This window comes from Typopeltis vanoorti, chromosome 22, assembly GCF_054136105.1.
Source record: "Typopeltis vanoorti isolate ZY-2024b chromosome 22, IOZ_Tvanoo_1.0, whole genome shotgun sequence".
Classification (NCBI taxonomy): domain Eukaryota; kingdom Metazoa; phylum Arthropoda; class Arachnida; order Uropygi; family Thelyphonidae; genus Typopeltis; species Typopeltis vanoorti.
Window position 1 is genome coordinate 10,623,622 of NC_143570.1, and position 132,142 is coordinate 10,755,763.

Below are 132,142 nucleotides of genomic sequence, written 5' to 3' on the forward strand. Positions count from 1 at the left end.
TATCCTTTTTCCAGGATGATATCAGAAAAATACTGTCCAAATTAGACACAAAACAGTCGACTAGCCCTGGTGTCATTCCCACAATTGTCCTGAAAATTTGCACACCAGAATTGACTCCTCTCCTATGTCACCTATATATACTCTCTTACTCAAATGGAATCTATTCCACAAACTGGACATTGGCCTATTTTCAACCCATTCCCAAGAAGGGTGACAAGTCACTGCCATCCAACTACCTCCCTATCTCGCTTACCTCAGTCCTGTCTAAAGTAATGGAAAAAAATCATTAATTCCCAACTCCTACAATACCTTGAAGCTATCCACTAATAAACTACAGCCAGTATGGATTCTGTCGCTGCCGATCAACAGGAGACTTGCCCATCTCTGGACAAATGCCAGAAGTTTGACGAATCTCCAGTGGTTGCAATCGATATCTGCAAGGCCTTTGGCTGTGTCTGGCACAAAGGCTTATTACCGTCATTTGGTCTAACCCAGGACTTCTGTAATTAGATTGCCAGCTTTCTTTATGCACGCACACTGTGTGTGATGGTGGATGGCTCCCTATCCTCTCACCATTTCAATTAATGCTTGGGTTCCATAAGTTTCTATCGTATCACCAACCCTCTTCCTATATATCAACAACCTACTTCAATTGACCTCCAACTCAATACACAGTTTTGCAGACGACAACACATTGCACTTCTCGCTTTCATTTGATAAACCTCAAACCTACAGAACATCAACCACCACGACCACCCTCAATTCCGATCTCCAAGCCACAGTACAATGGGGTTCGAATAACTCCATCAATTTCAGTGCTAGTAAAACCCAGTTCTGGCCTATTTCCCATAAAAAAGAACCATTTTTTCTCAGTATCCTTTTTAACGATACCCAAATTTCCAGACAGTTTCAGATCTCTCTTATTGGATTTATCTTCACATCAAACCTGTCCTGGCATAAACTCATCACAACCATGACATCCTCAGCTTCAAAAAACTAGAATTTCTTTTTCACTTCAGTTACTTTTACTGGTACTTCAGGGGGTGAAGTAACAGACGTTTCTTCACACCCCCCCCCTGAACAGCTGTTAACGTTACACAAATCACAATTTCGCACAGCTATTGAATACTGTTCCCACATATGGGGTGAGGCTCCTGAAATCTTCCTAAAAATGCTTGACTCAATACAGAGAAGAGCAATCAGACTTATTAATGACCCGTCTCTTACCAATTCACTCTCCGATTTCTCAGAGACGTTTCGTTTCTGCAATATGTTTCTGCAACATGGAAATAATTGTAATTCTGCAATATTTCCATGGGGACTGCTCATCTGAAATAACATCAATAATTCTCCCGCTCAGTACTAAGCTCATTGGAACACGTGCAGCTGCTGCACAACATCCCTTCACAGTACACCTAGAAACAAACAGAACAAGTTTCTTTTCCTCCTTCTTCATCCCTGTAACTGCTGCACCGTAGAACAGTCTTTGCCTCCTGTGTTTCCCAAGGAATACAATTTAGTCATTCAAATGAAATGTAAACAAGTTTCTCCTCTCCTACTCCACTATCCATGCACGGTACTAATGTACTGTAGGTTGATCAACCAACCTCTTGTGTATGGGCACAACATAAAAAAACAAAACAAAAAAAATGTAAGTCAAGGTTTCTGTGGGAAAGCGGTTCTGGAAATAGTTTTCAGTACTGAGACCACATGATTATTAAACAATAAAAAATAAAAGACTACAAAAAGCCGACAAATTTCGTTCGTCGTAAGACTTACATCATGGGTAATGTATGAAAGTTTAACACGACAACCAAAGATTAGTTGATAATTATTAGTCCATTAGATGTTTTTTTTTGACTTCACAAAGGTTCATTAATTGACAACCCGAATGCAAAATGATACATTCGTTACTGTATGCTTGTTGGAAGATTGCTTGTTGTTACCACGTTCTTTTTCTCACGTGTGTTATATACGAGATCCGAGGAAGTTAAAGTTTTGATGAAGGTAGACCATGCTTGATATAAAATCTCTCAGATTTGATGTAATCTGAGGGTTTAGGTGATGTAAACCCTCAGATTACGGATCAATCTACCTCCTATCCTAATTCCTGTTCTGAGCTCATCCAATGCTTCATGCATGATGTCCTGGGCATAGATACTAAACAAGTCAGGAGAAAGTAAACATCCTTGCCTAACTCCTTTTCCGACTTGAAGCTAGTAAGTCAGTCCATCATCTGTATTAACTGTGGCTTCTTGCTCCCTATACAAGTTGGCTATCAACCTGATAGCGTGTTCAGGAAAACATATTGTTTTCACAACTTCTCACACTTTCATGCTCAACACAGTCAAAAGCTTTAGAGTAGTTTAAGAAATACATTACCAGAGGGAGTATGAATTCTTTATATTTTTCTATGATCTGTCTAAGGCAAAGGATCTAATCTATGCCTCAACTATGGCCTCAATTCTATTTAGCATGACCTTCAATAAAATTTTGCTTGCATGAGATATTAAACTAATGGTTCTATAGTTCTTGCACATCTTCATATAACCTTCCTTATGTAGTGGTATGAAAACCGTCTTCTACCAGTGTATAAGCCATGATCCTGTCTCCCATATCCTTGTAATCAATCTATGAAAACACTCTTATCCCTCGATCCCCTGTGGGCTTAATTAACTCTGCTGGGATTTCATCTGCACCTGGGGCCTAATTTCTGTTTAGCTGCTTAAATGCTCTGTCAACCTCATGCCTAAGTGGAGGAGGGTTCAAATCAAAATTTTCCTGATGAGAGGGCACCACATTTTCTTTATCCACTCTGCTGCACAGTTCCTCACAGAATTCTTTCCATCTGTTTTCGATTTCCAACTGGTCTGATAGAAATGCCCCATTCCTATCATATGACATTCAATTTAGGCTTAAACTTGTGCTTTATGTCACGAACTAAATAAAACATTCTTTTATAATTATGCCTTCTCATATAGAACTCTATTTCTTCACATTTATTAGTATAGAACTTTTCCTTGTCCTGCTTGATGGCTCTTTTGACTTCTCTATATAATCTCTCGTATTCTTCAGTCCCTGTGTCTCTGTTTTTCAAACTGCCTTCTTTTGATTAGTTCCCATGTTGAATCTGATATCCATGGATCTCTTGGTCTTCTTATTGGGCCGAGATATTTCTTTGCTGTATCCTGTATTATCACCTTGACTCCTTCCCAAACATTTCTGGTGAGTTTTCCTCATTGGACACCAAAATTATCCAACCGAATTGATGTTCCTTCTGTGGATCCACTAGGAATTCCTCTAACATCCAATCTAGTGGGATGTGCCTGACCTGCAAGTTTTCGGAGACTTAGTCTTATTTTGGCACTTACTTGCTGATGGTCTGTACCACAGTCTGCTCCAGGACAAGTATGCACATCAGAGATACGTGTCTATAACTGCTGGAGAGCCAAGATGTTATCAATCTGTTGCCTTGACCTAACACTGTTAGATGTCCAATTATAGCTCCGTCGTGGATGACTCTAGAAACAGGTATTGGTAATAATTAATCTGTTAGTATGGGCAAATTTCAACAGTCTTTCACCACTGATGTTACGTTTACCCAGACCAAACATGCCACACTCCGGCCTGACTCTCATATTCTTTCCCACTTTTGTATTTAAGTCCCCTAAGATGTAAAGTATGTCTCTCCTTCGTAGGCAGTCCAAAACAGTTTGTAAGTTTTCTCAGAATTCCTCACTCTCTTCGTCGTTCCTATCCGTGTGTGTGTGGGGGGGGGGTGCATAAACTACCATAATGGATACAATGGTAGGCTTATGGTTAAGTCTAATAGGAAGTATCCTATAATTAATGGGGTTATAATCAAGAAGGCTTCTTGCCTGAGCTGTCTTCAGTATCGTAGCTTCCCGATGATGTTTTGAGTCACCACCTGAGTAAATATCTAGCTTACCATCCTGTCTTTTCAAGTGACCTTCTCCATTCAATCTGGTCTATGTAATTCCCAGGATGCCAATTTTATACCAATCAATCTCTTTACAGAGAATCAATCTCAAAAGTACCCATCTGTAGACCCCGGATATTCCATCTGCCTATGAAAATTCCCTTCTAAGATTAACCCTATACCTTCTGTGTTGCTCATTCTCAGAATCACTGACTTTTGATGGAGACTGTAATATACTTCTCGAACAAGACTCTCCGATTAAGCCCTGAACGAGGCTCTGATTATTCTGTGCGACAGCCGATGCAGCATGAGATGCGTTTTAAGTGAACTCACCATAAGTACCGTTTTGAAAGGGACAGTCGTTTTTTTTTAATATTTCCCGCCCGTCCCGTCGTTTTAATAGAAATACCAATTTTGTCTCGTTTTTAATAAAAACTATAAGCATACTTTAATATTGGTCAATCATAAATTATTATTCATAACCTATAATCGTTTGTGGATCAGTGGACCCTGAAAAAATCTATAATTATGAGGCAATTGGATTCATGGAATAATGAAATTTTTCCTGTATCTGATAGAGGGGTACAGATTTTTTCTGAAAAACGCGTAGACTTTCAAGACTTTTGTAATATTGTAAAGTTTATTCTTTGTCTTCCAGGAAGTACAGCACCTCTTGAGAGAAGATTTTCTGTTATGAATAGTATGTGGTCAAAGGAGAAATCTAAGGATTTCTAAGGTCAAAGGAACAAAGGTTGAGACAATGAGCGCTATTTTAGTTGTAGGACAAAATTGTGTGATGGAGTGTGGGAAGTTTTATGATAAGGTGTTGAAAAACTGAAATTTCCTGCTTAAGATCACTTCATCGGAGAAATATTAATGGTAATATCATGGTGAAATGCATTCCCCCTCTACGTCTACCTAAGATTTTGTATGGGTTCTATCATCAAAGAATAATGGTAAGCTCAATATGTTTATGTAATAAAACTTTTTTTTACCGTCTTGCATTTTCATGCATACAGAATATTATATAACCCCGTCCCGCTTTTACCATCCCAATGTCCCATTTTTGTCCTAAGGAAATATAGCCAGCCTAGTTATAAGCTAGTTATAAGCCTAGTTGCACAACCATATTAGCATTTTGGAGTGAAGTCACTGCAAGAAGAAAGTGTTAGGGTTGTAGAGCCCCTTTCCACATAAGATGAATTAGAAAAATAGGAAAGATTCACCCCTAGTCCTCGAATACTCTAATAGCACTGGGGAGAAGGAGCAAGAAGAAAAGAAAGAAGGAAAGAAAAAGGGGATAATATAACAGAGGTATATTACGTGAAGTAAGGCATGGCCAGCATCAGGTACCTCGGGTTTGCCGTGCCCGTACTCACTAAAGTGAGCCCTTGAGAAATAAAGCATTCTTGAGTTTCCCAAATGAAGAGGGCATCTCGGCTAATTCTGCATTAAAATCCATCACAGACATCTATAGATATAGGTTGGGATTTTGCTGACCACTGGCATTCTCTTCAAACCATATATTTACGGTCATTTCTTTGTCATATGGAACGTTATCATTGGAAGGTTTTACCATAAAAATCGATAATTGCCACAATGTGAGGACGAGCAAATATCCAAAACATCAATGTAGAACTTTACAGTAATGTCTCCTTATACTATGTCCAATTGATCTTCATATATTCATATTTTCATACGAATGCATATTTTTGTATGAATAATTTATATAAAATCTTTTGGAATAAGTTATTTAAAAACTTGTACAGGTAAAAATAGCTACGAATCTCTTAACTCTTAAATATAATTAAGAATCTCTATCGTTAAGAATATTCGAATTATCAAGATGTATTTAAATTGTATTATTTGCCTATAAACATGCTTTTGTGATTCCAGGCAAATAAATAATCAGTTTGGAAATTTACTTAGCTACACGGAATTAAGTTTTGTTACTTAGAATGTTAAGCAAAAGAAAAAAGAATATATTCAGTAGCATGATAATATCACTAATACACTAATACAATAATACTCACTTGGAAAATCTTATATGTTCAGCCATGTGGATTTCACCTGATCTTTCCATCTGGCCTAGGTGACAGATGCCATAAGAAGAGTAAATCTGAAAGACACCTGGTTTTTCATGGGATGATGCTGGGGTTTTGGTGGATGTAGGAATCTGGATATTTTTTAAGGAAGAAAAGCCACTTTTATGTTGTACTTCTGGAGCAAAGTTACCAATTTTTACGTGACATTTTGATGTATGGCACGTGATTGCATTCTTAAAAACTTGCTTTGATATCGGGGTTGCAGTGACTGTGTTAAGGATTTATGCATGTGCACTTGATAAGAGACTGGAAAGATTGCTGAATTAAAATTAGACAATTTCTGTCGAAATAGACATTGTCATGATCATGCCTTCACTTTGCGAAAAAGAGTTAAGAAATGATACGAATTTAATAAACATCTCTAATTTAGTTTTGAAGCATTGAATAGGCGATAGCATAAGATGACAAGGAGTACTCTTTTTATGACACTAAAGTGAAATCGGATACATGAAACTTTATGAAATCGAGTTCCATACAGTAAACCTTCGATTTTACGGACCTCGATTTAACGGACTTCGGATTTAACAGAAAAAAAATCCGGTCCATATATCCCATGTGAAAATTAACACCCTGTTAATTTCAAAATGCTTTTAACCAAGATTTGCTTAAAATTAAATGAACACGTTATTTTTTTCATTAATTTCCTGTTATTTTTGTAATAACAGGAAATTATTAATTAATCTTGGAAAAACACTGTACTAATTTTGCCGACATAAATGAGTCACCGCTCATAAAACATTTCAGCGAATGATTAGTATCTGATCACACCAATTGCGCTGTAATTGGTTCTTTTGTCCCGTTGCGTGACTTTCTGCGGCAGTTTTAACGAGTGCGGGCCGATGCATTTGGAAAATTTACATTATTATATAACGCACTTCCGGATTTAATGGTTTAACGGACACCCCCTCGCCAGAATATCGAGGTTTTAGTGTATATGCATAGACGCTCTTTAAATTCGAAATAAGAAATTATATGTAAATATAAATAAAATAAATAAAGGAATATGGTTTGATTTAAAATCAGAAGAGAGACAAGGTTACACTCCATCATCTCACTTATTTGTATTCTATATAAATCTTATTACAAACGAAAGTGGCATTAATCCTAATATTAGAATAGGAAATATCAAAATTTGCTATATGACATTGAACTATTAAGGAAATCTTCTGCAATTTTGCAGGATTCTCTGATGATATATGCCAAACGGTTGTAAAAACTGGACAAGAAAATCAACAACACACAGTCTGAAATTATGAAAAGTACTCGAAGCAAAGAAAACTTCAGTTGCATTCTCAATGGAGAACGCACAGGACAATTAATATATTAAAGCTATTTAAGTACAGGCTTCAGTGAAAACAACAATTAAATTAGGAAATAGACAACAGAAGAAGAAAACTGGTATCTTAGAGAGCCAACAGAATAAATTTACATGGAACAAGAGAGAATTAACAAAAATACTAGCAAATTGAATAAACGACATTGCTTTAAACACTTCTAACTTATACGAGAAATAAGTCACAAATAAAGCACTCCATCAAAGATTAATGACTAAAAATATGACAGATCTGAAAAATAAAAAAATTTAGAACAAACTTGCCATTGTTAACAAACAAAAGTACACTAGCAGGGCTAATCTAATGTGATCACTTAGAATAGTAGAGGAGTGTCCAGCAAAACAAGTGTTTGATACTAACATAGCACAAGGAAGATATAGATGAAAAAAAAAAGAGATAAGTTGATTGATTTGGTAGAAGTGCCTCCGACGGCCGAATATTAGATATGGCATTACTGGAGTCCTTGAGAAGTAACATACTAAAATCCAGGAAATGTATTGATGAGAGATTAGAAATAATGTAAACATAATCATGTGGTACTGCATTATAAACTTTACACCTGTTCAGTGTACATACACAGAAATTGATGATGACAATAAATGAAAAATAAAAATTTCTGAATGTTTTGTTGCCATAATTTTCATCAAAAAAATCCAAATAAATTTTGATAAGGGATCACTTTCTATTCAGATGAGAGACTATTGGCTTCGGGAAGTTCCAGGGCCAAGAATCAAATTGCAGGTCAATAAATTAATGCAGATATTGGCTTCCTGATGTGGTAAGAAGATATACAGATCGTTTATTGACTGACTTCATCGAAACCGAACCAGCTGATATTAGAATTATATCACTCATATTATTTCCTTTGGTCTTATGAAATTTTGTAAACCACAGAATTGTATGACGAATTAAGGTCGGTCATTCTTGATGCAAGTTCCTAATGAGAAAGAATCCAACAATAAGAAAGCATATTATTATTATTATTATTATTATTATTGTTGTTGTTGTTGTTGTTGTTGTTGTTGTTGTGTGAGAGCCTCCATATTGTTCAAAGACTCATCGCGAGAAACTTCACAATATATCATGTGTCTCCTTTAACCCATGAACTGAGAAAGCACTCACAACTGATTCAGGCAACCATCCCACTCCTTCACAACTCTCCAAGTAATAAATCTAGTCTTCCTATCCTTCGCTACCACACCTCAATTCAACTTCCAGTGATTATCCCTTGTTCTGTCCCCTCCAGCCAAATGCTGACACGTTTCCCCCCCTGCATGAATCCTATAAAACCCTTTAAACAACTTAACTTTTCTAACATGACCTCTGTATTTCTGCTATCAACGAACTTCTCCAATCTCTACATGCCCTTAATCTGTCTTCATAGTGAACATTCCACAGGCCAATTACCATCTTGGTCACTTCTGTCTGAATCTTCTCCACATTTTACTCATCACTAAGAAACCCAGGAGACAAGTTTCGAGCACAGTAGTATAGATGTGGATGTATCAAAATCTTACAGAGAGGAACAACAACTTATGTCTACTTGTTAATCTGTTCTTCAATAGCCAATTAAACTTATGGGATACCTTGAAACCTTAGCAATATGCAACCTAAACTTTAACTCTCTGTCTACCACCATCCCTAAATCTCTAGCTTCATCCATTTCTTGGAGTACAATTCCATCAATGTGATATACGGCGTGTGATCTATTCATCCCAAAAGGCATAACTTTGCATTTCTCGATATTAAACTGACACCCATTAACTTTTGTCTATACTCACAGTCTATTTAAATCGTCCTGCAAGCTGACTTTGTCGCCTTGATTAATTATTACTTTACCCAATTTCTCATAATCAGGGAACAACTGAATATTTCCTTTCAAGCTATTTCATATATCATTTATGAACAAATTAAACAGCAACGTTTTCGGCACTGAACCATGCAGCAGACTACAAGTCACCTCGTCGATTCTGCCCCTCCATATCCCTGTTTTGGGGATCTGTACACAAACCTTGCTCTTTGTATTTAATTATTAAACAGAAAGAAGCTTCTTCCTTATTAATATTTAAGTTTCTTCCTAAGCTTGTCATAATCGCCTACCTTGGACTTCCACATATACCTGTTTTTTATGATATTCCTCATGTTGTACAATCTCCCAAATCAAGACCTCATTTTCACATTCACCAATAGGACGCAATGTGATTATCTCGGTTATAGATAGCTCTACTGGTCTTATGACAAGCTCCAATATTCTCACACTCCTAGTTCCCTCCATCATAGCTGCCTCTAGCAATTATCTCTCAGTAGAGGTATAAATTCTATTTCCTTGTTGCTATGTGATGTTTTTCTCTTTCAGTCTATATCTCCATAATTGAAGTCCCCCATAATAATAATCACTCGACCTGTGCTCATTGTACTAATACTGTGATGCATATCTTCTAAATCATCCGTAGATCTCCCTGGTCATTAACAACCAGCTGAATAGTTTGTCTTACTGGACTTAATCGGACACCCGATTAAGGCCAGTAAGACAAATTGCTTCAAATGAGCTATGAGCTATCAATCTCCTGCTTATCTCCTATTCTTTTTGACTGCAGTTTTCCTGGTATCTTCAGCAGTACTACGCCTTCCCCCATCCAAACCTCTCTAACTTCCCTGAAAATACTAAACACTTAACGTCCTTTCCCTGTGTCTACATCATTTGCTGTAAGCCAAGGCTTACTAATTCCTATAATTTTTGGCGTGGTGTTACTGAACAATGCTCAAACCTCCTCCCTCTTGTTCCTGATACTTCTGTAATTAGTATATAGACACTGTATCATCCTTTTAAGCTCACCACCCAATTTTAATTCCTGATTTTATTTATGTATTCAGTATTTTTACTTGAGAGACTAGATTCCACACTTCGTCATTTTTACATTCACCCGCCTCATGTATGCCTTGATACAAACTCAAATTGTTCCATCCTAACAGCCTGGCTGGCCGATTGATTAGCGCATCTGTTCTCCAGCCAAAAGGCTTGTGCGTTCGAATCCTGCCGTGGGCATGGATGTTTTTGATTATCTATCAAAATCCTGTGGGGTTGGTGGACGGTAGATGGCTTTGGTGCAGATGATGATGGAAGTTGCGTTTCATTGTAGTTAGCGGATTGAGTGATGGAGATAGAGTTGTAGAGTAACTGCCATCCCTCGATGAGTATTTGGATTCCCTGGAGGTATCACGTAATAATAATGATAATAATAATAATATAAAAAATCACCTCACGCCTTTTTATTCCCGTTTATAGGGAGTAGGCCAGGCATTTTTAAGCCCTGTTCACTAATTAAGTGGCATGAACTGAAGAGAAACGCCTCAACAAGTGCCGCCATCTCGTTGTCCCTAACTCACACACTAGTATTTAATGTCTGAAATAAAGTGGGTTCTACGGCCAATTTTCTTGAGTTTCCGGGACGAAAAACCCGTTAGCCTGCGCCAGAGATCGACTAACTCGGGAACCAGTCGAAAAAAAGTTTAGAAAAATTTCCTATAGTCGCCGACTAGACTCGAAATCAAGTCTTCCGTCGTGCAGCCAAGCTCCGTGGCGTGCAAACGCCACATCCACTGAGCTACACAGGCTCAATAATAATAATATTAATAATAATAATAATAATTGCTAACATCATTTTCTTGAATTGCGATTCAATATGTTCGGTGAATAAAACCATCTAAAACTCATTAATTATAGGCTGCCACAGAATAACAGGATGTGCTACTGTTTGAAATAAAGCGGTTTCTACATTTTTTTCAGTTTATGGAACGAAAAACCCGCGTTTCTGGAGAGAAAAAAACCGCTTGCCCTGCCAGAGAAAAACCGGACAAAGAAATGTTTAGAGCGAGTTCTTTCATTCAGCGACTAGACTTGAACTATTAGTCTATCGTCGGGCTACCTTGCTCAGGGGATGCGAACGAACTTCCACCGAGCTACACACGCGTTGAGGTTATTTTAGCCTTGTCTAAATTTAGATCCTGTGGGCAATTCAATCTCCACTAGTAGCCAATCGAAGACAGCTAACAAGTGATACCATCTTGTAGTCCATAACTCTGACACAATAATTTTTTTTAATGGCACAGGAAGTGAGGCTTCTACGGTCAATTATCTTGAGTTGGTGGGAGGATTATAAATCAATCCGCGTCTCCTTGTCAGAGATTGAGTAAATTTATACTCAATCTCTGACATAACCGTTTCCTTTATTCGGCGTCTAGAATCGATCACACCACACTCTTTCTTCAGGTGCTCTATAGCTGAGTACGAATTCCACCTCCACTGAGTTACACTGGCACTAGATTATTATTATTATTATTATTATTATTATTATTATTATTATTATTATAACGGTTTCTCCACGGATTCAGAAGACTTATCGCAGGAGACAACATTCACACAAAAGCTATTATACTTCGTCTTAAATTCATTCAGAAGCGGATCACTCACAACCACTTCTGGCTATGCATTCCACACTTTCCAAACAAAAATTCTAGTTCTAACACTCATGTTAACCGCACTTACACAATTTCCAGGAATAACTCCTCGTTCTCTCCATTCCTGTAATATACAGAAAAAATCAGTCATTTTATTAACTTATATGCTTCTATCATATCTTCTCCTCGCTTATGCCTATCACATGGTTTTTGGGAACCACAGACCTTCAATCTTTCTTCATATGAAAGAATCCATACATTTGCAACAATCTTTGTCACTCGGCTGTAGATCATCTCCACCATTTCTTCATCACCAAGGATCAAGGACACCAGATCTATGCGCAATAATCCAGATGTGGTCTTATTAATGCCTTATAAAGTGGAACAATAACTTTTCTATCCATACATGAGAGTATGTTTCTTCAAAACAGCAAATAAAATTAGAGCGATGTAATTTTATTTGCTGTTTTGTCAACTTTTGCAGTATGCCCTTTCAACTTATATTTTCTGTCCACAATAACTCCCAAGTCCCTTGCCTCGTCAACTTCTGTCAGTTTAGTTCCATTAATATAATACAAAGAATGTGATTTTGTTTGGTTTAATGAAATTGCATCATCAGCAAACAACTGGATATTTTCTGAAAAATTAATTCCAATATCCTTAATGTATAAATTAAACAAAGAGGAATAATTTGCGAGCCCTGAGGTACTTCGTTTATCACTTGCCTTCTCCTGGACTTCATAACCAATCTTTGATATCCGTTCTTTGGCCACACTCTAATCCAAATCATCCGCTTTCGATAAATTTCCATTTACTCCAATTTATGCAAATGAGTTCCGTGTGGAATCATATGAAATGGCTTTGCGAAGTCTAGAAGTATCAGCAAGTAAGGTTTCCTTTATCGAATTCCGCTTACTTTATCATAGAAAGTAAGTAATTTATTAAGGAAATATCTATCCTTCACAGAACCATGATTCACCTTATAAAGTGTCATATTTCTTTCCATCCATTCCGGAATTCTGATTTTTATCAATGTCTCCAAAAAATTAAACAAAACTCGAGATTGGCCTTATAATTTGCTGTTTCTGTCTTCGTGCCTCCCTTATTCAGTGGAATTATTTTCCTGTCTGTCAACTCTATTGGAACTTTACCAGAACTAAGGCCCATATGCCATCTAACCATATTTCCATATGGTTAGGCATATTGGCCGGTATGCCATCTAACCAAATGACAGTGTTAGCATGAAGGTTCTGTCCTATACTAAGCAACTCTAATTCTTTTATCTCTAGAATCTCATGAGCGTTACTGCATTGGTACATTCAGTAAATTAATTGCATCGGCATATTCATTACCGTAATTTGAGAATTTCTCATAATTGCATAGTCTAAAAATGCTACCAAAACTTGCACATCGAAGAAATGTCTAAGGCTCAAATTAAAATGCACTAAATACCAAAAACTAAAAAAAATCGACCGTCGAACCCACACTCTTTTCGGACATTAAAAATATGTTAGGATTAGGTATCACAAGATGGCTGCACTTGAGAGTTGTCTCTTCACTGCGTGCTGCTAAATTAATGATAGGCTGAGCTAGCTATCTCTCATTGGCTTCCAGTGGGTGTTGAACTGCTCACTCAGTCTCCAAAAGTCAGAGAGCGCTAAAACGGCCTCTGCTACTTCCTATAAGGAAATAAAATGCGTTTTCTTATTTTTTTCTGATTTTTATCTACCAATAATTGTCTGGTTAACCCTGTTATGTGACGATTTGGAATATTCCAAGTATGTTAATAACATAAAAACCAGTGTACAGATAATAGGAATCTATATCATCATAGCAGTTAAATAAAGGTGGTATGGCAACACGCATGAAGAAAGTGACTTCGCAAATCTATGTTGCTCCTCACACGTTATCATATTTTTATCTACCCATTGAGATCTTGAATCTTCTTTTTGACTAATTTTTCTAGTACTTTTACGACCACGCCTGAGATTCCGATTGGTCTATGATTTGCTACTGCAGTCTAAAACCTCCCTTATGCAAAGAAAGTATTTTGCCACCCTCCTCTCCCTTGGATCTCTTCCATAGCTGAGACTTAAATTAAAGTTCTTAGTCAGAGACATTGCCAGTTCCTTTGCACATCCTCGAAAAACCGGAGTTGATATCCCATCTAATCCTACTGCTGTATTATAATTGGTATTCTGCCATATCTCACGAACATCCAATTCATCCACCTCTGTTCCCACATTAGTGTCTGTCACATAGGTTAAAGCAGTAACCTCACTATGATGATACATGCTTGCAAAGTTGTCATTCAGTAATATTTTATCTGCTTCTCTAAGCACTTGACCATCGTCATTCATTAAGGTAAATCTTCCATAGTCATTCTTCCTCTTACTTGCAATATAAGGAAAGAGCGCTTTGAGATTTTCTTTGGACCACCAGATTTTTATCATAATCTGATTTTGCCTTCCATCTTTCTTTTCTAAGCCTTGTATTGGTCATTAGTTTGCTGACTACCATTCTTTTTATATACCCTCACAGAATTTTCTTCTTCTTCAGCTCGTCCTTAATGATATTACTCACCCATCTAACTCCTACCTGATTAACCCTCCTTATCTTAGATATATAATTTAATATTGCTTCCTCTAGGTGACACTTAACTATATTCTAACCACTACTAATATCCTTCCCCCTAAAAGAAACCCCGGGGACCAGACTTGAGCACAGTCGTGTACATGTGAATGTATGAAGGTCTTATAAATATGAATAACCTGAGCCTTGTACTGTTCCTGAGTTTGCTGGTCATCTTTCTCTTGATATATCCGCCACAGCATTTTCTTCTTCTGCAGCTAGTGCTTAATTATATTACTCGCCCATCTAACTCCAACTCGATAAATCTATGCTCACGTTTGACAACGTGATATGCTAATCTGGAAATTGATGATTCATTCGTTGCATTACAGATGTATTAACAATCTATTTTCGTCCCATCACAAAGTCTGATGTCATGTAAACTGTATATAAAGTAAGGTACAGCGCTGGCTGAAAAAAATGTCAGTATTCGTAAAGCACATCTCTGAGAACCCTAAAAAAGCACATAATTCACTCAATTTTTTCTTCAAACCGAATGGGGAAATCATTTGGTATTTAGGCATTTATTACAGGGATAATGTCCCTATCATCATCAATAAGATTGATGTTTCTTAAATTAAAAAACGCGGATACGATTCTTTTTTTCGTCTGTGTAACTTGTGTAATTTATATTATTTGTTCTTTTATCATCTTTTTGTTATTTGTCATATCATGTTCCCCTTTACAACAACAATTTCAATCCTGGCGGGTTTTGATACTGTTTTAGAGAGTTTGGAAGGGAAGGTATTGAATTTTCATTTCTAGCAATGGCAATACAGACTTGAACACAAATTATTGCTGTGAAAAGCGCCATTTCTTCAAGAGTATTGGTAATCGGTTGTTTCCATGGAGTGGTTATTACAAAAAAAGAGAGAAAAAGTAAATCCTAAAGTTTCAGGAAATAACTGAAAGTTATTGCAAAGTGCTGTTGATTTTTTTTTTTTTTTTAGTGTTCTGTGTTACACTTGCGGAGCAAACGAACCATGTTTTGATTTCGCATTTGAGGTTAGTTCTACTCGTATATTGAAATATCTGTAAAAAGTTAAAATTTTATATAAACAGTGTTTTTGCTATTTCTTTATTTCCGAACGTAACTTTGTCTTAACTAGAATTGATATCTTTTGAATACAGTTGATATGCCAAATTAGGTTATATGAGATAGCTTGTTTCTATTTGAAGATATCATATATCAAATGCCATTAAAAAAATCGAGCTTGATTATTTAGGGAATTAGCCGATTTGTATTCATAGTAAATAACTCCCCTCCTTTAATGTTGGTACTGTGTTAATTTCAAAAACATCGGAAATTTAAATGTTGACGTTTCAGAGCACCATCCTCAAATCATATTCTTTGCTTGCCATATACAGTATGTTTATATTTTAACTGATATAATTTCAGTTAAAGTTATCCGTGTATCGTATGTTAGGAATAAATTATATACTTACGTTTTTTATTTATTTTTTTTAAACCAGTTATTCCTAAAATAGTGAGTTGTGTTGTTCACCGGAGTTTTAAAAAAAAATGTGCATAACCCAATTGTAGGAATATTTTATAATCACACGAATAATCGGTTTCGTGGAACGAAAAAGGATGGTTTTCAAGATCAGTAAATGTGAGAAATAAAACGAGATCAAAAGATAGTTGATTTTTTTTCATTAATTCATTTTTCATTACATCTCGGATACCAGATATCAGTATTTAAAAATCAAATTTTTCTGCTCGTCATTTTGAACTATTGAATTAAAGAGTTTTGTGTGCAATACTATGTGGTTATTATTAACTGGGTAGCTCCATGGAGTCCAAGACTCATCATGAGAGGCCTATACTAACCATTATTCACAATATATGTATCTTCTCATTCCCTCAGGGCATCAAAAGACTTGCTGCAGGTCTAATCATTATTCATGCAGTACATATCATACCGCTCATTGAACTTCTTAAACATGAATTTGTCAATTACAAAACATTGGTAGCCTCATGCAACTCATTCACCATTCTTACTCAACAAATCTAAACCTTACACATCTAACTTACACTTTTACTCAACTTCCATGATCACCTCTTGTTCTTTCTCCTTCTGCTATGCTTTGAAAAATTTTCTGTGCATCTATTCCATAAAGTAATTTAGCATCTTATATGTTTATCATATCCCTTCTTTTCCATCTTATATGTTTATCATATCCCTTCTTTTCCATTTACCAACCAGTTTTTATAATCCATATGTTTAGTCTTTCTTCTTATGAAGCATTCCACAGACATAAAACCATCTGGACACCTACCACTTAACCCTCTCAACCACATCCACATTTTTTAGCAACCCAGATGGCCAAATTTGAGCATGCAGTTCACATGTGAACATATCAAAGCATCATAAAGAAAGATAATGAGTTAATTGACTTTACTAATAAGGGTGTTTTTAAGCATCCAAAGTGATCCTTTGTCTACTTCTGCTAATTTCTGCAATATTTTAAATTACAATTATCAAATGTGTATGGTCTGACTATTACTGTATTCAACATTTACTCTTATAATCTGTTTGCTAGCCCCAACTATTAACTGCATATTTGCACGGATCATATGTACTGCAGGAGTGAATATCCACGTTCTGCTTATAAATTATATAGCTGAGCTATATTTTAGAAACTTTTCTCTTTTGAGTGTTCTGAAGGTTTTGAGTATTCTGAAGAACACACTATAAACCTTTATATCATGTTGGAGGCTTAATGGATTTTTTACAACACTCACAAAGAATTAAAATAGAATTTAATACTTCCTATATTTTGTCCTAGTCACTAGGACATCTACAGGGATTACAAAAACAATTAATGTAACATATACACAAATAGCAAACAATACTAAGCCCAACCACGTGGGTGACACTAAAGTCCTATCTAGGTAGAGCGCCCTCTAAGGGCAGTAGTAGGTGGCCTGGAATGTAAGGTGGGAACTCTGGTGATGAGTGTTTCCCAAATCTTCGGAAGCTTAATGCAATCATATTTATTGAGATTTGGTTGGTTTTTGAGAGCTGCTGCTGCTTCTAAGAAAAGTCTCTCTTTCTTGAATTTGCTGTGGTGGAGCATGGTGGTTTTCTTCCATGATATCCTGTGGGTGGTGTCTAAAACATGGTCAGCCAAGCCTGAATGGCCATAGTTGTGTTTGAAGATGTAAGACTTGTGTTCCTCTAGACGGATGGATGCTGATCTGCCTGTCTGTCCAAAGTACGCCAGCTTACAGGAACAGGGTACTTTGTAAACTCCAGGCAGAGAGAGAGGAGGGAGCTGATCTTTCGTAGAACGGATAAGGGTAGCAAGTTTGCGGTGGGGCTTATATGCTGTGTGTAGGTTGTACTGTTTTAGTATCTTGGCTATTTTTTCGGATGTGCCACGGATGTAGGGTATGGTGATGGCATTTTTAAAATCTTGTTGACGGGGAATGGGGGGAGGAGTTGATTATTTTTTGATACTATGATCGCTGTAGCCATTGGAGAGGAAAGTGCTGCATATGTGGTTAAGCTCAGTAGTGAGGGCGGTTCCACTGGAACAAAGATTGTGGGCTCTCTTGGTAAGAGTTTTAATAATGCCATATTGTTGAGAGGGGTGGTGGTGGAAGAGTTTGTGAATGTATCTGCCTGTGTGTGTGGGTTTTCTGTATACGGTGAAGGTAAGTGTATCATTAGGCAGGCGTGTGACTAAGGTGTCTAGGAAGGGTAAACAATTGTTCTTTTCCTTTTTCATAGTGAACTGGATTCTTGGATGTAGACTATGGAGATGACTGAGGAAGGAGTCTAACGTGTCTGGGCCATGAGGCCAAATAGAGAACACATCATCTACATATCTTAGCCAGATAGAAGGTTTGAGTGGGGCTGAGTCTATGGCTCGTTTTTCGAAATCTTCCATATAGAAATTGGCAGGGGAGGTGAGAGGGGGGAACAAAAATTTGAATTTTTGTTGGAACAAGATTTTTTTGTTCCAACTTGGAACAACAAAATCTACAAGCTGATAGAGGGAACTGCCATGGGTTCCCCCCTCTCACACCCCTTGCCAACACTGTAATAACAAAAATCTGTATAAAATTAAATGATGGAGAAATTGCAACCAACACTCAAAAAATCTAAACCTTACACTTTTACTTGGACAGGACTGGTTACAGATCTAAAAGTGAACGGCTGTGTCTATTTACAAATGTCAGGAGTATCAGAAATAAGGGAGATGAAATTATTTCACTGACTGAGTTTATTTTCTCAGAAATTGTTGGAATATGAAATGGTTGAATGATGATAATACCGTGATGAGAATAGAAACAGAAGGGTGTAGTGTTTTTCACGAGGATAGAAAGGATGAGAAGAGGTGGGGGGAGTGCTACTAATGATGGAAGAGGAATTATGTCTGCATAAAGTAGACATGAAAGAGGTGAAATAGCGACAGTGGTTTTTGAGGTGGTGTCCTAGATAGGAGATGATACATGAATGGGCATGTGAGGTGGACGTTGATGCTGCTGTAGGCCATGGAGTGTGGAAAGTGGTGATGAGGAAATTCAGGATTCTAGGACCAACTTAGGTTGCCTTTCTTCAGTCTCATTTGCCCGGCATTAGTGCCTGTGTGCACATATCATTGTTTTTTTGTGATCCCTGATGATAGCAGTATAATAATGATGATATAGGAAAGTATTTCCTATATTCAAAATATAAGAAAGTATAATTAATATTTTAGTATCATTATTTCCTGAAAAATAATAGTTACAATAAAGAAATGTATAAGCAACTTGTCAATTAGTGAACAAGGGAAGGGGATTTTAATTATGGCAGTATATATTGGAATGAAGAGATAGCATTTGGGAATCAGGAAAATAAATTTCTTGAGAGACAGCTATATTAGGTAGTATGTAAAGGATGGTATGCAAGGATCAAGAGTTCTAGATGTGATCATTTCATCAGAATATGTGATTATGAGTGGGATTTCACACTTCTCTCCAGTTACTGGGAGTGATCATGTAGTGATCACCTGGGTTGTGGCTAGCCATATGAATACTTCTGTGTGAATTACAAGGCTGCTGGTTCTGAGAAGCTTAGGAGACAGCTTGGAGCTATAACATGGAATGTGGAGTTGAGTGGAAAAGAAATAAATGCTGCTTGGGAACTGAACAAGAGATACTTATCATCAGTGTGGGAATGTATTCTGATGGTCAGAAGGCTGAATAAAGTGAATGAGGGAATTAAGCATGAAATTTGGAAGGAGGCACTTTGGAGGCAGTATAAGATGAACCTAGTGGTAATAATCAGTTGCACAAAGAATATAAAGAGCAGGCCAGGACAGTGACTCACCTGGTAAGGACAGCAAAAGTGCAGTACAAGCAGAGATTAGCAAATGAGGCTAAGAAAAACCCTAGGGAGTCTTTATATATATATATGGGAGGGGGGCAAGCAGAAAGAAGAATGATTATAGCAAGATGATGTTAATAGATGAAAGTGGTAAGTAATTTCTGTATATTCAGTGAGCAGTTCATCAGTTGAGAAATAAGAGCAGACTTAATAGTGTGTGAGCAAGGTATATAAGGAGTTAAGCTAAATGTCAGTCTTGCAACTGCAAAAGTTGCAAAGGAGTGGAAAGAAGATAAAATTATTTCACTTCACAAAGCTGGTGTTTAGGCTAAGGCTACAAATTATAGGCCCACATCTCTGGTTGTAGTTAATGTATTGGAGATCTAGGTGAGAGCTAAAATGAAAAAGCGGATTAATAACATAAAAATAGTATTATCTATTCTTGTCAGCATGGGTTTGTTAAAGGGAGGTGTTTTAACAAGTTGCTGAATGTATTGGGCATGGGCGATGCACATACAGTGGTATACTTCAGTTTTCCAAAAGCTTTTGATAGATTGCCACACAAGAAGTTGGTAACTAAATTGCAGCAGATGGAATTGGATGGTAGATTAGCGAGTAACTGTCAGATAGTTATCAGCAAGTTGTGTATAGGGAATCAGTATCCTGAAAGAGGGAAGTCACTGGTGGTGTGCTGCAGAGATCTGTTTTGGGGTCATTATTGTTTAGCTTGTATATTAATGATATTGGAATTGGCCTAACTGGAGATATGTAACTGTTTGTAAATTATGCACAACTGGCATGGAATGCAGATATTGTAGCCTTACAAGATGACTTGAATAGATTGTATGAGTGGGCAATAAGGGGAACACTCAGTTCAGTGTTGCAAAGTATAGCATTCTGAAATTTGGTAGGCAGAAATGAGATGCAAAGTATGCACTTTTGGGGGGTGGGATATTGATGGAAATTGAGGAGACAAGATCTGGAGGTGATGATGGACAAAGCCTATCTGTGAAAAGTTAAGCATAATTCTCAAAAAAAAAAAAAAAAGGTGTCAGTAAATGATATAAGGATTCTTTCATGAAACAAGTCCCTTTGACTATGTTATTGTAGATAGTGATGTTTTCTCCCTGGTGCAGGACACTAGAGTGTACAGAGGATTTGAAATTGGAGGTGATCATCACCATTTGGTCTTGAGCAAGATAAAATTGAATTTCATATTGAAAAGAAGAATATGTATGAAAGTTTTAAAGCAAATAAAAATTGAGTAGCTCTCAGAATTGAACTGTAGACTAAAATACACAAACATAATTGAAGAAAAAATGAAAGAGTTTGAAAACAGGAACCAAAACTGTGGAGATTCAGTGGCAACCCCTGAAGAAAACATTGATTGATTCAGCCACAGAGGCATGTGGTGAGGTTGTCTGCAAGGCTAAAAAAATCAGAACACCATGGTGGACACAGGAAGTTAAAGAGACCGTGAAAGAAAAGAAGAAAGCATATCAAAAGTTCCTGGCAAATAATTCAGCTTGTGCTCTTAGAGAATACAGAGACAAATGTAAGAAAAGCTAAACACTGTATAAAACTAGCTAAACAAGAGTCATGGAAAGACTTTGGTAAAACATAGAAATTAAATATCAAGGAGGTGGCAGATATTCTGGAGGTTGTTGAAGACTCTCAGAAATGGAGGAAAGCGTGCTGTAAAAGAATTAGAAATGATAAAGGTGACATGAAAACTGGAAAAAAAATATCCTTGATGTATGGAGTAATTACTTCAAAAAATTGCTATAGGAATCAATCACTGACTAGGCATGCAATCAGGAATACGTATCCATACTTGAAGTAGAAAAAGCCACCAAATGCCTGAAATGTGGGAAGGCAGCTGGATTAGATGATATTCGACCAGAAATGCTCAAGTATGCAGGTATAAAAGTCTTACAGTGGCTGTACTGCATAGTTTAGAAGGCCTGGACAGAGGGACGAATTCTGGATGATTGGAGTAGAGCTGTTATAGTACCCATATATAAAAAGGGAAATAAAACTGAATGTGAGAATTACAGAGGTATTTCCCTACTGAGTGTTCCTGGTAAGATATATACAAGTATACTTGAGAAACAGTTGAGAAGGATTGTGGAAGAGAAGCTTGGTGAAGAAGTAGCTGGATTCAGGCCAAATAGAGGCTGTCAAGATAAGATTTCCACTTTATGACAGCTAGTTGAGAAATCATGGGAATATAACAAAGATCTGTATTTAAGTTTTGTATACCTGCAAAAGGAATATGACAAGGTGCCAAAGAAAATCTATCCAAAACGCTACAGTTATATGGTGTCAGTGGGGCATTATAACAAGCAATACTTAGTCTTTATTTGAGTTGTAAGTCATCAGTTAGAATTGAAGGAAGTACAGGAAGTGGTTTAATGCTAAATATCGTGTCAGACAAGGATGTACATTATCCCCTCTGTTATTCATTATCTATATGAATCACATTATGAAGGAAAGTGATATTAAACCTGATATCAAAATTGGAGATGTTAATCTCAGCTCTTTGCTTTATATGGATGATGTTATACTTCTAAATAAATCTGTTACAAGTCAGTCTGCAAGATTCTCTGACTAAAGTGAATAACTGTTGTAATAGATATGGTATGAAGGTCAGCATTAAAAAGACAAAGACAATGAAAATGGGCAGAAATATTGAAAATATCAACTGCATTGTGAATGGAGAACCTATAGAACAAGTAAAACATTTCTGCTACTTAGGTGCGATTTTTAGTGAAGATGGTAAATTAAATATAGAAATAGACAACAGAATCAACAAAGCTGGTATGGTAAGAAGTCAACTGAATAAATTTATATGGAATAAGAGAAAAATTAGTCTAAACACTAAATTAGCTGTTTAGGTTAGATCTTATGTATACAAGACAGTGTTCAAACCAGTTTTAAGTTATGGATCTGAGAGCTGGGTTAGAAGTAAAACACTTGACCAAAAACTAGAGACTGCAGATATGAGACTTGAGAAAAATTAGGGGCATGAACAGATGGCATCAATGGCAATATCATAAAAATTAAAACAAGGATATTAGGAAAGAACAGCTTGGCATTGTTAGTATCCAGGAATGTGTTAGCAGAGCTAATCTCAGGTGGTATGGTCACTTAAACAGAATGAAGAGGAAAGATTAGGAAAACAAGTGTTCCCTGCCAGGATGACAGGAAAAAGACCCAGAGGATGAACAAGATATAGGTCGATTAATACAGTAAAAAGTGCCTTAGAACAGTGCTTCCCAAACTTCTGGATGTCAGGGCCCCCTTAGCAAAAATTAAAATATTTCACGGCCCCCCTCGAAAAAAAATCGTAATAGAGAGATATATTATTATAATATTTATTGTATTTATATTCAATACAAAACATACACAGCGAATATTGAAAAAATCAAGTGCAAATATTACGTTTTTTGCCTCTTACCGTTTGGTTCTGAAGACGATGCGGGCTGTTCTGGTAAAATATGAAATACTGTCTTTTTTTTTTTTTTTTTTTTTTTTTTTTTTTTTTTTTTTTTGAGTCTGTTTCTGTTGCTTCTGATTACTCGCGGGAATTTTTTTTATTTTTTATCAGCCACTTATCCATCTCAGGGTTAAATTTTTTAACGTAGAATAGATCAAATAATAGCACCACTTACCGATACTGGCACACCACAGGCTGATAACATGAAATTAGCGAATATTACCTGAATAAGGGAATCTCCCGGACCAGGAACATTTTTCTCTTTTGTGACTTTTCTCCCTTTAAGGTAATTAAGCCTAACGCGAAACAGACAGCAAAGGCAGGTTATTAAAACGTGCATATGATTGGTGTGGTATTAACAAAAGATCGCGCAACTGAAAGATAAAAGCATAGCTGACAATTGAGTTGAAATGCTAACTCTCTCTCTTCAACCGAATTCCAAATGTGAAACTGCCATAACATTCATTATATATATATATATATATATATATTAATTAGTTTTAACACTTTTACGAATTTTAACACGTTCGGTTGAATCTTATTGCTGCCTTGGGAAACCGAACTCACATACATCTAATTAATAACAATAGTTTTTAGTTAGATGCTGTGTTTTGCCCATTAAACATATGGTTTTGTTTCAGTCTATACAGCATAGTTTTTGTATGACGGGACATGTGATTCATTAATTAGTGTGTTTTTATCCCAGTGATCTCTAATTGCACTATTTGTTGAGAAATATATTACACAGATTCCTCATACCTTATTTACTGGCATAATAAAAGTATTTGAGTGGCTATTAGGGAGGGCGTGTTGTTTACCACTGCAAGCGAGTTACTATCTCCCCACATGAACTTGTTTAAGCTTTTTTTCATGTGTGAAGTATATGCGAAACTTTTATTGGTAACAGAAAACTGATAATATAAAACGAGTTTTGATATGTATATAAAGTCAATATCAACAGTCCCTGATTACGGACACGTGATGAAAGGAACAGGAGGGTTTGGAGCTTCCCTGGAGAGCATTCGAAATAAATACAATTAACCACTGCTTTGAAATGAAACATATGAATAAACAATATTTACTAATATTCATTTAGCGCCGAAATACGCAAGAAGCAAAGTTTGTGAACCAACAACACCAATGTGAGAATTTTTCCATTAAAATATAAAAAAATAACAAAAAAGAAATAATAAAAGTTAAATATGTTTCTTTTAAAATAAAAAAATCTACTTGGTCTTAAAACATTTTAAATTTGTTTTCATTATTTCACGGCCCCCCTCAACTAAACCTACGGCTCCCAAGGGGGCCGCGGCCCACAGTTTAGGAAGCGCTGCTTTAGAAGATAGTAATATAAGACCTGACAGTGTTGGAGTTTTGACAGTTAACAGATTGATTTGGAGGAAAATTATAGATAAGAAAGTTAGTAATGATGTAAATTTTTTATGTTGTGCTATGATATCCTGTACACCCTTGGAGGGTACATATCAGGAATTTGATGATGAATGTGGAATGGAAAGAAGCAATAGTGTATAGTAACAAGGTGAGTGAATTTGTTGAGTTACTGCAGGATAAGTATCTAAAGCAGCATATGATAGAGCAACATGAGGTTCATCGGTGTTAGATTTGGTGATATCCTAACAGGATGTGGTTGTGAATGAGATATCAGTGCTGCCACCTCTTGGTGAAAGTGATCATGAAGTATTGGTTTGGAAGGTAATCAAAGAGGAAAATGTTATCAAGAAGGTGTATGTGGAACTATAAGGTGGATGATTATGAGAAGCTCTGTAGTAAACTAGCATCAATACATTGTGTTGATGAATTCTGTAGAAAAGATGTAGATAGTGCATGGAAATATAAGACAGTATCTAACACAAGCAATGGATAATTGCATATCAACAGTTAAGTGAATAAATAGAGTAGGAGTGAGATGGATGAACAGTGCAATTAAGCAAGTGATGTTACAGAAGTTATAGAGGAAGTACAAAACAGTTTGTAGTCAACAGATGCTTGAAGAATATAAACTGCAGGCTAGAAAAGTAACAAGCATGGTCAAAAAAGATAAAGTAGAATATGAGAGGAGATTGGTCAGTCAGGTCAAAGCTAATTCAAGGGAATTTTTCTGTTGTGGCCAGCAAGAGGACATATAATTATGGCAGGTTGACACTGGTGGATAGTTATGGTATCAGAGTAGCCATAGCAAATGATATAGTGGAATTATATCATAGTGGTGTGAATGATGCTGTGCAACATGTAGAAAGTAGTTGTCGATTGGATTTTAACGGTATAGATGCAAACACAGATTGATAAGAAAATAACTATTTATTGACTTAATTGCTAATATTTTGCTGGTATTCTATCCAGCATATTCAGAGCACACAAACAGAGTTTGTTACAGTAACGAGACAACCACAATCCTGTGTAACAGTGGGACTAGTATGAGAAATTGTAGCGTGCAACACAAAGACTAAAGTCCTAATTAGGTGCCATCTAAGTTGGGGGGGGGGGCAAGAGAGAAAGCAGGTATTAATTTAGTCGATTTGGTAACAAGAGAGAAAACAGATATTAATTTGGTAGATTTATGCAGCCATACAAGTATGGCTGCATAAATTTGTTCAAAGATGAATGATCAAAGTGACTGTGGAGTGTTGGTTATGAAGAGCATTTGAGGCAATATGGATTACAGAGGTGGTGGATAGGAGGAAAAGAGGAGATATGATAGAGACCTTCAAGTTGGTTAAGGAATTTTATCAGATTAATACAGATGGAATTATAAAAAGAGTAGATGTTAAGATGGGAAGAACAAGAGGCCATTCCTGGAAATTGTATAAAGATGTGGTAAAGATGGGTGTGAGGAGTAAATTTTTTACATGGAGAGTTGTTTGTGAAGGAAATGCATTGGCAGAGTGCATTGTGAACAAGTAGTATAAGTAACTTCAAAGCTCGTTATGATAGACTTGTTGGTTGAGTGAGCCTCCTACAATGAGTCTGTTGACTCCATGAAGGTTACCAAAATAATATTTGGAAATCATCTGTTAGATTTCCACATATCAGACTAACTTTTAAGCCAACTATCTGCACATGTTACTGAACAATAGCTAACTCTTGCCAGCTCCCACATTCCACGTGGCTTCATTTCAAATTATATTGTAATGGTACATGTAATGGTTTTTATGTATTTCAGTAATGTTGTAATTCATATTAGCTTTTTATTGTATTTTTTGTTCATCCTAACCCAGCAGAAGCCATAAGTGTCTGTGGCAAAAATAGTCTGTTTTCATTTTCATATTTTTACAACCAAATAAACCTAATGTATTTCCTTTATAAAGAAACATGTACTGTCACTTAACATTTCCAGACTTTTTAATTGCATCTAGCATCAAGGCCTATCTGTCACCCTCTGTAATTGGATAGCCAGCTTTCTCTTTGGGCCTTCACTGTACATCATGGTGAATGACTTCCTCTCTTCAAGTTTCTCCACCAGTGCATGAGTGCCAGAGGACTCTGTTCTATCACTTGCCCTCTTTCTCTTACACATAAATGATCTACTTTCACTCACCACTGATCTCATCACAGCTTTGCCGATGATGAGATCAGTGATGATTGAAATCAGTACCATCCTTCAATGAGGCAACGACAGTCTGGTCACCTTCAATGCCACCAAAATAGTCTTGCTTTTTCTTGCACAAAAGGGATCTCATTTTATCTACTCTTATCTCAGTAATTCACAAATCACTATACAGAAACATATCTCTCAGCTTGGACTGACATTTACTTCCAGCCTCTCCTGCCATAAATAAATCACATGAGTATCTTCCTCAGCATCTAAAAAACTAGGCATTCTCTTCTACTCATGATGCTATTTTTCACTCACTCTGCAGCAAACTATACACATCCCAAATCTGTCAATCCTTAGAATACTGCTCACATGTTTCATATGGTACACCTAAAACCTCCCAGAAAATTCTCGATGCCGTCTAGAGGAGAGTAATTCAACTCCTAGGTGATCCCTCATTTATAGACTAACTTCAGCTGCTATTTCACAGATGCAGTGTCTCAGCTTTGTTCTGCAGTGTCTCAGCTTTGTTATTTCGATAGTTATTACTCCACTGAAGCAATCAGCATTCTTCCATTTTCTATTGGGCCTGTTAATACAAGATAAACAACTGCCTTTATCCATTTTCAGTGCACTGCAAACACACCATAATTCTCCTATTCCTCTTTTATTTCATATACCTCTTGTCTGGAACAACCTTTCTCTTGAAGTATTGTCAAACTTCTTTTCCAATCTCCCACCTCCCTGCATATGACACTGATGTGTTTATGGGTTCTTCCACTTATGTACAGGATCCGTATGAATATATATTAGCAGGATCCCATACTACATAGAACCCTTGCTCAGAACCAGTACAGAGACAATTTTCAGATAACTAGGTAGGATATTTCTCAGCATGTTGCTTATCTTAGTAATTTTTCATTGCACTGTTGAACAAGCCAGTCATTTATCCCTATTTAGCAACAGTCACTTCATTTAGTCTTATTACCTGAAAGACCATGTGGAAATCATTATCCCTAATATTTTATGTTCGCTAATTAAAAATGATTGCAATATAGATGCATCTTATTGTGTAGTTGTGAAAATCGCATTAAATTTGTCTGCCTGGTTGAAATGCTCACTCTCCAACCAAAGGTGTAGATTCAAATTCTGCTATGAACACGTATTTTGGGATTGTATTTAGGTGGGGGATGAATATCATTGCATGGTGTGGGAATTCTGCTCCACTTATTGGAGGACTGAAGTGACATAATCACTTTCCACATTTGGTCTCTAAAGCTAATTTTTCAGACTGCGTAAAAAAAATAAATACAAATACAAAAAAAACATATGTATGAAATTAATAAAAATAAAAAAATCAGCCAACTCACAGTACTAACATAACATACTGTAGGCTTAAACCTTTCCTGAGTTAGGAGTTGCATAAATAATGCTTGATAGACTCATTGCCAAATGAACACTACTGTGTATTTGTTATTGTGTATGGGATTTTGGACAAATGAGAAGAATACATCAGAAATAATGCATATTGGGATTTTTTTCATCGTATTTTGTTTTTGTTGATATAAATTTTTTTCTTAATTGTTTATGAAAAGAATTATAAGAAAATTAATTTTCAATTTATTTTGATATAGTTAAAAGGCGATATATCTGAAGGATATATAAAATGGCTTCCCAGTCAACTTTTAATAAAATAGTACTGAAAAATACTACAAAAATGAGCCTGAATGAGCGGTAAGTGGTCAAGTTTTTTCTTATTCTTGCATTATATATTTACACTTGTGACCAAATAAATATACCATAAAAAAAATCAGGCAAATTGAGAAAACATGATTAAAGCAAGTTATGTATTTATATATAAACTGTATCTCTAATATGGCATCAATTTATTGAACTTCAACAGACATCAGAATTTCGTACTGACTTCATGGCTGCATTTGCTTTGATACTCTGATTAAATGACCAACCATGGTGTTTAAAATCTCATTAAAGCAAAATATAATCAGCATTCATCCTCACATGGTGAGTCATACATTTGTTAACATTTCTATGTTGGATCTGATATCATTTCTGTTCTTGCCATCACTGAATTTAATTTATTTATCTAAGTTACTTGTTTTAGCAACATATGAAAAGTTAATAAATTGTAATGATGAAAAACAAATCAGCAGTGAGCATAGTCCATTTAAGTCTGCCAAGAAAGCAAGAGCAAATGATTATTTATTTTTTTTATTTTTTTGTTTATTTAAAGGAGTAGGAAATGTATTACAGCAATCCCTCGATTAGTGCGTCTAATGTGTTCTTTAAAACAGGTGCATGATTCGAAAACGCATTGAATTGAATATAATAATCTATGGGGAAAAGTATAATTTGTTCCTCAAATTTCTTTTTTGAACCTTCATTTTTTAATAAAAGAATTAAGGTATGTCTCAGAGCCTAGTTAAAGGAAAACCATGAAGCTAAAAGACAATAAAACATATCTACTCTATACTATAAAATGATAAGCTGAAATTGGAAATGGATGTGGCGTCGGCTTGAAGCGGATGTAGGCTGTAACATTTTTGTCAAGTTATTTGAAACGTTTAGAAACTCAGAGGCTACCCGGAGTGTCGAGTCATTGGAATTCAAGGAGAACCAGCCTACCAGTCCGGAATGGGGGAGGCCCCCCTTTTGAAGACTCTACGCTCAGGGGCTACCCTGAGTGTCGAGTCATCAGAATTCAAGGAGAACCAGCCTACCAGTCCGGAACACTGGGTGATTGGGCACCATAGGCGTTAGGGGGATGGAGCCCCCTAGTTCAGAATATGAATTTTATTATTGTACTTCTTAACAAAGAATTGAGCTAATTTAGTTTGGCAGGCATTTTGTTTCTTATTTTCATACAACCGACAGTATGGCCCTATTGCCTCTTACTCTTCTGCAAATTTTACTGCTTCTCTCTTCATCAGGGTCAGCCTCTAAGCATTGCTGCTTAAAAACTTCGATTGTAAGAAAAATATTTTCAAATTGTTTCTGCGAAATCTCTTTTGGCTGATTATCAGTGGTTAAATTTTCTTCATATTCTTTGGGATCTTCCCGCTGTGCATCTAAATTTAGCAGGTCGGAATCCCTCAATTCTTCAGAATGACATTTAATTAATTCTTGGACATTATCATTGAAGGGGCAAAAGAAATGTAGGACATATAAATTGGTCGCCAACACATGAAATCATGTGCTTTATATTATTATTATTATTACAGGTAACTCCAGTTTATATTATAACTCCAGGTTTAAATTTTATATTATATATAAAATTTTCCAACTGTTATACAAGCAGAATAGTTACCACTTTAAAAACTACGATGATCATAAAAGAAAAGTTAATTTTCCGACGTGTAATAATAAACAACTCATCCTAGAAGAAGGATTGATTACCCTATTATTAGAATGGATTCTCCTTTTTGTGACATGCGCATAAGTGTCAGAGGGTCTTGAATCTGTGAGCGTACTATAGCAGATGACATAAATTTTGGCGGTAAAAATTTGGAACATAGTGCACATGAAAGTAGTGTAGTATGCCATTAAAAATAATTTTCTAAAATGTTTTAAATCGGTAACTAAATTATTTCATTCTGGTGAGTGATTTTTTAAAATAGTCATCATCATCATCATCAAATTCCTGTAATGTACCCTCAAGGGGTGTACAGGATATGACAGTACTACATGAAAAAATTATATCATTACTAACTTCCTATCTACAATTTTCCTCCAAATCAGTCTGTTACTTGTCAAGACTCCAACATTATCAGATCTTATATTTCTATCGTCTAAGGCACTTTGTACCGTATCAATCCACCTATATCTTGGTCTTCCTCTGGGTCGTTTTCCTGCCAACCTGGCAGAGAACACTTGTTTTGCTAATTTTTCCTCTCCCATTCTATTTAAGTGACCATACCATCTGAGATTAGCTCTGCTAACACATTCCTGGATGCTGACAATGTCAAGTTCTTTCCTAATATCCTCATTTTTAATATGATATTGCCATTGATGCCATCTGTTCATGCCTCTAATCTTTCTCAGGACTCTCATATCTGCGGTCTCTAGTCTTTGGTCAAGTGTTTTACTTCTGACCCAGCTCTCAGATCCATATGTTAAAATTGGTTTGAACACAGTCTTGTATACAGCTAATTTAGTGTTCCGACTAATTTCTTTCTTATTCCATATGAATTTATTCAATTGACTTCCCACGATACCAGCTTTGCTGATTCTGTTGTCTATTTCTATATTTAGTTTACCATCTTCAGTAAAAATTGTGCCTAAGTAGCTGAAATGTTTTACTTGTTCCACAGGTTCTCCATTCACAACACAGTTGACATTTTCAATGATTCTGCCTATTTTCATTGTCTTTGTCTTTTTATTGCTGACCTTCATACCATATCTATTACAACAGCTATTCAATTTAGTCAGAGAATCTTGCAGACTTGTAGCGGATTTATTTAGAAGTATAACATCATCCGCAGAAAGCAAAGAGCTGACATTAACATCTCCAATTTTGATATCAGGTTTAATACCACATTCCTTCATAATGTGATCCATATAGATAATGAATAACAGAGGGGATAATGTACATCCTTGTCTCACACCAGATTTGACATTAAACCATCTTCCTGTACTTCCTTCAATTCTAACTGCTGACTCACAACTCAAATAAAGACTAAGTATTGCTTAATATAATGCCCCATTGACACCATATAACTGCAGCGTATTGAATAGCTTCTCTCTTGGCACCTTGTCATATGCTTTTTCCAAATCAACAAAACTTAAATACAGATCTTTGTTATATTCCCATGCTTTCTTGACTATTTGTCGTAAAGTGAAGATCTGATCCTGACAGCCTCTATTTGGCCTGAATCCAGCTTGTTCTTCACCAAGCTTTTCTTCCACAATTCTTCTCAACCGTTTCTCAAGTATACTTGCATAGATCTTGCCAGGAACACTCAGTAGGGAAATACCTCTGTAATTCTCACATTCAGTTTTATTTCCCTTTTTATATATGGGTACTATGAGAGCTCTACTCCAATCATCGGGAATTCGTCCCTCTGTCCAGGCTTTCTGAACTATGCAGTGCAGCCACTGTAAGACTCTTATACCACCATACTTCAGCATTTCTGGTCGAATATCATCTACTCCTGCTGCCTTTCCACATTTCAAGCCTTTGATGGCTTTTTCTACTTCAAGTATGGATATGTATTCCTGACTGCATGCCTGGTCAGTGTTTTTTTATCACTGTGCTGTCATCACTGCTTGTTTCATTTAGCAGTTTTTCAAAGTAATTACTCCATACTTCAAGGATATCTTTTTCTCCTGTTTTCATTTCACCTTTATCATCTCTAATTCCTTTTACAGCATTCTTTCCTCCATTCCTAAGCTTCTTCAACAACCTCCAGAATATTTTGCCACCTTCTTGATATTTATTTTCTATATTCTTGCCAAAGTCCTCCCATGACTTTTGTTTAGCTAGTTTTACACACTGTTTAGCTTTCTTACATTTGTCTCTGTATTCTGTAAGAGTAAAAGCTGACTTATTTGCCAGGAACTTTTGATATGCTTTCTTCTTTTCCTTCACTGCCTCTTTAACTTCCTGTGTCCACCAGGGAGTTCTGATTTTTTTATCTTTGCACACAACCTCACCACATGCCTCTCTGGCAGAATCAATCAATGTTTCCTTCAGAGTTTGCCACTGAATCTCCAAGGTTTGATTCCTGTTCTCAAACTCTTTCATTTTCTTTTCAATAATATTTCTGTATTTTAGTCTACAGTTTACATCTGAGAGCTGCTCAACTTTTATTCGCTTTAAAACTTTCTTACATGTTATTCTTTTCAATATGAAATTCAATTTTATCCTGCTCAAGACTAAATAGTGATCACTTCCAATTTCAAATCCTCTGTACACTGTGGTGTCCTGCACCAGGGAGAAAACATCACTATCAACAATAACATAGTCAATGAGACTTTTCTTATTCCTAGCCTCTTCTCTCCATGTGAATTTGTGCACATTTTTATGTTGGAACATGGTGTTAGTAATAACCAGTCCATGTCCTGAGCAGAAATCCAACAGATATTTGCCATTATTATTAGCTTTGCTCTTTTCTCCAAATTTTCCCAAAATATTTTTGTATGTCTCACAATCATTTCCTACTCTACTATTTAGATCCCCAACAAGGATCAACTTTTCCTTTTTCATTGTGTCAGTTGCTTTTTCTAAAGCCTCAAAAAATTCCACCACTTCTACCTTAGTAGAACCTTCTGTGGGACCATAGGCACAAATAAGTCTCATTGTCCAGTTCCCCATTCTCATATTTGCCCACATTACTCTACTTGAGACTGACTGCCATTCAAGAAGATTAGCCTCGTATTTTGTGTTGAATACTATGGCTACTCCTTCTTTTCCTTGATTGTTATTGCCTGAATATAACATTTTGTATTTATTGCTCAGAAAGATCTCACCAGTTTTGGTCTTTTTTGTTTCAGTCACCCCTATTATGTCAATCTGGTACTTATCTAATTCCTCAGCTAGCTCCATTTCTTTGCCATTCAGGCTTCTTACGTTGATAGTACCGATCTTTAACTCTGGTGATGTTGAGTTGGGGTTTGTTTTCAGATTTGTTCCAGTAGCTGACTTTTCGCTGTTCGCCCTGGTTCCCTGGCGAAAACAACGGGGGCCTTGTTTAACCGGGCATCGCCCCAGCCGGCATGAAATTTTGTCATGTTGTACCATCATTTTTTATTTTGGTTTAACCAATAAGAATGCAATTTGGTCGGCTAAATCCCAAATTGCCAGCCCATCCTCGTTCGTTCAGTATCAAAGTAGATACCCAACAGGGTGCACCACGAGAAGGTGAGGATTGGACATTAGGTCAGAAGCCCTGGTCGGTTCTCCGCATTCCTTTAAAGGTTATGTGGAGGTCTCCTCTCAGTTATACAGCTTTGACCCTTAAGCTCCCCATTTTAAAATAGTTAGCCATAAAAATGTATAGATAGAAAATTTTTAAAATCTGTAACATTTATTTTTAAGATGTATATAGGCGCACTAATCGAATTTGGGTATCAAAAAAAAGTGACGTACTAATCGGGGGGTGCATTAATCGATGGATTACTGTATATTGGTTGTAAACTTTAAAAAATTGTGCTTAGGAATTGACATTACTAAGGGTCATTTCATGTTGCTCTCTTTTTATACTTATATTAAAGATACCAAGCAATTTTATAAACTTGGTTTTAATCCTTTTTCCCGAGTAAGCAAACAAGCAGGTAAGTCAAGTTTGCACCTGAAGTATTTTCAGGTCTGAGGCAACTCATAGTAAAGGTGGAGTAAGTTCTGATCACTTTCCTTAGTATCTCCCATAATGCAAAGCACATCTCCTTGCAGACATGTATGATGTTATGCATTAAGGGAAGGGCCACTTACTCCACCTTTACCACGAGTTGCCTCAGACCTGAAAATACATACCTTCTTGTTTGCTTACTTGGGAAAAAGGATTAAAACCAAGTTTATAAAATTGTTTGGTATCTTTAACGTATAGTATACCCACGGTAAAAAACTTTCTACATCTTTCTCTCATCCCAAGATTGTTATTTAATAAGGTCAAAGCAACTTCTGGCAACTTGTATAGGTAAAATTTATTAGTTCTGCATTACTTCAGCCTTGGCATCTCAGGGTCTGGTTCCGCTGATGAGACCTCAATAAAGGTCGAAACCGGTCTGGGTAGTGGCCCTTTCCTTAATGCATAGCATTGTACATGTCTGCAAGGAGATGTGCTTTGCATTATCGGATATACTAAGGAAAGTGATCAGAACTTACTCCACCTTTACTATGAGTTGCCTCAGACCTGAAAATACTTCAGGTGCAAACTTGACTTACCTGCTTGTTTGCTTACTTGGGAAAAAGGATTAAAACCAAGTTTATAAAATTGCTTGGTATCTTTAACGTATAGTATACCCAAGGTAAATTTTCTACGTATATATATAAAGTCCCTTCAGAATTTCTCATTTTTGCAAGAAAGATTTGTTCATGCAAATAAATTATATCTACTGTTAGTTTAACAACACTGTATTTATGCCAGATGGATAAACTGAGTTTATTATATGTTCAGAAAATTTAGCATCTCCATGGAGTCTGAACACTCATTTTGGGAGACCAGCTGTTAAACTGCATTGTCTTGCTAAATGTATTTTGTCTGTTGCATGCATTCTTTCTGGTCTATATTCTTCTCTCTTGGAATGAAAAATCCATGTTTTTCTTGAAGGTAGGGTTCCACTACATTCAGCTGTGAAAGGTTTCTTTCATCATAGACATGAGCTCAGTTGAAATAATATAAAAATACTATATTTCTTGTTCTTAGAACACTGAAACACTGAGAACTACTAACAAAACTATTAATTTATTAGCTGATTTTTTTTCTTCTAATTAGCGGTTTTAAAGTTTGATCTCTTAAAGAATTTGCACTGTCGTTATATTTGAAATGGAGATACAAATGGTTTTCTTCTTTTTAGATTAGAAAAATCTGCTAATTTTTGAAATGATAGTACTTGTTTTTTTAGTCATTCTCCTATCTTGCTATCCTTTATTCTTGTTACTGATAAGATTCTGGTTATATTGGGATAATGGTAAACAGTGGGCTAAAGTTCTGAGGGCACATTGCAAAGGCTGCACATCGTATTATGTCTATGATAAAAAGTGTAGGGATAAGGAAATGGTGCCCCTGTTTAAGGTATTAGTTTCTACATCACAATGAAAACCAGTGGTCACCTGGTTTTCATTGTGATGTAGAAACACACAAGGTGAGGGATATAGCTCAGTGGTAGAGCGTTTGCTTTGCATGTGAAAGGCCCCAGATTCAATCCCCAACTTCACCATGTATTGTATCTGCTCTCCAGCCAAAAGGCTGCGGGCATGGATGTTTGTGATTGTGAAAATACTGGTGGTAGTAGTGGACATTTGATGGCGTCGGTGTTGATGATGATGATAGTTGGTTTGCTGTAGTTGGTGGAGATGGAGAGTTGTAGAGTAGGTGCTCTCTCTCGATGAGTCTTTGATCTCCTTGGAGTGTCACGTAATAATAACACTAGAAAGAGTTCAAAGATGAATGATCAAAGTGACTGTGGAGTGTTGGTTATGAAGAGCATTTGAGGGAATGTGGATTACAGAGGTTGGTGGATAGGAGGAAAAGAAGAGATATGATAGACCTTCAAGTTAAGAGATTTTATCAGAATACAGATGGAATTATAAAAAGAGTGAATGTTAAGATGGGAAGAACAGGAGGACATCCCTGGAAGTTGTATAAGGATTTGCTGAAGAAGGGTGCGAGGAGTAGATTTTTACATGGAGAGTTCTTGGTGAGTTGAATACATTCCCGGAGTGCATTGTGAAATCATGTAATGTAAATCACTTCAAAGATCATTATGATAGACATGTTGCTGGTTGACTGGGCCTCCCACAATGAGTCTGACTCCGTGGAGATTGGTGAAATAATGTTTACCACAAGGATACAGTGCATGAAATGGGTCATATTAAGGGGCATTGTCTGAAGTACACACATATAACATATGTGTGTACTTCAGACAGGTGCGAGACCCTTTGACATTTCTGCGCATGTGTCAAAAGAAGGAGAATCCATTCCAATGTTAGGGTAATCAATGCGTTTCGTGGGATTATACAGTATTATTATACATTAGAAAATTAACGTGTCTTTTATGAAAATTCTAGTTCTTAAAACGGTAGCTATTTTGCTTGTACAACAGTCGGAAAATTTAAGTATAAAGCACATGATTTCACGTGTTGACCAATTTGTACATCCTTTATTTCTTTTTCCCCTCCAGCACGAATTGACTATTCTTGGTCAGCTCTACAAAGTGTGGGCGTACAGTATATATACAGAGACAAACTATATTACATTTCAAATGATTCGATCAACCTTATTCTACAGGCCTGACCTCTAATGGGGAAAAAATTACATCAACGCAGTATCATTTATAACATTATTACAGAACAAATTCATATTAATACTTTTAATACATTTTAATACAGAGTATAGGTAGCCTAATCAATAATTTAACAAGTGTTTGTTATATGAAGGCTAAGATTCTAGATTACTATAGGCTATATGAAAGCTAAGATTCTAGATTATTACTTATTTTTTTCCTTTCAAGTGTTTCTTTAAATTTGGGAACAGGAAATAGTCATATGGGGACAGGTCTGGCAAATAGGCCACACCTGGCCCCATATCTAAGGCAGACATTGAAAGTCCAAGTTGTGTATTGTCTGTCAAGTTTCATAAGCAGTGCCAGCAGGTGTATTGGCCTGCAAAAGCAGCACATTTCTGCCCAGTTTTCCCATGGCATTTTTCCTTCAGAACTGTTGAATAAACTGCTGCTGTAACATTTTCACCTTATTTTACAGCATCTGCACAGTTAGCCTAGTGGCTTTGCACTTCGCAACTATATGCCTGGGGAAGGAATGTCCTAGATTCGATTCCTGTTGATGACATGAGGAGCTTAAGGATCTTCCTCAGCCATAACCAAGTTAGCTGGTCTGGGGCATGGACAGCTGGTTTTTCCCTGCCAGTTTATCTGGGGTTTTTCATCCTACAAGCAGGCAAACCAGCCCCGTGAACACACACAGATTACAGTCAGGAATACTGACCCAGCCATAGGACTGATTTGTCAGCTATGCCGGTCCTGAGCCCAGATAAAAATTTAAGGGGATTAAGATGGTGTTGTACCTTCCCATAAAAGGGACTCACGGCCGTTGTATCATCATATGAAACTAACTAACCTTTTTTTTTTAGGTACTTGGTAAGGATTACACCATCCATATCCCAAAAAACAGTGGCAAGAACCTTCCCTGCTTGACTTTTGGGTTCAGAATTTCTTTGGCAGTGGCGAAGCTTTGTCTCCACTCCATTGACTGTTGTTTGGTCTCTGGCTCATGGCGATGAAGCCATGTTTCATCAGCAGTCACAAGCCAAAAATTTGCACCTGATTTCTCAGAATGACTCACAATCCCTTGAAATGACAGCACACTCTCTCTCTCTCTCTCTCTCTCTCGGTCGACATTCAAACATTAGGGGACCACTTTGCTGAGAGCTTCTGCTTGTACAGGTATTAGTGGATGGTGACCCCAACTCATCCCTGGATATCCCCAGAGTCTTTGCAATGTTTTTGGATGATATTCATCTATCATCAAGGATCATGGCATGCACTGCATTGATATTTTCAGGTGTTGTCACTGTGGAAGGTCTTCCTGACCTGTGGCACAGTTTCCTAGTCTCAAAGTTTGGTACTCAGTTGTGGACTTTTCTTGCAGGACAAAAAACTTGATGATGACCCACACCTCTGTATCTTTGAATTTCTTCAAAACCTCTGACATGTCTTCTTATATATCTTAAAGAACAAATTATTACAATTTGATGAAACATGGAGGTTAAAAGGTTTTAAGATATGTTTTCTCTTGTGTTTATATCAGTTGCTTTAATATAATTTTTCTTGTGTATATCTAGGTGTTTATCAGAACATTTCAGCCCCACCCCTTCACATTCTGTCCATATAACCTTCCATTATAAATATAATTAGGACTGTAGTATCTTAGTCTTAATATAACAAACACATATGTTAAATTATTGATTAGGCCATATTGCTGTATTAAAATATATTATGATAAAAGTATTAATATGAATTTGTTCTCTGACGTTGTTATAAATATGGTATTTCTTTCATATAGTTATTTATTATTATTTTTTTTCCACTTGATCCAACATTGTCACTTGGGCATACTATTCAAAATGTAATATAGCTTGTCTTTGTATATATGTGCATGCTCACTCCAGATTGATGACCTTAATATGATGGTAGAAACATCAGGAAATTAATTATTCTTAATACGGTTGTGATTTCCATAATTTACTGAAATGAATGCTGATCATTGTGTTAACACACAAGCAATGCAGTCACTATGATAAGCTAAAGATATGCATGCTTTTTTTTTTTTTTTTTTAATGGCTGGCATTTTTAAAATGATGCAGAGACAGCTATGTTATTCCTAACTGTATCAAGCTAAATATGAATTTTGACCTTGGCAAAAGCACTAAGAATTTATAACTGTATGGAGAAAGCAATGCTCAAAAATAAAAACAGATTCAAATTACTAATAAGAACCTAGCATTTGCTCAAAATCAGGTTCTAAATTTAAAATCTGAAAATTTCAGATATTTAAATCCAGATATTTGGAATGTCCTTGAGAGAATGACTGAAAACTCAGCTTAAACATACTCTAGAAACAAACAAAGCAAATCTTATAGCCAAATTTCTTACAGTGAACAGTGGCAACATTTAAACAGCCAATGGACAAAATTTAAATTTCTCATTATTAAATGACTTTGAAAACAGCCAACAACAAGCCAGTGATAACAGAAGCATTCACGACTAATGAGAGGATAATAGTACCCAACCAGAAATAAGTGATAACAGGAGCAACCAGCTTCAATGAACAGTCATGTGATTAACCTTTCAAGCCATGTCCTGAGCAGTGATGAACTCTTGCTGCTTGGTCAAGGTCTAAACTTTGCTGGGACACCCAGGAAAGTTAAATAAATTGGATTTTATACACCATATTGAAAGAAGCATAAGATTTCTTCCAACTACCATAATTGATAAAATATGACTAGAAATCGTTAACATTTTAAAACAATAATTAGCAAATCTCACCAAAACTGAATCTTTACAAGCAAGTCATGACCTTATAATTACTAGTCAGTAAAGATAGTGCCATATGAATTATAACATAACTAATCGGATTTAAAAGAAAACAGAATTACTTAAATCAGTCACTTCCTGGCCCAGAGATACAATTTAATTTATTAGTCACTTTTGATGTCTCTTCCCTTTTCACAAATGTTCCAATCAGTGACACAATTCTTCCTTTACAGGATAAATTCCCACCTGATATCATAGCACTCTTTTCTCATATATTGCATTCTGGCTAATTTGCATGGCAAAATACTTTTTACCTGCAAAAAAAAAAAGAAGGCACTGTTTGTAGTAAATAGCATGATTTTTTTTTTCAAGCCTATTTGCTTTGATTTCCATATTTTCCCTAACATGTTAAAAATTATCTGTGCTCTCTGTATCCTAGATCTTCCTTTGCTCCTCCCTGTTCATTTATTATTGATCCTAGATAATTAAAGTTCTCCACTGTGTCTAAAATTTGACCATCTAGTACTGTCTTCTTTTTGTTTATTATTTTTCTTTACTTTTGTTTTTATTTTATTTATTCTTAATTCCACAAAGGCTTCTTTGAGTTTTATTATTTTTTTGTTTTCATACGTTGTGTATGAGACAGTAAACATCTGCAAAATCCAGATCATGTAGCTGTTCCATTAAATTCCACTGAATTCCTTTCTGTTTTTTATGGCTGGCACACTCTCTCCCCAACAATAAGAAATGTTGGGGAGAGAGTGCAGCCCTTTCTAACTCCCGTTTTAATTTCAATTTTTAATTTTCTGAAAGTTCTCCATTGTGTATGGTTTTTGTTTTTGTATATATATATACTAGGGAGGCTCTGTCCCCCTGGTGCCTACAGAACCCAACCCCCCGAGTTCAGGGCTAGTAAGCTGGATACAAAAAAAACATGACATGAAAACGTTTCAAATTCGGCTTATCTTTTTTTATGTATAGAGTATATACATAAAAATATATATATATATATATATATATATATATTTTTTTTTTTTTTTCATCTCTTCTTTTCTTGCCTGTCATTGTTTTCATAATATTATATAATGTTTTAATATCACCTCTATTAGCTGCAATTTTTGTCTCATTTAGTAGTTTTCTTTCTTCAATTTTTGTTTATGTTGTATGTTCTGTTTTTTCTATTACTTTATGTTCATTATACTAGGGAGGCCCTGTGTCCCTGGTGCCTACGGAACCCAACCCCTCGAGTTCAGGGCTAGTAAGCCGGAGACAAAAAAAAAAAAATGACATGAAAACGTTTCAAATTCGGCTTATCTTTTTTTATGTATAGAGTAGATATATATATATATATATTTTTTTTTTTTTTTTTTTCATCTCTTTTCTTGCCTGTCATTGTTTTCATAATATTATATGATGTTCTAATATCACCTCTATTAGCTGCAATTTTTGTCTCATTTAGTAGTTTTCTTTCTTCAATTTTTGTTTATGTTGTATGTTCTGTTTTTCCTATTACTTTATGTTCATTATTCTTATTTTAATTTCTCCTATTTCTAAAAAAAAAAAAATGGTCTGTATAAGCATTTTCTCTCATGGATCTCACATTCAAAAGAGATCCTCTCCGTTTCTTTGTATCATTATGTGGTCAATTTAGTTATATGTTTTTCTATCTGATGCTCACCATGATACTTTATATTTTTATGATTAAAGATGAATCCTCCTATTACTAATTCATTCCATGCAGAAATCCCGTAACATCTCCCAATTTTCATTTATATTTCCTATACCTTCTTTTTCCATTATCATTTCTCTGCCTGTACGATCATTTCCTATTTTAGCATTTAGATCCCCTCATTACTATAATTATATCCCTAGAATTTGTGTCATTATTGTTTTCTGTAATATATAAAATTCATATTTTTTTTATCTGCAATTATTCGTTGGTGCATGTATATTTATAATTGTCACTTTATAGAATCTTGAGTTAAATCTTGCTTTTACATTTTTCTGTAGTTGGTTCCCATTCTCATCGCAGCTCTTGCTTTACTGGCATCATTATTACTACTCCTTTTGCATGTGCACTATCCTCATCTTCATTTCCAACATACATTATTGTTTCTCATTAACTTAAATGGATCAATTCCATCTTGTCTCACATATTCTCAATATTTCATTTTGTGTAGTCTTTCATTTCTTTGTCTTTATTGGCTGCTTTTGATCTTACATACATAGTCTTCACATTCCAACATCCAAATTTTTTTTTTGGCTGAAAATAATGTGTGCATATGTCTCTTTTGGTTTTTGTGTCATCTTTGAATTTTCTGTTGTATTCTTCAATTCCCTAGTTTCTCCATAAGCTTTTACTAGAGGATATCATTCTCAACAGTTTGTCTTTATTTTGTATTAAGATTTGATCACATTTTTCTGTGGTCCTGGTTTCCATAGCAAAGCACTTTTTTTATGAGGATGGGTTGCTAGCCCTTCACCTATTTACCTGGTTTTGAGATCAGCATGATAAACCAGCCGAAAGAAACTTGCAGTTAACAGTTGAAAAATGAAACTTGATAAATTGTATTGTTGTTTAATCCTTTATCCAGATGTAAGCAAGCAAAGTTTTCACATGAAGTATTTTCAAGATCAGGCTACTTGTATATATAGGCTAATGACTTTAGTATCCTAAAAGCACACACCCTTTCAGACATGTATATTGGTATACACATCAGAAATGTAGCACTTTATCCAAGTGCTTGGATAAAGGATTAAACAAGAATATAATTTTTTGTCGAGTTTTAATGCGATTAATAGATATACAGACTTCGCGGTTAGGATTAACTATCCCATCTTGGTGTTCTTTGTTTCTGAGACACCAAGTTACTTGTCCACGATCGAGCCTAACACAGTGAGTAATATGAGATTAATACAATTTATTTTGAGTAGACTTTAGTATCCTAAAAGCACACACCCTTTCAGACATGTATATTGGTATACACATCAGAAATGTAGCACTTTATCCAAGTGCTTGGATAAAGGATTAAACAAGAATATAATTTTTTGTCGAGTTTTAATGCGATTAATAGATATACAGACTTCGCGGTTAGGATTAACTATCCCATCTTGGTGTTCTTTGTTTCTGAGACACCAAGTTACTTGTCCACGATCGAGCCTAACACAGTGAGTAATATGAGATTAATACAATATAATTCATTTGGGGTACTTAATATATTATCCTCAATGTATGTTGATGGAAGTTTTTTCACTTGGCTATGCTACCAATTATATTTGGTTTAATCCTTTATCCAAGTCCAAGCAAACAAAGTTTGCACCAGAAGTATTTTCAGGGCTGGAGCAACTCGCGGCAAAGGTGGTATAAGTTCTCATCACTTGCCTTAGAATCCTGTAATGCAAAGCACATCTCCTTGCGGACGTGTATAATGCTATGCATTAAGGGAAGGGTCTCTACCCAGACTGGTTTCGACCTTTATTGAGGTCTCATTAGTGGGAGCCAGGTGACACCTGGCTCCCACTAATGAGATGTAGTGTTGTGTGACACCTTTTGGCAATTGGCATATGGAAATGTGACTTCTCCATTACTTCCACCTTAGTATCACGACCTCTGGGTCTGGCTCCCACTGATGAGACCTCAATAAAGGTCGAAACTGGTCTAAGTAGTGACCCTTCCCTTAATGCATAGTATTATACATGTCTCCACAAGGAGATGTGCTTTGCATTATGAGATACTAAGGCATGTGATAAGAACTTATACCACCTTTGCCACGAGTTGCCCCAGTCCTGAGAATACTTAAGGTGCAAACTTTGTTTGCTTACACTTGGATAAAGGATTAAACCAAATATATAATCCTCAATGTATGATTTATTGCCATTTCCTCTGTTCTTGGCATCATTTTTGAATCAATGTCCTTGATCTTTACTACTGCCCTTTAAAATACATTTGGTTATATTCTGCCATAGTTGCTTAATGCATAGCCTTGTTCCATTGCAAAATCTTTCTACAGTAGTTAAGAAGTTTAAATTTTTTAATAAAGAGAGATTTATAATAATAAAAAAAATAATTAAAAACAATCATTACAAGTTCAGCATCATATATTGTATAAGCCAACATTTGTATGTCAAAGTATCAGGATTAAATCCAATTCCACCACTACGGCTGTCAGGATTGGCAGATCATGTCCTGGATACCTGGCACAGGATCTGTTAGAAAAAAGCCATATTACTTCATCAAAGCAAATTCAAGTTCTAGAGGCTTTCCTCAAATCAGCTGCAGCTCTCACTAACTATCCCATCCTAAACAGATATGGTTGTATCAGACTCCCTTCATATGGGAAACCCTCATCTGCAGAAGTCAGCCCAACGACCCAGAACACCTAACTGAAGACAATAGGTAGCGTATTGTAGGACTTCAGGTCTTTCTGCATCTCTCTCCAGTTTTTCTTCTTTATTGGCGTTTAATGCTATTTAATTCTATTGGCATTTAATTCTATATGGGCGTTTAATTTTTAATTTTTGCCGGCAAAGGTTGGTCGATTGGTAGAGCCTCTGCTACTAATGGCTCAGTTAAGTAAGTTTGAGCGCGGTTAGTAGTTGGAAGGGGACCAATCGTTCGATGCTGTTGGCACACTCTCCCTCGATAAGTCTTTGGACTCCATGGAGGTGTCAAATAATAATAATAATTACTGAAGTGTCTAATACAAGTCTATTAATTAAATAATTTTATTTATTAACAAATATTGTCAATATCCTTAAACAACATATGATGCTGGAGAATCAAAGTATAAACCTAAACATGAGGATTGCAAGTACATATTAACACTGTGGGGGTGGGGGGAATGAAAACAGAACAAAGAAAATGGAAAATCATACATTGATGATTGAATGTAGTGCAAAACATTAGTAGGAACCATACATAAAACATTATAAGAGTATGAAATTATAAAAATGAAAATCTGGAATTAATGTTAAAATTTCAAAATGTTATGTTAGTTTAAATTAAAGTCACTTGCCTGAAATACCCATAATAATCTAAATAAGTGCAGTCTGTACCATTAAAATAAAAAAAACATGCGAACTTAATAAAAATATAAATACAAAAAAAAATAAAAAATATGATCGATACGAAGCGTATAAGGATGCATATTTGATCCATAATGGCCAGTAAGGTGGTTAATTAAATTAAGGGGGAGGAATAAAGTAATAAAAAAAAGTTGGTGTCATCATCAGCTTACCGATTTGACAGAGACCCAGTGATGTACACATGGCATAAATTGATGATTATAAAATTAAAGATGCCAAGAAATTATATTCTTGGTTTAATCCTTTATCTAAGTGTAAGCAAACAAAGTTTGCCCATGAAGTATCTTCACAACTGACTATTTGTATATAGAGGTTAATGACGTCACATCAGTTGTCTTAGTATCCCATAATGCAAAGCACATATCCTTTCAGGTATGTATAATGCTGGATACTGGTTTGGATAGTGGCCCTTCCCATAATGCTTAGCTTTATACATGCCCAAAAGGATGTATTCTTTGCATTATAGAATACTAAGGCAATTGATGTGAAGTCATTAGCCTCTGTATACAAGTAACCCAGTCATGAATATACTTCACTTGCAAATTTTGTTTGCTTATGCTTGGATAAAGGATTAAACCAAGAATATAATTTCTTGGCATCTTTCGTTTATATTATAACCAGTGAAAAAAGTTTCAATAAATTGATAGTGTTCTCTTAGCACTTTATAGTTCTAACAGAACAAAGAACACAACATTAAAGAAATATTGCACACATGCTTAAAAGTTATGAAATTTGTTAGAAGTACTCTTTATCTGTAAGGTAAAAAAATTGTAAACTTCTGATTTATAATTTTTTTAATTTTTGACCTAAATATTTTAATTAAATTGTGAAAACCTAAAATCTGAGTCTGCACATATTGATAGTAGTTTATCATGAATATTTCAAGTAAGTGACATAAATTTAAGCTTATATAACATTTCAAAATTTAAACATTACTTCTAGATTTTTATAATTTGATTCTCTTCTAGTTTTTCTTATTTTGTCTGTTATTGCTTGCATTTTTACTTTTTCATGTGTTAATTTTGGGTACTTAATATATTATCCTTAATGTTGATTTACTGCCATTTACTTTCTTCTGTTTTCGATGATTTTTCATTACACTTGGTCGTTGACTTACGACCGACTTCCGTTCGGCTGACAGGTCATAAGTCGATCTGGTCGTGTGTCGGCCATATATTTATTAACAGTATTCTTTAACCTTTCTAATCTTTTTTTTTCATAATTTATAATTTATTTTTATAATCTTTTAAATTTATAATTATGTATATTGTACATAATGTGAAAAATAATACTGTACTGTAAATACAAAAATACAATCTAAAATTAATGTAAAAAGGAATACAAATGAAATTTACAAAATCAATTTTTAATCTTTGCTTGTGCTGGGCTGTGGATCATCAGGATCATGTTCTTGGGTTGAGGTGGGAGATGTTCTCGGGTTGAGGTGTGGGAGATGTTCTCTTGATGAGGAACATGCTGACCTTTGTTTGAACAATTTGTTTCTTTTTTTCTTCATATATCTCATGATAACAACGCACAGCATCTTGAATAATACGTTCAACCTTTGTGAAACATTCGACATTAGGGTCCATTGCTTCAAAACTGGCGAGAGCTTTATTAAGTTGCGAAAAAGAATCTGATAAACTCTTTGCAGTGAATTTCTTTTCTGGCTCCTCTTCTTACGCTTTCTGCTTCGAATTCAATCAACTCTTCATCTGAAAGTTCTTTTATTTCACAATCTAGCAATTCTTCTACATCTTCAATTTCACATTCTAATTTAAGATTTTTTGCAAGTTTAACTATTTTTTCTGTAATCACTTCCAGTTCCTCTCCTTTTTCAAATCCTTCAAATGTATTCGTATAACATTTTAGACACTTTTTTCAAATTCCCGACATACAATTCTTTGTTACACATTCCCATGTGGTCAAAATATTCTTGATACACTGAAGAATGTTGTACTGCTTCCAAAAGTCTCGCAAAGATAAATCAGTATCAGAATCTATCGCTTTGATGGCTTGTGCGAATGTCGTTCTGAGGTAGTGAGCCTTGAATGCTGAAATAGCACCCTGATCCATGGGTTGAATGAGAGCAGTTGTGTTAGGTGGCATAAAAACCATTCTAACATCATATTGAAGGTCGTACAGATGAGGAGGGTGGCCAGGGGCATTGTCCATAATCAGTAAAATTTTGAAGGGGATATATCTCTCTCTCTCTGCACAATATTCATGAGCCTGGGAAATAAAGCAGTTCATGAACCAGTCTTTGAACAGTGCTTGAGTCATCCAAGCTTTAGGGTTTGAACGGTAGTAAACGGGCAGTGTGCTTGTTGATGTGCTTAAATGCACGAGGGTTTTCTGAATGATAAATGAGAAAAGGCTTCAACTTAAAACCCACGGCATTCCCACCAAGCAACAAAGTCGACTGATCCTTAAAAACTTTGAATCCTGACATCCTTTTTGCTGCTTGGTGTATGTACGTATGATTAGGCATGCATTTCCATTGCAAGCCAGTTTCATCTACGTTCCGGTAGATAACCTTCTTCTTTGATTAAAGAGTCAAAACTATCAACAAATTTTTGGGCTTCATCTGCACTTCCTGCTTCTCCTGTGACACGTACATTATGCAAAGCAAATCTTTTTTTAAAACGCTTAAACCACCCAGTACTAGCCTGAAAATCTTCTGCGTAATCGTCTCTGGCACGTGATTTTAAACTCTGAAACAGACTTCTAGCCTTCGCTTGCACTGTGCAAAGGCTCATGGGCGAATTTTTCTGTATTAAATCTTCTATCCACATAAACAACAATTTCTCCATTTTATGTTCTGTACCTACGAAGTCTACAATTTTAACCAAACGTTGTTTGGTTAAAATTGTAGACTTCGTAGGTGCAGAACCTTTCACAGCTTTCCGAATTTTTTTTTTGTCCTTAAGTATCGTCGATACTGTGGAATGTGATAACTTCAAGTCATGTGCTATTGTGTTCGCTTTCTTTCTGCCTCCATACTTCTGAATAACTTTCATTTTACACTCTAAATCAATAGTTTTCCTTGACTTCTTAGCTGGCGTATCTGTAGATGAAGGCATTTTCCTTTTACTAGACATTTTATGGGTAGTATTTCAGTACAATTTTAATTAATACACCACATGCAACAGTTGCTTGAAAGCGACTGAGTGTATGTGAGAGATAGTTATCGTACACGGGTTATCGTACAATAACTATTGTATCCCATAGTTATCGTACGTGCAGCTGCCTGATTTATTATTATTATTATTATTTTTTATTTTTTTTTTTTTGTGGTTGTAAGTGTGGATGGGCGTAAGTCAACGACCAGGTGTATACATTTTCCATTGTTTAACTTTTTTTTTTTTTTTGCTTATTTCTTGCAAATTTACTTTGTTGTATTTCCTATTATTTCCTTTGTGTCTTAATTCTAATATCTAGAAATTCAGTTTACTAGAGTGAAGACTAATCTTCCTTTGTATTAGTGAGTTTAAAATAGGTTTGGTTTTGTAAGGTTTAGGCTGGATTAGGAATTAGGAATCATGTAAGATTGCTAGTCAGCTGTTACTCAACATTTATGGCTTCTTTGGGCATATACCTGATCTAAATTTATCTGTAAATGCAAGAAATGGTCCTAAATGAGGTTTGCTATTTGTGTAATGTATGCAATTGCATTGTCTTGTTTAAAATTTGGAGTTAACAGATTCATCCTCAAATTCTTGCTTCATACCCTGAAGGAGGGATGGTGTATAGGATACTGTGATAATATTACATTACTAAGTTTACGTTATTACTAGCTTATCAACAGTTTTCCTTCAAATTAATCTGTTTGTTTGCAGGACTCTGTTTACTTACTACATCAATTCATGTAGATCTTTGTTGTCCTCTGGGTTCTTTTTTTGTGTGACCATACAATTAGATTCGCTCTGCTCACATATTCTTGAATACTAACGTCAAGATCCTTTCCATTGTCTTCATCTTTAACATGACTTTCTCATTTATACCATCTGTTTGCTCTTCTGATTTTTCTCAGAGTTTTGATATATGTATGGACTCTAGTCTTTGATCATCTGTTTTATTCCTAACTGAACTCTTACATCTAAAATTAAAATTTATTGTAAATATCATCTTGTATACCGTTTTAATTTCTCTGACTTATGCCGTATACATTTATTCAACTAGTATATTTCCTCACAATGGCAGTTTTATTTATTCTGTTATCTATTTCCAAATTTAATTTGTCATTATATTGCTATATATAGCTTTGTGTAATGTGCCACTTACACCATATAATTGCAGCATTATAAACACTTATCTCTTGGTATCTGATTATGCCTTTTTTTTTTTTCCTGCAAAATTGAATTCACAAAATTTAAATACAGATCTTTTTATGTTCCCATGCCTTCCCCAACTGTTTATCATAAAGTGAAAATCTGATGCCAAGAACTCCTGTTTGGACTGAAACCAGTTCGTTCTTCTCCCAAGTTTCTCTTCTGTTATTTTTCATAGTCTGTTTTCAGTATGCTTGCATATATTTTACTTGGAATAGTTAATAGTGAAAGTTCTCTGCAGACATTTCTCACATTCAGCTTTGCTTGTTATAGTTAGGTATTATGAGAGTTATTACAGTCATCTTGAATTGGACATTCTAACCATGCTTAATACAGTATAGCTACTGAATCCTACTGTAAAAGGATAGTACTCGTTCCACCACTTATTTTTATGCATAGCTTAATGTCTTGCCGGCGAAGGTTGGTCGATTGGTAGAGCCTCTGCTACTAATGGCTCAGTTAAGTATGTTTGAGCGCGGTTAGTAGTTGGAAGGGGGCCAATCGTTCGATGCTGCGGCACACTCTCCCTCGATGAGTCTTTGGACTCCCTGGAGGTGTCAAAATAATAATAATAATAATAATAATAATGTCTTACTTTTTTTTTTTTCTGTATTCCTTGAGGTATCTTTTGCCTTACTTTCTGGGAGGAACTTTGATATGATTTATTTTCTAGGCCTCTAACTTTTTGATTCACCATCCATCTATCCAGTTCTTGTCAATCCAAAATGAGTTGAGTCCCCTAATCAGGGAACTCAACTCATTAATGCAGCTGGCTTGCCATTCCTCTACTGCAACCTTCTAAGGGTATTTGATGTCTTTAGAGAGGTATTGATGGGGATATTTGTCTGTTTGCAAGATAAAAAGTTCTGGGGGAAAAAACAAACTTGCCATTTCCTGTTATCTCAACTAATACATCTTCAGTAGAAAAGTCCGATAGAGGTTCTTCATGTTCTAAACAAGATTTGTACCCATCTTTTCCAATTAGATGGCTTCATCTATAAGACAAAGGAATCTCTATTCCTGATAGGAACAGAAATAGAAGTGTATGATGTATTTCGTGAAGATAGAAAGGTACTATTGATGATAGAAAAAAAAAGATGTCCATACAAGGTCAAAATGCAAGGGGGGAAATATTGGCAGTGGTTTTGAGGCAGTATGTAGTTGAATGTTGTTATAGATCTGGTGATGTGGAGAGTAGTTACCGTGAAATGTATAAGAAAATTAGCCAAGCAAATAGGAAAGGTGATCGTTATGGATGATTTTAATTATGGCAATATAGATTGGGATGAAAAGATAGCTACTGGAAGTAAAGAAAATGAGTTTCTCGAGTTTTTGAGGGACAACTACCACAGGCAGTATGTAACAGGGCATGCGAGGACTAAGGATCTTGGATTTGATCATTTCGTCAGAGAATGTTATTGTAAATGAGGTGTCAAATCTCCCTCCATTTGGTGAGAGTGACCATGAAGAGATTACCTGGGTGGTTGTCAGCCATGTGAGGAAAGGATATATGTGGAACTACAAGGCTGGTAATTATGTAAAACTCAGATGACAGCTTACAGCTGTAGCATGGAATGAAGAGTTGGGTGGAAAAGAGATCAATACTACTTGGGTGATATTCAAGAACTATCTAGTAGAAGCAATGTCTAAATGTATTCCAAGTGCCAGAAGGTTAATTAAGAAAGGTGTTGAAATAGATAAATGAAGAGATGAAATACAGAGGAAAAAGTCATTATGCAGGTAACATAAGATGAGTGGTGGTAATCAATTCCATGAGGATTACAAAGAACAGACAAGAAGGGTGACTCAGTTTGTAAGGTTAGCAAAAGTGCAGTATGAGCAGCAGTTCGCTAATGAAGCCAAAAAAAAAAAAAGATTATGGAAGGATGACATTGATTTGAGGAAATGGTATAAGGATAGCTGCTGCAGAGGTTATAGTTGAGATATTTAATGAGCAGTTCATAAAGGTCTTTCATCCTTGTGACTATGACATTCTGGAAAGTTTGAGATCAATGGATGATGAGGAGGAGAGACTGACTGAATGTGTAAGAGGTATATGGGGAATTGAGCAAACTTGATGTTAATAAGGCCGTGGGACTTGGTGATACATCACCATATATTTTGAAGGAATATGCCAGTCAGTTGGCATATTTGTTCAATATGAGTTACATTGGGGGAAGACGCATATTAAGAGACTTATATTAAAACTCATTAAGTCCCAAATGAGGGAAGGAAGACAAGATTCTGGTGCTTCATAAAAGAGGTGAATCTGTGTGTCATATGTTGTGTTAAAGTATTGGAGAGGCTGATGAGAATTGGGATCCAGAATTTGGTTGACTGCACTGATATTATCTTTGATGAACAGTATAGATTTGCTAAAGGAAGGGCATGTTTTAGAAGGGGAAAAAAAATCAGGTAATGCCTTTTATTCCCGTATAAGGAGTAGGCAAGGCCTTTTTAGCCCTATCTAACATTTTGAGACTGAGTGGACAGTTCAGTCTCCACTGGTACCCAATCAGAGACAGATGGCCCAAGCCTATCATTAATTAAGTGGCACTCAGTGAAGAGAGACGGCTCAACAAGTGCTGCCATCTCATGGTCCCTAACACAATATATTTAATGTCTGAAAATAGTGTGGGTTCTACAGTCAATTTTCTTGAGTTTATGGGACAAACCTGCTTGCCCATGCCATGAGATCGACTAACTCGGGAACCAGTCGAAAAAAGGCTTAGAAAAATTTCCTCTAGTCGTCGACTAGATTTGAAACTCTTCCTTCGTGCGGCAAGCGCTGTGGTGTGCAAACACCACATCCACTGAGCTACACAGGTCCCAGTCATGTTTTAGTAATCTACTTATTACAATAAGGTGACATCTTCATTGGACAAGAGAGATGGATACACAGTAGTATACTTAGATTTTGCAAAGGCTTTTTATAGATTACTGCATGATAAGTTGATAGTCAAACTAGGGCAGATGAGATTAGACTAGTTCATTGGATTGAAGATTGACTATCTGATAAGTATCCGCAAGTTGTGTATGAGGGAGCAATGTACTGGAGGAGGAAAGTCACTAGTGGTGTGCCTCAGGGGTCTGTTTTATGGCCATTGCTGTTTAACCTGTATGTTAATAATATTGGGGATATTCAGTTGTTTGCAGATGCAGATTTGGGACAAGCTATGAGGAGTAGAGCAGATGTTCTGGCCTTATAAGAAGACTTGAATATATTGAGTGAATGGCATGGGAGTGGGGGATGCCAGTTCAATATTGTGGAATTTAAGGTTTTAAAATTTGGAAAACAAAGATAGGAGGTAGAATTTGCTAAGAGCTTTTTTTTACCCCGACCTGCCGTTGGCTCTCGACACCACTGCCTAGGGGATTGGTTTCTGATAACATGATAGATTCTAAGTGAGTAATCATCATGAATGACTTATCTGAACACCGATTGGAACAGTGAAATCTTATAACAATGATGCTTAATTCATGTTGTGGCAAAACAACTTCAAACGGCATGTGACAGAAGGAACTTGAGGTCAAAGAGTGTTAGAGGAGAAAGGTGACTGTTCTGCCTATGGTTGATGACAGTGATCATGCTATGCTGACCTGGGTAGTATGTAGATATTCTATTCAGAAAAAGTTATCTGCTGAATTGCAAGACAGGAATTATGACCAACTGAGGAGAATATCTACATACTACCCAGGTCAGCATAGCATGATCACTATTGGTCATGGTCATAATTCCTGTTCTTGCAACTCAGCATGGGAATGGGAAACATTAAAAGAACACTTAAATGATACATTAACAGAATGTGTTCTTTGAACTAAGTGCACATAATAAGCAGGAGATTCTTAAGATAAAGATGAGATGAAAATTATAATGCACAGAGAATTCTGAGTATTGTATGGAAAGCTAAGTTTGAATGATTAGCAACTAACTCTGCAATTCCAAGAAAGAATGACTGTGAAAGAATAAACTACTGAATTCAAACTGCATGAGTGGTAGATGTAGGTAACTGATGAATGCCTGTTTTGCTTAAAACTATTAGCAGTGTATATGTGCTCAAAGCTACCTCTTCACTGGATGAAGAAACTCAGGTTTACAAGGAGGTACTAGAACCATTGCATAAACTGAATAAGGAAATGGTAGTAGGGACTGATGGGATATCAATATGGATCTTAAGAGTGTTGAGCCAGACCTAGTTATACATTCTAAACCACATGAAAGAATACTTTACTGCTGGATTTTGCAAAGGTGCTTGACAGGATACCTCATGGAGCTCATTTCCAAGAGGTACACAAACTGGAACAAACTGGGATGGATATGAAACTGGTGATACTAGATACAAGGGTGGCTGATGGACACACCAAAAAGGTAGTATACGGAGGAGCAGAATCCAACAGAAAGCAGATGATTCATGGTGCGCTGCAGGGTTCTGTGCTAGGGCCACTATTGTTTAATTACACTGGACAACACACAATTGGCCTCTAAAATGAAAATAGCAATTCTTTACTAATTTCAATGTGCTAAACATGAATATGACAATAAAATCTGTTGATTGGCTCTTGTTTAGGAGAGACTCAGGCCACCTACATAGGTATCATTTGGCAATGCTGTATTTCAATCTCCTAATTTCATCATATTGCATCATTGCCAGTCTGATTGGCCGAGTGGATAACATATCCGCTCTCCAGCTAAAAGGCTGTGGGTTCGAATCCTACCATGGGCATGGATGTTTGTGATTGTCTGTGGAAATATCAGTGGTGGTCGATGGTAGATGGTGTAGTTACATTAAGTTGGTGATTGAATGGTGGAGATGGAGTTGTAGAGCAGGTGTCCTCCCTCGATGAGTCCTTGGACTCCCTGGAGGCGTCAAATAATAATAATAATATAGCATCAGCCAGTCATGCACAACTCCCCCCAGGAGCTATTGCATCATTGGCTGATGCAGTGCAGTTGAGTCGTGACTGCTGTCATCGGTATAAAGAGTGAAGTCGTCTAGGATGAGCAAGTGTTTGTGCAACTTCCTGGACTACACTCCCATTTAATTCTGCATCATAAGTAATACACAAGTGATCCCTGCAGTGTAAATCCCGCAGTAGTGATGCCTCATACTTGTGTTAATAGTGCAAATAACTTTTGTTACATTTGCAGGGAAGTGATGTTTGCAAGCCAGAAAAAGGCCATCACTCTTTTAGTGAAAAAGACACATCAGCTTTATTTCAAATGTATGATCAGGGACCAATACAGGGCTCGGGCCTCACACATATGCTGCAGTACGTGTGGTAGAAATCTTCTGAAGTAGCTGAAAGGCAGTAAAGTGTCAATGCTGTTCCTATGGTTTGGAGAGAGCCAAGCAATTATGCAAATGACTGCTACTTCCACATGGTACCACCTGTTTTGGGAGGCCTCACAAGGAAAAAGAAGTGGACAATAACATACCCGAATATATCTTATGCTCTCTGACCAGTTCTGAGCAGCAAAGGACTTCCTATTCCCAAATCTCCGAAAGAATATTTTCCATTGATTCAGAGGGTGGGGGAGAATCAATGTCAGGTTTTCCTGAGCCTTTGGTATCTAATAATGATGATCCATATGTCAGCCACGGTGCATCATCTGTACCACGCATTTTCATACAAGAACTGAATGATCTTATTCGTGATCTGGAGTCCTAGGCCAAAACAGAGTTACTGGGATCAAGACCAAGACTTTCTTGAGAAGATTTCATTCTACAATGGAATCTTCTCGAGGAAAATTTCTGAGTGACTTAGTTTCACACTCGTCATGAGCAATTTGCATCTTACTTCTGAAAGGAAGATGACCTTGTGTTCTGTTACGAGGTATATCCTGACAAATCCCCTTTGAATCAAATGTGACTCACATGAATGCCAACTATTCATAAAGTCGTCGATATTGGTCTCGATGCAGTGTTGATTTATAATGGAAACCAGCTTCCATCCATTCCATTTGGACATGCTGTCTACATGAAAGAAACTTACAGCAACCTAAAACAGCTGTTGGACTGTCTTCAATACAGCAAGTAAGACTGACATCTCTGTGATGACTTGAAGGTGGTGTCTGTGTTGATGGGTCTGCAACTGCATCTGGGATATACTAAGTACTGCTGTTCTTTGTGTGAATAGGACTGCCAAGCAAGGACTGCACTATGTGAAGAGAGACTGGCATGTGAGGAAATCTCTGAAGTTAGAGAGAAGAATGTGCAACACCTAGCACTGGCAGAAATGCACAAAATTTTGCTAGTGCCCCTACATATCAAATTTGGTCTGGTAAAATAAACTGTAAAAGCCATGGACAGGACTTGCTGACCATGCATTGGACACCCACCACAGAATATGTGGAAGAATGCCACTTTATTACACTGCAGCAAGTCCAAGTACAAAAGATTGTTCTTTGAATCAGCCTCATCTCTGAAAAACTTCCCAAATTTTAACAAATTTGGATGCATGAGACTGCCCAAAATTTGGGAAGTTTGCATTCTAAGATCATCAGCCCAATGGACTCTAGGGCTAACTTCAGTTGCTTTTCTTCAGCCTGATTTGCTTGGTGTGAGTGCCTGCATGCATATTATTTGTTTTGTGATTCCTGAAGATGGCAATGTAACGTTGCTGAAATATAGGTAGTTATTAATTAAAGTTTTTATAATTAATAATTTAGTTTACATTGTCATTTCCTAAAAAAAAATAGAAGTATGTCTGACCAACATATAAGCTTATCTACAAGAATTGAATTAGACAAGCAGAGTGGATTTTCTAACTTTCGAAAGGATAGAGCATGGAATGCTTTCACATTAGTTGGAGGATAGAGGAATGGATTATAAACTTTTAGCTTAGCTTGGATAAGAGAAGGACTGGCTGACATATAAAAAGTGGGGTATGGTGTGGGGGTGAATCTGCAGATTTAAGGTGAGACTAGTAGCGTACCTCAGGGATCAGACCTTTGTTCATTATTATTCAGTTTGACAGGAGAAATACTGTTGTTTGCGGATGAAGCAAAGGGTAATCAGGAATGTGACTGACAAACATCATTTGTAGAATGGTTTCAGTATGCTGGAATTGTGGGCATCTGAAAATGGTTGGCTCAGTGTTAGTAAATGTGAAGTTATGCACTTGGGTGTGATGAGATATCCAGCGATGTATTATATTGGTGGGATTATGCCAGATCAAACTGATGAGGCTAGGCTAAACTGATCCAACTTAGATCAAAGATGCTGAAGGAAGAGTATTATGGAGGGATATGGACATAAGAAACTGATGGAGAATATACTTTGAGGGACTTCTGAATGAGGAAAATGCGAGGATAACAGAAAAAATTGGCATCTTCTGAGGGGATGTGCAGAACATTAGTAGAGTGGAAGTGAAGGAAACCATGAAGAGGATGAAGAATGGAAAATCGGTGGGCCCAGACAGGATTCCAGTGGAGGCATGGAAGGCACTGGGGGAAGAGGAAATTGACTTGCTGTGGGACCTGTTCATGAAAGTTTACCAACAGGAAAATATACCCGAGGAATGGAGAGAAAGTACTCTTGTTCCCATCTACAAGAGTAAAGAGAAGCACAAGACTGTAAGAATTACAGGGGAATAAAGTTGACGTCCCACACAATGAAAATCCCAGAAAGGGATCTTTGATGGAAGATTGAGGAAGGAGGTGGAGATTGCAAAGGAACAATTTGGCTTCATGTCTGGTAAATCAATGACAGATGCCATCTTTGGGTTACGGCAGATGATGGAAAAGTTTTTTTGAGAGAAACAACAGTTGCTACATCTGGTGTTTATTGATCTGGAGAAAGCATACGATAGAATGCCAAGACAACAAGTCTGGAGGTGTTTGAGGGAGAAGATGGTACTGGAGAAATATGTCAGGTTGGTGCAGGATATGTACAGAAATGTGAAGACAAGAGTTTGGACCTGTCTGGGACAGACAGAAAGTTTTCAAGTAATAGTTGGCTTACATTAAGTCCATTTCTGTTTAATATTGTGATGGAGGGAGTGAGAGAAGATGCACCTTGGACAATGTTATATGCAGATGACATCTTGCTGTGTGTAGATTCAAGAAAAGAAGTGGCAGCTAAACTGGAAAGATGGAGAAAAGTACTGGAAGAGAGAGGTATGAGACTGAGCAGAAGTAAGACAGAGTATGTGTGTTGCAAAGTGGACGGCAGCCAGGAGACAGATCTGGAGCTGGAAGGAAATGTCATCAGGAAGGTGAGGGAGCTTTAGATACTTAGGTTCAACAGTAGAAGAAGATGGAGAGACAGAGAAGGAAGTGGGAGGCAGGATACAAGCGGGTTGGAGGAACTGGAGAGAGATGACTGGAGTGCTATGCGATAAGAGGGTGCCGATCGATCTGAAAGGCAAAATCTATAGGACAGTAGTGAGGCCAGCTATGACGTATGCTATGGAAACTGTGGCCCTGAGGAAAAATAACATCATCAGGATGGAGGTAGCAGAGATGAGAATGCTTAGGTGGATGTGCGGTGTGACCAGAAAGGATCGTCTGAGAAATGACTATGTGAGGTGAAACAGAACAGTGAAAGTTACGAACATATGATGAGGAGGGAGGACGAATGTGTGGGAAGAAAGGTCATGCAGATGGAGGTGCAAGGAGAGAGGAAGAGTGGGCGGCCAAAGAAGAGATGGAGGGAGCTGGTATAAGAGGACTTGAGGATGAAGAACTTGGATGTGGAGGAGACTCATCATTAACAACAACCCCACTTAAGTGGGACAAGCTGCAGCAGAAGAAGAAGAAACCGGGCTAAGGTTTCTTCTTCTTCTGCTAACAAACCCTAGCCTGATCGTCTTCTTCTAGAAGAAGAAGATCAGGCTAGGGTTTGTTGAATTTTGATTTTTTTTTAATGTTTTTTTTTTATTAGATAGGAAGTTGAAGTTTACAGGCCATATAACAAAGATTGCAAATGCAACCCAGAGGATAATTGCAGTGTTGAAATGAATGCTAACTTGAAAAGTTAAATTAGTCATTTTACCTCTTTACAAGGCCTTGATATAACCTCACCTGAACTATCATGTGCAAATCTGGTTTTCAAGGTGATGCAGATATAGTTTAGAGTGCATTAGGAGACTCCTCTGCTGGGTTCAAAGAAGATTAAAGGCTGATATGACACAGACCTACAAATTTTTTTTTTTTACATAACATTTTTTTTTTAACATAAGTTACTGACTTAAAAAAAAAAATCATTGATCAGTGAAGTAATGGGACTAAAAGGAGATCCTATGATGGAGCATGTAGCAACACTAGATCTGTGGCAGTAGTGGATCTTTTATATACAATCATACAACAACATCGGATATGTTGTTGTATGATTGTATTCAGTAATCAAGATATTTTGAATGTTCGATGGGAAGTGTATTGCTTTTATTGGGGTAATGTTTAATGAATAAAAAATTAGTAACAAATCTGTTTTATTTATTATATTTTAGTGCTCTCTAAAATAATGAAGGTCATCAGTTTTATCATCTGGAGACCCACCAGTTAATGATTATGGTTAATTAATGATTGTCGGCACAGATTCCATCACTCAAGATCCACAGCAGACTTCTTTGCCAGCACTACCCATATCTAGACATGTTCTGTTGAAAGGTTTGAAGAAGTAATGACATTTCAAGTGCTTTTGATATGTTGGATAGTCAATTGTCTTTCTTGTTTTTTCACTTTAAGTAATGGGTGGATGTGTTATCTCTTCAGATTTCCCTATCAATTAGATGTGCCTCTGGACTTCATTATGTCATCTGCTCTTCCTCATAAATTATCTTCTCTCACTAACTTCAGGCTCTGTCCATAGGTTGATGTTTATAATTGCTGCTTATTTGACAAAGTTTGCAGTGCCCAAACATCTCAAGCTTCAAGTTCTACAGCTGGTGTCCTGAACATTTATCTCCATACTGTTTTTCATTGGGGTGATGAAAACCTGGTTACTTTCAGTGCTATGAAAACTTTATCTCATCGTATCTTTGATAATACCCAGTTCAAGTAAGACCTTATTCTTCAGCAGACATTTACCTATAGCTTTTCTTGGCACTGACATATCGCATCTGTATTTTCTTCAGCTTCCAAAAACTTGGTATCCTTTTCCACTCAAGACATTGCTTTACAAACTTAGTCCCACTACTTTGTATAAATACCAAATCTCTCCAATCTTAGAATACTGCTCTCACATTTGGGATGGTTCACCAGCAGCATTCCTATAAATGGCTGAAGCTTCAAAAAAAAAAAAAAAAAAAAAAAATGCACCTAATTGACAGTCTCTCTCTCACACACTCACTCACTCACTTTAGCCATAGACAGCCTGTCTCTACTTTCTGCCTTTTCTTCAACAATTTCCACAGATGCTGTTCCCACAAAATAGGCATTGGTAATCCCCCCCCCCCCTCTTTTTAATAGCACAATCAATAGCTATTCAGTATAGCCATCTCCATGTAGCATTCCTTAAGGATTTGTTTCTGGTTACTCAGACTCAGATTGCCTCTCTCTTCTGTGGATAGAGAAGAACTGATAGCCTCTTCCTTGAAGAGCATAAGAAATGTATATATCCCTTTCACATAAGATCAAATGGAAGAAAGCTGTAGTCTGAGGCACTTTTTGAAGTCAGCATCAGCATTAAAGTACTCATTGAACCTCAGCAATATGGCTTTAAGAATTTCCTAAAAGTGTGGGAGACAGTCATTTTAAAACCACCTTTTACAGCAAGGTTTTATCCATTATTAAGCTATTATAGTTTTGTTATGATTTTTTTGCTGGAGGACAGGTTAGGTGGTATGAGTCATGGATTTTATAAGTCATATCTTCAAAAAAATAGTAATGTGAACTGTTATTGTAGTCTTCCTGTGAAAGTTGGTGGATGAGTGACATATAGTACAAGCACCATCCAGCTTTGGTTTGTGTAGCACATCAAGGTAAGGAAGTGTTTATCCTGAATTGCGGTCATGAGCTAGCCTATTGTTAGGATGTAAATAATTGATTTTCTTGAAGATTGCAAAAAAGGCCAGTTTACAAAAACATTGAAATATTTGAACTAAATTGTTGGCATATTGGGTTTTTATATTGCTTTATTTGTTTAGATTAAAAACCATCTTGTTTCATTTGTGTGCTAGCGCATTTATGTATCTCACAGTAACTCAACCATTTCCAGCTGCAGTGCCCCCTGGCCTGATGAATTAATATTTCATGATAAATTTAGCATCTTTTTTAATGAATTGTTTTTCTGTAATATGAAAAACACTAATATTCCTCCTTATGTAATCTGTTGTTTTAATTAATGCACTTGTAGAAGTCATACTGTGCAAAGATATCAGTTGAAATGCATTCATTGTTACTAATGTACGTACAGTTATTCTGGTGTTATGATTTTTTCATATATTACAGTATTTCTTTTAATTTAAGAGTAGAAATATTTGAGCCCTACAGCAGTAAGTGGTTACCTGCAGGATATTGAAGATAAGCACTCATCACATTTGCTCCTGAAAGTTTTGCATATGTTTTTAAATTCTGCATTATTTTTATAAAAAGATTTTTGCATTCAGTCTTGCATACATTGCATAGCACGGTGTTGCTATGCCATGTGTGCCTGTAATATTCTTTGAAAATTTTCACAATTGGTATTGTTTTTGATCTATAATCTGGAAGGAAATTATTTAGCAGCTGTGAAGTTTGTCAAACTGATAAACATTAAGATGGCTGACACAGTGCAAAGATGTAAAGCTAGAAAAACCTAGCACGATGATAACCATTTGTAAATTTGACGGATGCAGTATTTTGCAAGGTGCTAAAACTGCCCCTGCAAGCCACCATTATGAATGTTACACACAATAAATGGTTATCAACTGAAGGTACTGGGAACTTCAGCAGAAAAACTTTGACAGGCATTCAAAAAATGTGAATTACTTGCCTTGGCATTACGTATGCAAAGCTTGATGCTCAAAGATTAAAGCAGTCAGATTTTATCTGTAACGAGAATAATATCATGGGAGAATTTTACTAATACAGATGAAACTAAATGGTAGAAACTCTTCTGGATGGTAGTAACATGCAGGGAGAAATAATCCCTTTTTTAATTTACAGTAATGGATGAAGAAATTGCATCTAATTTTAAAAAGGTGTATTTAAATATTGCTTTTAAATAATGATGAAATGTGAAGTTTTAATTGTCTTGAATTTTAGGTTCACTGCATATAGGCAACAAGCACAAGTTACAGCAAATAGCATTCGGCAGAAATTACAACAACAACATCAAGCCTCTCTTAAAAATCGACGGCTAGCACAACAAATGGCAAACAGACCAACAGTTATAGCTGCTTTAAAACTTAAAAAGGTAAATGAATTTTATAAACTGTTTTCATTAGAACTCATTTTAATGAAAACATCTGTTCATTAGTTAATAAGTTTTAATGTTAAAAAGAAAGAAAAATTGTGACTCCCACCCACAAAAGTCTGTAAACTTACATCAGTACTGGGGTCAAATAAGCATTTTTTTGGTTATTTTTTTTCTATATAATCTTGGAACTTTGCTCTACAGACTAAAGTGTAACTTATTCAACTTACTTCAGGTTTCCAATAGGAAGGCCATTGTCTTACATCAGCTGATGACATTCATCTGCCATCTAAATGAAGCTTCACTCACCCTTATGAGTAAGGAAATTATGATGCCATTGAACAGATAATCACAAATATCTGTTCCCCACAGTGGGATTCATACTCATGGCCTTTGAACTGTGGAAGAAGTGATGTGCTAACTATTCATCCAACTGGCTGGCAATTGCATTAATTGTATATTTATGGTGTGAACATATGCAGGTATTTGTGTGATATCTAACCTTGGACTAGGACATAGGTAGAAAATAAAGAAATTATTAAATTGTTATGAATAGTGACTGGAATTTATTGCTATTGGTAATGGTGAGTTCATTGTGCATCATGAATCAATTTAAGAAGTATTTATACATTACATGGATTAAAGTTCCTCTCCCTCATGAGGGAGTGAATTTTTGCACCACCCATTTCACTAGATGGTCATCAGTACCTTCTATGTACATGGTCAGTCTGCTTTGGATTGACATTAAAAACCTTGGTGACTCATACTGGGCGTCACAATCCAATATTGACATGTCTAAAGACTTACACAATGGCATCATGATTTCCTTACTCATACAGGTGAAGCTTCATTTAATTAATTCCACAGTTTCTTGAGTGTTATTGTCTTACCAGTGCGATTCTGAACTTAAATTCCCTGTCAACCAAAATACTTGGAAGTATTATATTCATCAACTTTTTTAAAAAGACTACCCATTCAACTCATATCCATCTAATATCTTCTTATTGAATTGAATATACTTGTATTTGTTCACATTAAATTTCACATTGCACTTTCCTGTCCACTTCTACAGTGTCATCAGATTATTTTGTAAGTCATCTGAACTATTGACTACTCTTACTTATTTGAACCCAAATCATTTAGGAATATATTAAGGAGCCTTTTAAGGCCAGTCATTCTAGTCACACACCACTTTGAGTGAAGAATCTCCCCCCCCCCCTTGGATGCTTACGCAGTAGGTGTTCAAGTGTCTTAACATTGAACTTTGTGGTACCCTAATGCTAACAATCTGGCTCTTTGAGCACTCCACTAAACATTGTTTTCTGTTGTCTGTCAATCAACCAGTTTTTCATTCTTTTCCCTAGATGATTACCACTACTTAATTGGTACATTTTAATTATTATTTTTACAAGAGACTTCCAGGGAGTCAGGAATCATCAAGAGAGGCCACATATCACTAACACCACGTCATTGCTTCTTTTGAGTTCATTCATACTCACACCATTCTGAGAGAAGAATTGTTCTCAACTTCCAAGAATGCCCTCTCATTCTTTCCAACCCACCGTTAAATGAAAAATTCTATCTATTGGTATCCTTTGTGATCCTGTCAAAAGAGTCTCTCTATCACAAATTCTCATTCCACATTAATTACATTTAACAATCCCGATATCATCTTTAACACTCCTTTGTGTCCTCATTGCTGCTGTATCTGCATCACCTTAGAAACCAGATCTGTGGTCCAGGTGAGGTTGTATCAAAGCCTTGTAAAGTAGCAAAATTATTCTTTTATTTCAGTGTTCATTTCAGCACTACAGTTATCATCTGAGTTGTATTCACAGTTTTTGCTACTGACCCCTGACCTTCTACTTCCTATCTGCTAAAACTCCAAGATCCCTATCCTGATCAGTTTCTTCAAGCATAATCCATCACTAAAATATGCCATGGGTGTATCATAATGCACCAAAGTGCATAACTTTGTTTACTAACATTGAACTAAAAGCAATTTCACATGCGCACAAGGAATTCCAATCATACTGCATGTCAATTACATTCCTAATGAACCTTCCTATCTTTGCATCATCAGCAAACAGTTGATCACCTAAAATCTTGAAAATTCACATCCCCCATTTACCACTTTTTTGTTATCTGTCAGCCTGCATCCCAAAGCTAGTAATTTTTAATACAATTCCATATCCTTCCATGCAAAATACTGTCAAAAGCTTTAGCAAAGTCCAAAAGTATTATGGTGAATCCATTCTCTTCCCCTAACTCAGCCATGACCTTCCCTTTGTAAGCCCATGCTGTTCGTTACAAATTATCGATTCTCTGTCAACTCAATTCTGTATGTGGTCTCTTACCTACTTTTCCAAAATATTCACCACTAGAGACTGATAGGTCAATAGTTACATCCTACTTTCTTTTCATGCTCAGACTGGCTTTCTATACAATAGGTGTATCTCTTCTAGCTTGTACCTTATAATTTTCATAACTGATGTCATTCTTACGTATATGGTATTCCTTCCACATCATCTTTATCTTAAGAATCTCTTGTTTAATAATTAAAGACTGCACATCCATTTCACTTTTATTCTTCGAACTCTAAGGACATATTCTATTATTCATCATTGATGTTTTTTTAAATACTTCCTGTGCAGTGTCAATATCCTTCTCATTTAGCACCAATACTGTGGGATTAAACCTAGTATTCTCCTCAGTTGGTTATAATTTCCTACTCTGAAGTTCAGTAAGTAGCCTTTTTAATTAGAATAGCCATACACTCAGTTACTTCCCAATTCAGTACAGCATTGTCACTGACCGGAGGCATGGCAGTCACATTTTTTACTTGAAACCCCTTCTGACACTATAATCAGTTTTATAACTTTTGACCTCAAGTTATGTTACATGCGGCTTTAGTTATAATGCAACATCTCAGTAAATTCAGCCTCATTATTTTCATGAAGTTTTATTGCTACCCAATCATGTGTGGATAATTTAAGTCATGCATAATAATTGTTTAGTATCCATTGGGTTTATCTGTCTATGCATTTAATCATCACTAGAAAGTGATATACACTAGGTCTGTAGTAACACCCACTATGCATTTGATGTTGTTAGAATGCATCTCACACCATATCGCCTCAAATTCACTGCTACGTAGAAAACTATTATAATACTGCAATCATAGCTGTCTACCCTTAAATCATCTGATATCATCAGTATCATTCTCCCTCCTTTCCTATTTTCCCTATCCATCCTAAAAATACTATCTTTTACACTTAGTTAGTAGACTCTTATGTTCAACATTATCAAAAACTTTGCTAAAATTCAAATAAATCACAGTATTTACCTGGGTCTATTTCTCTCATGACATCTATATAAAAAGTAATGTAATGCTTTATACTGTTCATGTTAATTTATGACCATTTACACTTAGTATCATAAAAGAATAGGACAAAATGATTTTTTTTAAAGTCTGCTAAAATTTCACTAATCTAGTGAATCACTAAATTTATTAGTATACACTGGAACAGTTCAATTAAAAAGCAAGAACTAAATTCCTAGCATGTGCCCTCTGTCATTAGAATTAGCATTGTCTATTGAGCTGATGATGGTATTACTTTTGGTCTCCCAAGCTTGTTAATTTAATTTGGCCATGCTCTAATGACAGGAGTGATTTATTGTTCATTGCTGCTGCATCCAGAAATAGCTTTTTAGATTTATAATGACTTCTGTTTAGTTTGTTATCTTAGGTCATGAAATATATCCAGAATTCATTCTGGCAAACTCAAATGATTATAGCTTATATATTTATTATACTCTTCAAGGTGGATGTTAAGATTTCTGGTCTGGCTAAAAGAGCCCAAAATTGCAGGTACATGATACTTTATATCCTCTCTCCTAAGGATTAATTCCATGTGACATGAAGAAAGTGATATGAGGATAATATATTATAACGTGCTGGCTATCTTTCTCAAGTATCCTGGATATATGACATGGCAAAAATTTTGAGAGAAATCACTTAAGGTTCAATACTAGATTACTGGGAGCAGACTTCCACATAGCCTGTAAGGAATGTGAGGAATCAAATGGGTTTTCTAACCTGTTGTCTATTCCTTAGCTTTTTGTGGGTCCCATTATTCCTCATTAATATGTGGTCACCTGGATACTGAACAAATGAAAATATACTGGTAGTTTGGAACTGATTTGAACAAATTCTTTTTTGTATTGACTTAAACCACATATAGATATAATTGTATGACATGATCAAATATCATGCCAGCAGGGACATTTTGCTGTTTTTATCAATGAAATCATTTGAACAGTGAAAAGTCAGCCACTGAAACAATCTCTGATCAAAGTTGAGAATAGGCACCCTCAACAGAAAACAGGTCGAGCTAGCAGAAGAATTGCATATACCATAATTGCATAATAACTAATAAGTTCTTATATGCAGGCACTGTTGATCAGAGAAAGAAAGCAGTAGTAACAGTGAAAAATTCTTGAATGTTAGACAATTTCAAGTACAGTGCGACTTATTGGTACCGTTGGTCTCCCATAGGATAGGCAAAAATAAGAAAAACCAGAGGAGTTATGCGACAAAAATTAATTCTTGTTGGAGATGAATGCAAAACATATAGAAATGTTTTTTAGAAAATTTGGAAAAAAGGACAAGCTAATGATAATAGTAACTGCTTGATTTCTGCTCAGAACATGATCTAGTCATTAATACCATGTTCCAACATCATTATGTTCTTGTAGTTTGAACTAGTCTGAAAAATATGGATAAAAGTTAAAGATTCAAGAAGCTTTCAGAGGTGTTCAACTCGAATGTGCAGGTATAAAATTCCACAAGCTAAAGAGTTGTCTTCCACAAGGATCTATGATAGCCCCATTGCTTTTCAGTCTCTGCATGTTTATCATCACTACTGTCTCAATTTGTGTCCAAGCAGAATTATATAAACTTTATACAGTGATACACCCTAATCCAACTAAAATAAAAGTTACTGCTTTCCATTTAAATAGCAGCCAATTAACCTAACATAAGTCCAATATGTTCCTAATGTTATTTTACAAATGGCATGAAGAAATACAGTAGAATCCCAAATATCTTGGATTAACTCTAGGCAGATCTCTTGACAAAGATTGTGGGCAATGAAAAATTTAATTGCTAAAACACAGTAGTTAGCAATTAAATTTTTCATTGCCCACAATCTTTGCTAGTTGATATTCATCTCAATGATGAGATTTCTTTGTGGAACAGTATGATTAACAACAACACTACTTTATTGGCTTTCAGCTCTTAGTGAAGGAAAATCGCTTTAGGTAACCTGTGCAGTAAAATTATTGAGAATAGTGACTTTCTCCATACATGGAGACATTTCTCACACAGCTATTCAGAGATATAAAAATTTAACTGACTGGCTTGCAGAACTGCTGAGCAAATTTTGCATGAGGCCTTTCATATCACATTAGCCTGGAAACTTTAACTGATAAGAGCACATCTGTTTGGCTTATCGCTATTCCTGATCACTACCAGACTGGTTTTTATTGGCCTTGTTGTCTAAGTGGTTAGCATATACACTCTGACCAACATGTTCTGATCCTGCCGTGGATATGATTGTCTTTTGGTGCAGGATGAATTTCACTGACCCACTTATTGGAATCCTGAAGCAGCGTGAAAGTTTGTATAAGTTTGTTTGTTCTCTAAAGCAGTGCTTCTGGATTATGTAAAAAAAAAAAAAAAAAAAAGAATACAAACATTATATATAAAATTAATACAAAAAGAAAAACCTTTTGTGAATGAGAGTGACATAAAAAGCAAAAAATAATAAAAATTTAAAAGACCTGTCAAGACATCTATAGTCTGTGCCTAAGGTGTGCCAAAGAAAAGATAGCTTTTCTTTGGCACCTTGTCATATTCCTTTTACATGTCTACAAAACTTAAATACAGATCTTTGTTATATTCCCATGATTTCTCAACTATCTGTCATAAAGTGAAAATCTGATCCTGACAACCTCTGGCCTGAATCCAGCTCATTCTTCACCAAACTTCTCTTCCACTATCCTTCTCAACCGTTTCTCAAGTATACTTGCATATATCTTACCAGGAACCCTCAGTAGGGAAATACCTCTGTAATTCAAATATTCAATTTTATTTCCCTTTTCATATATATGGGTACTATGAGAGCTCTACTACCAATCATCTGGAATTCATCCCTCTGTCCACTGACAGTGCCACTGTAAGTGGACAGCTATTGTAAGACTATTATACCTCCATACTTGAGCATTTCTGGTCGAATATCATCTACTCCTGCTCCTTTCCACATTTCAGGCTTTTGAAGGCTTTTTCTACTTCAAGTATGGATGTGTATTCCTGACTGCATGTCTGGTCAGTGTTTTTTACCACTGTGAAGGAAAATGCAGCATTTCATTTAGCAATTCTTCGAAGTAATTACTCCATACTTCAAGGATATCTTTTGTCCTGTTTTCATGTCATCTTTATCATCTCTAATTCCTTTACAGCACTCTTTCCTCCGTTTCTGAGTTTCTTCAACAACCTCCAGAATATCTTGCCACCTTCTTGATATTCATTTTCTATGTTCTTACCAAAGTCGTCCCATGACTTTTGCTTAGCCAGTATTACAGTGTTTGGGTTTCTTACATTTGTCTCTGTATTCTCTAAGAGCACAAGGTGACTTATTTCCCAGGAACTTTTGATATGCTTTATTCTTTTCCTTCTCTGCCTCTTTAACTTCCTGTGTCTTCCATGGAGTTCTGATTTTTCTGGCCTTGCAGACAACCTCACTACATGCCTCTCAGGCTGAATCAATCAGTGTTTTCTTCAGGGCTTGCCGCTGAATCTCCAAGTTTTGGTTCCTGTTCTCAAACTCTTTCGTTTTTTCTTCAATTATGTTTGTGTATTTTAGTCTACAGTTCACATCTGAGAGCTGCTCAACTTTTTACTTTATAACTTTCTTGCATGTTCTTCTTTTCAATATGGAATTCAGTTTTATCCTGCTAAAGACCAAATGGTAATCACTTTCAATTTCAAATCCTCTGTACACTCTGGTGTCCTGCACCAGGGATAAAGCATCACTATCAACAATAACATAGTCAATGAGACTTTTCTTATTCCTTGCCTCTTCTCTTCATGTGAATTTGTGCACATTTTTATGTTGGAACATTGTGTTAGTAATAACCAGTGATAAATAATGTCCTGAGCAGAAATCCAACAGGTATTTGCTATTATTATTAGCTTTGCTCTTTTCTCCAAATTTTTCCAATATATTTTTGTGTGTCTGACAATCATTTACTACTCTACTATTTATATCCCCAACAAGGACCAACTTTTCCTTTTTTGTTGTGTCAGTTGCTTTCTCTAAAGCCTCAAAAAATTCCTCCACTTCTACCTTAGTGGGACCATAGGCACAAATAAGTCTCATTGTCCAGTTCTCCATTCTCATATTTGCCAACATCACTCTACTTGAGACTGCCTGCTATTCAATAAGATTAGCCTCGTATTTAGTGAATACTGTGGCTACTCCTTCTTTTACTTGATTGTCATTGCCTGAATATAACATTTTGTATTTATTGCTCAGAAAGATCTCACAGTTTTTGGCTTTTTTGTTTCAGTCACCCCTGTTATGTCGATCTGGTACTTATCCAATTCCTCAGCCTAGCTCCATTTCTTTGCCATTCAGGCTTCTTATGTTGATAGTACCGATCTTGAAATCTGGTGATGTTGAGTTAGGGTGCGTTTTAGGATTTGTTCCAGTAGCTGACTTTTCGCTGTTTGCCCCGATTCCCTCTCGAAAACAACATGGGTCTTGTTTAACCGGGCGATGTCCCAGCCCGTATGAAATTCTGTTATGTTGTACCATCATTTTAATTTTTGATTTAACGCAATAAAAATACAATTTGGTTGGCTAAATCTCAAATTGCCAGCCCATCCTCATCCGTTCAGTATCCAGGTAGATACCTAACTGGGCTCACTACAAGAAGTAGAAGATTGGAGATTTAGGTCAGAAGCCCTGGTCAGTTCTTCTCATTCCTTTAAAGGCTGTGTGGAGGTCTCCTCTTAGTTATATAGCTTTGACACTTAAGCACCCCAATTACAGTATATTAGAGGATAAATTCATCAGAGTTGTTAAAAATCAGTTATTTAAATTTTTGTTTAATGTCCAAACATTTGATTCAGCCACTTTTGTACAAAAATATTAAGTAAAGATGTTTGAATAGTGCTCAACGTGTTCATCTTTATGCAATTTGCGATCGCTTTATCAATAATTCGACATACTTTGAATATTTGTTCCATATCAGTATCAGTATCAAACAAAATTTCATTAGCATACTCAATGTGATTGTAAACTATCTCAAGTTCTTTTGCAGTTAGCTTCTAGTTGTGATATTGTCTTCTCGTTTGCACTCCTTATCTTCTGCTTCTTTATATGCATGCTGTTCTTCTAGTTGGAGAACATTCTCACTTAACTGTTCTGAATTGCAATTGAGCAAGCTTTTCACATCTTCATTATCCAGTTCATTAAATCCAAGTTGTTTTCCAATTGTGCTAATTTCTTCGGTAATGTTAGATTTTGGATTTTGAGCACGATAAACTGACATGGGCTTCAGTTTAAAGCCTTATACATTTCTATATTTTGCTTTGGTTTTAGCTAGAAAGTTTTTGTTGGCATACTCTTCCAAAAGAGACTAATTTCGTTCACTTGAATATTTGCTGATTGTCATAGTCACCCTCTTGAATTATGCTTTGCAATTCTTCAGGAAACACTACAGAATCTTTATCAGCACTGGCAGATTCCCCAGTTATTCTTACATTATGCAGTCCAATTCGATTTTTGAAATGGTCAAACCATCCTAAACTTGTGGTAAAGCTTTCACATTCCTCTTGAAATTTGATCTCTTTCAATGAAGTAAAAATATTGAGAGCTTTTGCCTGAATATTCCTTGTACTAAGAGGTATTCTTTTTTTGGTTATAATCCTCAATTCAAAGTGATAGAAGACATTCCATCTCAATCATTAAATGGCTTCTATTTCTGGTGATCTGCATGCTTAAAGAAGCAGTAGCAACTTTTCCTTGTTCTTTGTATTTTTTGCTCTTATTTAATTTAATAAAGTCCAAACTGTGGACTCGGTGTATCTAGGTCTCTCACAGTCATTGTATTACTAGTGCCACTTTCTTGTCTGTTAATGACTTCCAGCTTTTCCGCTCACTGTAGATTTTCGACAAAACATTTTGCATACCGTAAAGAAAATGTGTTACCTGATTAATCACTCACTTAAAGCAGGAAATAGTATCGAGAGTTTATTTTTCACTTGGTTAGACTATAATAAGTTTAGTTTAATCCTTTATCCAAGTGTGAGCAAACAAAGCTTGCACCTGAAAGTATCTTCAGGACTGGGGTAAGGTAGTGCAACTCATTGCAAAGGTGGAGAAAGCTCTCATCACTCCTATCTCAGTATCTCCCACAATGCAAAGCACATCTTGCGGATATGTGTAATGCTATGCATTAAGGCAAGGGCCACTACCCATACCGGTTTTGACCTTTATTGAGGTCTTGTCGGTGGGAGCCAGGCCCAGTAGTAGAGACACCAAGGCCGGAGCAATGAGAGGTCATCCCAACCTATAGGAGTTGCCAAAGGGTGTACAACCTTATTATTAAATTACTCCGGATTCAGAGAAAGATGTTGAAAGTTTATTTTTCACTTGGTTAAACTATAATACGTTTAGTTTAATCCTTTATCCAAGTGTGAGCAAACAGTTTGCACCTGAAAGTATCTTCAGGACTGGGGGCAAGGTTAGTCAACACTGGGCAACTCGTTAGTCCCGAAGATACTTTCAGGCACAAACTTCGTTTGCTCACACTTGGATAAAGGATTAAACTAAACTTATTATAGGAAACAGTATCATTTCATTCAAGCGAGGATTTACTGTATAACATCGTCTACATAAAGTAAAGAGCTGAGATTATCTCCAATTTTGATATCAGTTTTAATACTGCTTTCCTTCATAACGTGATTCATATAGATGATGAATAACAGAGGGGATAATGTACAACCAGATTTAACATTAAACCATCTTCCTATACTTCTTTCAATTGTAATTGTTGACTTACAACTGAAATAAAGACTATTGTTTGATATAATGTTCCATTGACACCATATAACTGTAGCGTTTTGAATAGCTTTTCTCTTGCCATCTTCTCATATGCCTTTTGCAGGTCTAAAAAACTTAAATACAGATGTTTGTTATATTTCCATGATTATATACATGGAAATATAACTCAACTATTTGTTGTAAAGTGAAAATCTGATCCTGACCGCATCTATTTGTCCTGAACCCAGCTTGTTCTTCACCAAGCTTCCCTTCCATAATCCTTTTCAACCGTTTCTCAAGTATATTTGCATAAATCTTACAGGAACACTATTCTTTCTATTTCTATTCTGGTATGTTAGAGAAATAGTAGATTATCATCAATTTCTTGATATGTACTCCAAATGGTGTTCAGGTTACTATACCAGCACTACATGATTAAGTTTACATAATTATTAATCTCCTATCAACAGTTTCCCTCCAAAACAATCTGTTACTTGTGAGCACTCCAATATTGTCACATCTAACCTTTCATGCTTTTAAAGCACTTCTGACTGAATCGATCCACCTAGACCTTGGTCTTCCTCGGGTCTCTTTCCTGCCATCTTGGCATCAAACACCTGTTTTGCTGACCTTTCCTTACCCATTCTATTTAAGTGGACATACCACCTTAGATTAGCTCTGCTGACACATTCTTTAATGTTAACAATGTCAAGATCCTTTCTAATATCTTTATTTTTAATAAGATTCTGCCATTCATGCCATCTATTCACTCCCTTAATTTTTCACAGAACCCTCATATCTGTTGTCTCTAGTCTTTGATCAAGGTGCTTTATTTCTAACCCAACTCTCAGATCCATAACAAAAAGAGCTTTGTTCACTGAGCATGCCAAAGCACAAATTCAGGAAAACTTAAGCAATTAGGGTTGAAGCGAGTGAGTGTGAGAATGACCAAGGGTGGAATCTAGTCTCTCAAACAAAAATATTGAATATGGTAGTCAATTCAAGAAGTAAAGATGGGTGGGGGACGAAAGAGATGCAGTTTCTATAATTTAATGACAATGCCAGAAGTATCAGGAACGAGGAAGAAGTTTTTGGCATTGGTTAGCGCAATCTCGTCAAATGCTATAGGCATTAGTGAGACTTCGCTAACAGCAGATGATATAGTTTCGGGGGTCGAATGTGAAGGGTTTAGTAATTTCAGGGAAGGTAGGATGGGACAAGGAGTACTGTTGATGATAGCAGATGAATAATTGCAGCCAAGCAGTTATTCAACTGCTTGGCTGCAATGGCAAAGACAGGCGGGAGGGTGACTTTTCATTTGAAGCAATCTGGTGTGAGAAACTCTGGTCCCCTGAGTTTCTTGGGAATGTAGAAAAGTTGGAGAGGATTCAGAGGCAAGTGATCAAAATGGTGAGTTGCCTGTGGAATGTTCCCTATGAGGATAGATTATGGGTGTGTGGATTGCAGAAGTTGGTTGATAGGAGAAAAAGAGGGGATATTATAGAAACATTTAGGTTGCTTAAAGGATTTTATAGAATAGATGAAGGGGAAATGTTTCAGCACCTAGCTAGATTGGTTACAACAAGAAGTCATTCCTTGAAGTTGAATAAAGGTGTGGTTAGTAGGGCTGTGAGGACTAGATTTTTTGCTTGGGGAGTTGTGATGAGTGGAATGGGTTACCAGAGGCAATTATGAGTGCTTTGTTCTGTTAATGGGTTCAAGAAGAGGTATGATAGATTGGTCTCCCACAATGAGCTTCGGACTTCATGGTTTGGATTGGAGTAGAGTTCTCATAGCTCCCATCCATAAAGAAGAGAATAATGCTGAATGTGAGAACTGTAGAGAAATTTCTCGACTAAATATTCCAGGTAAGATTTATGCAAGTACTTCAAAACAAGTTGAAAAAAATTGTTGAAAAGAAACTTGGAGAAGAACAAGCTGGGTTCAGGCCAATTAGAGATTGTCAAGATCAGATTTTCACTTTACAACAGATAATTGAAAAATTATGGGAATATGACAAGGATCTGTGCTTAGGTTTTGTAGATCTGGAAAAAGCATATGACAAGGTGCCGAGAGAAAAGCTTTTCAAAACATGTGGTAAATGTATCATTATAAAGAACAGAACATAATCTATATTTAAGTTGTAAGTCAGTAATTAAAATTAAAGGAAATACAGGAAGATGTATTGTTGTAACATGTTCAAGTGGCATTAAACTGGATATTACTCAGAGATATCAAACTTAGCTCTTTGCTTTATGCAGATGATGTTTCACTATTAAACTCACCCGGTGCAAGTCTCCAGGGTTCTCTAACTGAATTGCATAACAACTAACAAATTTGGCATGAAAATCAGCAATAAAAAGACCAAAACTATGAAAATAGGCAGGAACATAGAAATCTTCGGCCATTTTCTCAATTCAGAATCTTTAGAGCATTTAATTTGATTAATCACCCATCTCTCTTTGTCACTAATTCACTCCATTCTTTCACACAGAAGTTCACTTTCTGCTGCTTGCATTTTCTACAAATATCTCCATGGTCACTTTTGTCAGAATTGATATTAGCAATTCCTCAGCTCTTTGAAATATCTTAAAACATATGTAGCAACGCTGCAGACTAACAGAACATATTTTTCTTCACTTTCTTCCTTTTCATTTATTATTTCTGCTGCTGTCTTTTGGAACAGTCTTTGCTCTTATGTGTTTCCTGATGAGTACAATCTACATATCTTTCAATCCAATGTAAGTCTTTTTTTTGTCTTTCTCAACTTTTTTCTTGTTCATGATTCTAATATACTATAGGTTGACATCTGATTTATGGAATTACATCATTAAAAAAAATTACAGTAATAGGATCTAGAGCTGTTTTTTGGCAAATGTACTATTAAATATAACCATCTTTACTTTTGTTATCAAGATTGTCAACTTATAGAGAAAGTGGAGAGGGATCATCATTTGAAACAGCCACATTTTTCAATCAAATTATTGCACAGCATATAATTTGATTGAAAAATGACAAAAACAAAACTCAAATGATTCCACAAAAATCGATAATGGTCATGATTTTATATTGGATCCCATATAGCCAATGCAGAATTAATATTTTCTCATATCTATTTTACCATTAAAATGTACTGATTGAAACTAAAATTAAATCCTGCAGATATCTTATATGTATTGTATCTCAGCTAGTTGAAATAAAAATTGGAATTGCTTCTAGTTATAAAAGAATTCATTATACTAAATGTTACTACAATCCATCCATTCAGAGATGCAAATGACTTATGGACAGGCTTAGGTGCTTGCTTACTTCACAAAAAAAGCACTTAAAAACATTTAATAAAAATTACTGCACTAATAAACTTACATATTTATTGTTCTTTGAAAGAAGAAATACGTTAGTTTATTAGTATGTCAATTTTTATCATTTTTACTTTATGAATTTATTTATCATATTCATAAAATATTTTTTCTAGTACTGATATTTAGCCTCTAGAGCAGAGTTTCCCGATCTCTTAGCCTATCCATGATATTAATATTTATAGATTTATAACCTTTTTTGAGTAAGACTTTTAAAAAAAAAAAATGCACTGCATTCATGCCTGTTTGGGTGAGAGAGAGACACAGGGAGTGAAAATTTTAATGCATGTAATTTTAAATATAAAATGAAAAATCTATAGATCCAATATTGTGTAGTGCAGAATCACCTTTTTGTGTTATTGTTTCTGTTTGCTCTTATAATATTACATAAAAAAATAGTCATTTGTTTAAACATTTGTTCTGTATATAGCGAAGTTTGAAGCAGCGCCTTGGCCAGCAACCAGTATCTGGAAATTCTCTTCTAAGTGGTAATGTAAAAGCTAGATTATATGCTGGGAATAAACGCACTACATCTCTTCAGAGCAGACTTGGTAGTAATCCTAGAACTACTCGTGGAAGAGGATCAGTTACCATTAGAAGAGGTGTACGTCGTTCGAGAGGTACATCAGTTGCTCGTCCAGGAACATCCCCAATGTTGAAAGCTCGTTTAGGAAATCAGTCATCAAATAAATCGGCATCAAGGTTAGGTGGAAGAAAGAATTCGAACAGGGGCACTTTTAAAACAGGTAAAATAATATGCTGGAAATTGTCAAGAGTATAATATTTTGATTTTATCATCAGTAACCTATAATTGCTTTATTATAAAACTTTCTGGATTTGGTATTTATTAAGAGTGTCAAAAGATACATAAATATAGATGATTTTTATTGTCCAATATTATACCATCACATTTTGAGGCCCAAAGTAACATAAAACCATATTTGGTTTCTCTAGTAGGAAGGTTTCTGTCTTGTCCTTTGAACTTCTATACTATACATTAACTTTTTTGGGTGGTTGACTTTAAATTTATGAAGTAGCGTATATTTTTGATGTAGGTTTACTATTGAACTTGTAATTACTTAATCCATAGCTAAGAGTGAGCACGTTATGACAGCCAAAGGGGAAAAAAAGTAAGCTGAAATGTTAGGGACTTGTTTGAAACATAACAATTAAAATATTGGTAGGGAGATACCACATAATGGTACTGTTGATAGTGCTGGTGTCTAATGTTGCATTTAGTTAGTGACTTCATTTCAGACATACCCTTCACCTTAACGTGACATGAGGTTTATGTTTTCACATAAACCTCATTAACATCACCCTAAATAGTGTGGTTAATCCTTTCATTATTAATCTGTTATATCTGTCAAAGCTTTTATTCTCTATCCCAGCATTTCTCAACCTTTCTAAGCCCGAGGACCAGTAAAATGCCTAAAACAATTCTGCGGACCACTAAGTTACAGAGGCATAGCTTGGGGGGGGGGGGATGATCTGCCCCTTGCGACACCTTTTTTAACGTTTATGAAATCTTGCCTTACTGTCTATAAAACAGCAACTGAGTGGTGAAATAGACTACTTCGACAATGTGATTGACGATTTTGCAAACAGAAAAGCAAGAAAAATAACATGTTAGAATGTCGAAATTAAACTTTTACTTCAAAAATAAACATAATGTTTTAAATTTATTTCCCTATACGTCGTTTTGACTTTTTGTAATTTTTTTTTAAAAAACCTATGTAGGAATTACCAACATTTCGGAAAAACTGGGCCATTTATAACATAATAAATCTAAAAGCATATTTTGAAAGATATGGCAACATAATTAATTAAATTGGAAGTAAACTATTAAAAGTGTATCATCATTAAACAAAGTTTTAATTTTTTTTAAACAAATAAATAAGATGATATAATTATGTTACTACTTACTTTTAATGAGATGGTTGAGCTGCTCGGCCCTTGCAGAGCTGCTGGATATCTGGCTCAATATCTGTCAACTTCAGTCGAAGATCGGCACACACACTAAGACTATTTCTGTATTTTGTTTTTATTTGAAGGAGCGATGAAAATCCTTTCTCACAACGATAGGTTGTAGAAAACTGCAAGACGATTTTCAATGCTTCTTGAGATAATTTGGGAAATTCACTTCTCACTGTAGGCAAGATCACGGAATTGCATCTTAAGTTCACTGTCACTTGAAGCTCAATTATCGATAATGAAAGGTCGTCCCCGTGACTGCAAGCCTGAAATGGATCACGAACCCACAGAAATTTCTTATAAAAGTTATTCGGAAAATATGTTTCAAAATTCCGTTTCAGATTTTTGAGGTGGTCATAAACCCTTTCCACAAACTCAGAATGAACAAAAATATTATTTTCCAATAAGGATTCCAATGTTGGAAAAGGTGCAAATTGTCTGTCTTTTACATAAGTAATCCATAAAACCAGTTTTTTCTCGAATGCCTTTATTTTGTCATAGGCATCAAGAACAGTTAAAAAAATTTTCCTGAAGGGAGATATTTAGTTCATTTAATTTCGAAAAAATGTCTGAAAGATAGGATAGTGTTAATAACCATGCTTCGTCAACAAGGATTGATGCAAAATCAGAATTACGTTCATTTACAAATAATAAAACTTCGTGCCTTAATTGAAATAACCTTGTTAGTACTTTGCCCCTGGAAAGCCAGCGAATTTCAGAATGAAGCAAATGTTGTGTATATTCACTGCCCGTTTCATCACCGAGTACTGAAAATAACCTGTTATTTAATGGTCGAGCTTTAATAAAATTAACTAGTTTGACAGCATTGTATAGCACAGTTTTAAATTCTGGTGGCATTCCTTTGGAGACTAACACTTCCCTATGTATGAAACAATGCACCCAATTCATATCCGGAGCTACTTCTTTGACCTTAGAAACAACCCCACTTTGCCTGCCTGTAAGAGCATGAGCTCCATCCGAACAGAAGCCTATACATTTTTCCCACTGGATCCCTTTGTGTATTATGTAATTATGGAGAGTGTGAAATATTTCTTCTTCAGTGTTCGGGATGACAAAGTTCTACAAAACAGAATATCATCATGAATGTTATCATGCATATATCTTACATAGCATATTAACTGCGCATCATTTGTAACATCAGTAGTCTCGTCTATTTGTAGTGCATAATAAGGGCTCTTCTTAACTCTTTCGATTAACTGAGATTCTACGTCACCTGCCATATGATTAATTCTGCGACCGACAGTGTCATTTGAAAGAGGAATCAACATCTTTTAGTAACTTGTTGCCAAACATCGTTTTTACCTCATCTTTTATAGCTGGAAGTAGTAAATTTTCCCCTATAGAATGAGGTTTCCCTGTTTTCTCTATGTGCAAACTTAAGAGATAGGATGCTTCCAGTGCCTTGCTTTGAAGGGAACCCATGGCCGAAACTATATCTTTCCCATGATTTAATGTCCCTAAGCGTCGCTGAAAAAATTCAATTGGCTTATTTTTCACATCACAATGTTTAGTTTCTAAATGTCGTCGGAGTTTCACGGGTTTCATGCACTCGTTCGACAATACTTCATAACACAAAAAAACACATTGAGGTGTCTGTTCACTTTCAACTCCACACCAAGTAAACCCAAATTCCAAATATGAACTGTGATATTTCCTAGTGTATTTTTTCTTTGAACTGCTTGTTTCTTCTACTTTAATAGTATCAGATTTACTCACCGTTACAACACGTGTATCACAATTAGGGTTAGCATCACCTGTTTCATTTGCTCTTCTTTTCAAAGTCCTAGTTCTAAGCCACTTTCCCATTATTAAAAAAACTTTTCCGAAAAATATATAAATACTGGGGTTAACTCAGGACACACTTTGTCCAAGTATCACTTAGCACTTTTCAAGATATACTGAGCCTTGGTTGAAGGAAGGAAATCTTCAATAATAAAAATCAATAAACAACAAGCCATTGGTTTTTATTTGGATAACACATGTTCACTTCAAATCTGACAAAACAGCAAGGGAAGGCGGAAGCAATAAAACTATTGTTTTTCACTTTACCCCTCTTTTTATTATTCGTCATTCTGCAGCTACAAATTTAATGGTAGAATGACGAATAATAAAAGAGGAGTGAAGTGAAAAACAATATAGTTTAATTGCTTCCGCCTTTGAACATTCTGATGCTCTTTGGTTTTTTAAAGCTCCATTTGATTTCAATAATTTTTACTTATTTATTCAATTTTAATTTGTTTTGTTTGGATAATTAAAAAAAAAATTTATTTAATTAATTTATGTCTGCCTGCAGACCATCTGTCCCATCGTCACGGACCACAGGTTGAGAAACCCTGCTCTATCCAATTTATTTATTGTTGCTTAGTGAAAATATGAGTTACTATGAGGAAAAACTACTCCTAGTTCTTTGCATTCTAAAGTGAATTCTAACTCGTTTTTTTTACTCAAAGGGGTTTGTCAATACTGACTGAACTGCAGTAACACAGTGGCATATGATTTTCTGAAGTGAACCGAATCATTTATTGTAATATAGAGTTCAAGATATCTAAAAGTGAAGAGTACACTTTTTTGTATCAGACCACAAAAATCTCAGAAATTTTAAGTGACAAAATTCTCTTTGAGAAGGTGAATAAATAACATAATACAAGTACATTATGCAATCATACTCTCCAGTTCTATAAAAATGAATGGATCTGCTATTCTTCAAGCTAACAGCACCTGTACATTTCTACACACACACATACACACACTCCGAAAACTTGTACAATATTATATTATGAACTGGAATGCTTGCTGTCTTTAGAAATAGTTTGGAGCACAAGGACAAAAAAAGACTATTTATACAATATGCTATTTCTGAAATTTTTTCATGTAACCCTCCTAATTTCAAATCAGTATAACATAGTATGCTTATTTTGCTAAGGAGCACCTCAAAATAAAATAGATAAAACAATATTGAAAAACCTATATCATGCACTACCCGCTCTCCATGTATTATCTTCAGACAAATAAAAATTCACAAAAATGTTATCCAATACATCCAATAATTTGTATAAAGACACTACTTTGTCACTTCTATCAAAATGTGTAGCAAAATTTCTTAAACCCTTATTAACCACATCAAAATTTATTAAAAACACTGATAACCTTTTTCATCAAATATCAAACCTAATGATCTCAAAATGATATTCTAACTTGGCTTAATGCGACAGCTCTGTTAATCAACATTGACATCCGCAGGGCATTGCACATCATTTACACACTGCTTCTAGAAGGCTTACACCCAAAATTAACTACTAATGATATTTTGGCCCTCATAAATTAAATTTCTCCAAATTTTTTCAAATTTAAAAATGAACCTTCAGACTCCTGATGGACCAAAATATTAGTGGACAATTGGCCAAACTGTTTTTGGTGCATCTGGAATATAGTTTACTAAATCCTTACCTTCCCCCCGGCATTATTTTCTATGGTCAATATGCAAAAGATATCTTATGTATAGGAGACCCAACATGTATAACCTTCCTGTAAACTTCATTCAATCATTTAGTAACAGACTTAAATATACCATCAAATCAGAACATGAAAAATCTATAAACTTTGTAAATTTAACTTTAATCAGATCCAACTACTATACAGCAACAAAAATGTTCCATAAGCCTTCATACATCAGGAACTACCTGCACTCTTACCATCCATACTCCATTAGAAAAAAATCAGTCATTCTTATTGAAGAAAATTTTCCTTTGAACATACTAAAATTACCCTGTTTTAATCAACATCAAATTCCTAACATGTACCCTCAAGGGGTGTACACGATATGATAGTACTACATGCAAAATTTACATCATTACTAACTTCCTATCTACACTTTCCCCCCAAATCAATCTGTTACCTGTCAAGACTCCAACATTATCAGATCTTATATTTCTATCTTCTAAGGCAATTTGTACTGCATCAATCTGCCTATACCTTGGTTTTCCTCTGGGTTGTTTTCCTGCCAACCTGGCAGAGAACACTTGTTTTGCTAATCTTTCCTCTCCCATTCTGTTTAAGTGACCATACCACCTGAGATTACCTCTGCTAACTCATTCCTGGATGCTGATAATGTCAAGTTCTTTCCTACTATCCTCTTTTTTAATCTGATATTACCATTGATGCCATCTGTTCGTATACCTCTGATCTTTCTCAGGACTCTCATATCTGCAGTCTCTAGTCTTTGGTCAAATGTTTTACTTCTAACCCAGCTCTCAGATCCATAAGTTAAAACTGGTTTGAACACTGTCTTGTATACAGCTAATTTAGCATTTTGACTAATTTCTCTCTTATTCCATATGAATTTATTCAGTTGACTTCCAACCATACCAGCTTTGTTGATTCTGTTGTCTATTTCCATATTTAATTTACCATCTTCACTAAAAATCATGCCTAAGAAGCTGAATGTTTTACTTATTCTATAGGTTCTCAATTCATAATGCAGTTGATATTTTCATTGTTTTTACTTATTTCATTTTCTTTGCCTTGTTATTGCTGATTTTCGTACTAAATCTATTACAAAAATTATTCAATTTAGTCAGGGAATCTTTCACACTTTTACTGGATTTATTTAAAAGTATAACATCATCTGCATAAACTAAAGAGATTAACATATCCAATTTTGATATCAGATTTAATACCACTTTCCTTCATAATGTACATCCTTGTCTGACACCAGATTTAACATCAAACCGTCTTCCTGTACTTGCAGTTCTAACTGCTCACTACAACTCAAATGAAGACTAAGTATTGCTTGATATAATGCCCCATTGACACAAATAAATACAGATCTTTGTTATATTCCTATGATTTCCTGTCCCAACTGTTTATCATAAAGTGAAAATCTGATTCTGGCAGCCTCTGTTTGGCCTGAATCCAGCTTGTTCTTCACCAAGCTTCCCTTATAAAATCCTTCCCAGCCGTTTCTCAAATATACTTGCATAAATCTTACCAGGAACACTCAGTGGAGAAATACCTCTGTAATTCTCACATTCAGTTTTATTTCCCTTTTTTGTATATGGGTACTATGAGAGCTCTGCTCCAATCATCTGGAATTTGTCCCTCTGTCCAGGCCTTCTAAACTGTGCAGTGCAGCCACTGCAACACTTTTATATCTCCATAGTTGAGCATTTCTGGTCAGATATCATCTACTCCAGCTACCTTTCCACATTCAGGCTTTTGATGGCTTTTTCTACTTCAAGTATGGATATGTATTCCTGATTGTCACTGTGTTGTCATCGCTTGTTGCATTGAGCAATATTTCAAATTAATTGCTCCATACATCAAGGATATCTTTTTCTCCAGTTTTCATGTCAGCTTCCTTTCCGGAGGCTGTTTTCAACAGCCTCCGGAATATTTTGCCACCTTCCTGATATTTATTTTTCATGTTCTTGTCTTCCTGTGACTTGTTAGCTTTCTTACATTTGTCTCTGTATTCTCTAAGAGCACAAGCTGACTTATTTTTCAGGATCCTTTGATATGCTTTCTTCTTTTCCTTCACTGCCTCTTTAACTTCCTGTGTCCACCATGGAGTTCTGATTTTATTATCCTTGCAGACAACCAGAGAGGCATGACATGCCTCTCTGGCTGAATCAGTCAGTGTTTTCTTCAGGGCTTGCCACTGAATCTCCAAGATTTGGTTTCTGTTCTCAAACTCTCATTTTTTCTTCAATTATGTTTGTGTAGTCTACAGTTCACATCTGAGAGCTACTCAACTTTTATTCACTTTAAAACTTTCTTACATGTTCATCTTTTCAGTATGGTATTCAATTTTATCCTGCTCAAGACTAAATGGGAATCACTTCCAATTTCAAATCCTCTGTACCACTCCAGTGAGAAAACATCGCTATCAACAATAACATAGTCGATGAGACTTTTCTTATTTCTTTGCACTTCTCTCCATGTGAATTTGTGCACATTTTTGTGGTGGAACATTGTGTTAGTAATAACTATTCCATGTCCAGAGCAGAAATTCAATAGGTATTTGCCATTATTATTGGCTTTGCTCTTTTCTCTAAATTTTTCCAAAATATTTCTGTATGTTGACAGATTTAACCAACCAAATTGTATTCTTATTGGCTTAAACCACAATTTATTTGATGGCTTCAGTTTAGAAAGCCTCTTAATCCTTTACAGAGTGATACATTGATATATAGTTTGGAAACAGTCAATAGCATTTAAGTAATGTGCAGTATGCTATGGAAAGAATTTATTGTGGCATTGAAAAGCAACAATGAACTTACCTCATCTTCCCTTTTTGTGTTAGGCTCATTGGCCTATAATGGCTAATTAACTTGGCAACATTGAACTATTTTTCTTAAATATTTTCATAAACAGATCAAAAATACTGTACGTATTTATATAGCATTCTATAAGAAATCAATCCATACTAGTCAGTCTTTGCAGAATCTTTCTACATCCTAGCCAGAATTAGGTAGTATCAACGACTGAAAAAAGGCTGGGTAAGCATTATGTATTCTGTGAAATAAGAATTGCCCTGGTATTGGACAAGAGTTCTTGCTCTCTTAATGTTTCTGCACGGTTTCCAAAGAGAACCAACCAGTTCAAAATAGCTGTCAGGCCAGTGAAACCTTTATCAAATGCACTAACAAAAGGCAAACATACAAATGCCCAAGCCTCACTCGTGTCTTTTTAAGTAGTGCAACTCTGATGCTAAGAATTTTATTCTCATAACCTCTCTGGTAATAATTTCGAAACTTCCGAAGTTTATACATACATTCAGCTTTGAAATAATGTTGGATCTTTAATATCAAAATAAGCACACCGAGAAAAAAATGAACTAGTTTATTACAAAAAAAAAATACTTTACATCTTATTTTTCTTTAGTGTAACACTAGCATCATCAGCACAAAATGAATGGAATATAAGGTTGAAAATAAAATCACTCCATATAGGCTTGCAGTATTGGAATACTCTCATTCTTGAAAGGATTACATTTCAGATTTGTAACTGGTTCTCTTGTATTTTAATAAGATTGCAAACTAGGTACAAATTAGAAGCAATATACTTTCTTTGTGGATTGTGGAGGGGATTATTGCAGCTAGTTCCTGTTTCCACTTTGATAGCTATCAGTTGTTAGTAGTTTAATATGCATTTGGTCTCTGTTGTTCAGATTTCTCATTATAACATGAAATATCTTCAGCTAAAGGCAGTTTATTCTCACTTTGAATATATTGTGTTTAGGGTGTTTTAAAATATATGATGCAAAACATCTTAAAAATACCAGTGTTCATGCATTGTTTTAATTTAGTTTTCCCATGAGAAACTAATTATAAAGCTTAGAAAATTATATTATATTAAAAAGTTATATTGTATACAAAAAGATCATGAGATGTTTTTCATTTTCAAAGGAGGCCGTAATTCTTTCAGCAGAGGAAATAGACAGTCAAGAGGAGGTTTTCGTGGTCAATATCGGTATGTTCCTAAATTTTAAGTTAGTAATGTCATATATATGCATTTAAAATTGAGAGTTGATCACAGAGATAGTTGATTGTAATCTAATATTGATTACAGAATAGCCACATTAAGTTATAGTTTTTCAAAAATTTTATTAAATTTCATTAATAAAATTAACACATCTCCATAAGCCAGTCAGTATAGATAATGTCCTATGGTTGGAAAAAACCTGGGTTCAAGTCCTGTCCAGGACATGAAGTATCATCATCAGGGCTTTTCAATTAATGAATTAGTTAGTTTCATACAGTGGCAGTTTCCCAGAAACTCAGATTTTTTTATCGTGCAAAATAATCAAACCAGCTGGAAGAACACATTCATTTACAGCCATAAGCACTTAATGCAGATAAGATTAACCTCTCTGTCATAACCAGTATCAGATTTCTAAGAAGCCAAGTTGTTTGACTGTGATGGGCCATTGAGTCTAACACAAAAGGGAAGACAGGATAATAAAATTATGGATATTAATCTAAAATCAAAAAAAAAAAAAAAAAATCAGCTAACGCCTTTTTATTCCCGTATATACGGGAGTAGGCGAGGCCATTTAGCCCTATCTAACTTTTGGAGACTGAGTGGGCAGTTCAATCTCCACTGGTACCCAATCAGAGACAGGTGGCCCAAGGCTATCACTAATTAAGCGGTACGCAGTGAAGAGAGACGGCTCAAATGTGCCGCCATCTCGTGGTCTCTAACCCTAACACAATATATTTAATGTCTGAAATAATGTGGGTTCTACGGTCGATTTTCTTGAGTTTACAGGACGAAAAACCCGAGTTTCCGGGAGGAAAAACCTGCTTGCCCGTGCCAGAGATCGACTAACTCGGGAACCGGTCGAAAAAAGGCTTAGAAAAATTTCCTCTAGTCGCCGACTAGACTCGAAACCAAGACTTCCTTCGTGCGGCCTAGCGCGGTGGTGTTTAAATTTAAATTTCAAATATTTCATTCACTTAATCTTTCAATGAATTATCCAAAGTAGTGAACATTCCATGATATCAATGAAAGTAGTAGAGCAACAGTTATCTTTGCTAACTTTTCATGAATCAACAAAATTAAACAGTTCGTTTTGTATAAAGCTCCCCCAAACACTGTTAGTTGATAAGTTGTTTATTCATTAAGACATTATGTGAGGTTTTTTGAGAATGCCTTAATGGTTTTAAGCAAACAGAAGAACACACTTAATTACTTTTAAATCTATTGAAAATCGTGAATCTTTTAAATACCAAATATGCTGGTTTACACTTGAGAAAATATTGAAAATAGTGGAAAAATTCATACTACCTCAATTTGTCCACAGTTTGGCACAATGGGCAAAAGGACTTAAACAAGAAGGATGGTTTGCATCTGAATGGATTTGGTGTTTGGAGTCTGGAAAAATTGTTGCTAAATGAAGTGAAAGTGGATATGCAGAATCAGGGAAACTAGAGATTTGGGGGGAGCCGTTCAGTGGATATGCAGACATCAGTGAGGCAGTTGAGTGTAAGAATTGTATAATGTCTGAGTTAGTACGAAGGATAACAAACCAGAATGCAATAGTTAATGTAAGGCGTCAAGATAGGGGTGTGACTAGGGGGCTTTTACACTTTATGTACACTAATGCTAGGAGTATTAGGAACAAGAAGGAGGAAATTTTGACCTTGGTTGGCTCATCCTAGCCAATGCTTATTGGCATTAGTGAGACATGACTAACAGAAGATGATATAGTTAGTGGGATAGAATGTTAAGGGTATAGTGTGTGGATGACACAATGAGTGGATGACAGGTAATTATTATGGGGGTTTCCGCTATGGTAACATTGATTGGAAGGAGGAGAGGACACGTGGGAAGAAGGAAATGGATTTTATGCAGTTACTAAGGAATAACTACCTGAGACGGTATGTAATGGAATATACTAGGGGTTCATGAGTGATCGATCTGTAATTGCATCTGAGAATTTGACTATAATGAATATGACCATGTCGCTACCAATTGGTGAGAGTGATCATAAGGTCTTGACCTGGGAGGTGGCTAAATATGTGGAATTTTCAATTAAGACTGGTACATGTGGAATTACAGGGCTGGTAAGTATGACAAGCTTAGGAGATTGCTTGGATCAGTGCCAAAACTGCAAGGGCTAGATGTTGATAGTGCATGAAAGTAGTAAAGGAGCGTTTGAGGGAGGTAATGGCTGACTGCATACCTAGAGTCCGGAGAGTAAATCAAGTGGGAGTTAAATGGATGAATAACACCATTAAGCTTGAGCTGCAGAAAAAGAAACAATTATGGAGGGAATTTAAGGAGAAAGGTGACCTCCAGGTACACGAACAGTACAAAGCACAGACCAGAAGGGTAACTAGTGGTGAGAAAAGCTAAAGCAGATTATGAAAGGAAATTAGTAATGTAAGCTAAAGAGAATCCCAAACAGTTCTTTTGATATGCTGCAAGTAAAAGAAAAAATGTATACAGCAGAATGATTTTAAGGAATGCCGATGGTAGGGAGCTAACTACTAAGCGAGCACTTTGCACGAGTATATCATCCAGGTGACGATATTGCAGGAATGAGGGAACCAATGGCTTATACTGGATTGAGGTGAATAGTATATTTCAGAACCTTAATGTTAATACATCTGTGGAGTTGGATGGTATTCCAGCTCGAGTTTACGTCAAGCAACAAAGGAAATGTTCGTGCCCTTGACCATATTATTTAATTTAAGTCTCGGCTCTGGGTCAGTCCCGAGGGGTGGAAAGAGTGGAAAATAGTTCCATTGCATGGAGGAGCCTCCAAGATTGCTGTTTCAAATTACTGACTGATCAGCATATCAGGAGTCGTTGCCAAGATTTTGGAGAGATTAGTCGAGCAAAATACAGGAAAGGAAAGATGAAAATGGGATACTGTATGGGGACTGCATGGTTTTATTAAGAGTAGATCATGCCTCAGTAACTTGCTCACGTTTTATAATACAGTGACGGCTGAACTGGATAAGGGTAATGGGTTTACAGCGATACTGCTGGACTTTGCTAAGGCCTTCGACAGGATATCACATGGAATTCTAATCAGTAAACTACAGCACATGGGGGATGGATATAGGGTTGGTGAGATGGATAGGAGTGTAAAATTCAATGCAGTAGAAATTTTCCTTTTTCTTGCATAGACTTTTACAGAGGTCGCAACTCGTAAACAAGCTAAATTTACTTTGTAATTAACGTTGTAAATAATATAAAAGCCCATGTATTTAACCTCAAGGAATTAACATGCAAGATTGTACAAAACAGAAAATGTCTAGCTTGTAAGGTTCAAGGGCAATGACTTAGAAATCGGCATAGTATTGATGTAGGGATTGTATACAATGTGAATAATTTTTAATGTGCTCGGAGTCAACCTGATACCACCTTCAATGATAAAAGGCGGTATACTTCTGAAGTAGTTCCGCCTTTTTGAAAATAGGATTAAGTGTGTATACTTGGTGAGAACTAAAAGTGAGCTTTAACATGAGCGCAAGACAGTTTGCGTGTGAATGTTTGGGAGCCTCGACCCTTCGTCCAGAGACCCAAGAAAATCGTATAAAGGTCATTTAAGAATGAAAGGAGGAAGAGAAGAGAGAGAGAGAGAACTTCAGATTGAGTCGATTCAGGAATGTTTTGGGGCCTCGACCCTTCTTCCAGAGGCCCGAGAAAATTGTATAAAAGTCATCTAGGAATGAAAGTAAAAAGGAGGAAGAGAAGAGAGAACTTCAGATTGAGTCATGTTCGTCAGTCCGGTTGAAGGCCACGAAGGACAGCCACGGGAGCTGTGAAATTACCGAGGGAGAAGAGAAGCAGGACCAGCATGCATTTCCAATAGGACAGTTTGTTAAGTGCCTCGATCGTCGGACCCCTTCGACCAATTCATAGACATCGGGAAAAATGTGCTCCAAACCCAATGAGCCATCCAAGTGAGATGAAGGTGACGATGGAATGTCTGCGTGAAAGTCAAAACCTGAAATGGATGGGAAGCCAAAGGAACCTAAGAAGGAACTAGGAATGGGTGTATAATAGCATTAAAGAAAATACGTGAGTAAATTTTGTTGTGTTTGATTATGATATGTGAAATTGACTGAGAATCCAAGGGACATTTATTGTGTTTAACATAGGTCATAGTTCAGGACTGGAAGGTTAGTCTAAGAATAATTTGTTCATAAATATAGTTAGAAATAATTGGTGTAAATTATAGAGCATGATAATCCTTGAATTGAAATAGGCTGATAGTTTTTTCTTTGAGTGTTGCTATAATATGTTGCATGATTTCGTGCATTTACTAAATGTTAAATTGCTGAAGTTTTAAGCTTAGAGTGGAGTTATGAGAGAACCCTTTCCTATTGTATGGTTTTGTATAATTGCAGTTTAGTGTAAATAAATATGTTTGTTTTGTTTACAATGTGTGCCGCCTGATCTTTATGCAGTGCACTGTTTCTAAATAAACATGAACCTGTGAGCAAAGGAATTTAATGTTAGCCACGACTGTTAAAATGGCTTTAGGATAATTTCAGAGAGAACTTTACAGGAAGTATAATTATATCTAATACCACAAGGAGAGCACTGGTGGTGCAGTCGATAAACTTAAATAAATTTCCAGAGTTCTCCTGGTATAGGAAAAATACTAGTCTGTAGAGTAAAGTTAATAAAGGATGGGAAGTTAAAGTATTAAAGGGCAAAGAGTAAATAAAGCAGTAGAGAAATTAATAAAAAGTAAAATAGAGTTGAGAAGAATAATACTAATAAAAACTACAAATAAATTAGAGTGACATACAGAGAATTATTACAGGAGGGTGGTTGATGGAAAGATATCAGAGAGTAGTTTATTCAGGAGTATAGTTCAAAAGAAGGCTTGTGACTAGTGGTGTGCCGCAGAGTTCTGCCCTTGGACCACTGCTATTTAATTTGTTCATTAATGATATAGGAAAGGATCTGAGAGGAACTGTTCATTTATTTGCCGATGATGCAAAGTTGGGTAGAGCAATAATGAATACACATGATGTCAAAATTTGCAGGATGATTTGGATAGATTGGCAGACTGAGCTAAGGAGAATGGATGTCAGTTTAATTTAGCAAAGTGTAAGGTTATGCATTTTGGGGTGAAAAGAATTAGTAGCAGTATACCACATTGATGGAACTGTATTCCAAGAAATTGATGAAGCCAGAGATTTGGGAGTGTTAGTGGATAGGGAGTTGAAGTTTAGGGGGCACATAGCAAAAGTAGCTAAATCACATCATCAGATCACTTGGTTACTGAAGAATACTTTGACAAACAGAGATAACAGGTTATTGTTCCTCTTTATCGAGCCTTGATAAGACTCCATCTGGGTGCCAGGGTTTCTTCTTGATGGGGTGACTGAGATGATTGCTGGTCTATGGAATGAACCTTACAAGAACAGGTTGAAGATCTGTGGGTTACAGAAATTGGTTGATAGGCAGAAAAGGGGTGATATGATTGAGACATTCAAATTACTTTGGTTTTACAAGATTAATTCAGAGGAATTTTTTCAGAACAGGTCTAGTGGTGAGAGAACTAGGGGCCATCCATGGAAACTGAGCAAGAGTGTAGTTGGCAAAGATGTTAAAACTAGATTTTTTACTTGGAGAGTGGTGAATGAGTGGAATAAGCTGCCAGAGTTTGTTGTGGGTGCCCATGACTGTGAATGAGTTCAAAGCAAAGTATGATAGATACTGTGCAAATGCTGAATAGTTCTTGACATGATGTTTAGTGCCTCCCTCGATAAGTCCAAGGACTGCCTTGGAGTTGCCCTTAATAATAATAATTTTAATATTTTAAAAAAGTGGAGAGAAGCATTTTTACTCATCTGTAGCCACTTATTCAAAACATGCAATAAGAATGATTCATCCAAGATATACAACCAAAACACACCATATAAATTTGTATTGTGTTTTTGATGTTATACATGGTATTGACTGAAATAGTTGCATAATAAATTACTTTCTATTCTCATTTTAGTAAATAAGTTATGTTATAGCATTATCAACAGAACAGAAAGTAAATATTAAAATATAAAAATCATGATATCAAAGTGCAGCAGCAAAATATGATAAAAAAAAAGTATTAGATATAAACAAAGTGTAAATAATCATAAAAGTAACATTATTGCTATATCAATTTTTTTTTCACTTTAGAAACTATTTTATACTTAATAAAAAATTATAATCTTATTTTCATCCTGAGGTCACTTAAGGGTGAAAGTGAGAGGAGACTTCCACATTGCCTTTTAAGGAACATAGAGAACCTATCAGGGCCTGCTGACCTAATGTCTATTCCTCACCATCTCATGATACACTTTATTAGTAAGTATCTACCTAGTATTGAACAAATGAGATGGAGCTGAAGTTTGGGATTTAGCCATCCAAAATAAAATGATTGTTCAAAATGACACACTTTCATGTCAGCAGAGACATCACTTGGTTAAACAAGGTCCCTAATATTTTTGTCAGAGAACTAAGGCAAACAGTGAAAAGTAATCTACACTGGAACAGACTCAATCTTAGCCGCAAAGTTCAAGATTAGTACCATCAATCAAAAAATGGAACTAGCTAACTACCAGACTGAAATAATAGGTGTTACCAAAACAAGACAAAAATAGCTGAGATTCTTCTAAACAACAGATATGCCATATTTGTACTGAATACAGTACAGGTCTGCAGGAAAAAGGAATAGCTGTAGTATTCAGCACTGAATACGAGAATAATCTCGGATAGTAGGCAATATCAAGTAGACTGATATAGGGAATTGGATAATGAAACATGTTTATACTCACAGAAAGTTTTACTTAGGAAGAAATAGAGAAATTTTTCAAAACATTACAGAAGGCAACTGATACATAAGAAAAGAAAACATTGGTCCTTATTGGAAATCTAAATAGCATAGCAGAAAATCATTACTAGAGATGCAAAAATGTTTTGGGAAAATGCAGAAAGATCAAAGCTAATAATAATAATGGTAGAGCATGATTTCTTCTTAGGACAAAGACTAATCATTACTGATATACCATTTTCCAACATAAGGATGTGCACAACTACACATTGAGAGAAGACACAAGAAATATGAAACGTCATTGACAGTGATATCTTCACACTGGTTCAGGACACCAGTATACAGGCAATCGGCATTTATTTCTAAGCGAGATAAAATTGAAAATCACATTAAAAAGCAAAGTGTATAAGAAAGTTTTAAAAAGAATCAAAGTTCAGCTTTCAGAGGAAAATTGTAGACTCAAATACACAAATATTATTCAAGGAAAAATGAGAGAATACAAGAAGCAAACCTTCAAGATTCATTGGGTGACCCTAAAGAAAATATTGATTGATTCAGCCGCAACCTCACCACATGTCCAGAAAGGACATGTGGTGAGATTGTGTTCAAGGATAGAAAAATCAGAAATTCTGTAGTGGACTCAGGAAATTAAAGAGACAGTCAAAGAAAAGAAAGTATTGAAAGTTACTGTAAAGTAAGCTTGTGCTCTGAGAGAATACAAAGAGAAATATAAGACTCAAAGCACTGTTAAACTAGCTAAGGACTTCTGGAGGATATTGAAAGAGCTTAGAAATGGAGGAAAGAGTATTGTAAATGGAATCAGATGATAAAGTTAATATACCCAACTGAAGATAAAGATATTCTAGTTATTATTATTACATAACACCTCCAGGGAGTCCACAGACTCATCGAGGGAAGACACCTACTCTGCAACTCTTCGTCTCCACCAACCGCAACTGCCTTCATCATCTACATTAACGCCATCTACCGCCGACCACTAGTATTTTCACAGACAATCACAAACATCCATGCCCATGGCGGGATTCAAACCCGCAGCCTTTTGGCTGGAGAGTGGATATGCTAACCACTCGGCCTGGTTGGCTGAGTGGTTAGCGTATCTGGAGCAATTATTTTGAAAGACTGTTAAATAAAACAAGCAGTTTCATTTACAAAGTCAAAAACCTGAAGTGTGGGAAGGCAGCTAGAGTAGATTATATTTGACCAGAAATGCTCAAAATATTTAGGTAAATCCTGCAGTGGTTCCACTGCATAATTCAGAAGACCTGGTCAGAGGATCAAATTCCAGATGACCTCAGTTGATCTCTCATAGTACCCATCTATAAAAAAGAGAAATAAAGCTGAAAATAAGAATTACAGAGGAATTTTCCTACTAAGTGCTCCTGGTAAGATTTATGTAAACAAGAAGAGGCTAAGAAAAATTGTGGAAGAGAAACTTAGAGCAGAATGATTTCAGACCAAATAGAGGTGGTCGTGATCTGATTTTCACTGATGAAAATATAACAAGGATATGTGTATAAATTTGTAGATCAGGAAAGGTATCATCACAAGAAATCAAGAGAAAACTTGTTTTAAGCACTACGACTATCTGGTGTAAATGGGACATTAAATTGAGAAATACATAGTGCATATTTGAGTTGTAAGTCAGCAGTTGGAATTGAAGGAAATACAAGATCATGGTTTGATGTTAAGTTGTGTGTGAGACAAGGGAGAGTGCACATTGTGAAGAAAAGTGGCATTAAACCTGATGTTAGAATTGATGTTAAACTCAGCATTTTATGCAGATAAGGTTATATTCCTAAATAAATCGAATACAAGTATGCAGGATGCCCTAACTAAATTGAATAATTACTGTATTAAATTTGATATGAAAATCAGCAGTGAAAAGACAAAGACCATGAAAAGAGGTAAGAACATTGAAAACATCTTCATCCTGAGACGGGAACCTATAGAATGGTGAAATATTGCACATATTTAGGCACACAGATTTTAAGTGAAGGTGGCAAATTAAATATGGAAAAATCAGCAAAATTAACAAAGCTGGTAGGGTTGGAAGTCAACTAAATAAATTTACATAGAATAAGGAAAGAAATTAGTCAAAACACTAAACTAGCTGTGCACATAAGTGTTCAAACCAATTGGATTGGAAATTGGAAATGGATTAGAAATAAAGTAATTAATCACAAATAGGAGAGTTCTGAGAAAGATTAGGAGAGTGAACAGATGGCATCATTGGTAGAATCGTGTTAAAAAAGGATGAGGAAAAGTTATCAAAGTTATTAAAAAAATTTTATGGTAGGAAGAAGAAACAGAGGAAAACATAAGAAATATAAGATTTGACAATATTGGTGTTCTGACAGATAACAGATTAATGTGGAGGAAAATTGTTGATGGGAAGTTAGTAATGATATAATCTTTTCATGTAGTACAGTCATAATATTCTGTATACTTTTCCTGATGGCACATCTTTATTTTATTCCAGCTTGGACAAACAAAAATTTGGAAGTGAAATAGATGTTTTGATATCTAGGTATAGAAAACAGTTCACACTTACATTCTTAACTCTAGGTGCATGCTGCTTTACTTTATTCTGGTTTAAGTCAGTATCAGACCAGTTTTAGCCCATATTGGGATCTCCTCAGCATGGGGTAAACTCATGAGAGTAGTCCAAACCATGTTCATTGCACAAGTCATATTCCCATATATAAGTACACATGTATATCACTTGGTATCTATAGCAAATGGATATATGAAGTATATCATTCTTTAAAGAATTATCATTCCTTACAACTAGTGCTTTAAACCTGTCCATGCAAATTTAGTTTACTTCAGTTTATATTTCTAGACAACTGACCAAAAATAATGGAAGAAGTCATATCTTAGGAACGAGTTGCTTAAGGGTCAAAGCTGTATAACTGAGAGGAGACCTCCACATAGCCTTTAAAGGAATGCGGAGAACTGACCAGGGCTTCTGACCTAATGTCCAATCCTCACCTTCTCGTGGTGCACCCTGTTGGGTATCTACTTGGATACTGAATGAACGAGGATGGGCTGGCAATTTGGGATTTAGCCGACCAAATTGTATTCTTATTGGTTAAACCAAAATAAAAAATGATGGTACAACGGGAAAACGTTGAAAACGGGAGAAAAAGATATCCTTGAAGTATGGAATAATTACTTTGAAAAACTGCTAAATGAAACAAGCAGTGATGACAGCACAGTGGTAAAAAACACTGACCAGGCATGCAGTCAGGAATACATATCCATACTTGAAGTAGAAAAAGCCATCAAAGGCTCGAAATGTGGAAAGGCAGCAGGAGTAGATGATATTCGACCAGAAATGCTGAAGTATGGTGGTATAAGAGTTTTACAGTAGCTGCACTGCATAGTTCAGAAAGCATGGACAGAGGGACGAATTCCCGATGATTGGATAGAGCTCTCATAGTACCCATATATAAAAAGAGAAATAAAACTGAATGTGAGAATTACAGAGGTATTTCCCTACTGAGTGTTCCTGGCAAAATCTATGCAAGTATACTTGAGAAACAGTTGAGAAGAATGTAGAAGAAAAGCTTGGTGAAGAACAAGCTGGATTCAGGCCAAATAGAGGCTGTCAGGATCAGATCTTCACTTTACGACAAATAGTCGAGAAACCATGGGAATATAACAAAGATCTATATTTAAGTTTTGTCGATTTGGAAAAGGCATATGACAAGGTGCCAAGAGAAGAGCTATTCAAAACGCTACAGTTATATGGTGTTAATGGGGCATTATATCAAGCAATACGTAGTCTTTGTTTGAATTGTAAGTCAGCAGTTAGAATTGAAGGAAGTACATGAAGATGGTTTAATGTTAAATCTGGTGTAAGACAAGGATGTACATTACCCCCTTTGTTATTCATTATCTATATGAATCACATTATAAAGGAAAGTGGTAGTAAACATGATATCAAAATTGGAGATGTTAATGCCATCTCTTTGCTTTATGCAGATAATCTTATACTTCTAAATAAATCCGCTAAAAGTCTGCAAGATTCTCTAACTAAATTGAATAACTGTTGTAATAGATATGGTATGAAGATCAGCAATAAAAAGACAAAGACAATGAAAATAGGCAGAATCATTGAAAATGTCAACTGTGTTGTGAATGGAGAACCTGTGGAACAAGTAAAACATTTCAGCTACTTAGGCACGATTTTTAGTGGAGATGTTAAATTAAATATAGAAATAGAGAACAGAATCAGCAAAGCTGGTATGGTGGGAAGTCAATTGAATAAATTCATATGGAATAAGAGAAAAATTAGTCGGAACACTAAATTAGACAAGACAGTGTTCAAACCAGTTTTATTTTATGGATCTGAGAGCTAGGGCAGAAGTAAAACACTTGACCAAAGACTAGAGACCACAGATATGAGAGTCCTGAGAAAGATTATAGGCGTGAACAGATGGCATCAATGGCAATATCATATTAAAAAATGAGGATATTAGGAAAGAACTTGACATTGTCAGCATCCAGGAATGCGTTAGCAGAGCCAATCTCAGGTGGTATGGTCACTTAAACAGAATGGGCGAAGAAAGATTAGCAAAACAAGTGTTCTCTGCCAGATTGGCAGCAAAACGACCCAGAGGAAGACCAAGTTATAGGTGGATTGATACGGTACAAAGTGCCTTAGATGATAGAAATATAAGATCTGATAATGTTGGAGTCTTGACAAGTAACAGACTGATTTGGAGGAAAATTGTAGATAGGAAGTTAGTAATGATGTAATTTTTTTCATGTAATTCTATCATATAGTGTACAACCCTTGAGGATAAATGGCAGTAATTTGATGATGATGAAGACGGGTTTCTGGATTGTGTAGAAACAAAAATATTTTGTTAATCTTTAATGGTGTCTTTGGCTATGTATTATTGTATTCATTACCCTGATGACATTGGTCCTGTTATCATTTAAGCCATTTGATATTTTCCCCCAAATTTACAGATCCTTTCTCCAGACCTATGTATTTGGTGTTTCACTATGCAACATACTTAAAAACTAAGTTTTCTTTTTATATATTTTAAATTTGTATTAAACAGTAAGTGAACCTTTACTCACTCACACACATTCATGACCTTAAAATCATTGGGTCTTCTAGCATTAAATGCAGAATATCTGCAAAGGCAGAAGTTAACATATTTTAGTCAGAGAATCGGACATAACAGAAAATTTGGCAAATCTTGCACAGGAAAAAAGCGATAAGTTTCTTATCAGTCCTTAAATTCACTGAGGGAGCAACCTTGCAGATAATTACACAAGAAAATGGCAACTCATACCTGTATCTTCTGCATTACTTCAAGCATATTTTCAATTTCTGTTTCAACCAGGTACCAAAAATATAAATAGTTCAAAAAAAAAAAAATCAGCTAACGCCTTTTTATTCCCGTATATACGGAAGTAGGCGAGGCCATTTAGCCCTATCTAACTTTTTTGGAGACTGAGTGGGCAGTTCAATCTCCACTGGTACCCAATCAGAGACAGATGCCCCAAGGCTATCACTAATTAAGCGGTACGCAGTGAAGAGAGACGGCTCAAATGTGCCGCCATCTCGTGGTCTCTAACCCTAACACAATATATTTTAATGTCTGAAATAATGTGGGTTCTACGGTCGATTTTCTTGAGTTTACAGGACGAAAAACCCGAGTTTCCGGGAGGAAAAACCTGCTTGCCCGTGCCAGAGATCGACTAACTCTGGAACCGGTCGAAAAAAGGCTTAGAAAAATTTCCTCTAGTCGCCGACTAGACTCGAAACCAAGACTTCCTTCGTGCGGCCTAGCGCGATGGTGTGCAAACGCCACATCCACTGATGTGGATGTGGCGTTTGCACATCTCTCTCTCGCTACACAGGCTCCCTATTTTACTTTATAAAATTCAGCTATCCAGGACCCAAGTAGAAAACAACTATATAAAACATTTCAGCATTTTTACTTGAGAACTGTGAGCTCCACAAACAGAGAATATCTTTCCATCTAATTTTCACTCAAAAAACTTACAATGGTGAAGATACATAAATTCCTCAATAGGAACTCAAACAAAATAGGATTCCGCAAAATACAACTATGCATTCCTTATATTTTTCTTTATTTCTTGAAAGGAATAATTTCCAACTCTCCCTTTTATTTTTCTATCCATTCCATTTTTTTTTTTTTATATATATATATATACATCTCTCTCTCTCGCTTCCATCCTGGCCTGGTTGACTGAGTGAGTAGTGTATCCTCTCTCCAGCCAAGAGGCTGCATATTTGAATCCTGCCAAGGGCATAGATGCTTGCGATTATCTTACTAACCAATTACCATATGCACTGCTGTGACATATGTCCTGGTGCAGTATGATCTTTGATGTCTTTGAACCGTAAAAATCAAATTAAATAAAAAAAAAACTATTGTTTTATTTGAAACTGCATGAAATGACATCAAGACAGACAGGTATCACAAACACTGAAGAGAATTCCCCCCCCCCCTTGTTATGGTGGATGTGCAATGAAGTTTCTTTTCCTTATAATTATTTCATTGCACTCGATATATAAAAAAAGAACACATCGTCAGGTATTTTAATTCGAACGACATAGAAAAGTACATGCATCTTGTCAATTCTTCATGCTGCTGAACGATAAGCTGTTTCTCTAATGATATCTCCACAAGGCATATTTAAGCTTAGAAACCTAACCAGTTAACTCTTAATAGTGAAACTGAGCAACACTGGCATATTCTTTTTACAGTAAAGTATCAGTTTTAACAAATATAATTTTATCAGCATAATATTTTTATACATCTTTTTATTTCATGTTCAGGCACCTGAACAATAATATCTTCCACAAACAAAATCATGTTATGATATTTATATAGCTTAACATTGGGTCATTTAACAAAAAAATAAAAAAATTTTGAACAAACCTGGTGGATTGGTTGTTAGGCATGAATAAATGCATCACCAAATAAAGATGATGGGTGAAAAAAGAGTAATCATAATGGGGGACTTTAATATCCAAACATTGATTGTGTAGGAATAAAATCTCATAAACTCTGAAACTGAATTTTTGAGCTATTTCAAGACAACTTTCTCAAGCAGCATATGACAGGACAACTCGAGGTCAAAGAGTGTTAGATTTGATTATAGTGTCAGAGAGGGTGTTTCGGTTAAAGATTCGACTATTCTACCTCTGGTTGGTGATAGTGATCATGAAATACTCATTTGGGAAGTGGCTAAGTTTATGAAACTAAAGTATAATGGGAGGAATGGTGAGAATGTATGTAAGAGCAACAATGCTATGTAACTGTGTTAATGACAGGAGTTGGCATTATCGTGGAAATTATTACAAGGAGAGAATTATTTTAACTTTGTGTTTGTCTGGTTTGGCCCATCAAATGTGTACAAAGATTTCTGCATATATAAGGCACTACAAGTTGTCCAGCTGTGTCACACAGACTATGGATAAGGGTATACAAAAGAACATGCAGGTATCCAATGTCTGTACTTAAATGATAGGAGTATCAGAAACAAAGGGATAATATTTGTTTTGCCTTGGTCAATATGTTGGGACCTCAGATTGTGGGCATTAGTGAGACCTGGCTATCAGAAGCAGACATACTAACTGGTATTGAATTTAAAGGATACAGTATTTTTAGGAAGGATAGACAGGATAGGAGAACACAGGCATGCTACTAATAATATTGGATGACTTGAATCCAGTTAGTGTAGAGACCTATGATTGTAATACTATTAACAGTTTTTCATGTGGTAATGAGTTTGAAGCCATCTGGTGTGAGGTGGAATCTAACAGAATCAAATACATAGTAGGGTGTTGTTACAGACCTGTTTGATCAGTTGCTAATGAAGAAATGCATCTCCAAATGAAGATGATGGGCATGAAAAGAGTAATCATAATGGGAGACTTTAATTATCCAAATATTGATTGGGTAGCAGTAAAATCTTATGAGAAGAATGAAACTGAATTTATTGAGCTGTTGCGAGACAACTTCCTCAAGCAGCATGTGAGAGAAGGAACTCTTGGTCAGTGTGTTAGATTTGATTATAGTGTCAGTATGGATTCAATTCAAGAAGTAAGTATTCTGCCACCAGTTGGCAAGAGTTATCATGCGATAGTCGGGATGTGGCTAAGTTTATGAATGTTCCATTCAGAAAAGGTTACATGCTGAACTACAAAGCAGGAAATTATGACCAACTGAGGTGTGTATACTGAGTTCAGCACAGTGGTATTGGTTGCTGGATGAGAAGAATATCAACAGTACATGGGAAGCATTTAAAAATACTTAAATGATGCAGTATCAGAATGTGTCCCAGGATTTTATAGAATAAATAAAGTAAAAGAAAGAATGAATATGAAAGAATAATTCTACTCAATGCAGATGGTGTTAGGTGACAGATGCAGAAGAGGTTGATCAATTAATGAATGCCCATTGAGCTCACTGCTGCCTCTTCACTGGATGAATAAACTCATGTATGAGGAGGAATTAGAGCTGTTGCACAAAATTAATAAGAATTCAGTAATAGGGGCTCATGGGATATCAGCAAAGGTGCTAAAAGCATGTTCAGCTGAACTGGTTATTCCTTTGACCAGGCTATATAATTTGAGTCTCAGAACAGAAAAGATTCTGCAGGAGTGGAAAGAGCATATGGTAATTCCATTGCATAAGGGGGCAAAGACTGATGTATCCATCTATCGATCAATCAGTATTTCAGGAGTGGTGGTGAAGATTTTGGAAGAGTTCATTAGAGCTCGCATTCAGAAATCGGTTGATAGAGAATCTCTACTTTGTGATCAACAGCATGGATTTACTAAGGGAAGGGAAGGTTTTAGCAACTTGCTCACATTCTATAATGTTACCACTGAGTTAGACAAGGAGAATGGATATACCATGATACTTTTGGATTTTGCTATGGCTGTTGAGAGAATGCAGCATGGAATACTGTTGCATAAATTGGAGAATATGGGTTTGGATTATAAACTATTGCCATGGATAAGAGGCTGGCTTACTTACAGATATCAAAATGTGGTATATTTGGGGCGTGAATCTGCACGACTTAAAGTGGCTAGTGGTGTACCACAAGGATCAGTCATTTTTCCATTGTTATTCAATCTGTACATTAATGATATTGGAAGAATTTGACAGGCAACATACAGCTGCTTGCTGATGATGAAAAGATAAGTAGCATAATCAGGAATGTGACTGATATGCAGTATTTGCAAAATGATTTGAATTAATTGGAATTGTGGGCATGGGAAAATGGATGTCAGTAAATGTAAAGTCTGGCACTTTGGCTTGAATATATATCCAATGTCATTATTATATTGGTGGGATTATACTTGAAGAAACTGACCAGGCTAGGGATCTTGGAGTGTTAGTAGATAGGAAGTTAAAGTTCAGGGACCATGTAGCAAAGATTACAAATACAACTCAAAAGATAATTGAAATGCTGAAACAAACTTTGACATGTTAAGATAAGGAGGTCATTTTGCCTCTTTGCAAGGCCTTGATAAGACTTCATTTGACTGTTGTGCACAGGTCTGGTTTCCGTTGTGATTCTGATACAGTGGAGATTTAACACTCTCCTTTTAACAAAGGAGAGTGTTAGAAATGATATCAGGATAGTGGAATACCGATTATGAAGACAGATTGAGAATTTGTAGACTGCAGACATTAGCCAACAGGAGAAAGCTGAGTGATATGATTGAGACTTACAAACTTCTGAAAGGGTCATACAGGATTTCAGTTGATGGAATTTTTCAATATATGGAGGGCAGGGGAAATGACAAGAGGGCATCCTTGGAAGCTGAGATTGAATACCACTAAGAAGGGGGTGAGATCTAGATTTTTCTCTCATAAGTGGTGTGTAATTGGAATGGATTGCCATTGGATGTTATGTGTGCGAGCAGTGTGAATGATTTCAAGAACAAGTAAATTGCTGGTGTATATAGTATGTGGCCTCCCTCGATCAGTCCCTGACTCCATGGTGGTCTCTCTTAATAATAATAAATTAAATATAGATAGAAAAATCATTTTAAGCTAACAATATTAACAAAACCTAACAGTGAGTAGTGTGTATTCCTTTTGTAGGACTTAAACTATTTCAACATTAAAGTAAAAATAAAGTGATCATTTTTGCCTTTTAGCATCTATTCTTAAATAGTATTTACTAAAAGTTTGTCTATCTCTGACTTGATAATTCGTGGATAATTGAGATGTACTTTAACATTCTAAATGATGAATGTCTTCATCAACTGAATCCACCTGCTCGTGGGATGACTGGATTTCTCAGTTTGCTAGCCACAACTAATTTCAGATATCAACTGCTGGGCTCTTTGATAAAATGTATCAAAATCTTGTTCTGATAATGATAGTTTCACAAGCATTTTGATTAGTGAGCCTTTCCTGATTAGGCACATTCAACCTTGATTTATTCTTAAAGGAAGGATTTGGATTTTCTTTTAACAGTTTTTTGAGAGAGATTCTGGGTATTATTGTAGTATCCTTTTGATAGGAATATTTATTTATTCTGAGTATGTAATAATGAATTTATCAGGATGTCTGATGTCAACTAGCTTATAAGTTACAGGAGATAATCTCTCTAGAACTCGACATGGTTGCGAATCTTTAACACTTAATCTATCTTTTCTTTTATCTCCATAATCTTATACTAAGACTAAATTCCCAATTTCCTAAATTTCATTCCTTTCTGAACTTATTTAAAGTTAATCTACTATTTTCAGATGAAATTTCACTTTCTTGTTTTATTACTGTCCAAAATGCGATAAACTTACCATACCCTTAAAAACTCATTAATATCTTGATATCCCACTTGTGGAGTAAGAGACAAGAGACAACATATTAGGGAACTGAGGGATCAAAACCATACAATAAAACATGAGTTTCTCCCTCTTTCTAATACTGCTGTGTATAGCAGATCAAAGAGAGAAACAAGCTGTAGGACGGTGCTAGTGCCAATTATTTGTCTTAGAATTAGACAGACTTGAAAATTGTTCACTATCTCTCACACAGACACAAAGTCCGTTACATAGCTCGATTATATTTCATTCACAACTTCATACTGGCCTCGTAATGAGGGCAGTATGAAGTCGTCAATATTTTCTTGATATTCAAAAGTTTACACACTTGTAGAATCAATTTTGATGTAAAATTTGGACTTGTGTCAGTCAAGAATGACTTAGGACAACCATACCTACAAATAATGTTATCAACAAAATATGTAGCCAAAGTATCCAGCTATCTTGTCATGCAGCGGAAATGCTTCAAGAAAGCAAGATAACATATCTTTGACCTTGATCAGTTGTGTTAAAAGATCCAGCAATATCAGCAGAAATGTGCTGAAATAGCCCAAATGATAGCTTCATAGACTGAAAAGGTGTCTTCCCTCTGAATGGATAACTGACAAGTATGATGGGATTTTACATAATTCTCGACATCATATCTCATAGATGGGCAATAAAATCTCTCTTCAATTCTAGATAGCCTTTCTATGTCCAAGGTGACCTTTCAAGTAGCCAAAAGTATCATCTGAACAGATGATACTTTTAGCCAAAGTATCATCTGTTCTGGTGTCCTATTCAACCTATTGTAACACAAAGTAATTTCTGTTCATCAGCTTCTGGTTTAAAAGGCAAATAATCCAATGACATTCAGCATCTCTCCCCGAATGGGTTCTGCTGTTGAGCATTTCTAATTTCATCAGAATCCCACTGTTAAGATGAAATAGTAACCATATATTTTTTTAATAATGGCTTCATACATGTAAGAGAACTAAATATAATTTATTACATTTTGTTTATTACAATTTATTACATTATGACATTTTTTGCAATCTGGTCTCACTCAGAAACAGAACTACTCCAGTTTCTGGATAAAATTAACTCCTTGTTTACTCTCATCAAGTTCACTATTGAATGTGAATCTAACAACAATCTTCCTTTTTTTTGGATACTTGAATACATCGTAACTTTGCTGGTAATATTGAATTTTCTGTTTGCAGGAAACCATCCTTTACAAGCAGATATATCCATGTATCTTCACATCATTCTTCATAAAAAATTGGTATCAAAGGCCTTGCACACCAATTCTTCTGCGTCTCTTCTATTAGAAAATTAAACTAAAACTTTATTACTTAATGAATACAATAAGACATTGATACAGAAAATATTTCATAATTATCATTCCTCTTCGAGATTGCAATCTGATGTTAAAAGGATCAGCATACCCTACCTTAAAGAAATATCTAAACAAATAGCAAGGACCCTTCAAAGATATAATTTGTACACCACCTTCAAACTAGTCTGGAAGTTATCTTTCTTTCCACCTGTCAAAGATACATTATCTCGTTTATCCTTGTCCAGTGTTTATCAAATACCCTCTTTGCTACTTTGGATAGGTGAGCCATTCTGCTACTACTAGAATCGAAGAACATTAAGATTATATAAGATTTTTTGATTCTTAATTTCAGGCCTTGCTTCTCGTGCCATTTACACTAAACGAAATTCACTGGAGTACCAAGATGCTACATTACAGTAGGTTCATATTTGACCGTCTATTTTTTGAAACGCATTTTCTTCCCTTACGCCACCAATTCTAAATTTTGGGAAGTGATTACTGTTAATTCTTTATAATATTTTATTTATTTTTAATTATACATATATTCCCCCATCTGACTCTAATATTGTTTCCTCCTACTGGACAGCTGCAACCAAAACGTGATATTATACACATGCTGTATGACTCGTTCTTGTATTCAGAATTTCAATGTTGCCAGTTTCTTCTCCTAAAGGAAACCTATGATATAGTGAGCAAAACATATAGAAATAATAAATTATATTTATTTTCTCTTACATATGTGAAGCCATTATTCAAAAAATATGGTATGTCTAATGCACGTCTCTATTAAACAACTAGTAACAGGATTAATATCCACATCATTTTTTGCAGTAGGATCAACATGTTTTAACGATGACTTAGGACAGCGATTTTCAACCGGTGTGCCACGAGATTTGTGAAAACAAATTAATTGAAAGAAATAATGTCGTAATTTGCCATTTATTTATTAGTGTCTGGTCTTCCATCCATACCTGAAGCTCCCTTATTTATATTTTAGAAACTTACTGTTGGTGAATCAGTTTAAAATTGTGTGTTAATTAGCTTTAATCTTTCGATAAGTGTGTTCACAAATAACTTCATTTAATTCTCTTATTTTTAAGGTAACTTGTAAGAGTTCTTTTATTTTATTATTTTTTTTCATTCAGTTAATTTAATTCAATAGTATTCCTTTAACATGGATAAATTTGTAATTAAAAAAAAATGAAAATTTAAAGAGAGTGAAGCTAGTATGTTGAAAGAAGAAAAGAAAGAAGAAAATGAAGCTAGTTTGCCCAGCACATCAGCAGCTGATACCATATCTAGCACTGGTTCTTCTAAAACTAAATTAAAAACTAACGTTCGCCATTACGACGAAAATTATTTGTCATTTGGCTTTATTTCCAGTCAAGAAGATCTGCCACTTCCTACATGCATAGTTTGTGGTGAAAAATTAGCAAACAAAGCTATGGTTTCAAGTAAATTAAAAAGACATTTACAATCTAAACATTCTCACTTGAGCAAAAAACTGGCTGAATATTTTAAAAGACTTGTACAGGATAAAACTATTCGAGCAAATAGATGCACTAAATTTGTCACTGTGTCCGAAAAAGCCCAAGAAGCCAGTTATGCAATTGCAGAAATTGTTGCTAAAAAAATGAAATCTCACACAATTGCAGAATCTGTAATTCTGCCAGCATGCTGTAAAATTGTTAATGTCATGTTTGGCGAGGAATATGAAAAGGAGATTTTAAAAATTCCTATGTCAGATAATACCATTTATCGATGTATTCAGGATTTGGCCAAAGATGTTGAGTTGCAAGTGGAATCTCACATTAAAGAAGCAGATATGTTTGCTATTCAGTTGGATGAATCAACTGATGTAACTGGTAAAGCTCAACTTCTAGCCTTCAGTAGATTTATTTATAAGGAAGATATTATAGAACAGTTTTTATGTTGTTGATAATTACTTTCATTGCCATAACTTGTCTGGGATTCTTGCATCAGTATTTGCACGTTTGGTGCCCTCTCAATGTGAGGAAATGTAAAAGGATTTGTTACACTGGCTCAAAATAAGAATCCTAGAATTATTTTTACATATTGTTTTCTCCACAGAGAAGTACTGGCGTCAAAATCATTGGTACCGGAGCTTAAAAAAGTACTAGACGAGACTATCAAAATTGTCAATTATATAAAAGCCAGGCCGTTACAATCGAGTTTGTTTGCAACACTATGCTCCTCAATGGAAGCTTCTTACACTCAATTGTTAACACATACAGAAGTGAGATGGTTATCTCATGGACGAGTTTTATCAAGATTTTATGAACTAAAAGATAAAATTCTAATTTTTTTGACAACTCAACAATCTGAGTTATCAGATTTTCTTAGCAATGAGCTTTGGTGCAGTAAGGTTACATTTCTTGCTGATTTATTTCAGTCTTTAAATACACTTAATAAAAGTATGCAGGGGAGAAGTGAATTTCCCAATATTACCAAAAAAGCAATAGAAGTACTTCTTCCATCTCCACGTCATATTTGTGCGAATCAACTTTTCCGCAATGAATATTATTAAGAACAAAAATAGATTGCGGTTGGAAAATGATTTTAAGAGTATGCCTATCTAAAATTCGACCTCGCACAAAAGACAATCTGAAACAACATCAAGCTCAGATATCTCATTAAAATTAACTGCAAGTATGTATATTATTTAATACATTTAATATTCATTTGAAAAAACTAATAAAATTTTTAAAAAATAATTTCCAGTATTTTTTTTCTTACTCAAAATGTCAAAAATATAGTTTACATTTTTTTTAGAGCAAAAAGGATAAGTAATTACTATTATTAATATCTTGTGTGTGTAAATCAATCAAAATTATGCCTATTTTTTGCCAGATCGAAAAAAAAATTAAAAGTATATTTTTAGTGTGCCGCAGAATTTTAATAATTAGTCTAGGTATGCCATATTATGAAAAAGGTTGAAAGTCACTGACTTAGGAGAACAAACATTGAGGAATGGAGAGAGACATATCTAAAGAACAACTTCTCTGAAAATTGATTTAATCAAGAAAACTCATACCAGATTCATTATTACATGCATATCTATGAAGTGATGAGAATTCTTCTCCCAAGATCACTTGAAAAGATACGTTATTATTTACTTGAGAGACCAACAGCTCATGAGAAACAGAATGGTTGAAATCTGAAGATAAACTGTAACAGATATGACTTTTGTTACCGATATTTCCTGATTAAAAATATCTTTAATTTTACTTTAATTGCCGGCTTGGTTGGCCGAGTGGTTAGCGTGTCCGCTCTCCAGCCAAGAGGCTGCGGGTTCGAATCCTGCCATGGGCGTGGATGTTTGTGATTGTCCTACAAACTTTGTGTGGAAAGGGAATCTGTGACCCTACCACTTATTCTAGCAGAAGACATCATTACCAAAACCACGTGAGGTATGGCAGTGACCATATGGACATCAAATGTTTTTTTTTCCATCTTGGTCTAAATCTCTTATATCACACTGTATCTGATCCTTTATACCTTGAAAGAACCATATGATAACTGAAATGAATGCTTCAGTATCAAAAAGTACTTTGCATGGAGTACCAGCTATTGAAGCATATACTAAATTCAAGGGTTTAACATCAGTCAGGTGAATTTAATGTGGGCAAGAACTTCTCTTTAGTACTCAAGAGAAGTGATTTCTCTTGAAAAATCTAGGCTCTGTGCAGCAGAAAGTGTTCCAGACATTTGTTGATTTTGCGAAACAGAATCCTGAATGACATTTAGTGATGATTTAGTCCTATTCTGGCTTAATCTACTATAACCATGATTATCTTTATGGGATTTTTCATGCCAAAATCTTTTGAAGTGTGACTCAATTCACCACAGTTATAACGCTTAAGTTTTCTTTTATTGAAAGCAGAAGAATTTTTACAAGTGGAAGTATCACTATTTACATTTCTGTGGGAAAATTCTTTCCTTCTAACCTCTCTTTCAACTTTGAGATCCATGACAAGAGAAGTTTCTCTTTCAATCTAGTTAACTCGGTTATCAATTTTAGCACTACATTTTTTTAAGGAATTTAGTTCCTGAACAAAATGCTTTGGTACCGAATCACCAGAATCTGAGTCCTTAATCGTTTTCTTATTAGTTGATGTCGACTTAGAGGTGTTAGGTTTAGTTAAGCTGATATCTTTAACTAAAGGATTCATTCTTTGCAATAAGCTTTCCTCACTTTGAGCCATGTCTAATGCCTGTACAGTATTCAGCACTTCTTTTCCATAGCGGTCAAAAGGTAATAACTACATCAAGAGATGAGAGGAGACTGAAGAATATCATGAAGAAACACCACTTTTGAAGTATAACGTATCTTCACAGAATATGAAAAGAACTAGGTGTGAATGTCTCTAAATCTACAATGTTGAGATGACTTCACAAATTAGATTTTAAATCATGTGTGCCTATGACTTCCAAGCAAATATAAGCATATAGAGTGCAATGGTTTAAGCAAAGACTGTTGTGGGGTCAAGAGAACTGAAAAAAGATAATTTTTAGCAATGAAAGTATGTTTTGTGTGTCTCATAGTCATCAAGGGATACATGTTTGGCGTCTTAAGCAAGAAGCATTTGATAAAGAATGCATGAAACGTTCTGTGAAATTTGCAACCTCTGTCATGGTATAGACTTGTGTGATCACAGGGGCCAGTTAGGCTGTGTATTATGTATGAAAGAGTCAATTCCTAAGTGATTACATTTTTATGTGTTTATATGGTTATATAATCTACAAAGTTACGTAGATTTAAATGATGCCAATTCATATTTGGTAATAATTTGGTAATAAATTAGAATTGCAAATCATTCAACACATTTTCTTTGATTATTCTAATTTTTTGATTGCAGTGTATGTGACTTTTATCCTTCATAATTATCACATTAATGCACACTTTGTACAATTCATTTTATTGTTTCCCATCTTGTTACTTCTTCCCCACACCCCATTTTTTGAAATACTTTTAATCAAACACTTAAACTTTTGATATAAATTATACCTGTCCTCTCATTGCAGCTGATCATTACAAAGCTCAAGTATGAGCTTTCTAATGATCAGCTGTAACAGTTATTAGGTGAAGTCATGCTGCAAAATAAAATGGAAGAGGAGACAGAGAAAACACGATGATATGGTAATTAACATGACTCATCCCAGTGCCAGCTAAGATTATACACTGGTGACCAAAAGCTAAGGACAAACATTATGTCTGAAGATTACAACTGCAAATTCAGATGAATCAGCTTGTGGCAATTTGTATAACTGGTGATTTTGAATAGAAAGCAGGTACACATTCAAATTTTCGAATTGTGTGCAAAAGAGTCACTTGGTAGCACTTAACAGGATAAAGGGCTGAAGGGTGTGCTATGTAAATTTTGTTTGAAAGAATAAAGGTGCAAACTTAGATGTTTTCCGATGTCTCAAAGTCATCATCTAGGTGATTTTACATGGGAAAGAATTACTGGAAAGCAAAGAAGGTCATAGAATTACTGATATTGCCAGAGAGTGTGGAATCTCACCTAGTGTTTTATCCAGGCTCTGGGCAGCAGAAAGTATTCCAGACATTTGCTGAGAGAGATCGCCCTTGCTCCACCACAGAGCATGAGGACACATTTTTGGTTATAACAGCAAAACGTAATCAATGCATTACAGCAGGTCATCTCCATTCAAGAATAGGTACGTGGATATCGTGACAAACTGTAGCATGATGTCTGCGACAAGTAGGCCTATACACACACCCGAAGTTTTGTAGTCTGCATCCCTTCTTCCACAGTTCATCCTTAGAGCAAGTTTATAGTGAATGGACAAGACACCAATTGGCTAATATTCTCTTTATAGATGAGTCATTTTAGTCTTTCCTCTGATTCTAGACAACACTTAATCTGCTTTGAAAGTGGTGCTGTTTACCATCACAAGAAGGTTCTTGAAAGGGATAGATCTGGTAGTGCTGGGGTCATTGTGTGGGAATGCATTATGCATCCCCATAAAAAAAAGGATCTATGACTAGTGAACGATATTGCAACAAAGTTCTTCAACATCGTGTTTGATTGTTCTGTGATGCTGTAGACAAAGAATTCATTTTTATGAATGACAGTGTCACACCACATCGTATTCGAGCAGTGGAGGTACTTCTGGAGACTGAGAATATTAATCGAATGGAGTAGCCAGCATGTTCCCCGTATCTCAATCCCATAGAACACATTGCATTGCTACTCAAAATTCCCCTTCAAAAAACAAAGTCTTATTCTTGCTCTGAAGGAGGAATGGCATGAATCACTTGGTGCTAATCATGGTTTGTTATGAGAGCTGTTTGGGGTCGGCATATTCAATACTGAAATGTCTCTCTACATAGTTTTCTGTAAGCACCATACATTAATTCCTTAACTATGCCTCTAGGAACTTTGTGACTTTTGCCAAAAACGCATTGCAATTTAATTTGTATGAAATTTATAACACATTTTTTTGATAATATAATTTTTTAGTATGCTGGCAATAAATCTATGCCCACATTGACCGTAGTCATGAAAATTTTTTCATATGCAGGTAAAAATGTAGTTTGTCCTTATCTTATTTTGGACACCAGTGTACTAATATGCAAAGTTGAAGCCAAATTTTGCACATCAAAATATTTTACACAAATATTATTTTCAGAAAGGTTGCTGGTTGCAATTTTTTTATGGTTTTCCAGCTTGTCGGTTGGACACAAGTAGGTTGCCTTTCTATCAGGTGGCAGTGACTATAGTAGGTTGTCTATAACAAGCTACTTGTGCTTAACTTTTTTGTTCATTATTATGAATACAAGGACAATTTCTTGCAAATCAAAAAACAGTCATCTCTTATATTCGTTATATAAGAGATGTGACAAATTTTCAAAAGGCCTGATATGCACAAAGCTATCCACAAAAAAGTTGTCTATAGTAAAGTATCCATTATCTAATTTCCTGCACTTGCTGTGCATTCTATAATTTCACACATAGTGTAAAATTATAAAACTAAAGACCTTTTGTTTGTTTGTTTCTGATATCTTGATGTTAGATAACTTAAAGATGCCAAGAAATTATATTGTTGTTTAATCCTTTACCAAGTAGCTCAGTTGTGAAGATACTTCGTATTTTCACAACTGAGCTACTTGTATATTAATGGCTAATGACTTCTGCATTACTTCAAGTTTGGTATCTTTTCTATGTCTGGCTCCCACTCTCATGATACTCACCTGAAACGATATGTGTGCTTTGCATTATGGGATACTAAGGCAGTTAATATGGCTTCATTAGCCTATATATGAGTAGTGAAATCAGAGATAATTATTGAAATTTTTTCAATAATTATCTTTACCTAGTCATGAAGATACTTCATACAGACTTTGTTTGCTTACACCTGGATATGGATTGAACAAGAAGATAATTTCTTGGCATCTTTACTTTAATTTTTGTAACCATGTGAGAAAAAAAAAAACTTTCAACAATTGCCATTAGATAGAGGCCTTATTCATCTACTAGTAACCCCATTAGCAGAGCTTGACAAACTATGCAAACCTCCTGATATGATAATTACGGGATACTGTGACAGTGTCAAATCACATTGTATGCAAGCAGTGGAGATACTTCTGGCGACTGAGAATATTAATCGAATGGATTAATATTCTCAGTCTCCAAGTCTCAGACCAAGAATTAATATTCTTGGTCTATATAAAACCAAGATTTAAAGAAAAACAACTGATATATGAAACAAAAAAAGGGGGGGGGGATCCAGAGAAAGATCACAATATGTAAATATTAAATTAAATTTTAAACCTATGTAAATTTTAAAAAAAATGGCAACAAAAAAAAAAGAGATTTAGATGAATACTTAACCTAGCCTTTGCGGTAGTTAAAGAATACTTCTAAAGATAAATATAAGAATTGTTAGGTTATAATCACAAAAGATTTTTTTAAAAAAAACTGATATTTGAAGCTTAAAAAGAGGGGTAAAGATCTAGAGAAAGACCAAGATATAGTTGAAGCACTTGTGAGTGCATTACATGATCAAGATGTAAGAGATGATCATATCTAATAACTGATAAGTAATACATCAATTTGGAAAAAAAAATAATAAATAAGTTTAAGAGAAATAGCATTAAAAGATAGTTTAAGATTATCATAATACACCTAAACCTCTTTTTAAGCGATAGATACATTCCTAAAAATTACGCGTAAAAAGAACTACTGACTCCATAGAAAAAGTGAAGATTGGTTCCAAACCTGAAATATAAGCAAAATAATGAAAAAAAAAACAAGCATTAAATTCGTTAGGATCATAAGATTTTTATTTACATTTCATGGAGAACACACATACATATAATGAATTTTAATCACTTTAAAAAAAAACATATTCATTTCAGTTGTTTGCTAAGGATTCTATAAAAAAATTATGTTATTCACTATCAGTTTCTGACAATAAACACAAAAGCTTTCATTTTCATGAGACTGTAATATCACTAGAACTACCAGGTATGGTATTATCGTCATCGACTTCCGCCTCAACTTGTGGAATTCTTCTTGTCATGTCTTGAACAAAAGTACCACTGGTTATTTCAGTAGTTTTAGGCATGAACTCAGTTATTAATCACTGTGTTGATGCTTTAGATAAGTCGCGATATAATTCTCTGTATGAAGACAACAACAACTTAAACTCAAGTGAAAACTTCCCAGCACTTTCTTCATTTGGATCATGTCGGGCAAAATAATTATTTAAAAATTATTTAAAAAAAGGTCTTAAACTGGCCAGTTTAAGACCTTTTTTAATTATATCAACAGTAAAAGTAAGATTATCTTGATCATTATCATTAACTTCTTCGCTTTGAGGAGTCTCAGAAACAATCTCCACTATTTCGTCTTCGCTAAGAGGTTTATCAATTAACAATTCTTTGATATCTGCAGACGTAAGATCATCGAATCCTTCTCCACCAATTTCACATGCCAAACTTATTATATTACAGTAGGAGAGATGGAATGAGAGAGAGGTATGGGAATGCTAGAAGACGAGAGGATGGAAACAGTAGGAGAGACGGAATGAGAGAGGGATATGGAAGTGCTAGAAGTGGAGAAAATGGAAACAGTAGGGGAGAGAGAGAGAGATGTATGGGAGTGCTAGAAGAGGAGAGAATGGAAACAGTAGTAGGAGAGGGAATGAGAGAGACCTATGGGAATGAAAGAAGAGGAGAGAATGGAAACAATAGGAGAGAAGGAATGGTAAGAGGTATGATGTATGGCGACTCAATGATCCGTGGTGTTCAAGATAGCATGCGTGAGGAGTATTTGCCAGGAGGAACAATAGAAAGGGTGGCTATGGCAGTTAAGAGAGGTGAAAGGGTGGATGAGATGATTATGGTGGTAGGAACAAATGACTTGAGTGGTAATGTAAGTCGGGCAGTGAGAGATATGAGATTTTTGCTTGAGGCTGTATGGAAGAAGACAGAGAGGAAAAATAGTGTGTGTTGCCTACGTATGATAATGACAAACTGAACAGAAGAGCAGTAATATTGAATGACATAATAGCTAGAATATGTGACAAGAGAGGACTGGTATATGTGGATGCTTGGAGTGTGTTTGAGGAAAGAGAGGAATTGTATGCGAGAGACCGCTTACATTTGAATGAGGAAGGACGTGGGCATCTGGAGAGATTGCTGTTCTGAACGAGCTGGGGTGGCCTCTTGTGGGAATGGATACTTGGGAGAAGGGAGACGACATCAGGTAACACTGAGCCCAGTGGAGTCTAGAGGGGATAATGCTGGGTATAGAAACAGTGGCATTTATATGCTTTATACTAATGCCAGGAGTATCTGGAATAAGGGAGGGGAATTGGTGGCGCAGATAGCATCAGCCAGGCCAAACATTATTGGGATCACTGAGACGTGGTTGACAGAAGAGGATATAATAACAGGAATAGAAGTCACTGGGTACAGCATTTTTCGGCAGGATAGGAGGGGAAAGCATGGTGGTGGGGTACTGCTTATGATAAGTGACGACCTATGTCCTCTAAGAGTGGAGGCTTTGGAAGGCAGTGAGACAAATGATTTTGAGAGCATATGGTGTGAGGTAGAGGTGGGCAAGACAGGATATTTAATGGGGTGTTGCTACAGACCCAGGAGCACAGAGGATGGGGACCAGGAGATGTTTAGACAGTTAAGTTTGGCAAGTGCAAGAAGAATGATTGTTATGGGAGATTTTAACTACAGTAGTATAAATTGGAGAGAGGAAGATGCATGTAGCAATAGGGGAATGGAATTTCTAGAATTCTTGAGGGACAAATGTCTTAGGCAACATGTAACAGAGGAAACAAGAGGTTCAAGAGTTTTGGATTTGGTTATAGCATCAGAAGAGTTGATAATAACTGAGATGACATCTCTTCCACCGGTTGGAGAGAGTGACCATATGGTTTTGACTTGGAAAATGAATAGACATGCAGGAGTCTCAAAGAGACAAGAACTTATGTGGAATTATAAAGCAGGTGATTATAATAGTCTTAAATGTCAACTTTGGGAAGTTTCATGGATGGAGGAGTTGGAAGGCCGAGATATCATTAGCGCATGGGAAATTGTGAAAGAATATTTGTTAGCAGCAATGGCAAGTTGTATACCAAGTGAAAAAGAGGACACAATTTGGAGTAAAGTGGATGACAAACAATATTAAACAGGAATTGCATGCGAAAAAGAGGCTATGGAAGAGATATAAGGAGACAGGTGAAGAGAAGATGCATGAAGAATATAAGACACAGGCCAGAAGAGTGACTAGTGTGGTAAGTAAAGCGAAACTGGAATATGAGAGGAGATTGGCCCTAAGATCCAAAGAAAATCCTAGGGAATTTTTTAGCTATGTGGCCAGTAAGACGAGAAATGACTGTGGAAGAATGATATTGTGGGATAAAAATGGGAATAGAATGACTGATGCAATGACATAGTGGAATTGTTCAATGAACACTTTATTGGAGTATTTCATCCTAGAGGAGTCAGTTTTAATGCTAGAGGGATAGGGCAGGTTCGAGGTTTAGAGGTACAGGAGGAGAGTGTGTTTCAGATACTGAGTACTCTGGATGTTAGTAAAGCTGTTGGACTGGATGGTATTTCACCACGAGTTTTGAGAGAAGGTGCTAGGGAACTGACAGTGCCTTTAACCTGGCTTTTCAATGAAAGGTGCCCAGGGAATGGAAGGAAGGTAAGATAGTGCCATTGTATAATGGTGGTAACAGACTGGAAGTGTCTAATTATAGGCCAGTTTGTGTGTCATCAGTAGTTGTTAAGATCTTGGAGAAAGTAGTGAGGGACCGTATACAGCATTGGGCAGGTGAGGGTAATGTTATCTGTGAGAGTCAACATGGATTTGTGAAAGGGCGCTCTTGTTTTAGCAATATGCTAGCCTTTTATAATAAAGTTACAAGAACATTACATGAGGGAAAGGCATATACTGCAATTTTCTTAGACTTAGCAAAGGCATTTGACAGGGTGCCACATGATAAGCTGATATTTAAGTTGCAGCACATAGGGCTGGATGTCAGATTTGTCAACTGGATTCAGGATTGGCTGTCTGATAGGTATCAGAGAGTTGGTGGAGCAGTTTCAAGGAAGCAGAGGGTTACAAGTGGGGGTCCCACAGGGCTCAGTACTAGGACCTATATTGTTTAACCTTTATATCGATGACATTGCCAGTGGATTGCAACGGGATATTCAGTTGTTTGCGGATGATGCGAAGCTGGGAAGGATTATTAGTAATAGTGCAGATGTGGTAGCCCTGCAAGAGGATTTGAATAAGCTAGATAGATGGGCAAATGAATGGGGATATCAGTTTAATGCAACAAAATGTAAGGTCTTGAGGTTTGGGGAACATCGATGGGACGCTGCATACTCTATGGGAGGAGTTATACTGGAGGAAGTAGGGGAGACGAGATCTGGGGTTGATGATTGATAGAAACCTGAAATTTAGGGGACATATTTACAAAGGTGGTGAAGGTAACACAGAGGATTGCTGCAATTATGAGAAGGACACTGACCTGCAGAGATAAAAGGGTTATCATTCCATTGTATAAGTCTCTGATCAGACCACACTTAGACTATTGTTCTCAGATTTGGTCCCCAGGATTTGAAGGGGATAAATTAACTGTGGAAAGGGTACAAAGACAGATGATAAAGATAGTTTCAGGACTGTACACTTTTGGTTATGAGGATCGGCTGAGGGAATGTGGACTGCAGAGTTTGGTGGATAGAAGAAGGAGAGGTGATATGATTGAGACTTTTAAACTGTTGAGAGGTGGTTACAGGGTTGACACTGGGGAGTTCTTTCGCTTGGTTGAACAGCGGGAAGGAGTGATGACAAGAGGGTGAGGAGTAGTGAGAGCGAGAATGGTCAGTGAGTTTAAGGAGTGGTATGATAGACTTTGTGTTTCTTAGGGGGACCTCCCCTCGATGAGTCTTGTCAGACTTTATGTTCTTAAGAAGGACCTCCCACGATGAATCTTTTGACTCCATGGGGGCCTGAATAATAATAATAATATTGTGGAATTCTGCAGTATGATTGACATACTGCTGAACACATGCAGGCCAAATAGCTTTCCAGCAATCATTCATAGTTTCTGGTCTCAATTCAGATAACAGTAATTGAACCTGATCAATACAATCCATAATTGAAAATTTTTTTCCACACATCCATAACTGACAGTGTTTCATCATCATTTAGCTTGTTCAAAATGTACTGAAATGTTCGTCTGACATAATATGTTTTAAAAGTCGCAATTATATCCTCATCTAGAGGTTGTAGCAATGATGTGGTATTGGGCATCAGAAAAGAAATTGCACATTTGGGTGTTCTATGGCAGGATGACCGGGTACGTTATCAAGAATCAAAAGCACTTTAAATTCGATACCCTTGTCATTCAAATAGCATCTAACTTCTGGCACAAAATGTTTGTGGAACCACGCAGTGAAAATATCAATGGTCACCCAAGCTTTTTTTTTGTTGACCATCAAATGAACTGGCAATTTTTGAAAATCTACGCCTTTCATTGGCTGTGGTCTTAATGATTGATTTATGAGCAGTGGTTTTAACATCCGATCTCCTAAAGCATTCGAACAAAATAGGAATGTTATGCATTCCTTTGCTGCTTTGAACCCACCAACAGTTTTTGGCATTTTTTTCCAGATAAGGTCGGTTTCATCCATATTCCAAACTTGTTCACGAGTGTAACCGCCATCTTCAATTATTTTAGCAAGTTTTTGTGGAAATGCTTTAGCAGCTGTTTCATCAGCAGAAGCCGTTTCACCTCTAATTTTTATATTATGAAGAGCATGTCTTTTAATAAACTTAGCCAGCCAACCATTGCTTGCATGAAATTCATATTTTTTCCTCGATTGAGATGAAGTATCTGGCTGCAGTTTTTTAATCTGTTCATAAAATCTCAATGCTGATTGCTTGATGGAATTTCTATCAGCTGGCATTCTTTTTTGTACATTATCTTCTATGCACATCACTAAAGCTTTTTCAGCCTTTTCTAGAACATCTCTTGTGTATGATGATAATTTTGCACTCGATTTTGTACCAGAACATACCGCTTTTCTAATAGCCTGTTCATTTTTCTTTATAGATCTAACAGTTGATTCACAGACTCCAAAATGCTTACCCACAGCCGTCGCACCTTCCCCAGTTTGAAGACGATCTAAAATTTGAATTTTTATATCCAAGGAAACTGCTTTCCTTTTTTTTTTTTTTTATTTGGTTATTGGCAACATCATGTGAGGGGCTGGATTAAAATATTTGGTTAATGAAATGAAAGTTTAAAATTACATATAGCTGCTTACCATTTATTATTTCTTGGCAAAATTATTAATTTTATAACACACTTTTTATTTTGATTTCACTTAAAAAATGCAAATGCAAAAAATGCGGCAACTGTGTTGTCTACTCAAACACCAAATTCAAATTGCTTAGAACTACTTTTTTATGCGCAATCAGTTATGTAATTTGGGGAATTCCCAATAAATGAAATTCGTAAGAATTTAGAATTTTCTTAATTGATACGAGAATGCAATTCTACAAAATTCTCAGAATTTTCTTGAATTATGGATTTTTTCCTACCTTACACTTTAGGTTGGTCATGTAAAAGTGAATACAAATCGCGTAAAAAAATATATATTTGATCTCCGAATTTGTGTAAAAAAAATTCGCATACAAAGAGGTTTAGGTGTACATGGACTTTTAACTAGAAAATAACCATAAAGTTATTTATAATCTTAAAATTTGGTAAGGCTAGTTGATTTCAGAGTAGTCTTCCAAATACATAAGGCTACATTAATGTATGAGTACAGGTATCCCTCGTGTGATCTCACTTTACGCATTTTTGCTATACCATGATTTTAAAAAGTTAATTTAAAAAATCGCAACCGGTAGCAATTTCGCTGTCACCCTGTGTGCGTACTGCTTTGCCAAGGCAGGTGCTGCATGTCAGTCTAACAGAAGATGTAGAACTAGTAAGCTCCATTGTTGGAGTCTTTTGCAATGCAAACATTATGGAAAAAAGAGGTAATTGTCATCAAAATACTTCCAAGACTAAAAAACAGAGAAAAGCTATAACACTGGAGGAAAAATTAGAAGTTATAAAGAGGTATGAACATAATGAATGCACAGTTGACATAGTCAGAGCTAGAGGAATTTCAGAATCAACTTTAAGAACAATAAGAAATCAAGCAGAGAAAATAAAAGAAAGTTGTAAAAGTACAATGAGAATGTCGACAACTATGATAACACAGATAAGGACACCAATTATGGAGAAATTGGAAAGGATGTTGGCCTAATGGATTGAACATGAAACTCAACATGCTGTTCTGTTATCCACCTTGATTATCCAGGCTAAAGCAAAAAGTTTGTTTGATTATTTGAATGCTATAGATCCTAAGTGCAATCTTTTGCTGCAAGTGCTGGGTGGTTTGAACATTTCGAGGTGCAATATGGATTCCATAATCTCAAGCTGACTGCCGAGGCTGCAGGAGCTGCTGTTGTTGCTGCTGAGAACTTTCCAGCAAAATTTCTAAGTGTAATTCAGGAACATGGTTATTTGCCTCAGCAAGGGTTCAATCTTGACGAAATGATGAAATTTGTGTGTTTTGTTTATAAGTTTAAATAATTCATTCATTGAAATTTCTTTTGCTCACAGGTGTAAAGTTTTCATTCTTTTATCCTTCTGAAGAAATCCCTATCCCTATCTCACCCATGCCAAATTCAACTCACTTTACTCGATTATTTCATAGAACCAATTAATCCCATAAAGTGGGGGACACCTGTATTCTCCTGTAGCTGTTATCTTTCTTGGTGCAAGAGGAGTCCTATTTTTGCTGGGATCAGTCAACAGATTGTGTGAAGGATTGAGAAATGAGAAACAGAAAAGAAAAGCCAAAGGAAAAAGGTGGTGTGAGAAAATTGAAGATGAGAGAATGTTGAGATTTTTCCATTAGTGAGGGAAGATTATGTGTTAAGTTTGTTTAGTTTAAGTGAGTGTATGTGTTAACATCAGGAATAGTGCTAAATAAGTATGGTATATGGGTGGAAGAAAATTTTGTTACAGACCTTATAGGAAGAATAATGTTAACTTGTAAGCTTAAATGTGATAGGAAGAATTATATTAGCTTGTAAGCGTATATTATATGCATAGTTATGTCATAGGAGATATCTTTATGTTGTATAATGAGTTTCTTTTGGTAGTGAATGCACAGTATGTTCTGTTGCTAGAATTGCATTTTTTAGTATGTTAAAACTTTTGAGTGAAATTCTCAGCAATTATGTGCTCTGTACCTATTGCTCTAGACCAAAAATAAATGTTTTGTTTTGTAATTACCTGGTTTTATTCCTTAGCCAATGCACTATCTTGGAAAAAAAAAAAAAAAAAAATTAGCGAACCTGCAGGCATAATCTTTATCTCCATGAGGTCTTGGGGTAATAATAATAAGATACAAGTCACGACTTGCATATAGTGAATTAATATATATACTTTGTGATTAATTCCTGTTTTCCTCACCCTATCTTTCAAACGATATTTAATCAAATTAGGTGGTGCAATCGGAAAAAAATAAATTTCCTAATTCGATTTTTTGTGTGAGAGTGGGGAACTGCACACATTACTTACTTAACACAAAGTTTGTTTAATAGCTGGGGGTGGGGAAAGAAATTGGTCACGGTGAGATTAACATTGTGAGATATAGGATAAGCAAACTTAAGCCCAACTTTGAGAAGTTTGTGTTAAAGAAGTTTATAGTCCTAACTTAGTGAAGCAGAATAAAATAAAAGTTAAGTTCAGACATAGTTAATTGAATTTAACTAATTAACATTGCTTTACACTGTCTCATTTCTTTCCCATTTCTCCATTTTGCATGTTTAAAATATACTCACATTTTATATTCCACCCTAATTCCCCATGCACAAAATCTTTATTTGTTAAATGAATTAATATTGTCCAAAAAACCAGAAGAATTTGAAGCTGTGAGCACCTCCCCGGGCTTTCTTGATTTTATAGTTTGTGTCTATATAAAATGTGGATGGAACATTTAAATTTTCAGTCTAGTTTTCTTTGGACTGTATAGAATTGTGCATTTGGTAATTAATCATTATTTGTATTTCATCTTAGAAATAGAAGAGGAAGTGGAAGAGGAAGAGGTGGAGGCAGCAGCAGCTGGAGTAGAGGAGTGGGTAGAAGACAAGTTAATTTAACAAAACAGGAATTGGATAACCAGTTGGATGAATATATGGCAAAAACAAAAAGTCACCTTGATGCAGAGCTTGATGCATACATGGCACAGGCAGATTCGTGAATTTTGGAAAAAGGGAGGGGTGGGATCTGTATGTATGTGTCCTTTTAGGTAAATGCCTTACAGTGGCAGTTGGAAACTTTGTAAAGTACTATTCATGATATTTCAGTTAGTATGACAGGAAAGACTGTTATGAAATGGTTCTCATGATAAATGCAGACTGGTGAATTCTGATATGCTTCATCTTATTATTTTTTTCTCCCTTTTTTTTTTTTTTTTTTTTTTTTTTTTTTTTTTTTTTTAAGAAATTGAAATTTTTCTTTCGGATATTTTCATTGTGTTTTACCTAAGCACTAGAAAATTACTAAAGTGTCATTGATTTGTTCATGTTAACTGTAATTTGTACTCATAATTAATAAATACCCATTGTGTAATTTCACTAGTTACATAATTTTTCTATTTGCATCATCATTGTGTTTGTCAACGTTTTATCTATAATTGATCATGCAGCATATAGGGATTGGTCATTCATAATGTTTTTGTATATAGATTACAAAAGTATGAAATTTGCACCTAACTGTTTAATAAAGCACATATACCTGTTGTTTGTATGCATGTCAGTTCATCATAATGTGCATCTGTGAATCATGCTCATTTCTTGTCTTTATTTATCAGATATTAAAATATCTTACCTTAATACTGAAGACTCACTTTGTTATTGAGAACAAAAACAAATGCAGATTTTCTTTGTCTTTCTGCACTTAATGTTTTCACTTAACAGCAAACTTTAATTTGTATTTATTTATTTATTTATTTCGTTTATTATATCTTGTGGTATTGATTGCACACCTTTGTTACCTGCATGTGGAACATGTTTTAACTGAATCAGAACAAACCTGATTTGAACAATCACCTTGGTACAATTTTCATTTATAAGCATAAGTAACTTTCATACGAATAGTTCATCGTATTCCTGTATGTACCCTCAACATGGATTACTACTATTGAAATACTATATGGAAAGTTTTCATTATCACTAACTTCCTATTGGTACAATTGCAAAATTTCTTCTAAATTAGTCTTATCTGTTAAGACTCCGGTATTGTCTGATCTTGTTAGATTTTGATCTTTTGCTAGCACCAAACATAGTTTAAGCTTTCTTTTCCAATTTGTTTATAACTGATCATACCACCTGAGATTTGTTCTGCTCTCACATTCCTGAATGATTGCAATGTCAAAAATTGCTTCAATTTTAATGTCATTCTGCTATTCTATCCACCTGTCCCCCCCCCCTTGCAAAAAAAAAAAAAAAAATTCCAGAACTCATGTATAGTCTAGTCCAGTGATGGCGAACCTATGACACACGTGTCAACACTGACACACTTGAGGGTTTCAGGTGACACACCTTGGATGTGAAACATATTGGTATTCTGATGAAAAAACTGGGATAAATAGTGTAAGATCGCTCTCAGTTAAGGCAAAGGTAGGTTTCAGTTCATTGAATGAATTATATTTTATTTTGTAACTAGCCTATAAACAACGAGCGTTTTAAGTTTACGTTTTCTTTCTTAATCATTATAATTTATGCATAGTCATATCATATTATAAAAATATATTATCAATATAATACAATTGCAAGGTTTCGGAAAATCTGTCGATGTTATGTTTGGCATGAGCAAGAGCTTTGAGAATAAACTCAAAATATTTCAACGTGATTTAGAAAGTAACAATTTTAAGTATTTCCCAAGAGTGAAAATTTTTTTTAACGAAACCAGTCCCAAAAATCGTGAACAACATATCAACCAGTCTATCGAAGTTCTAGTCAGTAACTGAGCAGTTTTCTTCTAGATTTGAGCAATTTCGAATGTTGGAACAAACAATCCAATTCATAAAGTATTCTGATGAAACAGAATTCATGGATCTTAAATTAGATGGCTTTGAGTGGTTGGATTTAAAAGATCTAGAAATGCAACTAGCCAACTTCCAGTGTAATCCTATCTGGAAAAGAAAGTTTAGTGCTCTTAGAAATGAATTAGAAGAACTTGAGCGAGAACGTCTACATGATACCGCGTGTAAAGACTGAAATTCTGAGTGTGTGGAATAACCGTCCCAAAAACTTTCATGCTCTTAAAATCTTTGCTAAAGCTCTTCTAACAATTTTCTCTTCTACATACTCTTGTGAAACTATTTTCTGCCTTAAATAATATCAAATCGAAAGGGAGAAACAGATTGAGCAATGATTTTAGCGCTGCCTGTGTAGCATTAAAATGTACACTGTAGTCCTTCTATAAAGCAACTTTCTACCAGTACTCAGCAACAGAAAAGTCTTTAAATGTAATGTTAGTTTGTAATTTCACTTTATTAAATTAATTGTATAATATGAATTCATAGATTTTATATCAATCCTATTAAATAAATAGCCTAATATGATATGCATAAGTCACCATCTATGATTATGTAGTTAAATTTATAATGCATGTATGCAAGTGGCACGTCAACAGTGTCAATATTTAAAAAAAAAAAGATCTTTGACACACCTGGGTAAAAAGATTTGCCATCACTGGTCTAGTCTTTGATTGGTTAGTTATTGCTAACCCATCTCTGAGATCCATGAATTAAAATTGATTTGAACACTGTCTTGTATATAGCTAGTTTATTATTTTGATGAATTTTTCTTGTTGCATACAAATTTATTTAGTTGATTTTCTACCATATGAGATTTACTAATTTTGTCTATTTCCATATTTAATTTGCATTTTTATTATGGGATTTTTATGCCACATTTGCTATTTGGTATCAGTTTGTTAAGGAAGCCTGAACACTTGCGCTTGAATTATTTACAAGTATAACATCTGTATAATATAAGGAGCTGAGATTAACATTATTATAACATTATTATTATTATGTGACACCTCCAGGGAGTCCAAAGACTCATCGAGAGAGAATGTGCCAACAGCATTGAACGATTGATTCCCGTCCAACTACTAACCGTGCTCAAACTTGTTTAAGCCATTAGTAGCAGAGGTTCTACCAATCGACCAACCTTTGCTGGCATTTCCAATTTTTATATCAGGTCTAGTAACTTTCCTTTATAGTGTGATATATATAGGTCATGAACAGGGTTCGACAAATGCACTCCTGTGTCAAGTAGGTTTCTGCAGCTGGCAAGTTGCTGAACAAAATAGAATATTTTTTGTCATTATGTTGTCATTTCCTGAAAAAATTAAAAGCTATGTATAGGCAACGTATAAGTTTATCTACAATAATAAGCTAAAGTTGCAAAAAAAAACAAGGTCTGGAGACTGGATGATGTCGAAGCATTGCTTTGGTGCTACAGTCACCTGATATCTTTAGTCAGAATTTCTTATGGGTTTGATATATTTTTAAGTTACCATATATTTTGGCTCAGCAGTGGATAGAGAAACTACTAAAGTTAGCATAACAAATGAGTGATTTTTTCTTTTCACTTGAGCTGTGATTCTTTCAGTCCACCTTTTTATTTCATTAAGAAGATATGAAAATGAAGAAAATTATCTCGATGGTAGCTCTTTTCTTTATTTCCAAGGGAAAGTACTGAAACAAAGTTATTTGTTCTTAGCTCTTCGGTAGAACTCAGCTTGTATGTTTATTTAGAAAAAAACAAAACTGTCCGATGTAACTGATGCCGTATGAACATTATAAGATCCCTGAAAGATAGCCATCCTTTCTACAAATACTCTGGAGTTTACAGCATACCCTGTTCATGCTGCATCAATTACATCGGACAGACATCTAGAAGTTTTGAAACAAGAAAGAAAGAACACATAGGCTATGTAAGGAATAACAGACAAGATATATCAGGACTTCCTTCCCACTTTGCCTCTTCCAACCATAATATTGAATGGGATATGAGTCATATGCCCTACATAGAAGAGAACTACCATTCCAGAACATTCAAAGAAGCTGCTACAGTCACCTGTTCAACAGGTAACTTAAATAAGAATCAAGGCCTTATACTACCAGATATTTGGAAAACTTATTAGATCATTTAACCAAAAAAGAAATGAACTTTCATGAAAATTACAACAAATATCTAACAAATAAAACGTACTTGCGACATGCGTGTTGTATCACGAACAGTGATAACTTTATATAATTTTTAGAATTGTCAGTTTCCTAGATTTTGTTACTTTGAATTGCTTACCAGTGTATCCCTGAAAATGCTGACAGATATTAGTCATTGAAACATATCGGATATTAAACAATTATTACTTGACTAACATACCGAATTAAGTCTTTAATTTATTAATTTTTATGGATGTTTCATATCTCATAACATACCACTTTTCACCAAATTGTGCAAAAACTCATACAGTTTTTAAGTTATCCTGATTTTTTCTCTTTGATCATTAATTTATGGCCACCAGCATACTTACTCCTTTTGTCAGGTGTTAGTGAACTGATTAGTAATTGACTAGCTATTTTGATCATATACTGTCAGTAATATACAAAAAAATTCACTATTTCATGCCCAAAGTTTTATTAAGTATTATAGTATTTTTTTTGTCATTTTTTCCCCTTTTTGTCTCCAGAATTGAGAATATTCATCATTCCAAAAATTTCCATTTCATTCCCATCTTATGTCATATACATATACAATCTCAATGTCCAATCTTCTTTCGCTTAATTTTATACTATTATGTGTATGCGTAAACCCAGCAGATTTTAATGTAAACATTTATCCTGGTATTTCATTTATGTCATGAATCTACACACGTCTAGTCTACAGATTATGCCAGATAAATATTCTGAGATCTTATGCCTATGATTATAATTGCTATTATGGTTAATCCATTAAATATACAGTATATTCATTATCATACACTCATGACCAAATTGCTTCCTGCAGTTTATAAAATTAAGAATATAATTAGTCGATGACGAGTTTTATTGTTTAAAATCAAGCCTGTGTAGCTCAGTGGCATTTGCACCCTCTGTGCAAGGCCGCCAGTAGATAGACTTAAGTACAAATCGAGTTGCCGACTAGAGGAACTTGTTTTAAGCCTATCTTCGACTGGTTCCCGAGATAGTCTACCTCTGACATGGGGGAAGCAGGATTTTTCTCCTGGAAACTCGAGTTTTTCGCCTTGTGAACCCCAGAAAATTTACTGTAGAACCCACATTATTTCAGATAATAACATATCCTGTTATGGTTAGGTACCAAGAGATGGTAGCACTTGTTTACCCGTCTCTTCATCAGTTACCGCTTATAATTAGTGATAGTCACGAACCAGCTATTTCTGATTGCTACCAATGGAGACAGAATTGTGCATTCAGTCTTCAGAAGCTAGATTGGGTTAAAAGCCCTCACCTACTCCCTATAAGGGAATAAAAAGAGAGCTGATTATTATAAATATAAATGAATCAGCTAATCAGTCTCCAAAAGCTAGGTTAAAAGCCCTCACCTACTCCCTATAAGGGAATAAAAAGTGTTAGCTGATTATTATTATAATTATAAAGGAATCAGCTAACCCCTTTCATTCCTTAATGAGGAGTTCTTTTATATATCTGCCTAGCTTTTGGACACTGAGTGAGCAGTCAGACACCACCAGTAGGCAATCAGAAATAGTTAGTCCAAGACTATTACTATTGATAAGCAGAACTGAAGAGATTGGCATACAAGAGCTGCTATCTCTTGGTATCCAACCCTAACAAGACATCAATACTCTTTAGAACCCTAATTATCACATAACAGTGTAGAGATAGGATTTGAAGTAATGGATAGTGGTTACTATGCCGTATTCTCTTATTTATTTCGTCACCGAATTCAACAATGGCTCAAGAGTGCTGTTCTTACTTGTGGGGAACAACCTAAAAGATATTTTAATATAAAATTTACGTTTTTATATAGTCTAAGAAGTAAACAAAAATTTAATGGAGATGCATGCTTTAAGGCACGTAGCTCAGTGCTTCACAGTACTAGACCGCCCGAAAAAAGAGCGTAAGTTCTATTCTAGTTACTGACAAGAATTTTTACTAAGCTTTTTTCCTAGTTCCCTAGTTAGTCGATCTTTGGCACGGACAAGCGGGTTTTTTCTTCTGGAAACTCGGATTTTTTTAATCCAGTAAACGCAAGAAAATCGACTGTAGAACGCACTATTTTCAGATAGTAAAAATACGGTGTGTTAGGACTAGGTACCACGAGATGGCAGCACTTCTCAGTCGTCTCTCTTCACACAAGGACATGTATAATCAGTTATATTCTTAGGTCAGCTATATTTAGCTACCAGTGGAGATTGAACTTTCCCCATAGTCTCCAAAAGTTAGATATATGTTTTAGATGGCTAAAATAGACGTCCCTACTCCCTATAGGGGAATAAAAGGCATTAGCTGACTTGTTTTTTTTTTTTTTTTACTTGCTTTAAGCTCACTACCCCCCCCCCTCCCTCAGAAATTCCTAATTTCTGAGGGAGGTAGTGGTGAGGCGAAGCATGTAGGTATCTATTGGTGTGTGTGTTGGCTTTCTAAAGACAGAAATCTTGAGACCATCCGTTGTTCTAGTAAGTTTTATATAAGGCAGTTATAAAACTTACTAGAACAACGGATGGTCTCAAGATTTCTATCTTTAGAAAGCCAACACACACACCGATAGATACCTACATGCTTCGTCTCACTACTACCCCCTCAGAAATTAGGAATTATTTCCACACTAGCATATCAGGCGAGATCCTTCTTGTCAGGAGAAGAGGAACTTCAACAAGAACTTAGTTACCTCAAAAGGACTTTCTTAAAATAACGGTTACTCTCCTAAAAATATCTATAATCGTCTTAGTGTACGTAATCAACATAGTAGTGAAGATAACTCAAACCCAACAGCCTACATCTCCTTACCGTATATAAGTTCTCTTTCTCCTAAACAAGCGAAAATCCTGAAGAAATTTAATGTTAAAACATATTTCTCCACCTTTCCAAAACTCCGATCTTACCTCAGTCAACCAAAAGTAAAACACAACCTTCGTCAGTTCCCAGGAGTATACAAAATCATTTGTTGTTGCGGCAAAGCATATTATGGTCAGACAGAAAAGTCCATCTCTCTGCCTAGAACACCGTGACATTTCTTATAACAGAGTCCGTGCTAGTGCCCTATCCAGCCATGTTTTATTCTCGGCCAATACCAATGTTGAAGGACGACAATATCAAATAGGCTGGAACTCAACTACAAACATCCATAAATAATCCGACGAATTAGAAAGATGTATCTTGGAATCCAAATATCTCTCGACCTTGCGCATCTAAACAGCAATCTCAGTTACTGCATGCTCGATTAACATAGCGCTGTAATCCGGTTTTGGTGCACTCATGATATCATTCCCACGCACAGTGCTTGACACCAGAACTAACACTTGGACTCAATTTCAAACACAACTACTACTTGTTCTAAACTCTGTTTTGTCTAAAGTACAATATATTTTTAAGATGTTGTTTTCTCCATGGTACTGTATTCACCTGACGAAGTTGGCATTTCCGATGAATCTAGTCTTGAAACCTTATTAAACATCTTGTATTTTTTCTCGGTGTTTAAGTCAGTTAATAATTTTAAACATATATATATATATATGTAGAAAGTATTTTACCTTGGGTATAATAAATGTTAAAAAATACCAAGCAATTTTATGGGAAATGGAGTAAAATCAGGTTTAAAATTGCTTGGTATTTTTTAACATATATATATATATATATATATACTGGCTACAAAAGTTAGATAGGTCTAAAACGGCTTTCCTACTTCCTATAAGTGACATAAAAGGTGTTACCTGATTTTTTTTATATATATATATATATAGAGAGAGAGAGAGAGAGATTTTTTTAAAAATTCAACTTGATAAATTACACATAGGACGATAGGCAACAAAAAAGATTATTTACACGTTATATAAGAATATATATTACAGAGGGGAAAAAAGGATTTTGGTTTTAGATATACAATTGAAAGGAGGCAAAGGATACATCAGTGGTAGACAGGATTTGTCTTTTTGGTTATTGTCAATATTACATTACAGTTCAATACAGTTTGGAATGAAGGTACGTTGCGCCCTTCGATTGGAAAAGGCCTAAGTTCGATTTTCGTCATGACGGGAGGAATCTTTATATGGACGTTTTCAATCGAAGGTGAGTTAGCCGATCTCATACGGAGGTAGCAGGGTTTTTCTCCCGGAAACTCTGGTTTTTCATCCCGCATACAGACAAATCGGTCCTTCAGAACACACGCAATTTACAGATAAAAAAATACTAGCTGTGGTAGTGGCCAGTAGATGGCGCTGATGTTGATGATTGGTGGTAGAGGTTCGGCGTAGTGGTGGAGACGGAGAGTTGTACAATAGGTGTCCTCTGCGACGAGTCGTCGGACTCCTTGGAGGTGTCACGAATAATAATAATAATATCGCTTTTAGTTATTTTTCAATTAAAGTGTTTCGTTGTCGGCAATCCAGAACAGGGTCCCAGTTGGATTTCATTCCTCTCTGAATTTCGCTTCAGTTCTTGTTTCTTTGTAATAACCAAGTTCCAGTGAAAGCCTGCTTTGTAGTTTCCGACGTAGGCTACACATGAGGGGTTGTGCCAATTCGATGATGGATGGATGGATGCTGGTTAATTCTTGTGTGTTTTAGGTAGAAACTGTAAATGACGGCCTTTGCGCAGATGAAGAGGAAATTGCATATTTTGTGTCTGTTCTCTTCTGTATGGACTAAATTCCAATAATCTTCTTGGCTGTGTGCGTAGTTAACGTGCTAGAGGCAGTATTAAGAGCATAGATGATCATCGCTTTGTTAGCAGGACAGGTTAGATATGTGTGTTACAAGGTATCTGAAACTTCACAGAATAGACAGATCCGTTTCTCTAAGCTGAAATTTGTAGAGCTGAAATCAGTGGAGACTATGTTATGCCATAGTCTCCACTGTATGTCGGAATCTGGTTTGGCACACTTCGATTTATATGGAAGATCCCACTGAAAACGGAGTGGCATGGGAAGCCTTGTAGATGAGAGGGATAAGGATGAATATATGAAGGGCGAAGTTGGAGGCACTGACATGAGGAAGTGGTATATTTTCTTGTAGTTGGAGGGAAGAATTGGAAGTGAGGCTTCAGATGATACGAGAAGAAAGATCGGCTCCGAACAGTTTCTAGAAGGAATACGGATTCCCTGAGATGTAGCTATATCTGATTATATATATATAGAGAGAGAGAGAGATTATACAACAAAATCTGTACTTTACCATTTCTTGGGGCAGCATCTTCAGGTCCGTCTGAACTGTCCTTCTTTGATTGAATTACCTTGTCGATACTTCCATAAGCCTACGTCCACGTGGTGGGTCACTATGGTCATCAGATTAACATGTTCATTGCCAAACACGCGATATCGCGCGATGCGAGGCCTCACCAAACGGCCGATCACGCGTTATCGCGTGAGCGTCGCTAACTAAATAAAAAAAATTAAAAAATTTGGCCACCACACGAAATTCCAATTTTCAGCTTGGCAATGAAAGTGTTAAGCTGTGCTCTGCACCTGGCGTTTTTTCCCTCGTCTTTTCTCGATCTGTTTCGGACCATTAACAGCTTGCATCTGTTGATATTGCTTTTCAGTTTTTTGGTGTTTCACTGGTAGGCAGATGAATGTTTTCTACTTTAGGGGCTGGGTCAGGAGGTCCCCCTATGATTCTTATTCCTACCCAGTTCGATTTAGGGAAAAGCAAGGGGTAGCCACTTGCGAGACTTATGTTTCTGTTCGAAAATAGTGGTTCTATAAGTACAGCTGACTCTGTTAATACTGTAAGTACAGCTGACTCATATAGATAGATAGATAGATAGATTTTTTTTATTTAACTCGATAAAATATACATTGGAAAATAGGCAACAAAAAGACTATTTTCATATTATAAGAATACATATTACAGGGGAAAAAAGACTTTCCTTTCGGATTTACAAAGGAAATTTTGCCAAAAAGGAGGCAAAAGATACATGAGTAGTAAAGAGAATTCGTTTTTTTTTAGTAAAAGAGTCCATATTACAGTAAGTATCACTCTTAGTTATCTTTCAGTTGAAGAGTCGTTGTCGGCAATCCGGAACAGGGTACCAGTTGAATTCCACTCCTCTTTGAATTTCGCGACATTTCTTGTTTCTTTGTAATAACCAAGTTCCAGTGAAAGCCTGCTTTGTAGTTTCCGACGTAGGCTACACATGAGGGTTTGTGCCGATTCGGTGATGGATGGATGCTGGTTAATTCTTGTGTGCTTAAGGTAGAACCTGTAGATGACGGCCTTAGCGCAGATGAAGAGGAAATTGCATATTCTGTGTCTATCTTCTGTATGGACTGAATTCCAGTTGTCTTCTTGAATGTGTACGTAGTTACAGGTGCTAGAGGCAGTCATTTGGACCTATTTCTTTCTCTTTTTTTCATTTTAGATGTTTTCTTCCTTTACGGATTTGTTGCTCACTTAGGTGGGATGGGGGAGGTCGCTGTTTTCCCTTCCTTGATTTCCATTTCTTGTACAGAGGCTACCGCGGCTACTGCAATGAGGGACTTGGTTTCTTCATTTGCCATTGGAATTTTCTATGAGGCCAGCAAAGGTCGATTGATAGAGCTACTAAAGGCTCACGCAAAAAGGTAAGCAAGTTTGAGAGCGGTTAGTAGTCGGAAGGTAGTCAATCATTCGATGCTGTTGGCACATTCACCCTCGATGAGTCTTTGGAACTCCCTGGAGGTGTCACATAATAATAATAACAATATTTGCCGCTAATGGAATGCTGGTGATGTTTGGTTCTTCGCCGATGGAATGATGGTTGTGACTGATAAGGAAACGTGTTTCTACAGATGTTTTGGGTGTTGTAGCAAATATAGTCGTTGGGATAGGTTGACTTCTTTATTTGGCCCACGGTTACTTGAGCGAAGGTCTTTTCCCCTGCTAACTTTTTGGGGGAGTTAGGGAACTTACTTCCATCTCTTGCAGGCTGCATTGTGAGTGATTCAATTGGGAACCCCTTCCCACTCGCCGAATGTTTACAGAGGACATGTTATTTTGTGCTCGATGTTATTGCACTTATGGAAGGTGAGCGGGGATGGGCTGGAAATGTGCCTAACGTTAATACAACTGAAGCACTTTCTTGGAGGAAGTTGTTTCCCAGATGTTCTGTTGAGCAGTAATGCAAGCATCGTCTCTGTACTTCGGGATAGTTTACCACTACCCAACATGTTTCGGCGTTGTGTACTAGTAATTGCATGGCCATGGTGAAAGTGACCTCAACGGATTACCATCCGAGGTCTTCCTTGAAGACTCTTTTTTTTTTTCTTTTTTTATGTTGCTCACTTTTGTTTATTTACTGAAAGTTTGGACGAGTACGTCGTCTCCGACCTCAAGATATTCCATGGGGAAGAGTTCTATTTTTATTGTTCTCACTTGAGAGCCTACCATAGTTGGTTCTTATTAACCAAGAAACCCTCAAGTAGCTTCTCTCTAAACAATGTATTTGACGATTATTAAAAATCTCCTTTCACCGTAAGCGGTGAAGGAATAAATGGCTCCTGTTATGACCTCTTTCAAGATTTCTGTGAGGACGCTGGGTTCCTTGCATCCTGGTAACTTTGCTCTAATGCCCTGATCCTTGGGTCGGTGACGGACGAATTATGTTGCTTATAGTATGTCTTGGGGTCTAGAAAAGAATGCAAAACGAAGAGAATTAATAGTAGTATTTGGTGTAAATAGACACGCTACTAGCACAAAGGTTAGTATAAACAAATAAATAAACAAAAAGAAACAACGTTAGTAAATACAAACGGGAGTTAGTCGTAACACTTTCAGACACTCAGACACAATAAGGCAACCAGTGGCGCACTCAGAATTTAATCTTGGGGAGAGTGGAGTAAATGAAATGAATGAAGTGATACACACTTCATTTCGTATGGTGATTCAACGGCGGTGAGCTCCTTTTATGGGGAGGTACGCACAACCTCAACCCCCCCCCTCATTTTTATCCGGGCTCGGTACTGGCATTGCTCACAATTCAGACCTATGGCTGGAGGAATTATCTTAGGTATTCCTGACTGTATCGGTGTATGTTCACGGGAGCG

General features: G+C 35.8%; 1 protein-coding gene across 1 annotated transcript; it reads left to right on the plus strand.

Moving 5' to 3' along the window:
- Positions 1 to 15,105: 15,105 nt before the first annotated feature.
- Positions 15,106 to 120,739, plus strand: LOC150094152 (chromatin target of PRMT1 protein-like). The gene is made up of 6 exons (XM_090412171.1): positions 15,106 to 15,473; positions 28,473 to 28,572; positions 61,171 to 61,321; positions 75,223 to 75,538; positions 84,194 to 84,257; positions 119,922 to 120,739. The coding sequence occupies exons 2-6, from the start codon at positions 28,505 to 28,507 to the stop codon at positions 120,103 to 120,105; spliced, it is 783 nt and encodes a 260-aa protein (XP_090268297.1). The 5' UTR covers positions 15,106 to 15,473; positions 28,473 to 28,504; the 3' UTR covers positions 120,106 to 120,739.
- Positions 120,740 to 132,142: the final 11,403 nt, after the last annotated feature.

Coding starts and splice junctions, on each gene's coding strand:
- LOC150094152 (XM_090412171.1), top strand. CDS start 28,505: ATGGCTTCCCAGTCAACTTTTAATAAAATAGTACTGAAAAATACTACA. Junction 28,573..61,170: donor AAAATGAGCCTGAATGAGCG/GTAAGTGGTCAA, acceptor CTTGAATTTTAG/GTTCACTGCATATAGGCAAC. Junction 61,322..75,222: donor CTGCTTTAAAACTTAAAAAG/GTAAATGAATTT, acceptor TTCTGTATATAG/CGAAGTTTGAAGCAGCGCCT.